General features: G+C 44.6%; 1 protein-coding gene and 1 long non-coding RNA gene across 5 annotated transcripts; both read right to left on the bottom strand.

The window, feature by feature from the left end:
- Positions 1-5638: 5638 nt before the first annotated feature.
- NDRG1 (N-myc downstream regulated 1) lies at positions 5639-80147 on the bottom strand. Of its 3 annotated transcripts, none has more exons than XM_037382300.1 (16): positions 80114-80147; positions 32046-32124; positions 29306-29341; positions 22176-22281; positions 20396-20516; positions 18397-18459; positions 16677-16737; positions 16132-16218; positions 14517-14573; positions 13454-13557; positions 13014-13070; positions 12010-12061; positions 11195-11242; positions 9600-9635; positions 8188-8239; positions 5639-7470 (listed from the first exon to the last, which is right to left on the bottom strand). In XM_037382300.1, the coding sequence occupies exons 1-16, from the start codon at positions 80134-80136 to the stop codon at positions 7205-7207; spliced, it is 1248 nt and encodes a 415-aa protein (XP_037238197.1). In that variant the 5' UTR covers positions 80137-80147; the 3' UTR covers positions 5639-7204. The 3 variants fall into 3 exon arrangements, with proteins under 3 accessions (XP_037238197.1, XP_037238198.1, XP_037238199.1); XM_037382301.1 differs by lacking the exon at positions 80114-80147 and adding an exon at positions 45596-45711 and having other exon boundaries at positions 7205-7470; XM_037382302.1 differs by lacking the exons at positions 29306-29341; positions 32046-32124; positions 80114-80147 and adding an exon at positions 23750-24108 and having other exon boundaries at positions 7205-7470.
- Positions 80148-81473: 1326 nt separating this feature from the next.
- LOC119143994 lies at positions 81474-85551 on the bottom strand. Of its 2 annotated transcripts, XR_005102919.1 has the most exons (4): positions 84852-85551; positions 82702-82829; positions 82501-82606; positions 81474-81662 (listed from the first exon to the last, which is right to left on the bottom strand). It is a non-coding gene; the product is annotated as an uncharacterized LOC119143994 (long non-coding RNA). The 2 variants fall into 2 exon arrangements; XR_005102918.1 differs by having other exon boundaries at positions 81474-82606.
- Between the last annotated feature and the right edge of the window lie 36363 nt (positions 85552-121914).

Genomic DNA, 121914 nt, shown 5'->3' on the forward strand with positions numbered 1-121914 from the left:
CATTAGCCTTTTGTACGGACTTCACCAGAGTCAGTACAGTGGCTCAAGCTGCCTTGTTTGGGAGCCCCAGAAAGCAGGTTATCCACCCCCTGAAGAAGCAAGCGTGTAACTTATAAAGATGCCTTTGCATGGAGCATTGGCTAGAAGTTAAAACACCATTTCGGTGTGCATGCGACTGGAAACAAGCCGTAGGGCAGTTGCTTTATTTTTGACGTGCTAGCTAGGATTGTGCTGTGCGTATGTCATACTTCAGGAAGACCGCAATATTCAGAAACACTGTGTCATCTTGTAAATTAAACCCTTGAGTTTTTTTCTCCCAGTATTTTGAAGAAATTTTAAGAGAAGCAGTTTATTAAACTGATAGAGACAGTGCTCTCATTAACTACAGGCACATATCCATTCACACACATTTTCAAACTGTGACTTTCTGACTGAAACAGTTCTACAGAGTTACTTCTGTAAGCTTCATATCCTGAAATATTTTAAAAATTAATGGAAAAACAGATTGGTTTGGCAGTGTCAGTCTGAGTTACTCCAGCTATGTAACAGGTATTACTTGTTTATACAGCAACATGGTGAGGTTTTACAGGTAGCATGCTGCTGCCATAGTTTAAAGGTATTAAATAGCCTCATAAATGGTAAATGATTAATGAGTCTATGACTGACACCTCATTTAGAAGCTTAGGCAAGCAAAAGAAGGTGAAATGTGTTTGCTGCTGCCATTTCTTTCCCTTTTCCGATCTCCTCACCTGGCCAATGTCCAAGTGTGTGTTTGCAATCTGTGACAAAGCCCTGAACTGGAGGACACACAAATAAAAATAAAGAGCCGGTAACGTGGTAAAAAAGGATGCTCTGAGAGCATTTCCTTCAGTGTGAATATTTTGGCAGCTTGGGAAAGCCAGGTGTTCCCCAACTCACATGTGCTTGTTTGCTGGTCTGTTTCTCACTCTAAGTTTGTTGGTTTGGTTTTTGGTTGGTTTTGGTTTGGTGGTTGTTGTTGTTATTGTTTTGCCCCCCAGCACTCTTACTGGACTTCGGATAGCCCATCTCGAGTCTTTGAGCATAGTGGAGTGTGTTACTCAACCTGCCTAAGCATGCCTTCTTTATCAGTTCTCTTGAGAGGCTGCAGGAGTAGCCTGTTTGCAACAGCCACACAGACAGAAACTGTTCAAAGAAGGTTATTAAAGACATGGGAAAAAGCATTTAAATTCAAGAGTCATTACTCCATACCCCTGCATTTACATATCCTCAGAGCTAACCTCAGTAAGGATTCCACTATTTAATTCTAAAAAAAAATAATTTTTTCCCACAAATCGAGTTGGCCTTCCAGCCTGAAGTGGGTTACCTGCCTCAGCAGGAACTTTAAGTGGCCTCCTGTCTTGAACAGTGACATGTCTGTGTTGGGCTTGCTTATTGGATACCAGGACATAAGGTGACAAAGCACCCTCTCCCCAGCCTTCTCTTTCAGTGTGTTTTTTTTGTTGTTGCTTTTTTGTTACGGTTTGGAGTTTTTGCTGGGAAAGGAAGTCCTCTGCATTTTTAAGCACTTCCCAGCCAACAGAGCCTCTGGCGACAGCGTTCAGCAAAGGTAGCACATTTCCCTGCTGCCTCTACAGGCACCAGAAGTCCCATCTGGCCTCTGTGTCTTCTGCTTGCACGTGGCAGCTGCCCAGCACGTGATCTTGCATGAAGGGTTCCCTGGCTACTTTCTCAGCCACTGCGCCTGGACTACTCTGGGAAACCCATCATCCCCTAAGTACTTTGCACTTCCCAAACGAAGCACTGACCTTGTGCTAGGCTCTGCTTCTGTAGCATCTCCCCTGCCCCAAGCCTGCATGAGTGGCAGGGAGGGAACCACCACTGGATTAAATTTTAACTTTGGCAGCTGGTGGTAAAGAATGAATTTTTTTATTATTATTTGGTCACTGGTTGTCATAAAAAATAAATGAAAATGCATTGCAATCAGTCAGTAAATAATTTCCCAGCTGGCGAGATTCAAGTGTAGGCCTGAGGTAAGGCAAGGGGGGCTGACTGCTCGCATCTCACCGGTGTGCGAGGGGCTGGGTGGCACCTTTGCTCGGGACAGGCATACCAAGCCCTACCCGCAGCTGGCCATGACCTGTGCCGATGACGGGTCTACCACAGGGGGCAAACCCCCAGCTCAACAGCCTCATCTTCCCTGCCCACCTTGCTGCATGCAAGGTGCTGAGCCGCACGGGAACCTGCGCACGCACACACGTACGCACACACACACACATGTATACACACATGCACAGACCCAAGGGCTGCAAAGCCCAGGCTGGTGGCAGCTCTTAACTCTTTCCCAAGTGTTGTCACTCATGTAGGCTTCACTGGGAGCTGCTCCAGGCCCCCCCCAGCCCCCGCGCCCCCCCCCCGGCTCTGCGTGCGACTGCCTGGCAAACAGCCCTTCCCCCAGCCTGCTGACCTTGACCTGAATACCATAATCCACTTCATCCATAAGCAATTGCCGAGAGTGGCGGGTCACCCAAGGATATTTTTTCCAGCTCTTCCACAGGTCACAGCTCACTGTAGTGCTGCTGCTTGGGAAAAGCTGCCTGCTATCCCCATTGCAAACCCTTGGGCGCTTTTGGAGATGCCCAGTGCTGTCTGCATCCAGTGCCTGGTGTACATCCCATAGCCACCAGTGCCAAAAACATGCAGGGTGTATGGGGCAGGGGCTGCCTCTTTAATTACATCCAAATAACAATTCTCCTCCAGACCCCAGCAGGTGCTGGGTGAGGAAGCGATCCCCACGTTGAGTTGCAGGGAACAGACACTGAACTGTCTGGCAGTTGCAATCAGAAGCCTCTTTTTTTTTTTTTTTCCCTCCCTTTTTTTTTTTTTTCTCCCAACATTGGTCAGCAGCTGTGTTGTTTATAAAATGAATAGAGCCCTTAATGAAGCAATAGATAGAAACAGTGAGAGGCTGTGTCTGTCTGTTACAAAGGGCCGAGGGGGAAGGGTTGATCTCTTAAAATACCCTGACATCCTTTCTCCCAGTTATTTAAACATTAGGCATAGCAGTGATCAGCTATCAACAGAAAGCCTATATTTGGCTCAGTAGAAACACTAAATCCACACATCAAAACAGCTGTTCATATATACAGACCAGGAGAGACTTTCCAGGGAATGTGGAACAGTGCAAAATAGTGCAAAAAACCCAGACAAAATGTGGGAAGGGGGAGGACAAATCTGCAAGCAGCACTTGAGAGATGCTCAATGTGCTGCCCTGGCAGAAACAACAGACCATGTTACCTGCACCTTGAGGGTTGCAACAAATAATTCTGCCCAAGATGCAAAAACAGAGAGGATGAGGATTCCAGCACTAGAAGAGAAAAAATAAGCAGCTTTGCTATAAACAGTTTTCCCTCCAGCTCAGTCCATTGCTTGCAACACACGACATTAATCATAAACCCCCCAAACACATCTAGGCTAAAGTTTCCAGCTGTTTAGTCTCTAGACTTTTAAAGAGGAAAGCAGCGTCCTTCAGCACAAAAGTCCTGCTGTGACCACATGGTGTTGGCAACATTCTCTCCCACTCCTCTTCTGCAAGGACAGGGAGGGGGAAAGCTATCTTGAAGTTTAGCCATTATTTTTGTCAAGATCCAGGCAGAGGCAGGAAGAACTCATTTCAGCACCGACACCCTTTCTGCCAGCAGTTTTGAAGAGCACCACCATGGCAAAGATTTGATATTGAGGTACATTGGTGCAATCAGGAAGTCTCTTGGTCCCTCTGAGAGCCCATTCTGTCTTTTTCCACCCTTTATAACCCTAAAAACACCATGAGGGGTGAACTGTTCATTTTCTGGAAACCTCCTGTCACCCAATCTGGATTTCCTCAATGTTACAGGAGCTACTTGCTCTGTGGTGGCCATTCATAGTTTGAAAAAAAGGTGAAGCCTCAGCTTACCTTTTCTGGCTTAACGATGCTACAGTATCTGGGTTAATTCTGAACCCAACAATAATGCAGACCTCAGCATTTGCAAGCGCTAAGAAGGGGTTTTATAAAAATTTCTAAAAAATCTGCAAGCCACTTGTATCTCTTCAGTTACAGCATATTAAAGATGCCAGGAGACCAGTACCGCAGGGAAAGAGCCGTAACTCCTTGTAAAAGGTAAGCCACCACTCATCTACACTGCCCTCCAGCTTTTTTGTTCAGGTACACACTGTTCCTCGCCAGGTGAATATTTTTGTTGCAAAGCTGACATTTACAGTGGCCCTGGCAATTCCTCACTGCTCAGAAGTGCTCGCAGATCCCTTTGTGCTGCAAGAAGGCTTGGATGCATTCCTTCCTGTTAAACGAGAATAAACTGCCAAGGCCTGACAGGCACACCATGGTGTCCTTCTTGAAGGAATGATTAGCCATTCCCAGAAAAGCTCAGCAAAGAACACAACTTGTCCTTCTTTTGTAAGAGTTGGCACAGGTGCCTCCCATTTTCCCTGGCACTGGCACAGGCTGTGGTTAACCAAATCAAGCCCTTCGCTGCTATCAGCCCAATCATGACTGCTGAATCATCATATCTAGCACAGCCTTGGCTCAGACATACCAAATATTTGCTTTTACCTCTCCCTATTACAGGATTTTTTGAGATACAGGAGGAAGGAGCAGCCCAAAATAGTGCCAGTAAAGCCACATACCCACCCGTCCCTGAAAAACCCAGTATGTTAAACAAACCACCAGGTAAGAGCACCACATCCTCACTGAGGTCCCAACACAGAAAGCACCACAGAGCCATTTTGGTGACTGGGATCCGTTATCTCGTAACCATCCCCTACCCTGAAGAGTATCACTGCTCCCAGCCCCTCACAACACGTGGACAGGAGCCTCCAAAACTACTGAGGGATGCTTCCTCATGAAGGGCACATACTGCTCAACTTACAAAAAGCCCTAATCTTTTAACAGGAAGCACTGAGATAAATAGAAGCTTAAGGTCAAAAAGGACAACTGTTTCTGCTTTAAGTACAGAAATAAAACATTTTTCTAACTCTTTCCTGCACCTTTAAATTCTTCTCCTTCTTGTATTTGTGGAGTCCTTTTAAAACTTATTTGTGAAGGGTTCATCTTGTCTCTTCTGAAGTTAGAGTCTTGCAAGAGATCCAAAAAGAATACCTTTTAGAAACTCAGTGGCACCTGCAATCTCAGTCAAGAGACCTAAAACAACTGGTGAGGAACATATCCCACGTCAATGGATCTACAGACCAGATTGGGAATGAAAGGATACAACAAGCACGGCCCCAACTCCAGCAAGGCAGTCAGCTACAGACTGCAGATCTATGCATCAGACATACTGTATCTGCAGAGACAAAGAAAACTCAAAACAGCAAATAAATAGCACTCTGTGACAAGAATCCATTTTTAAATATATTGTTTGAGCAAAATTATCCTGTAGTACTTTGAACACTTAATACTGAAGTATGTTTTCTTAGTGTAAATGAGATGGGACTTCAAGCAACATGGTCTAATGGAAGGTTCTAGTGGGGAGAAATCTCTGATCACAGAAGTAGGGAATGGCAGAAATATGAACAAAAAAGGATTTCATTGATAGAAAGGGGTGACAGGAATATGCTCTGACTAAGAAAGATTACTGTACTCCTGGCAAAACATTAAGACACCAGACACTGCAAAGTTACAAATTTATTTGTTTCGAAATAAATACAAATACTTCATTAAGAAACTTTTCTTGATAGACTTTACACAATAGCTTTATTCTTTCTGGAAATTGTCTGTTCTTCCCACAAGCTGTTATGGATATTCTACACAAGAGCTGAAGTTAGTCAATATAAAGTAACCTAAATGGTGTTCTTCTGAACAAGCAATCCCAAAGTATTAACATTTGCTATTTTAACTGCTCAGCATTTGAGTTTTCTTGTTTGTGTGAGGGCTGCAATGCAGCAGGTACATACTGGAGCTCAGAAAATCCTGTCCCACTACCTACAAACATCTAACTGTGAAAATCTGACTGGCAGAAAGGTATCAAGCCACTAGCATCAAAGAAAGTAGCCCAAGGTATCAGGAGCCTACATAAAGATGCAGAACCAGCAGATTGTTACATTTATGCAGTCATTAAACACTGTATTTCACAGATACAGTGTTGCTGCTCCACTATTGTGGAATACACTTATCAGCACCAGTGAGATCTCATCAGAGTTTCAAATCTAGCAATTAGTGGCAGTTGAATGTACAGTATCTAATTACATGCCATCCCACAGTTATTCATCTCTCCTGACAAAGAACAGCTGGATCTGGCTTTGCTTACAGAATTCCAAATTTATCACAATTGTGCTGGACACAAAAACTTGAGGTGCAAAGAGAAGAAGCTGTCTGAAGGGAAAAATCAAGCTGTTTCTGCTTTGCTGGCATGTACGGCTACCCTGCTTGTTACAACTACACCAACTTCTGCAGTATGGTAAACCCTCTGGCCCAAGATACCCAGCAAGAAATGCTACCTCGCTTATTAAATTTAAATCCTGTCCTCATTAGGGTAAGTGGGTTTTAGGGGGGGGGGGGAGGAAAGGAAGACAGCAACTAAATCTCAAAAAAGTGAAATAAAAAAGCTTAAAGATTTAGTTCGTCTCAAAGTCACATTAAAATCGCCTATTTTAGTAGTATATTACTGTACATAGGAAAACAGGCTTGAATACTAATGAATTAGAAGGCCTATAAATGCACAATACATTAACTTCTCTATCATTTGAAGTCAAGCTATATACAATGAATTCAACTCCAGCTTCAACATGAGGCCATAACACATTTGTTTCCTTTTTTAAAAGCCATCCATAATAGTGATTTATTTTCTCCCCCTCTTTGAAACTCATCTCAAATTGTGTCAGTTTACTTCAAGAGAGTAAGAGATAAAGGGGCACATAACAGCTTTGATTTTAAAGGAGGATATTAAGCAAGTCTGGTTTGACTCTGAAGTGTTTACAACCACATGAGCTTTTGGCAAGTATCCTTTAGAATTTGGCATCCATTGAAGGAGGGCACAATAGCAGCAACTGTCTGAGTTACAAGAATAACGATAGAGCAAATGAGATGCTTTTCTTTGGTCCCTGTCAGACCCTGGTGAACAGAGTTCATCCTACAGAATAGCTTGAGATTAATACCAGTTATGTTTTTGTGATACACAGGGGGCATTCCATTACTTTTTCACACTGTGACCAGTTTTAAACCTCCCACAGCCACCTAACAGGACACTTCCATGGACTTGGGGCTTGATTGTTCAGTGTTGCTTGCCGAGTTCGGCGTCAGCTCGATGCGTGTGTCTGTGTGGGAGCGGTTCCTGGCACCATCCCCGGTGTGAGACCGGCTCCTCGTGCCTTCCCCAGTGTGAGACCGGCTCCTCGTGCCTTCCCCAGTGTGAGACCGGCTCCTTTGTCCTTCCAAAGAGGTTACGCTGGAGCCAGAAGCAGTGCGGGACCTCATCAGCCTGGTCATGCTAGCAGAGGGGACTGGAAGAAGTGGCTTTCATTAATGACTTGCTTCATGGTCTTGGAAGGAAGCCCTTGCCTTCCTCTCCAGCCTTAACCACCCTTGGAGAAGCCTTCAAGGTGGAATATATACTTTTCATGGTATCTCCATGTGCAGAAGTACCACCACTGCTCCAGACATACAGTTAAGGAGCCCAAACTACTAAGGCAAAATTGGTGGCCAGGGCCGAGGGATTCAAGACAGAGCTTTATGGCACGTTGCTGTGGCTGCAACAACCCAGAGGAAAACTCAACACTCAGACCTCCTTCAGATGTTTCACCCTTGCTGGCAGCCCAGGCTAGCAATGCATCTACACAACAGCAGTTGTCAGAAGCACATACATGAGGAATAAACAGCTACAAATCAAAGTCTATGAACTAAAAAGGTTTTAAATGTGTGCAGTATATGACTCGTATCCTGGGATGCAACAAGGGGATACCATTATCAATATCGACCTTAAAAATATCAAGATCAAGTAAAGCAGGCATCTGTGCATGTAGGCTGCCTACAAAGCCCTCTACTATGTGATTTGAACAGAAACCCCTTTGCCCATACACCCCAGGTGTTTTATTTTCCCTTGCAAATGCATATACAACAGGGAAAGGATCACGTGACTGGGACCAGGGGATGCTCCGGGTGCTTAGACACCCAACAAACTTTGGTAGCAAGGTGAACGATTCCATAAACCCAATACTTACTGTATCCCATTCCCTGAACAAAGTATTTGAAAGCTTCTGCAAGCTTGGCAGGCTGCAAAAGAAAGAGTATTATTGTACGCAGGGTTCAGGAAGTTAATTACATGACACTATTATAGATGCCATGGATGCCCTATCTCAACAGGGGTATTTTAAATATTCTCTGGGTTCTACGGAATATCTGAAAATTTCATTTACATGAGAGAATTCCACCATTCTCCTCCCTAGTCTGCTCCCCTGCCCCGTTATTTTACCAAATGGACACAAGTGTTTGAGAATGAGATTTCCAGAGAAGCGACTACATGTGGTCTAAAGCCTGGCCCAAACTTTGCTTGCGCAGTTACTGAGGCAGGTGAGCCAAAGTAAAACAACTGGCCTTACAAAATACACGAGCAGTTCATACAGGGTCAGTAACTGAGCATTTCCCAGTCAGCAGAGGACAGATTCAGCTAGTCAGAGCTGCGTTATGTTTAGAGGGTGGAAATGCCTAGCAGGAATACGCAAGCGTAACTGCCTGTGACTGACATCCTTGCAATGAGACACTCCCTGCCGCTGACGCAGGGGCCAAATAACCCTCACAACCCCAATTACTGGGCATGCCAGCATCGCCTGTATTTTTTTGAATAATTCTATCAGAATCAGTGCAAAGAATGGACTCTGTATAACAGAAGCAATGCACACATAGTCCTGTGTGGCTGTAAAAAAAGCCTTTTCACCCCTCCCACTGTTGGAGCACACGCTGCCTGTACAGGGACTCCTCAGCTGAAGGTAATAACAAATTCAGCTTCTTCCTTCAGTTTTCAAACACCACATTCCGTTGCTTAGAAATCCATTTAGATGTTAGGTCACATTCTGAAGCCGATTTACAGGTCAGCTCTTTTAGCGAAGCAACACTACAGCATAGGTAAATTTTAACTTTCCCAGCCCGGTTTTATTAGCAGCCATGGAATTTATGCTTATATATATTTCAGAAATTCCAGTTCATTCTCAGTGGAGTCGAGTCAGTGTATGCAAGAACATAGCACTTATTTCCTGCCTCCCACTTTCCTGATCTATACTATAAATAGCCCAATTAAGAATATGTTTTTAAAACACTAGTGCCTCAAGCCTTTATCCATGTTAGCTTAGTAGATAGGCATAAAATAATACCTCCGCATTCCTACCTCAGACCTTTACTTGGTTAAGACTTAATTAGTGGAAATAATATCCCCTCCCAACCTTAATTTTGCGCTTCATTGCTCTTTAAAGAAAAAAGAAAGCTCAGATGACCGACTGACATCATTACTCATGAAATCATAACCATCCTTTTGGCTGACATTTGGGAACAGCAAGTACCCTACAGAAAAACACCCATTTGTTGCAGTCTGACACGCGGCAGAACAGGATTAGGAGAGTTTCCGTCAGCCAGATCCTACCTGGGAAACTTGAGGAAGCCCACCACAGTCAGCCATCTGAAATGGGGATGAGAACAGCCTGTTAGCATAATGCCAGAGGAACTAATTTATGCTCAGGACATATTATAATGACCTTTTTAGCTATCTGGCAGAAAAACATTTCTTTTGTTGCGCGACTAGCATACCGTGTAGATGAATGCATCAAAGCAAGCAGTCCAATGTTTATAAAAGATATGACTGCACCCCAGAAAACCCCAAAGTGTCTTGACCCTCAGGCAAAGCATCGTTTGGAACTACAAATGAATGTTTTTTGCTAGGCTGTGATTACCGTTTCTTAGAAACTAGCCTATTAGTCCCGGTTACACGTTTGACTCTGAATTACAATAACGTGACTTTGTATTGACCTGAGTAACAAACGGGGGAGAGAGAACAAACACCTAAACCTCAGAGGTGAGAGGGAAAAATGGTTTGCTGAGATTGCGGATGGCAAGCATCAGCCTGACTTGCCAAGGGAAGCAGGGAAAGCCAAATTAGAAAAGCTATCTTGAGTGCATGCAGTATTTTTGGAGCACTTCATTTTTCCTGCCACTCCACCCCTCAAAGTCAACCCAACAAAAACAGTCCTGTTCCAAGGCACACCACAAGCAGAAAACAGTGGAGCTGTAAATTACAGGAAACCCCAAATCCTATCTAGGATTACTTAGCAGCAAAACAGGCCTGCGGCAGGATTACCCCTGGACTGAGCAAAGGCCGGCCACCAACACAGGATCAAAGATAGCGTTCAGATTTTTTTTTCTTAGGGTGGGTCCGCCATGTCCACGTGGTGGTTTAGCAGTGTAACTAACTCCTCAATGTTAGGAGGAAAAAGCATTTAAAAATAAGAAAATCATTGTTTATTATAATTTTTACAGGCCAGTTCAATAAGGAAAGATGCAGTCAAGGATCCCAGCAGGATTATGACCAAACTGGTTTCACTACTTGTATGCTGTTGCATTCATTCCACCTCACCAGCAATGAGCTGAAGACTGCACCCATACTCTCGATGCCATGTATCAGCCAAAACCTTTGCATGTCATTTTGTTGTTTGGAAGTGCATTTTATCAACTTTTTGGAAAAACAGAACAAGTAATTTCCAATCATAAGATGTCCTGGACTGTGCCCTGACAAAAGGCAAGATGACACAGCTGTGGCTGATAGCCGTCTGTCCACCTGACACTGCTGCTGAGGGACAGGCAAGCACAGGACCAGAACGAGTTGGTTTGCAATTCCACTCTGCTGATGGCTTTTTGTAAACCTTTCAAAATACCTCGAAATCAATTTTGCCAGCTCCAGTCAAATTCATTATGGGTATGTGAAATACTGAGCATTTCAGGTCTCACCCCCAGTGTTTTAAAATGGAGGAGCTGAGAAATTCCCTGTTGTTACCTTGACAAGAAGCCCCCAGGCTCATTTATCCCACTAAAATACTCTCACCCTGAAGGAACTGCCTTTCCACATCAGAACCGCATTCTCACTGTGTTATCTGTACTGCAGCACATTGCTCTGCTTTTTCAGTTAAGCCAGCTGATTTTAAATGAGTGCAGTGTTTATTTTAAAAGAACAGCTTTTGTTATTACCTTCAGAAGTGTGGTCCTTGTCGGGTCCAGCTTTGAATTGCATTCAACCTGTATTAAAGAACAGCAGTGTAAAGCATTATACATAACTAATTATGAATTGCTGGATGAGAACAGATTAAATACCTTGTTTTCTCACTTAAAACAGACTAAATCGAGTATTGTGGGCTTTTGTATAAAGATTCTATGTATAAGTATATACATCCTTAAACCCGAGTAGGTCAGTTCACATTTCTGACTGTATTCTTTCCCATGTAAACACCAACCCATTAGCTGGGAATTAAAGAGATTTTTTAAATCTGTTTCTGGGCCTCCAGTGGCAACAAGTGTTGTTTATCTTGTGATTTGGGGTCATCTGGTAGCATCCCAAGTGGTGAGCAGCCATATGGCCACAGGCCAGTAGACTGGGCATGCCCATTGAGGCACAACATTTGAAGTCATCCAGTCATCTGGGGAGAGTTATAATGGTCAAAAAGAAGCTCTTCGCTTCCACAGTGACCCAGGGCACAGCTCCAACACCAGAGAACAAGTTAAAATACCAGCAGCAGATTCCTCTCTAAAGGAAAGTATTTGTGGTTCACTGGAACTGCTGTGGCGATTGTTCCTAATGCAGCAGCTATTAAATAATGGTGATCAGACAGAGGGGACAAGCAGTGAGGAATTAATGGCAGCTCTCCCGCGGTCTGAAAGAGGAGAGCCAGCTGGGCTGAATCGATAGCCAGCGAGGTTGCTGCGCGGGCGTGAGCTCTGCCGGCCTCACACAGCTTCTTGGCTCGCCTGCCCCTCTGCACGGCAGCAACGCGCCTCGAGATACACACCACCGCATCCACCGCCGGTGAGCTGTCACCAACCACCAAGAGGACAGGGCATCTGCAAGGAAGGACACAGAAGCAGTCGTATTATCTCTCTGACCTGGCCTGGACTTGCCCTAACCTGCATTTTGTGTCACTGGAAGAATGAGACAGTTACGTGTGTGAAATTGGTTGTGTTTTTACTCCTGACACCTTAAATACACATCAAACCCAGTGTATTAGCTGCAGATCTACTGACATGCTCTGATAGCTTGCCCGAGAGCCTGTCCTTTTCCCCACCAGCCCATCAGCCCTTCCTAGTGCTCTTATTCCTTGTTTTATAAGAAATTGAATGTGGGTATCAGCATCAAAGTCTCATCCCCTCCCCCTCCCAGGCTTCTGAGCTCCGACTTTTTGACTTGTCCATCCAATTTCAACCAGACTGGCAGAGGAGCAGATTCCCCAAGTCCCCTGTGTGCAAGCACCAGCAGATCAGCAGAGAAAGACTTGACAAGTGTTACACTGCACAAGTTGCAGCCTAAGTAAAAAGCTATTAGCAGGAGATCTGGCACATGGCCATTCTCACACTTGCTCCATCTCCCTGAACGTTTTTTGTTTGGTTGGTTTTTTTTAATAGTTTTGGGTTGAGATTTTTTGGTTGCATAGGCACAGCTCAAGTGTATCCAGAGCTGTAGTATCCGTTAACTACAAAGTATTTCTGGATGAAGGTAAGTACATCTACTTTTCACATACTTATTCTGTAAGCCCAAGACTACAGATACACAGTGACAGGAACTACTTAACTTTCCCCTTCAGCTGATATGATCGTGAAATCTGAAGAGGGGAAGTCTTCCTAATGGTGGCCCATGACTTGCAGTAACCTCTTATCTCCTACAAGAAGTTACGAGATCCTTTTCTAGCACGTAAGCACATTCAGCAGCAGCTCTGCCATGCATACGCAATGCGCCTACCGATCACACCTCTTAGCTCACATCATGTACAGGTGAACTGGTAGGAAATAAGATACTTACTGAAGGGTGACAACATTTATTCCAGGAACAGGGCGCTCAATTTCTAGGTCTCGCCGACTAAACAAAAACAAAAAAAAATAAAATGTAGAGGATAAGGCTCTTGATACACTGAAATTTTACAGATACTTCCACATCCTTCTAGTCTATAGACAGCACTTTCACATATGTTAATCTGATACATCTCCACAACTGAGGAAGAACTGCTCTTAGCCTGAAGTATCAATGCCTTAGTTCAGTCCCACTGTACCATCTTTCTCCCCACAAATGCACAAAGTCCTTCTCCCATAAGCAAACCACCTGAGATCCCTACACGCATAGTCAAGGAGAACTTTATATTGGGGGGGAACGCAAAGAATTCCGCCACACAAGTAACGCCATCTCTAAGAGCTTGACAGTCTCTTAAAACAGTTTCCAGTTAGAAATCAGGTAAATGTATTTACCTGTTGTAAGAGTTGACAAAGAGATGAAGGTTGGTTTGATTCATATCATTAATAATATGCTGACGATAAGTATGGATCAGGTCATGGTTGCTGTGAATCTCTTCCTACAGTGGAGACAGAATCATTCAGAATAGGGGCTATTTCTGAAAGGATCTGAAGACATGACACAGCAGTCGTCTATCAGACTCGTATCTACACAACAGGAGTGCACCTTTAAGGAAGGGACAACTTCTAGCACCCAGTGGCATCACCCAGGATCAATGTTAGCCTCTGACTGCAGTACCATGTTTTTCACTTTAAAACTTCAGTATGTTGTAATGACAGGATCTTACAATTGCAAAGCACGTCGTTGTGGTGCTGATGGTTACAGTCATGCAAGTGTGAGGTTTTAAAAACAAAAAAAAGGCTCAGGGTAAGAAGCCTCAATAAATGTTTCCAGGCTAAAGCAAATGTTGAAAGCTTACAAACACATGTGATGTGGAGCTCAGTTTCACAATGGTAAATAACTAAGCTTCAAGGACTTCAATCACTAACATTTTCAAAGTTTGGTTCTAAACTCTTTATAGACTAGTTCCTTGTTCCGCTAGAATGAAGTTTTCCATTACTTTGCTGTACTTGAAACTGTTAATAAATGCAGCCTCAGAAAACAGTATAGCGCTTTCTATTAAAGTAGGCTTGCGCTGAAGAGCACCATTAGTACTAAAAACCAGCTTTCTCAGTTACAAGTATATTATGGTATTAAAAAACCAAATATGTATCTGTGGGGTAATTCTGCTCAGAACAGGGGCACCTATGATGCTTATACTCATGTTTCAGTGTTGGCTGTTCGAACAGGGAGCTGCCCCTACTGGAGCTGTCATGACCGAGATGCACTTGAGTCGCCAGGACACAGCAAGCCCCATGGCAGCATACCACCTCCAAAATACCAGGCACACAAGCGTGAATCCTATCTCAGTTTAACTTTATACTTTACTGTTTAGGTGAAGGCTTCCCCCTCTCCCCAGCCCCAGGAGGTAAGTACAGATGACTGAACACATCAGACTAATCTCTTCAACATACCTACCTTTCCAAAAAGATGTGAAATGACCATGTCTGGTAAAGCATTTGTCCAACCTGAAATCTGAACAGCAAGATTATTTAAGTAGCTGGTATTAAAACAACCCCTGAACAATTGAAACCTTTCAATTACCCATAAGTGGACCCATGGATGTTTCTCTGCTGTCCTCATACGCACAGTATCCTGGACTGATTGTTTTTTTCCCCTCAGCCCAACTGAAACACTATTAGGTGCTGGTTTTGTTTAAGTCATTCTCACAAGATGTCTTTATTAATGCAGTTATATAGGGAACACACTACCAGTGGCACAGGTATATTACGGAACCACTCCCTGCAAGAACACCAAGCAACCCAGCCAGACTGGTGTTATCTAACCTCACTGCTCAACTTGCTCCCTAACAACCCACACTGACAATATGCTGGAGCTGGTACCTAAAGCTCACGTCCCAGGGTATGTGCACTTGTTTTGGATGGACAGAAGGATACAGGGCACCTGCTGTACTCTCAAGGTCAGCAATACTTGACAGGTGGAAGACAGAGGCACAGATATGGAAGAATTTAATTACAGTGAGACACTGGGTGAGATAATCAAAATGGGTCAGCTGGTACATCCCAATGTAGAGTAGTTACTAAATATACTTCCATATCAAACTTAGCAAAATAAACTGCTATGCAAATTTTTTTTTAAAAAATAAGCCTTAAAAAAATGTTACATCCCACCTTAGCAAGTTTCTCTTAGTATTACAAGGTTATCATTACATTTAGTATCACCCTAGACACTCACAATAGGTTTGACTATGTGGGTAGTTAAAAGATGACATGCTAATTTTTGTACTCAGTGTTTACCATTCACTTAAACATGGCCCTGAATGATACAAAGTGCCTTTCATCAGTTTAGCCTGAAAAGTATCTTAACAGGTTAAATCTGAGTGACATGTAATGTAACATTTACACTTATTTATATATACTATATATATATAATATATATTCCAGGAAGATTTTTGAGACCAGTTCTCAGTGCCTGTTTTCCCACACTGCAATCTTTCTTCTAACTACAGAAAAATACGGCTAACAGAAACTTCTTTATATGTGAACATTCTCACTTAAAAATCTGGTTGTAGGGACAATCTGTCCACAGTCACCACAGCTAATGCCCTTTTCTGAGTCTTGTTGGCATCGAAGACTCAGATGATTGAAACCTGGAAAGTGTTGCTCTGAACATTTTTCTGTGCTTTTGTTCACCTTTTGGACTGTGCTGGTAAACAAAGCCATGGTCAAGAAAGAACTGAATGTTAAACTACGCCTGAAGTTTACTTGAAAGGGAGTTGTTTCCAATGCTACTCTGCACCCAGGTTAAACTAGGTTTTCCTCAGCCTTTACTAGCTCTTAAGAACTGCCAGTATCCAGTAGCTCCATTATACCACGGGTATCTGTTTCCTCAAAGTACTTATTTTTATCACCAGCCCTGCAGGAGGTGTGTTTGCAAATGGAAGAATAAACCCCATAGGAATCAGCCTGGGATATTTTGTGTCTGCAGCCATGCCTGACACACGAGCTTGCCCAGCTTCTCATGCTTGACAGGCTCGCAGTGTGATTTATTCTTTTAACTTAAAAATGTTTACCTTAGTTGCTGCCCAGTCCATCCAACCTTCAGCACAAGGGTTTACATTAATGAGAACTAATCCCTCCACCATCTCCGCATGGTTTAACTGCAAAAGAGAAGATTTAAGATTCATCACATTTCCTTTGCAACTTGACAGTCAGCTGAAAAATTAAATTAGCAAATTATCTCCTGGGGAGGAAGGCGGTAGGTCTAGTTTTATCTTGCACAAAACAAGTATATGTATGGGAAAAAAAATTTCATTGAAGCAATTCAACTGAGCAGCTGGAGAACATTAAGATTTAACTTTTTCTCCACCCTCAGTTTAAATAGAGAACTCCCATTAAAAAAACCTTCTGCAAATTAACTGGGTAGAGCCCAGGCCTTAAAATGGAAAATCTGGGTCTCCTGGATTAGCTATCCCGCAGATTGTGGTATTTCACTTAGAAGCCTAACTGCTTACTTAAATGGGCACGGCAGCGCAGGAAATTTCTGTGCATGCTACGGGGCAGACAAGACATCAGGGAAATCAGGTTCACTGCTTTAGGGAAGCTCCACAAAACTTACAGCAAATCTGGTTAAGATGTAGGCACCGGCTCCAGTTCCCATTCCTATAACGGTCTTCAGCCTGCGCAGCAACAGAACGGAAGAGGTGAGTGGGTAAGAGCACTGCCAATAACCAAACCCACATCAGCAGCCTTCCCCTTTCACATGCCAGTGCGTATCTGCAGAAGGGTGGGTTGCAGCTTGGGCAAGCCCTGGGCCCTCAGCAATGTCACTGGCCCCAGTAAAGGAGCCTGATGCAGCAGCTGGTTTGGTTTTGGCAGACTGGCAGGACAGTGGTCCTCATGCATTGCAGGGCAGCGGCAACTCTCACTTCTCTTTAAATATACTGAGCAACCACAGCATTGTTCTGATCCTGGAAGGAAATGGTTAGCCTCTGCCAGAAAAACTTCAAAGATACAGTCCTGAAATCTGAAGGCTAAGTACAAAGCTCCCCCCTTCCCCAGGCTCCCCCTGCCCTCCCCAGTACAGCTATCCAACTGGGATGCTGATTTCTCTCTGACAGGGGGCTGGCAGGGAAACATCTCATGGTATCCAGCCACTGGGGCGATTAAGTTTAAACTTCATAACCAAACAGGGCAGAGACAAAACAAATATTTGCATTAACTGAAACTGGTTTTAAAGCATCGCCTTCAAGGTCTTAGAAAATACATGGAAGGGAAGACTAGATAAAACCACTCAGAAAAACAGGTTATACAATGCTTTTGGGAAAATACCTGAGGATCATTTTCATTCTCATTAGCAATATTCAAACAAGGCTTTGTAAGCACACAACAATTTGATTTTCAAGGAGACAACATGATCCTAGCACTTTTTTGAGTGCAAGAGCAGAACTGGCAACCCTGTGCCTCACATTAGGCACTTCAAAAAACACATCTCTCCAGAAGTTAGTGGGGTTAAACTGATCCAAGGTACTGTAACTGCTGGTTAGAACAACTAAACAATGTCTAAACTGGGGTGCTGGTCTGAGATTAAAAGCCCCACCAGCAGTTTAGCCTGTCTGTTCTCCAAGGCTGCCTAACCCTGAACACCAGGTTCTCTCTGCTTGGTCTGAAACCCCCTGGGAGGTGCCTGCCTGTGCTTTCCATGGTGTACCGGGAGCACCACCCTGCAGGGAAGGTACATCTCCTGCTAAAGCTAAGCTTTAAGGGAGGACACACAAGCTCGTGGCAGGTAGACAACAGAGGAACACTGCCACAAGGTCCTTTGACACTGGCAAACTGGCATCCGCGCTCTGTAGTAGAGGCGGCTCTGGAGGAGGTTGGAGTGACCCCCTAAGACACTCAAGCCACAGGAGTGGAACAGTAAGCCTCTTCATGCGGGATCATGGGGGGGGTTCTGCCAACCCCACAGGAAAACGTGGGTTGTTACAGTGGGAAGAACAGATTGTCTGTGCCCTGCCCCTGTAAGGGCAACACCGAAAACACTGGAGGAAGCCCCTAAATTAGGCACGTGGGATTTCACTCGAAGTTGCTTCCTGTTTAAAAATAAACAGACATTTCAAAAGAAGCCAAAAAATAAGCTCTTTCAGAAACAAAGGCAAAAGCAATCCATCTCCAACTGAGGAACCAAAGGACCACTGCAACTGTAATTCTACTAAGCAAAATGCCAGATAGCCAGGCTGAAGCTTCAGGGGCAGCAAGATTACCTGCTCTGCCCTGCTCTTTCGGTGTGCCACGCATAGAGAAGAATCAGGAAAATAAGTAAATAATTTTGCACTCACCCAAACTGCTTCAGGATTCCAGGAAGCATTTCGGCCAGCTGATCCATGGAGGGGTACACGTACCTACAAAAAATATGAGGTCGTGGAGTTATTACAGCACTTCCAGTAGAGTAGGCTGTGATAGTTCAGAGACACAACAGTCACTGTAGATTTAATACCAAATGTGCTCATTATGAGATCACTGACAGTATGGCCTGGGGTTAAATCAGGAGCAAGCACAAGTTGTTTAGCAGAAATATGAACATAATCTATATGGCACTTTATGCGAGTTACAGGATGGTAGATGTTTGGTCCAGCTGAGAGCTAAACAGACCGTAATGAATCTCTTCGAAGAAAAGTTAGCACTTAATCTATGAAAAACTTTGAACTTGAGGGTTGAGTTTCCAACCACATTTGTACTTCTGGTCCACCACAAAAAAGTCTCCCTGTGTTGCAGAATCACAGACTACAGCAATGAGATTCAGATCTCTAGCAAATAATTTGCATGTATGTTTTCAGGTACACACACTTGACAAAGGATAAATGAAGATAGGTTTCTATCAATATTGATGGAGAAAATGAAGGCATAGGAAGAGCTATGAAGCTGCTGAGGAAGTTCAATAAAAGCAGCTGTCAGTTAATGCTCCTGGTCATCAGCAGAGCAGAAATAAAATTCTGAGCAAAATCTCAGCTAAGCAGTGCATGGAAAAAATTCCATCTGAAGTAGTTGGAGAACGTCTGCCTAGGATGTATCCAAATCTTTGTTTCCAGTCAGGATTACACCTAATGATTCTCTAGTTTACTCTCCAAAATAAAAATGCCCAAAACAGTGCAAAATTCCTTTATTTTCTTCGATTTTCTCATTGGGAGACTAAACCTTGTCATGACAAAGGCTAGCGTCGCCTCAAGAGCTGTGACTTGACTTGAGCATGCTGGTCTCCCAGCTGGATGGCTGGGAGAGGTAACACAGCTTCTTGTACTGTCATTGCAACGTTGTTAAGCAGCAGCCTTTACTAGAGATATCATGATGATCCCTACGCAGCTGACAACTCCCCAGTGTTAAGGCTTGTTCAGGACATGAGGGTTAAGACACTTAAAGGCTCGTGATTCCAACAAATACGAAGTGGGATGACTGAAATAGCTTTGTAGGCTGCTCTGGTAGACGACCGGGCCATTGCGGTTAACACTAGCTGAGAACCTGGCCCATTGTGACCTCCTCAGCATCAGACCAGCTTAAAAATTAAGAAGGGAAAAAGACTGGCTCATGCAATAAGGGTACATATAAGCTCCTTAGTACTTAGTTCTTAAAGAACAACTATTCCTTGCCTTGTATCCTCCCCTGGGCATGTTGCCTGCTCCCTTCCTCAACCAAGATGATTCCTACCAAGGGACATCTTAAGGCACACCTCTCTCATTTGACCTAAATGGGACAGGCATTTTGGCAAAGACAGTGCTCATGGTACACAAGGTTTCCAAGAGTTACAGCATCCTACATGACATGCAGTCAATAGTACACAGCTACCTGTGACATTCTGTGAGGGTACATCACTACTGTCCAGCTTGGATCTTCCAGGTAGGTTATCAAGTCTATTTATCAACATCTACCATGCTGCCATGCCATAAAATTCCATGGATTTAGGAAAGGCATTAGCCACTATATAATGGCCATCTTGTTTACAGTAATGATTCAATTTTGTATTTGTATTCAGGATGTCATTACGAAACAAGGTTAACTCAATATTTAAATTGATAGATGTAGACAGCTGTCAAGGAACCGCTTTACAAGTTATCAAGTTATCTGAGATAAAACACAAAATTACAGCCCCAAAGTCTACTGCAAACTGGCACGACGCAACAGAGCTCCCAGAGCTCTAGTACCTTAAATACCGTATCAGGATTTCGGTTCAAAAGCCAACTACTGTGTTTGCTGCAAGGGCTTTTTATGTAAAGTGCAGAACAAGATTCTCTTTCCGGAAAGAGGATAGCTTTGAAAGCGAGGGCCATTTCCCTGACAACTCACCCGGCCTGGAAAGATGGTGCTCCATCCTGCTGACCAGGTGCATCCACATGGCAGACTGCAAAGTGCTGGGTGATTTCCTGCATATCCTCAAAGTTGAAGAGAGGATTGAAGCAAGTTTTATCTTGAGAAGGAAAAGAAAATACAGAACAATTGTGCAGAGGGGAAATACTAAGTTGCAGCTGCAATAAAATCATTCAACCTGTCCTGCAGGTTAATGAAAATTCAGTTCAGTCAGGCGAGCTACATTAGAGCCTGGGAAAAGTGGTAGTCCTTTTGTTTCTAGGGAGGAAAGACCAGCCAAGCCCTGCTACAAAGCAACCTGTGCCAACTTGCTTTTACACCTTGAAGCAGCACCCCTCAACAGCTCCTTCCTCATGGCCAGCTAAGGTTCACCCATGGTAATCTGGTACCTGCCAGAATTTTTTGCTTGGAACACTAAAATCTCAAAGAATTATTCTTTATGCAAAGTGAAAATACTAACAAAATGCAGTCAAAGAGTACTCATCCCAGGTTTTAGCTTAAGATTAAATCATCCATTTACTTGTCCAGTCATTTTTCTTTGGATTGTGTCAAAACAGATGGAGGAAAGAAGTATCCAAGGCTGAGATCGTGACTTGTGCTGTTGCCCAAATATTACAAGATAAACATTACATGATTGGCTGCTGCAGGCAGCTCAAGACAAAAGTGTCCTTCTGGGATACTCACTGCTGTAAGCTCCCAACTTTGAGGTAACTTGATTTCTAAGCATTATTTTTGTGGCAAGAGGGTTAGCATATTTTCCTCCTGCAGTGCAAAGCATGAATTCTGTAGCACCATCTCTGAGATGCCTAGAAAACAGTTCAGTATTCCCTGTGTGTTTCTAAATGTCCTCACACTTCAACATACCAGCAAAATCATTTCAGTATACAAAATATTTTTAGCTAAAACCAGCTTTAGGAGAACATGCAAGTTTGGGAGCAGGTTCCTCCCCTTTCGAAGGGAGAGAAAGTTTATTCACCATAAAGATAGACTTTGTAACTCTAAAAAGAGGAGTCTTATTCAAAGATGGGATCCAGATGAAGCTCTGCCCCGATCCACTGAAAATCCAAAATGAAGTAATGCAGTTTCACAAAAAACAGGCAATAAAACAGAATTGTTTTCTTTTGAGTAATATTGACCACCCTGCAATAGCCAGACTTTAAGGATCTGCAGGTGTTTTTAAATGTAAATATTGATAACTGATTGAGAAACAGTAAATTATGTTAAGCAAAGAGTACTGATGAAAGAACAAATCAGCACAGATCTGCGTATTAGGTCATTATATTCTTGGGTATGACAGATAAGATAAAAAGGCACTTAAAGTTCTTAACACTGGCTAAGGACACAATGCCAGCACTCACTTCATCATCCTGATTCGACATGTAATTCTTATAAACCCATGGCAGCATAAGACTGGTTATCAGACAAGAACCCAAGACAAAGCACCAGCTATGTTGTTCTCAGTCCTGCTGGCAAGATACCCTCAGCCCTCCCGCAGATGTTTTTACAGCATTTAGACGCAGTCACTATGAGCTACCAGGGATCTTCTGCTGAAGTGAAATATTGCGAGTAATAACTTTGCAAGGATAACAAAAATCTGAGCGTTAAACTCGCTATAAGAAAGGAATTAGGTACCATCTAACAGGTTGCAATCCACGTCACAAGCAAGAACCTGGAAAAGGTTTCCTAACCATCAGCGCCTCCACACCTTTGGTTACAGCAGTAGTGTTAAGGAAACAGGCTATTAAATCAATCTACTCACGATTCAGCCCAATATCATGGTAGGTGAGGATAGCTGGCCGGTTCCCCCTGGGAGTCCCACACATGGTGACATGGACCGAGCCATGCACAGTCTCCACATCTTGCTCCTGGCAAAGAACAGGAGGAATCTGTTAGGGGCTTGTCCAAGCGCTCCACCAGAACCCCTGCCACAGCAGACCGAGCACGAGTCCTGCCCCATGCCAGGGTCAGCCCCCAGCCCATGCTCTCCCACCCCGTGGCCCACCATGGTGAGGGCTCTCCGCTAACGGCTCACACCCAGCTGCCACCTACCCCAGCCCACAGCCAACTACAGAAGCACTTAAGCTGCCAGCTCTAACCAGGTGCTGAGGGAATAGTTGAATAGTTTTTAACCTCATTAAAAGGCAGCAGAAGAATAAAATAATAATAAAAGCAAGCAGTGCAACGGTACCTAAAATTAACAAGTTAGCAACTATGACTGCAGACGTTTGCGAAAAGTGCAAGTTGCCAAGATAAAATGCTTCTGTTTTCTAGGAAAAGGACTTTAATTCAGCATGTAACTACCATTCCACAAAGAAAGTGGTATTAAGTAGCCTATAATCACCACAGAGACCTATCGCATGTGGAGCCCTGTGATTATAGTAGCCTTCCCCAATAAGAGTGACAGCCACATGTGTTAGCTGTTACGTATAGACCTGAGCATAAACCCAGCTGCCTGAAGTTTGCTATAAGCACCATAACCACACCACTGTTGTGATTATCAGAGAAACAATGCTATTATTTAATGTAACAGGAGTTTATGCCATTTCATGATCTTAAAGCTAAGGACACCTTTATTATCCAATCCAAGGCTCCTGAGGACCATCTTTTATTTACTGGATAGCTACGTATGTTAGACAACTTGGGTCGTACTAACATCCACAACGTATGGAGCAGGGTTTTTTTGTTTCTTTTGCACTTGAACTTCAGATAGGTGCTTTAAAAAAAGCTAACACGTAAAAGGGAATCGCAAAACAACAGTTATTTATGACACTTATTTACAGTACTGTTACATTCACGTAAGAGTCAAGGCAGTATATATTAGCAGCCGGTCTTAGCATTTTACCAGACTACTTTATTTACTGTACAGGACACAGGTATATCCACGTCATTCAGCACCACCTACTGTTTGCTGCTGCTGGCTTGACTTGCTCTGTGCAGTAATACCCAGAGGCGAAGTCCAAGTGAAATTCAAATCATTCAAAATTATGATGTAGATATCAGAGGCATTCAGCCTCTGCTAAAACCTTTACAGAGCAAAACCGAGCTAGTAATTTGATTGGAATCTCAGCTCCTTGATTTAGTACATGGAATATAACATGCATTTTGTCAAAAATAAGGATGCTAGGCAACACCATTCCACATTTCACCTATTTTCCTTGCTATTACACATTTGTATCAGTTTTAAGTAACAATTACAGCAACGATTTAAGATTCACGCACCCCACCGTGTACAGTGGGAGAGCTGAGCACTGCTGCTACCTGAACTATACTTTGCTGAAACACTAATTTTCCGCTTTTGTGTCTCTGTGGGGATTTATTAGTCTGCATACTCACTGCATTATTTAGCAGGTAAACTGTATCTTCCATATCCAGCACCATCTTTAGGCAGAACAGGGTGATAAATCCAGCAAGCAAGGCAGAGGACAGTAGCTGGTTTCTGCTTTGCCCAAACAGGCAACTGGGTTATATAGAGAAGCTGCCGCCCTGCGTGGGCTTATGCCTCCCATAACGCCCAGCTAGAAAAAACCGCCACAGACTAGTTCATGAGGATGTCATTCTTAAATAGGATTTGCCTCAGGTTTGACCAGAAGTTACTTACTTGACAGAGCTCAGACATCAAAGATGAACTAAGCCTCTGCCACACAATGTACAAAGTGCCGAATTTCAGACCTGGGAATTAGTACAGTCTTTCCTGTTGCTGCTACCATCAGCTCTAGATAGGTTTAGCTTCATTTCAGGTTTTGTGATCTCAAATGGTAGAATACCTCAAACTTCTTCTAAAGTAAGTTAGATGCAAGTTCTTTCCTAAAAGTGAGGATTAAAGTTTCCAGTAGGGACAAAAGATGTTGAAATATTAGTGTAGAGTCAGAATGACTCTGCCGAACATCCAAACTGGTGACTTTAAGTGTATGAAATCTAGTATTTTCCAAGTTAGATAAACAACATTTAATCTAATGTATTCCTACATCAGTCATACTAATGTCACTAAGTTTCAGTTTTGGCAGGAAAATTTAGATATATCCATTATACAATACTACAGAAGAGATCTGCAATAGATACCAATAATAACAGAAATTAATTTTCCACATTCCTCTGTATTTAGATAACTTTCAATACAAAGCATAAAACCCAATAGTCTGGCAACCTTTAACACCAGTAATGACAGTGAGCAATATTGTGTAGCACATCTCCTGCTGAGTGTGGAATATAGAGATTATTTCCTCCTCGGTTAAAGGCCAATAGGCATTTTGTATGATCAGATTTCTATTGCTAGATCCTTCCAGTAACAGCACTGAAAGCCTGGAGTGTGTTTCCTTAGGAGGGACCGCCTTTCAAGATTTGGGCTCTTCCTCCTTTATGCATGAAAGAAAAAAATAAAAATCTGTTCATGGTAGGTAAAGCCAGACCCTTGAACCTGCACATCCCACTGACCTCCACAGCTAATTCTTGTGGAACTAGAAATCTGAGTCTAGTTCAAACTCAGTGTCAACTAAAAATAGCTCAGAGACAACAGGCAACCATACTCCTAATTACTGGCATAAATCACTATCAGTTTAACAATTGGCTTAATTCCTCATTATTTTCACAGTAAGATTCCCCTAATTCAAGAGGGTTATGCCATTTCCCATTACTGTGAATTCTTAATGGCAAATAGCCAAAAGGTTCTCTAAAAAACAATCAATTCAAAGCAGTTTCCTCAGTGACATCAAACAAACAACTTCACATCCCTATTGATCCTATTAAAGATCAAGAGATTTGTCTACGTGATGTAGGGATGGATGTTTTCAAAACGCAGAGCACTGAAAACAGATGGCAGCACATCCCAATCAACATCAACATTATAGTAAGAGGCTCTTCACCAACTGATTTGTATTAAAACACTATCTTGGAAAAAAAAAATCCGAGGTACACTAATCCGATAGAAGGATAAAGACAAACACACCATCTGTTCACATCTCTCACTTTGACAGAGGTGCAGCCTTATAGTGCCCTAAAAAAAGCACACAAAACCATTTTGATACGTGCAATTTAAGAGGGGCTATCTTAGTTTGAAGGAGCTGATCTGTTCCAAACTAGATTTTATTTTTGGGTCAAGTGACATTTTTTTGACATTTTGTCATGAAGTTGGAAGGGGGAGCTAATCTCTAAGTTGGTAACAGAAGTATTCCTTCCCCTCTCTACCCTGCCTAAGGAAGGCATGGATTGAGGAACGTGTTTATGAACAGGTTGTTTTCTAAAGTATGCGATTTTAACCAAAACGCTTTAGATTTCTAAAAAGGAAAACCATACACACACTGCACTTCTTGCTAAAACTACTGTATTTTACATTTTAAGTAAAACACTGCATTCCATCAAGATTATTTTAAAGCTTTTAAATATGCTTAATCCTCAATTACCATCTCATGCATTTGTTTTAATGTATAGTATTATGCCTGTTAGATACACCTCCCTTTTCTTGCCTCAGAACTGAGGGAAATGCTTCAGAACTTTTAAAGAGGATTTAAATGGCTTTTGAGTTGTTAGGATGCAGTATATTTTAAGTTCATATTACTTAAGAAATTTAGTATATGCAGGTACTAGTATATTATTTTTCACTTTTTTTTTCAGTATCTTGAAGATCAAAAATATTTGAGCTTTTTATGTGGTATTGCAATGCTAGATTTCAAATCCTTTTGCCCTGAAGTTATTTAACATTTTCCCCCTAGCTTTTTCTACTTCAAAATATTGTTTCAATTCATCTTGTGCCTCTTTAAAACCCCAATGCCCACCTCTCCAGGTATTCTCTTTTTGTTTGTTAATTTAGATTTCTATTTTAAACTAGCAATATTAAGAAAACAGTTCCCCAGTTGAGGCTGTGAGTTGGGTACATTAATGTGTGATGACTTTAGATGCAAATGTGACTCTGCTAAGGTGAAAGCCAGTAACAAAAAATTTGGTGCAGGAAGTGAAGCAGATTATTGCTGTAATTCTTCCCAGGGATTCTTCCTAGTCCAATTAGCACTGGGTCGCACTGCTCTGCAAAAGCACAAAACCACGACCACCCCCCAACCTTCTCCTTCAGGGACTCAAAAGGCTGAGGAAATGCGCGTAACATGCTGCGATGCCCCAGGCTGCACCCACTGACAGCAATGGGACACCCACCCTGTGGCACCATGAGGACCAGCTGACTTGCCTCCCCTGGCAAGGTGGCTCCTTCCCTCCTCCCTTCACAGGCAGGAGACAAACCCATCTCTGCCACCTACAGCTGCCACACAGCTTGGAAAGTTTTGCATAGTTAATGAGAGCAGCTCCTGATGGACCGCTCTCTTCTGGAACACAAAGCAAAGAGAATACATGCAGCGATGAGGAGCCAGCTCTCCATCGGCTCCACTACCACCAGCCCAGAGAACAGGCAAATACAAATGGGAAATACAACTAAAACACACTTGGCTGACAGAGCAGCGCAAGGCATGCTGCCCTGCACCAGTTTACCATTAATCATGCTCAAACAGGTTTGGTCAGGAACATTCCCCTTCTTGGGAGGCAAGGGACCTCCATTTAAATTCTCAGGTGGGTCCCACAGACAGACACAGTGCTGCCTGAAGGCAGCTCAGAGCTGTGCATTCTTCCATTCCTTGTCTTGGCCATTCCCTGGTAACTTCACAAAAGCTTTACCCCAGAAAATAACCACACGCGCATCTTGCGACGTGTGTTTTCAGAAGGGTGACACTGCATGATATAGTGCTTGCTTCAAAAATGGAAAAGTAGGTTTAACTCGGATCTGTCTAAAACAGCATGGGAAATAAGGGTCTATTTATTTCTTTCCAAACCCAAATAACTAGATAAAATTTATTCTTGGTAACAAGACACCTTATAGACAGTCACTACTTGTCACTAGTGGCAGAAACAAAATTATTAACTGTATAGTTTGTTCTAGAAGAATGGAGCAAGTTGCAAGGGATATGGTGGACACCAATAGCCATACATAGGCATTAAGTAAGAAGCTCCATCCTGCCAAGCGCTGATCACCTCCTTCCCTGGCCAGGTCCATCCTCCTCACAAATGCGGCTCACAGGAAAGGTTGCTTATTAGGAGCACAGATGAGCTTCAGTGTCAGTCCTGAGTGAGCTGGGTCCTCCAGAACTTCTCCAGTGAACCTACCAACTGAGTCTCTTGTAACAGCTTAAAACCACCTCTTTCATAGATCAGCCACAGAAGAACTTGAAGACACATAGGTAGGGTAGTTGTGCTTTTAAGGACCAAAGCTAAGCCTCCTTTGCAGTGGCAGTTCTTAACATAACAGATTGAGACTGTTCTTCCACCTTTTTCCTTCCTGAAGTAGAATAACCAAAGATTAAACCCTAACAGAGAACGATTATCAAAAAAGCAAGAGCTGGCAGAACAGGGCTAAATGACAAGAGCCACTGTGCTGGATTAGCGACAGTTAATCTAAAACATGGAAAAAACCAAAAAGGTTTAGAGAATTTGATCTTTCAAGTTAAAAAAAAAATCTATATATACACACATGGTTTACAACCAAGCAAATTTCTTCCAAGAATAGAAATCAAATATGGGTCACTTCTGGATTCTTAATCCAAACACAGCAGTATTCCTGTTAGCAGACTTAATCTGGGATTCAGATTTATTCAGACCAAGTGATCAATCTGGACCCAAACAGAAAGCTTCTCCCATGTTGTACACAGCCCTGCAAAAGTTGCATGGCGACAGCTTTAACTTACATTTAGCAAGACTTCAGGCAGTGGATTACATCATTAGAAAGGATGAGGGGGAAGATACAGGATTAATATAAACTATAACTGTCTCTCTTGGTTTCCAGGGTAAGGATTGTTGAGTTTGTGCTGTTTTTTTTTTTTTTAACCAATTCACAAAACATTGAGTAAAAATATAGGCAGGTGCAAAGAAAGTGCAAAATGCCACAAAGTACGAACAGGTAATTTCCTTCAAGGACCTCTGCCTGAACACTCGAGAGACTAGAACAATTTAATAGCTTTCCTTATTTCTGCACAGTGTACCTCCCTCCTACACGGCTTGTGGAAATAAGACACCCAGCAATCCTCTTTTTCCAACACATACTCCTTGTCCTCAGCAATGGGAATTCACCTCTCGCCCCTTCTGCCGAGGCGAGTACCAGCTCCCGTGTCTCCCTCCCAGTCCAACCCAGCCTGGCTCCCACAGCCACACGCTTCCTTAGTCGCAGCTTAAGAACCAGCAAGGACAAAATTCTCAGTCAGAAGCACAAGTGTCAATGAAATAATATACAAGGGGAGCTAAGAGAATTACAAAGTCACCTCTCAAAAGCATAACACGCAGGGAAAGTGGAAAGCCACCATGTGACCTAGCGGTGCTCCTTGTGAACGCTGATGTGCTGGCTGTAAATAAACGTAAGGAAACTACCGACACCCGTGACAGACAAAATTGATTGCTTAGCGCCTTCCACTGCTCCACAGGCTTCAGGAATCTTTTGGAAACTTTCAACAGCATAATGGGATGCATCGAGAGGGACGTTTCCTCCAAGGAAACGCACACACACTGCTAATGAAAGCAAACTAATGGGGGAAAGTGTGTGCATCAATGTGGGAGGGGAATATTTTGCTTTCATTACCCGTGCTGAAAAATCTCATTCTCCTAGCAAGAATAAAACTGCCTGCAACCCAGCCACCCCTTTTGGATAAAACTTTTTTAGCTTCAGTCTGAAAAGACCTCCTGCAGTCCCCTTCACATTGCTACATCAGAGCCCCATTCAGGTCCCTCCCCCACAGGAACAGTACTTCTGGCCAGCAGTCAGTCATTTCTGATCACATTTTGCTGTTCTCTCAAATGTCCATTTAGTTTCCCCTTGTACCAAAAGGGAAAATAAAAAAAGAAAAAAAGAGGAATAGCTTTACTTGCCTGAACATCAAAGTCTGGAAGGAGGCGAGTGATAGCCTGTGAAGAGATTTCAAAGTATTAATGCAAGTAACTTGTGCAGCTACAGAAACCTGTGCTGGGACACGTGTGTTCTAACCCCCTGGTTCTGCAGCCAAGAGCTCTGTCCCGTCCCTTCCTTCAAGGAAAGCTGAACATCAAAATTCACCCGAGACCTTTTACCCACTAATCTTCACAAAGAACATGAAAGCAGTAAAATACTAGATTACAGACCAGCAAAATAAATCACAAAAGCTAGCGCATCTTCAGCTATTTTTAAATCACTGGACAGGTTGGAGCAGTAAAACACCGACCTCTTCTTGATTGCTTATTGTAGCCATAGGACAGCCAACAGCCCCCCTCAGTCCTGACGACGATGGGAAGCCACTGCTCCAGCATGCACCGAGCACTTGCAACTCGGTTAAGCAGTCGTTACTGGGATTTGGTTACACGATGTGGAAGGTGGGAAAGGTTTTATCCCAGCCAAAATCAGGCCTTGTTATGTTTGGGAGGCTGGCTGGACAGAGAGAGGTCTGTTTCAACTCATGACCATCACTGTTACTGAGAAGCTCCCATGCCTGTTGAAGATCTCCACAGAAAAGAAGTTAGGAGAAGTCCTCCTTCCTCACTTCCAGTAGTCTAAAAGGCACCTTACTTCAAAGGAGGAAGTATCTTACAGTCACCTCCTTTTATTAATAGACAAGGAAGAAGTCAAACTCTAATTTCCATCAGAGGGCTGAAAACAGAGGGAAGAACAGCAAAGCAAACACTTTTTATGCTGCAGAGTACGACAGAAAAGCCAAAGCTTGACAAGGGTATCGAGAAAAAAAAAATCAAAGCTTAAGATCCTAGCGAGGGCATCGCTCAGTCCCAGAAGCCCAGGTAGACTAATGACAGAAAATGTCTTATTATTGGGCAATATCATCTCAAGACTGTGGACCTCAGAGCACCACAGCCCAACTAGTAATTATGACAGGACTCTAGAGCCGTGATCTTCAGGCAATTAGGCAGTGTCTTGCACACACAAGCAAATAGCTAAAGAGCTGACTGAGCTTGTGGAAGTCATGGTACACAACCTTAGCTTTAGAGAACATGCTGGGGTTTAATTTTACTATACTGTTGGCCTCATGATCTTTTAAACATAGTTAATGTCGTACACTGTTGCTCCAGCGGGGTCCAAAGTGGAAAGGAATTAAGTTTACGTGGCACCCATACAGGCAGCATACGAAGCAAGGCTCATCACTGTTAAGGAACAAAGACTCAGCTGTAGGAGAAACCTAAGCACAACAAGCCAGGATGCGACTTCAGAGTGTATCACCAGCTCCACTATTAACCCTAGTGTGTGCTGTGTGTCCTTCAGGGCAATCTTTCCACTTTCTCAAAACACACTAAGCGACTTCCTTCATCTATATTAAGAATGGCCACAGAGGAAATCAAACTCTGCTGGTTTCTCCATGTAGACAACAGTTAAAGTAACATTGTGAATAGATGCACATAGGGTTCACGGCCAAGATTCCAACTTTTGAGCTACATGCTACAGAAACTCAGGAAGTTAATCAGCGTTTTAAGATATTTCTGAACTTTGAAGCAAAAGCATTTCAGTACCCGTAGGACTTCTGCTGAGAATCCCCCTTGCTTTGCTACTACCAAACAATATTGGCATTAAAAAGGGATCTTAGTTTCTGAAAAGTCTGAGTGCTGCATTCACTGGTACCCAAACAAGCTCTGCTTTCATGCAATGTCCTTGGCAAAGGAGCTGTGTTTAAAGTTCCTCCAGCCATTTCACTGCAGTCGCAAGTGGAAATCATTTTCTGAAGTGTTTACACAAAAGAGGTAGGGAATAAAAAAGAAAGTAGCAGAGACAGTCATGAATAGTTCTAGTGTAGAAAACCAGGGAAAAAACCCAACATGCTTATACATGTCATTGTCAAGAATTACAATCGTTAGGAACAAAAGAAAAAATCTTGTTTTGATTCAAGAAATAAACAGAGAGGTTCCTTCATGCATTACATTTGCCACAAACATATCAAAGTGCAGAGCGCTGCTACCACCAGTCAGACAGCCACTAACCTAGATGCTGTGGGCAGTTTCGAAGAAAATGATGCAAAAACAAATGGAAAGAAGTACAACAAGGTGAAGCAAGAAAAAGGCTAGGGTGTTTCTACACTGCAGCCCCAGAGGAAAGGCTGCAGCTTGTGCACACCCAACGGCTGCAGACCTGGTAGCAGTTTAGCTGTAACTCATAGCTCAGTGCAGGCAGAGAGGACTAGATGGGGCACAGTTGTATCTCTGGACTCAGATGTGCCCAAAGGAAAAGCAAAGGCTCTCTCTGTGCCTCCCTGAAAGGTAGCTAAGAGAGCAACGTTGGTATCTTTACGTTGAGAAGTCTATAGGCATAGATGGATATATGTGATACAGCACAACTGGCATCATTCCAAATGGCTAAAGACATAAAGACACCCAGAACTGTCATGATTTAGAAAACAAAAAGTGTCACCACCAGAGTAGGACTAGAGAAGAGTAAAACCAAAGATCAAAAAATAGCAAATAATTAAGGCTGGTTTGCATTATTAAAAAAAAACCCAACACTCTTATTCCATCTCCAGTTTCCCTTACTTGTTTCTTCCATTACAATAGGTTAGAACTAATCCAAGAACACATGTGCAGTTCCAACAGCAGCCCTGAAATAAAACACATAAGCTCTAGAAAACTTTAAAATAATTACCTCCTCCTTCTCCACCAGAGGTTTCACCTCCGCAAGGTGAGCATCCTGGAACTCTGTTGACATGGTCAGTAGCTGATATCTGCAAAGATGAGAAAAGATTTGTTCTCAGCGTGCATCAAAGATTAAATATGGGAACAAAGACGCTCCGCCCAGTCCCCCCACCCAGCATCTCAGGTTATAGTTTAAAAGACCTCTGCAAGAAGGTTATGGATCTCTTGTAAAATGCCTCCCTGGTTTATTTGTATACACAGTCCTGCACAATACAAGATTAAAGAAATATTAAGGCTGCAAGATCAAACAGAAGTTTGACAGCTTCAAAACAGGGAATGCTGAAGGAAACAGGGCAGGGACCAGTACAGAGAGTGTCATGGAAACTGGCATTTCGCAGGTGAAAGGAGGCATAGCCGAATCTGCACAACCGCCTTCTGAGATTAGCTTGAATACTTGACTGATTTTTTGTGTGGGTGTTTTTTGGGTTTTTTTATTTATTTATTGTAATGCAGGCTCCCTCTCCATCTCCAGATCTTTACTCTACGCAAACGGACCTGGACACTCACTAGCATCACTTTACTCTCAGATCGATGCGCTCCATTCTCTGGGACAGACACACCTTCCTTGATCTGAACAAACAAACAGTACCGAGTCAAACAGATACCCCTGTAAGTGGACACCTCATTAGGTGCATGCGATAATGCTATTTTCAAAACTGTCAAAGGAAGGAATAAGATTGCCGTGTCCTACTCTAGGGAAGGACCGGCATCACGATACCATGGGAAGCTTAACCAGGAACACAGCCATGGCCAAAGCCCAGAAGAGGCGACCGCCGAGGCCGGTGGCGCAGCAGGCTGTGCTGCGGGTGCAGTGTGCCTTCTGCATTTGGACCAACAGGCATCTCTGTTCAGCGACAGCATCAGCCCAAACTGGGAGTTAAAAAGAAGAACGGCCTCTTTTCATTCTCTTACCAAAGATAAGGTGCTGGAAACAGAGGGCTGTTCCCTGTGAAGTTTTAGTGAATGACCAGAAACAATTCCCAAAGATACTGAAACTGTTTTAACAGCAAGAGGACAAATTCAAAAGTCAAAGTACGTTTGCTACACTTCCTCTGGCCTGCTGGAGAAATACCTATCATGTCCGTTCTGGGCATCTTCAGACAAAATTGGAAATGTATTAACTACGCAACTATAAAACAAATCAATTAGTTACTTTTTAAGAAAAGTTTTGAATAGTCTCAAGTGAGCTCACAAAGCCAGCCAAAAGGCTGAAACACGTTTAGGAATTATTGACTAAGTATAACCGCAAATATTTTAATTATTAACAGTTTTTCTGAAGATACGCATAAAACTACAGAACAAAATCTAAACCAATTCTTTAAACAATGATTTCCTGCCCCCTGACTTAAATCTGATTTAAGCCAATCAACCCTGTCTACATAAATGACCTGGGGCTCAAGAAGGGCTGTGAAGCCCACAGGAGTATCCAGGAGCTGACAGTGGCAACAGCATCATTTTTACTCTGCCCCATGGGTTAAGTCAGTGCACTTCTCCCTGGGCAAAGATGCTCTAATGAGATGCTAAAGATGCTCTAGTGAGAAAGTGCAAGATGGTTAGATGCTGGAGGAAGCTATGCAGCAGCACGCGCAGATTAACACAGTTAATCTGCTGAAAAAACGTTGCTGTTCATGCACACGCAAACACCTTCAGATTTTTAGGAACCCTTTTTGTAATTATGCAATTGGGTGGATTTTTGGTAAAGAATTAGACTGGGGATTTTAAGCTTAGAGAAATGCTTCATGAGTATTTAACCTCACCACTTGAGGCATGGGCACAGCAACAAAACTGGCCGCACTGCCAGTAATTTGTTATCCAAATTAAAGGGCATCAGACGTACTTAAATAGTCACATAAGTCAAGACAGAGTTAACTGCCCAGCAGCCACTCTAATCCACTGTTTTTTCCTCCACGTTTTCCAGTAAGTTTTGCTTGTTACAGATTTTAACCATAAAGAACAAGCAAAAAACTACTTTGCCAAAATTGCAAACAACTGCAAGTGACATTTTCAAGTGTTACATATTTTCGCAGTTACAGCCATCTATGTAATCGGACAGTCTACACAGTGAGCAATTGTGCATGGCAGAGAGGGCAAATAAATGCTGCTACAGTATTTGGAGATTAAAAATATTTATATGCAGTTGTACCTAACTCAACTTGCCTTTTTTTTTTTGCAATTCAGCAAGTTCTGTCAAGACAGAAGTAACACTTTGATGTTGCATGTAATTCTGCAATAAGGAGTAGAAGTGCAAGAGATTTTTCCATGTTTAGCCTATAGGGGAGAAAAGTTAGAAGCCAGGTCCCCTACAGTTTTCCAGTAAGAAACAACTCAGGGAACAAAGTCACAGCTAGTGTTTGTGGAAGAAAGTTGTTTACATGGGACAGTTTCAGATTTTTAGGGACTCTGAGCACTGACTACAAATGACCAAAAAAAAAAACCTGTGCCAAAAAGAACAAGATGGGCGCCTTTTATAGCCTTAAAATACAATCCTGTTTTCATAATAGTTCAAAGTTGTTGCTCTACGTTTCCGAAAGAGCCAGCACTAGGAAGTGCTGACCAGCAGATTACACGACTGGCGTAAAGTCTGCTGAACAAAAGCCCAACGTGTACCAAGTTCTCGCTTTTGGAAAGATACCAGATCTTGGAGCCACAAAATGTTTTCAGATCAGGCATTTCCAAGCTCTGCGTTTTCCTTCTCTGCATCAGGAATACCTGAAACATTCCTCCCAAGAAACAACCTTGTCATCAGGCAGCACAACAACATGCTCTTTGTTCACGAGAGCTGGCAAACAAAGCCCTGCTATCGGACAGCGCTGTAAAAAACATCTTATTTTCCAAAGAGAAAAATGCTGGGGAAGTGGTTTTGTACCACCCATGTTCAGCACAAATTTTATAATCTCTAAATAGGTGCTTTGTGCTTCCCCCCGTTATGTGACAGGGTAGCTCAAAGCTACAGTAACTGCGTAACTCTCCTGAATAGATAACCATACAAGCATTCCTTTATACGCATTTCAAAGCGCTTGCCTCACAGAAGTCTTCAAAACACAAAGTTCATTTGTATCGGCAAGCAGTAGTGTAAAGTTGCCAGCTTGGGGAAAAACAATTTTTACTCCACTTGGCCAATTCAGCCTGCTAAGTGGTCCCAAGTTCTCCTCTCTGGGACAAGCCACCTCCAGCCAGTGGACACCCACTACCTTGCACCCAGGTATCTGTTACACTTGCTGCTCAGAGGGTGAAGTTTTAAACCAACTGTACTTCTAACTAAGAAAAAAATACAGCAGTTTTGCAGCTGACAAAGTGCTTTAAAACATTGTCTACCTTTGCCAACTAGCAAGAAAGGCATCAAACCAGCCCCTAGGAAGCAAGGGGGGACAAGGGGTAGAGTGAAGTCATCCATGCAATACTGTGTTCACTGATTTCATTCAAAGAAGCTTTTCTGCACCCATTCCAGCCCAAACCCACTGCTGCAAAACCACTGGAGCAGGTGTCATAACCAAGGCTAGCAGGTCAGGAATCATTCTACTGAGCCTGGTTATTTCGCTCTTAAAGGTTCAGAATACATCACCTGTCCCTCTGCACCATTGCTGGTGGGACAGTCATTGCTGAAGATTTGTTTCAGCAGTAGGGGGTACAGGATGGATGGGCAACCCGGCTTTGCACAACAGGGAACCCAATTAAGCTAAGAAGCCACACATTGGGCCATCCATCCTCAGGCACCAGCAATGTTGCAATTGTAAAGTACCAAATGTTAGGTAGTCCTTATATGTGACCAAATTCATTCCAAGCAGAGAAACAAAACAAGTTCAAAGACTCCTCATTTTAAACTTTATTCTTCTGAAGATATGCATATGGTTGTCCAAGCTTGTGCCACGGGGTGCATCATGAGGTACGATGGTTGAATGTCCACAAAGGGCTGGGGAAACTGCTACCAGCACCACAGGACTTGCCTCTGCCCTCATACTCGTGTTTTTTATTTACATACTATCACTGAAAACAACAGGAAAATACTCCTGCCTAAGTATTTCATAAAGACAGCAATTTCCTCAAAACAGCTTGTTTAAAACACTGGCAGCAGAGATCATTCTTGAGTACTGACACATGGAAGGGTAACCTCACCAGAGCAGCTCGATGGCATTTCCATCTTTGCAGGCTGAGCAAGCAGGAGGGACAGCAATCACTTTACACGTGGTACTAAGTATTCACGAGCATTTAACAGCAAAGAGGGAGAAGGCCATGGGCACTGTGGGTCAGTCACAGCTCCCAAGCGCTGGTGTTGCTGTCTTTGAAGAGAGAGTGACCATACAAGACTGGGCTCCTGGGCCACACGTGGGAGGTGTTTCCAAGCCAGCCACATCACTCTGCACTTTATCCCATGAAAGCCACAAGTGTCTTCAGAGCTCAGGCACCAAAGCAGGTAGAAAGGACAGGGGTGGCAATTTGAGGGTTTGTGTATCTACAGCAGCTGAAAGCACAGTTATAAAGAAGCAAGGATGAGGCAAGGATGGAGCAAGCAAAGATGTCTCCAGAGCTCTGCAGAAGCTGATTAGCAAAGATCCCCATCAGTTTCAGGTCAGAAAAATAACCAAGCGGACCAGACCTCGGACAATGAAGCAAGGAAAGTTACTGTGACACTCAAACAGTATGAGTCTTACATATGGTCAATTAGACCTCTTCCAGTCATTTAACAGTAAATGCAGTAAACTAGTCTGGCTGGCCCCGAGACAAAAAACTGTTACTGTAAGCTGGACTGCAGCTTGAAAAAACTTGTCTCTGTTTAGTGGAGACAAGTGAGTGGTGCGTGTGTGGTTACAGTCCACAATGCACACTCATTAGGTGCACTTCACATTTTATCATAAACTTGACAAATGTAATCTTCCTGTTTGTGATTAATTTGAAAATTATGCATTTTGCAAGTATCCAAAACAGCTCATGCATAAGCATCTGCCCACACTTATGCCCGATTTAAGCTACTCTTTGTTACAGGCGCTGGTATCACGAGGTCCTTTGTGTACAGAGTTACTGATCTTCTCTGACATAGATGCACACAATAAATCACAAAAGAGGTTTTACAGCAGTTCCTCCCCTTTAGAAAAAGCAGGTGACTTGTGAGAGTTAAGTAGCCTCCAACTAAACAGTCTGAGCAACAAGCGTCACAAGTTGAAGATGCTCAACTACCTGGGACTCTGGGTTTCCTTAGCCTCTGATTATACATGATTATCTCTGCAACTGAAGTTAATAACCTGAAACAAAGGAAGCCTGGCAGCATATTCCTTAAATAAACTCAAGTTTCAAATCAGAAAAGGTCAGGAAACAAGGAATTAAATTTCGTATCAGGGAACTGAAACAACTACCCTGCCTGGTGGCCTCTGGTTCACAGATGTCCTGCAAATCATCATCACCCAGTCCTCTTTGGGCACAGCACTGCCAATATTCAGTTTAATTATTTTTTTGCTTCTTTTTAACCAATTTGCTTTTATTTCCTTTCAGCCCCATTTGTGAGCTATTCCACCAGCATGCTTTAGTGAAGGCTCCAGTTGAGAATAAGAGCTAGTATCTGGAAAAACACACACAAACCTGGGATTTTTAGGAGCATAATATAGCATACCAGTGATTCGGAGAGCCAAAAATACAAAAATGGCTAAAACTTTAAGCCCTTTTAAGTTTAGACTTATGCTACGTGCTAATCAATCCGATTAGGAAACTGAAACGTTTTAGCTGAGAACTTGAGCCCTGTGCCAAGGAATGGCCGGTGAAGCTGACGGAGGTGGCTGCAAGGACAGAGCCAGCAGCTGATACGAGTAGATGCTGGGCACACCTGTGCAGTCAGAAAGGCAAGATCACCAGGCTCACCTCCAGTCCTTTTCTTCTGGCTGTGTTTCGCTTGTGAGCAGAGCTGGTGCCTGTAGGGGTACAGAGCTGTTCAGCTGCAATCACCCTGAGGCTGGCCATAGCCTGGAAACTGCCAGCTCCTCAGACCAGGAACTGGTCACTCTTCACAGGTGTGCTACGCTCAGGCAGCCATACATTGACAGCAGCATCAAAACAAAGTGAGCTGGAACCAGCCCTTCTGTCTACTCCACAGATGTTGCGCAAGAAAACTGTTGCAATGCAGCTTGCACAATCCTCTCGCTGTGGGATGCGGAGAAGAATGTTCCTTGGAAAGCTCAGGGTCCTCCCATGTTTCACAGGAGTAGGAGCTGGATGTGGCAAGGGTTGGTGTGCTAGCCAAAGGACATGGCTGCTGCCCCCATCCTGGGCACCCCCTGTTGTGTCACACACACACACACCCCTCCAGTACAATGAGCAGCTACTTTATTCCTGGCAGGCTGGGAAATGGAGAGCTTGCAATGTCTTAGGGCTTTTTTCCTGTTGTAGCAATCCCTAATACCACTTACGCTGTAATATCACAACTCCGTCAGAGACAGATTACAAACCCTAATGAAAGTTCTCCAAAATTTCTTTAGCATCTGGCACCTGAAACTAATGCTGGTCATAACCACTTTTCACAGAGGTATCTCCAATATTGCAAAGTTTCTTTAGGGAGAGATTTAAAAATATTAGTGCCTCCCAGGGTGCTCCAGATACAAAAAGTGCTGTCACCCCGTTCCCACTCCTCACACAGCCACCACTCACCGCTCACATGGCTGCAAACAGTCCTCGAGGAACGTGACAGTGCAGGGTGGAGGGAGGGGAATTCAGGGCTTCTGTAAGAAATCCTACATCTGAGTGGCAGCCTAAGTTTGTTTGGAAACACGTTATACCCATTGGTACGGGTGCCAATATTGTCCTTTAGCTCTAAAGGACTCCAGGCTGTGGGTGGCAGCACTGCAGGGTGGGAAGAGCAAGAGCCATCAGCCGCCTTCCCAGGCTTTGTTTTCTTACCCCTCCAAGCCAGCCTGTCTCCTTCCACTGCCCCAGCACCCTCCTAGCATCCTCCCAACACCCTTCTCAGCATTCACCCCACTCCTCCGCCAACTGACTGCAAACAAATCTTAAGCAAAGACGTCGGGGTGATGCACTGGTACAGAACCCGACACCTGCCTCGCACCTGGGTGCTAGGCTGGGCGTGCGCTGGTTAAATAACAAATACTGCAAAGATGCATTAGGCATTTCATAACATGGAAGTGACTGCTTCTGCCACAAAGATTGCAGTCTGAACAGACAAGAAACAAGCTATTGTTCCTGCAGCTCACCAGTGTCAGGCCATGCTCCCCACCCCCTCCTATACTCAATCTCCCATGCTTTAAGAGTTCATAGCTTCTGCCCAGCTGCAACTGCTTCAAAAAGTGGGTGGTTCTGTGCAAGTTAGAGGCAAAACCATACTGAGATTATTCCAGAAGGGACAGGCTCATAGTATACTCAGATGAGGAATATTATTTGGCTCTCTAGGTTGCACGCTTGCAAGTATACAGCAGTTTCTTTTCAGATGTTTTGCATTTTCATGTTGATGTTGCAAAGCATACTGAAGTTACAAAACATCACAGTTAAGGTTGAGGATTTATCTTAATTTGCATTTATTCATTAGATCATACTCTATGGGTTACAGCTTCCAAGTAAATATATGACTTGCTCTACCACCTATTAAAACCACTTGCTCATTGCTATTACAAGTTCTGTTTATAACCCCTGACAAAATGTCTGGGCTGAAGTTTTCCATAGTAAGTGTCTGAGGATTTTTGTTTGGTTGAGGATCAAAGTATATTTTATGGATATTATTTTGTTCCTGTGAGTTTCCAATCCCCTTTTCTAGGATGACCTTTACATTCTAGACCTTAATGGTGGGCTCAAACTTTGTGCAAATGGCCACTGTGTTAGGGACACATTTTTCTTCTTCCCAAGAAAGTCCCATTATAAAATTACCCAAATTTAACAAGCATTCGTACATGCTGGACTACTAGATTTGGGTAACAGTCTTCCATTGCTCGCAAGCCTCGGCACCTGCAGATACAAAATTGTCTTCCTGAGAGCTGAGCACATTCCTGCCTGTATTGCTGCAGATGGGACTGGGGGAGGGAGCACCTAAGTTAGCACCATCCACTGCCAGAATCCTCCTTGCTTCTCAAAATAAAGACTTTCAAAGTCCTTCAAAGTCGGCAAAAAGCAATTCTTCATGCTCTGCTGACAGTTTTCAAAACCTTACCCATCCATGCTCCAGGTTAGCACCTACTACATCAGGCAGAGAACTTACAGTTGTATCACTTAGGTTGGAGCTATGCATGGCCAAGCTTTCATATAAGATTGCAACTTTATACACAACTTTATTAAATCCTGTATGTTTCACAAGGGGTGGGGGGGAGTGTCCCATGCTCTTAAGTTGAATCATCTAGGGAAAAGAATAGTATTTTGAATTCACCATAATATAAAGGGTCATCATAAAACTCTGCAGTGCTTCTGCTTCATAGACTTCATACTTCTACTTCACAGTCACATAACCCAGTATGTTGCAGTTTTGTCCAATGACACAAATGTATTTTATAACTTAGCATGGATATGACATATATAATACACACAGACCATGTTTAGAGCACTCTAGAACTACAGCAGTAGGAAAACGACATCAGCAGCTTTACAAGGTGCACAGCAGCTTCCTGAAGGAAGCAACCCGAAAACGCACAGCGAGAGCAATCCTTCCTTCCTCTGACAGCGCACTTCCCATCTGGACGCTGCTTACTGTGTTCACAGATAAAGGTTCCTTTCAAAGCTGCATTCTGCTGTGCCAGTTACTTTTCTATTTTACCTTATGCCTACCAATAAACTCACACACATATAAAAAATATATTACCACTCTTTTGCTTTGAACACCAGTGCTTCCACCTACAGAGCCCTCAGAAGGGGCGTTACAGCTGAAGATCTTTATCACTCATCTTTTCTTCCCCAAAAATCTGAATTTCTTAAGTTGCAAGAGTAGTGAAATGGCAAGGACAGGAAAAAAAAATAACACACAGAAAACCCAAGGGATGGTTGAAAGCATATGGAAAGATTTGTTTTACAGTCAGGTTTTCATGCTGCACTGGGTTCTAAGGTTTGCTCTTTCCATTAATTTTTATATCATCCTTACAGTACTAGCAGAATGGCCTTACACATCCATGGTAGAAAATAAGCTAAAAGAGCCATAGTTTTGAAGCTATGCTTAGTTCAGACAGGAAGCAGCCAGTTAAAGGCTTGGAAAAGTAGTGAATATCCAGTTTTAAAAACAGCACTTGAAGAGGAAGATCTGCACTGACCAACTTCCAGCTACCAAGAGAAAAAAAAAACCCGACAGATGAAAAAGATATATTAAAATTCTGACAATTAACTGAAAGGAAGTAGCACAAAACCCCAAAGAAACATAGGAAACGTGATCAGCCACACAAAATAAGAGCAGTAGAACTGACATACATCCTGCTTTGTACAAACAGATACAGCTGTGGAAAATTTCATCAGCATCGGTAGTCCAGCTGTGCATCAGCAAGCACACTGCAGAGCACCTCTGCATGAGGAACACCCCATTCGACAACAAACCACTGGGCATTATCCAAAGACAACACTGTCATGTCAGCTGGGAAACAAACCAGGCGTGATCCTGCAGCAGCCCTTAGCTAAAAGTAAAACTAAACTCATCTCCCTCATCATCCAACACAGCAGCTTGCACAATCGAGTATGAAACTTGGGTAATTGCAGGCTTTACTTTTTCTTCTTTACTCCACACTTGCTGTGCTGAATTCAATGTTGACTAATGGTACTGATTCTCATGGATGCTCAGTACTGAGGTTAATTATGTCATAATAACATTTTAACAACACATGATCACATATTCAGGAGATGCTCTGAATGGTTCTTTACTGCTGCTTCAACTCCAGAGCCAAAGGGAATTAACAACCTGCTGACTGGCCCTGCTGAAGTCACCCAGGGCTCTGAATATGATGGATAGGAAAAAAAAGCCACCACCATTGGAGAGAAACATCAAGTTCAATAGCCATTATATTCATAGCCATTGATTTCCAAGAGGCCTAACCCAGATTTTAGCCATCCGTAGCAACACACACCACCAAACCTGAAAATGGGGTTGCCTCACTCAGCCTTTTACACAGTTTCAGAATATTACCCATGACTTCCCAGTACCAGCAACTAATTTACTTGCAACTTTTGAGACACAGCTTTTGACAGATGGCAGAGGGGTAACTACTGCTCACTTGACCTACCGGCAGCTGGAGATGCACTCCCCACGCAACGGTCCAGGACAGGTCTTCACCCAGAAGGCTGCAGGGGCAGCACCACCACACAAGAGGTCAGCTTACCAATTTAAACCTAAAAGCTGAAGCTAAAGGGCTATCTACATACAACACCATTTATTTAGTGAAACAGTGACAGGACAAAGTGGGCTCTCCTGTACTTCTGCCCGAGATTTCTAGGTGCTGCCACACAACAGGAACGTTCGATGTGAGCAGTCAGCTGGAAGTCATACTTGAGAGTCTCAAGAACCAGCATTTCATCCCCATGAATAGCCACACAGTTGCGCCTCCTGGTTTTTGGAAGGTTTTCCTTTCAAGCGGTCAGACCAGAGCAACTAGAGAACCCCCACTGCATGCTGCTGGGACTGAACTGATTCAGGCCGCTGGTTTCCCAGGCTTGCACTCCCCCCTGACACCGAACAGGCTTTTGCTGCCCTAAGCTGCCAGCTGTACACATGATGTAAACATTGCTGATCCACCACAGTTAGATTCTATTATTTCTGAGAGTTTCACAGTTTCTACTTGTCTTCATTGTGAAGAGCTTCAAGCCAGTTTCACCCCTTCCGTATCTTTTTTCACTCTTTATCTATTTTGAGACAATAAAACGTCTCATTACATATATGCTCCACGTTTTGTGCGACAGATTCTCAGGCTCTAATGAGGTTAACTGAAAAACCAGTATTTTCTATGAGACATTAGAAGTTTGCCAAAATCCCTTAAGCTGGTCATGAGAGGATGTATGTTGCACTTCAGTCAAACAAATTAATCACTTAGGTTTAAAAATCTGAATTAAATAATTTTTCTCACAACAGTTCACTACTAATCCCACCTGAACTACAACAGCAAATTGCTCAACTGCCTTACAACTATTTTTAAGGACCAGGCTCCCATGCCAAACAGGGCATCCCAAGATGCACTGTAAGAATCTCCCCATGTAACAGTCACAGTACAGAAGGGCACATTCAGAGCAGAGCGTCTCCCACTGGAGTAGAGAAAACTGGGGAATCATACTGTTTCTATCAAGAATTCATGCAGATGATCTGTTGCAATTTTATCATTCCTTTTTTATTTTGGCAAGAACAAAAAAAGCTGTTGTGCAGAGCAGAAACAGAAAAACTTAAAGAGTCTGGGTTTTTGGTGGTGCAGATGCTAGTTCTTAAACACTGGCAGGCACATGTGGCAGCCGACCCTCAGCAGTGGGTGACACTTTTTTGGCTACTGCAAAATTGTGTGGCCACCTGACACCGATATCTCTACCCCACTGACACCTTGGGTCAAGTGGCCAGTGAATGTGGGGATCAGTACATAAACCCTTTCTTCTTAAGGGATAAAAATGAAACCCCCAGCTTGTAAGACCTTCTAAACCCCTCTTCCCCAGCCTGGTTTCAAGGCCAGCCACTTTGCAGAGTGCAGACTCAAGGGGATGAGTCCATCTCTCACTCCATTCACTGATGGTAGAAATTTTAGTCCAGAGTTTTCAAATCCAGCTCATTCAGGTATCTGCTAAACTGAAGTGCAAGAAACTCAGATTTAGAAGTTGCAGTCTTCAGCTCCCCAAACCGTTATGCCATGGCATCTGTTCAGTTCAGATTGAAAAATACAAGTACAGAAACCGTACACACCCCAAGTAGTCTCTTATCACTGCATTAAAACCTGTTTTCACTGCATCTGTGTTTTCCATGTCAAAATACACACCAGTTCCTCCTGAATATATTAATGTATTATTCTTCTTCAAGGACACAGAGCTCATTAGTACTCTGGGAACTGTACAAACCTTTTAAGGAACACTACTTTTGCTGCCCCTACTCCTGAGTTTTACCATTTTACCCACAGTCATTAAATTCTTGCTGTGCATAGGACATCGTACAGCATTAGCTGCCTGCTGTTTACTCAAGCACTTGTGATAAAAACACAGTCACTTTACGTCAAACTACGTTAGACTGGTTAAAAAAAAAGCACAAAATTAGAAAGAAAAAAAATGTTCCCAGAGCCAAGTTCCAAGTGCACCAGCTTAATGCCACTGGCTGAAGTTTTGATCTAAGTTATGACTGCAACAGCTAAGACTAAAAACAGCAAGGCAGGCTTCTCCAAGTTGAGTCACCATCCCGGGAATTATTTAGAAGATGTGTAGATGTGGCACTGGTGGACATGGTTTAGTGGTGGCCTTGGCAGTGCTGGGTTAACCATTGGCCTCCATGATCTTAAAGGTCTTTTCAGTCCCAAATGATTCTATGATTCTCTGTTTATCTGAAGCATTCGATAAGCTCCTGTTTACAGGCTGTTCCCATTGCTTGCTCTCAACAGTGAGTTCTCCAGCAGCTGTTTAGCTTTGACACACTTGGACATGCAAAAAAAAGTTGACAAAAAGCCAGAGGAAGTCCAAACAGCGCAACACCTTGCAGAGAATCTGGACAGAAAGCTTCAGGTTGCCTTTGACCTCTTCTGTACCACTACAAATGCATTTTCTAGGTTCAAAATACAGTTCCTATTTAAACAGAAAACTGAGGAGAAAAACATCCAAATAACAGTTGGTAAACACTTCTACCTGAAGCCTAAGAGCATGCTATCCTGGGCATGGGGGGCAAAGTCAGGCACTGTGGGCTTGATAAACAGTGAGCAAGTGTTTCCATAGGAAAACCGTAACACAACACAAAGCGTTAACCAGAACATCCTCCTAAGCACAAGTGAAATCACTTACTTCATCGGACCCAGTACGCGGCTGTGCCTGCGCTACAAACGCTGCTGAACCCGAAAGCAGGGAGAGCAAACCGCACCTACCATCACACAGGCGGGCAACAACCCCACTGAGACAGCTCACTGGGAAAGGCTGGACAACCAGTCAAGCCTGTCCTCTGCTCCAAAGCCAACGCAGAGCGGCGGCAGCAGAGACAGAAGCAACAAGCCAGCAGCGGCAGCCAACTTCCGTAGGACAAGGACGTGCCCCGGCTCCACAGCCGCCTTCAGCCAGCCCAGCCCGCCGCAGCCGCCCCCCGCAGCCGGGAGGGCCGGGGTACCCGGGCACCCCGCTCGCTGCCCCCTCGGCCGGCAAAGCCCAGCTCGGACAGAGGCGGGGAAAGGGGGGTGGGTGGGGGGTGTCACCATAAGGACCAGAAAAGGGGTGATGCAAGCACGCGCCCCCGAGGGGGCTGCCAGGTCCACGGAGGGGGGTGGGTGGGTGGGTGGGTGGCTGGGTAGGTAGGTAGGTAGGTAGGTAGGTGGGTGGGTAGGTAGGTAGGTAGGTGGGTGGGTAGGTAGGTGGGTGGGTGGGTGGAACGGAGGGAGCCTCCCTTACCTGCCGCGATACTGCTCTGCTACCACCGCCGCGTCCCAACCACCGCCCGTCTGCTGCCGCGGGGCGGATTTATAGCCCGCGCCCCGCCCGCCGGGCGGCGCTGCCCGCTGCCGCCGCCGCCGCCGCCTCCCCGCCGGGAGCACGGGGCGGGCCGCCTCCCGTTTCGGGGCTCCGCCTCGCTGTCGCCGCGCCCCACGGCTCCCCCAGTCGCCCGCAGGCTTTTACGGCGGCTGCAGCGTGGATGCCCGGTCTGCACGGGGTCTCTGAATATCAGCGAGGAACAGCCGCCAGCCCAGGTCCCCCTTTCATCCAGGTCGCGCAGCCCGGCTGGGGGGACACTCACCCCTGGCATCCCCTTCCTGGGCGAGCCCTGGGAGCATTGAGCGGCCGAGACCGGCCACCCTGCTTCCCGAAGCGTTACCGGGCCGATAACAAGGGGTTTCGCCCCAGTTCGGTGGGGAGAGGCCAGCGTGTGCAAAGGGGTTTGCCCTAGGACCGAAAGAGCAGCACTCTTGGGAAAAGCTGAGCAAAGGATCACGACAGCAGGGTCCTGGCACAGGTGGTCAAAATTGTGCAGATGTATGCACTGCTGCAGAAAAATAAGGCTATTTACCAGATCCTGAATTGCGAAATTGTACACTCATATATTAACGTGACCACTAGGAAAGAATTCTGATTGCAGTAGAAAGAAAATGCCTTCGCACATTTCTGATGAAGTTCAGAGGGTGCAGCGGGTGCTGCACCATGCTGTGTGAGTTTCCCAGCAAACAGTTCTTTGGCAAGAAGCGCAGCTAATCGTTTATTCCAAAAAGAGGCCCCAGCCTGCTGAGTAAAGAATATCTCTATATACACAGTTCTGCGTGTAGCCACCCGCTAAGGGGACGGTTAAACTGTGACAGCCTGAGCTGCTTTTTCTGTGGCTTTTCCATAAAACACGCCCATGTGTGTGATTTCACTCAACAACCTCACTTTTACGGCAGCTTACTGTGACCCAAATGATGAAATCCACAGCATGTTTTCATTCTCCCTTATGCAGTGGCCTGAAGAGGAAATCAGAAATTCCTGAAACTCTGAAACTGTTCCTCTGTTTTCTCAGCTATACAATAAGTTTATTAAGTCTAGTCTATAAAAGCTTGCTGCTGTTCAGATGCATACTAGCTTCTCTCGTCCTAACCCAGCTTCTGCACCTGAGTCAGAAAGTGCTGCCTTTGGAAAAAGAACCCTGGAAGCCTGGTTCCCTTTTCACCATGAAATAACGGGAGACCATGTTGTGTAGCAATAACTATTACGAAGTGTAGAATAAAGGAAATTTCTTATCATGTTTTCTTGCTTCTGATTAGTTAATGTCTGGAAGGATGAAAAGTATTGCTAAAACAACACAAGAGAAGCATTTGTCATTCTAAGACAATGCTGCTCTGTGTGTGCTTTGTTTTTTGAATCATTATTGTCTGACCTTTTTCATACTCATTTTAAACTGTGTGGCCAGGTAACCAATGAAACCGTCACAACTAATTTCATTTCCAACTGATCCTATTTTGAAGTCATATCTTCAAAACTGTGTCATCAGATCACTGGCTTGCTATGTTTGTTGTGGAAGATCTGTCTAGCTCAGTGTACCGGAGTTATGGAATGAGTGCAAGCACTAGAACCAGAGGATGGGCTTGACTAATTTTCCAGCAGATTAATCCTTCCTTCATCTGGTCATGAAACAAAATCCTAGCTCAGAAACATTCAGTCCTTCAGAAAACAGATCTGGGTCAGTGTCTGAACTGTGTGGTTTGGCCCATCCTCAAGCGGTTTTTCAGTCTGCTGTGCTTGGCTGCTTTTTGGGGAAGGGGCTGAAAGCTCCAGAGATTCAAATGGAATGAGCTGTTCCCCGTGCACTAAATTCAGACTTTTGCAGTAAAAACAAATACTGAGTGTGGAATGCACTGGAGAACTGGAATAAAGTGTTTTCTTTTGCTTTGACCTTTGCATTTTGTTTTCTCATTTAGATCACATGCAGTGTTGGACCCTCAAAAATGTTGCAGACAGGCAGGTAGAAGCCCCCAGGAGTCAGTAGCTGCTAGCCCACATGAGTAGGAAAGCCTGGAAATGTATGAATCCAAACGGAGCCTTCATGCACTCAATCACACTTCCTAGCTATTTTGCTAGCTATGACATAGTGATTTACAGCGTCTTTTGAGGGTGATTGGTGGATTGCAAAAGAAAATGAAGTCATTCCAAAAATCCAAGTATTTTACTATGTGAAGATGTAATTGCTAACGTTTGCACTAGAGAGCCAAATCCTGCCATGTGCCAGAAAGGAGCACAGCTGAAAGCTTGGGGAACGTCATTCCCCTCTGCCTGAAAGAGTCTACATGGAAGACAGGTAGGGAAAACAGGAGTTTCAAGTCTTAATTTGCCAGAGTGGCACCGCTGACGCTGCAACAGCCACAGCCTCTGTGAGTTTTCACCCTGTGCTGGGCTGCACGACGGCTCACGCCACACTCCCATAGCAGCTGAGTGGCTCACGTACCAGTATCTGTACGTGTACAGGCGTGTGTACTTTAGGAACCACTTGCTAGGGAGACAAGATAAGCTGCCACCCATGTGGGCCCACTGGAAATCTAAGGAGTGCTTCCACTGTAAATATTATTTTATTTAATAAACCAGCTCTATGCAGCTGGCATGCACTTGTCCTTTTCAGAAGAGCATCTCTACAGGGGGTGGCTGCCCAGCCACAGACGTCCATTCCTCTACCAGCGAATGGGCTGTTCAAATGAACCTGAAAGCACAAACCCTCTCCAGTGCTCTCTGTGGCTTTCATTTGAGATCACAACATAGGTCTCAGAGATTTTTAAGAGTGAAGTAAACAAGTACGTGATTTATTCTTTCATTTTGTTTTACTAAACTGGGTTATTGTGGGTATGCACACACACAAAGACACATTGGCACTGATAAGGGAAATGGCATACTTTCATGCTAGAGAAAGATTGATCATACGTGCTGAGCAGAAACCTGCCTATTTGTTCCAATACCTGGAAGTAACAATATTTCAGCATTTGAATAGGACTTCAAAACCATTAACTAATCAATGCTTATAAGGCTCCGGTGGAGAGAGGGTCGTGCAAATGAAGAATCACCAGAGCAGAGACTTGATCCAAAGGCCACTGAAGAGTAGCGATTCCATCTATTTCAGTGCTATGGAAACAGATTTTAATTACAAGACTGTTCTCTCCTTTGACATTATATTTCTTGCCATGCCAGCATTAAGAGAGGAAATATCAGTTGTGCTGCAGCAGCAAAGAAGGAAAAAGAATTGAATAAAGTAGGAGTGCAGCATTATTTTTTGCAAAAAACTTGCATTTCTTTAGAAAGATTTCTGCACACTGTTTACATTTAAGCAGTGGTAATATTATTAGTCATTGCAGAAGTTAACTGGGTGTTCCCTTTTTCTTACTAACAATACAGCAGGGATAATTTTGGATTAAGTTACATGTTTTATGAAAAATATACTTGATGTTTGCTGACTCATGTCAAAAGAATTCCCTCTGTGACCCATCTACTATCACACCCCATCCACTGGGAATTTTATTCTACTACAGCCTTTTGTTGTTGCCTTTGGATCCCTTGATGATGCTGACATGTAGCCATATGGATTGGTTATCCCTCCAAAAATTATCCAATGCAGCTTTGAACCAAGGGCAATGACCTCAATAAAAATATAAATAAATAACACCACAGGCTGCAGATTCACATGCCCTTGTCAGAGATTTGCCTGATATTATTCATATCCCCACATAAGTACTAATTTCCAGTTTGGAAACTGCTTTTGGCAAGTTTATCTGCTTCAGCAAAAGCATAGATGTGGGGTGAGTCATTTCGTTGGTCTTGCAATACAAACTTCCTGCCATTTGCAAAGGAAGTAGACTTGTTTAATGTATTTTGGAAGACCAGGGTTCATCTGTAAGTTCATTTGATGGATGGAGGGGATGAGGGTTTGCTTTTGTTTTGCTTTGTTTTGTTTTGAATAGGTATGTCCCTTCAGGAGGATTTTGGTGGAGTGTTTTACCAAGGGGAACATTTCTGTAGGAAGTTCTGGGGTGGAATCTTTGAGCTAAATCCACAGCAGGACTGAGCTGTGGAGCGACAGGGCTGCCTGGCCCCGCATTCGCCGCTCAGGCTTTCACTCTAATGCACGCAGACAACTAAGTGCCGGAGAACTGGGTTTCTGAGAAGTCAACGTGATGAGTGGTAAATGTTAAAGCTAGCCAAGAGAAAAAGCCAAGAGAGACAAGGACTAAAATAGATTTTACGTTTATTTCCACATAAGGTTTTTGACTGAGAGTTCTCTCTGAGAGACGAATACCTATGGTCAGCAAGTGCTTTCTCTGGTACCACTTCACAGTCTGTAACCCACAGACAGTGCAGGCATCTGAGGGACTTGCGTTTAGATACTGTGCTTAGTCAGCTGCGTTTGAGCACAGGTCTTCTGCTTACCAGGAAAAAGTCTTAACCACAGTTTACAGGGTCATTATATACCCATTGCACATTTGCTTGCATTTCTCCTGTGGAGCTAATGCACTTTGTAAAAACAATGGCAGTTCATCAATCCAGGCAGGAAAAAGGAAGAATTTGGTTCTACAGCTCACAGATGTCATTGTGAAGGCGGAGAGATAGTAGTTTCACATCCCTGCTACAGCTGGAAGGGGAATTGGGACTGGCCATATACTTCCACTGCTCCTCCAAACAGAAAAGACTCACATTATAATATCTAGATTAAAACCTGTCTCGCGCACCAAGAACTCACAAAGAGAGCCATCATTTTCAAAGCTGTCTTTTGTGCAAAGATTAAGCCATCAGGGACTCTCTGAAACTTGCATGGAGTAAGACAGAAGGGAAGAATTCCCAACTGGGGTTACAGTTAAGATCTAGAGCAATTCCTCTTCCAAGGGTGACAGTGGTTTCACACACATCAGGTGGCAAAGCGCTTCCTGATTTGGTGGCAGCCCAACAGGGGTTTTGAAGATCTCAGTGGCATCTGCATTTCGAATTAAGGAGGTTCAGGTGAATTCAGCTTGCACATTCATAACAACCAAAGTGCAATGACTACCGCTAATTATCTGTCCTGATGTAGTTGCAATTTATCCACTCAGAGGGGTTCTTTGTGTTTCGCTCCTTTGTCACCTGCCTGCCGCTGGGCAGAGGAAGCAGTACAGTACACCATGGCTCATGAAGATCCCCGTAATTGCTAATGGCCCCAGCACGATGTGTGTGTCTTGTTTGCCCAATGATTGAAACAGAAAGCTATTTGGGGCTGCTGGGAGATCAAAGAATTAGCTTTATAGGTATCTGATAGCCCCCTGCATAAGTTTATTTAGTCCTTCTGGAGGAACGTTGCACTCTTCAGACCTGTCCACCTGTTAAACACACACGTACACACCTGTATGTACAATCATATAGAGCTTGTTTCCTTAGGGATCTATACTAAAAATACAGATAAATACAATAAGTTCCCTTACAGATGTAGCTCTACTGAGCTGGCATGAGATATTACTCTTTTTTTTATTCATGTTGATTTTTTTCATAGTCAGCTATGAGCAGGCAAGGAAGTAGAGAGACCTGTTTTAACTGTGAACGGGAAGCAGTGCCATAAGCCTACACAGCAGTCAGAGGCAAGAGAAATGGAGCCCTGAAAGACTGTAAACTAGGGGGGATTTTCCTCAACTGTCTCAGAGGTAGGTGGTCTTCTCCATCCCATTCCTGACAGGAAACTTTACGTTTATTGGAAAGGGTTTACTCTGGCTAAAGACAGCCAGTTAGCAAGTACTGCCTTCAGCATTAACAACTATCCTTTGACATTTCTTTTCTTTCCAAAATGACCCACAAGAAGACAGGCCTCACACAGGTCATTGATTCAGTTTCTGAAGCACTGGATGAGTAAAGAACTTAGCAGAACCCAACTGATGCTCACAGGTGCTCATCTACAACTTCTTGCATTTATAATCCTCCCTCAGTCTGCCTGGCCAACACCTTGGGGTGTCAGGGCTCTCCATCCCCATTCACTAAGTGGGGAGAATCTGACCAGCAATTGCAACCGCTTTTGTCTGCTGCAAATTCAATGCAAGTTTAAAGAAGCACTTTTATAAAAGCTTGTAGTTTATACAAACTTTCATAAAAGCTGCTTTCACATACTAGAAAACGAGGATTCTATATACTTGAGCATTATGAGGAAAACCCTTCTTACATCCACCCTAGAGGCACAGCATGAGGGAGTTCAAACAGAACTCATTTGGGGCCTGCACAAGCAACTTGAAGGAGACTTTAAGTCATTTATGTCAAACAGACTTTGCAGCAACCTGTTCTTTAGCAAAAAGGTATGACCAAGGAGGTGCTGGCTATGAGTGTGTGCTCTGATAAATTATGCCATTCGAAGCAAGAGATCACAGGACTTTGAAGCCACCAGAAAATCTCCTGTTTCCACTTTGTTGCGGGTCACATCAGCTGATATGCCTGCAACTCCTGTGCCGACCAGGGAAGAAGGCACCAAAGGCAATTTGGCATCTTTTTGATTCTCTGTGGTCACTATTTGTCTGAACAGAATTGCTCCAAAACTGAAGTTCAGGTGTCTCACTCTCTCCCTTTAGTCCCTATCTTTAGTTATTTTTTATTATATCTTTATATATATTCTTATCTATATTATTATCTTTAGTTATTTTTAAAGAAGTTCCTCTACCAGCTAGAAATCTGGGAAGAATGTCCCTCCTCATCACCTCCTTCTCCCACTCGCTCTGGCTGAGGCGTTGCCACACACTCAACTACATAGCCACAGGTGCATGCGTGTGTACCAGAATCTTTCCCATTCCCTTTTTCACAGCCTTTCTGAAGGAACATCCAAGTCACATCTCAGCTGAACTTTTGAACCCCCCAAGGCTGAGAAAGCTTGAATACAAGCAAAAACATGCTGGTGGGTGCCTATCGGTTTGAAGAACAGCTAAGCAACTACAAGTCAGAACTCTGTCTTCACTTATGTCTGATAAAGAAGAGCTGGTAAAAGGCCTGATCGTTGTCTAATCTTCCTAATGTAGTAATGTTGTATGTGCTCTGCTTGAAAATGCACTTAAAAGTATATGTCCTTTTGCCCTGAGCACACATTTACATAGCAATAACACAGCCAAGCAATTAACTAAAAGAAAGTCTGGTTCTGCAAGACCCTAAATGACATGTATCAGTTGCAATCAGTTAGACGACTACAGTTTTTTAAAGATTTTTTTTGTTATAAATCCTGCTCTTACAGCTTTGAACCCAAAGTTAAAGAAGCACAAAGTAATTTTGCGCATTGGCACTGTGTACTCAGGGCTGACCACTCCAACAGGCCTGGGACCACCTGGGACCACGTTCATGGTCTTGTGCTCCTGTGCATAAAATACAAACACCTATCAAACATATACCTCAGATTTCTCCCCTGTCTTGTGTTGAGGCAGAGAAGATGGATGTTGGCTCACTTCTTACAGAAGTTTTAAAGAGGCTGCCACAGAGGAGACTGGACACTAACAGCAGGTTTTGATTGCAGTCCGCTTCAGGGGTCACTTTAGGCATCATTTGACAAAGACCTGGAGTGCCGCCTTAGGACAAAGTAATGGAGGGAGTAGGGGACAGGAGAAGAGAGCAATAGGTAAGCTGACTGCAGCTCTTGCAGCAAAACTAGATGTGCTCTTTTTGCCAGCCATTTCTAAACAGTTGCTCAGAATCAAACAACCAGCTCTAAATCAGCAGTTCATTCATTTAGTAGCTCTAAAGGCTGCTCCCTATTAAACAAGACATGGTAAATCTGTTTCAGATTAGCAAATCAAATGAGTCACAAAAAAAATCCCACTTTGGTGTTAAGTTTTGGCCTTTATGAGCAGCATCTCAAACAGATGCCGTGTCCATACTGCTAAATATAAAAGGGCCAAAACCCGGTTTCTGGCCCCAACACTAAGTGGCATGGCCCAGCGTGGGCTTCATGTCCGGACCAGCCCTCTGCGGCCAACTGACCCCACACACATCGTATGGCACTTGGCCCTGGCTCTCTTCTGTGCTGCAAGTGGTGTCCCTATGGTCCTAAGACATGATCATTATTTTTTTTTATGTGTTTTTGAGTTCAAAGGCTCTGAAATAATCTAAGGGCAGTGTTGCAACCCACAGGAGTGATGTCTTTATGGCATGAAGCTGAAGGGCTGTGTTGCATACCCCAGGGTATGCATGAGGCCATATGAATGTGCCGAGCGTGATGGGACAGCCTTGGGGGACTGTGTAGGCTGGAGCTTGGTCTTTTCCATACTGCCTGTTGACAGCTCCAGGGAAGAGGCCAGATCAGAGCCAAGGAGCAAAATAGCAATTAAGTGTGTGGGCAGTCAAGGGTGTGGGTGTAGAGCTCACAGCCTGTCCCCTTTTAGCCTACACATACCCAGAGGAATGGAGCAGGCTCCTCTTGAGGTTTTATCATCATGTGCATCCAGCTGGAATTAGAGACTGAACAGAGGACAGCCCTCACAAACATCTGAAGCCCTGAGTGCTCCTCAAGAACTTCTCACTAATGAGGAATTGCAGCAGGTGAAGCACCACCTCTGCTGGCAACCTCTGGGTAGGTGGAAAACACTGGGAAATTTCAACAGCATTTCAGCTTCTGTCTGCCTGAAATTTGGTGCCAAAAGGAAGACAGTAGTCTCATTTCTCACAGCAGCTGAAGTTTTTGAAGTGTTAAACAGCTTTCAGTTAACTCAAGAGCAACTCCGAAAAAAATTACAACAAATATACAGAGACTTCCATAAAGAAAACATAACTATTGATTTTTTTTTCAGAAAGAAAAAGCAAAAAGAAAGTGAAGGAGTTCTCAAGATACCACAGAATAGAGAGAGAACAACTACAATCCAAATCTTAGCGCTGAGAAAACTTACTCAGCCTAAGGTGAAAAGAAGGAGAGAGGCTCTATGCTGTAGGAATCATCCAGCTAGTGAAACCAGCAGAGATGAGTGATTGCCAAGTTGATGTCTATCATCTGCAAAACACCATCTCAAGTAGTGGAGGTTCCTGACAATTAGAAAAGGGCTGCTGATTGAAAGACCAGCTATGTGAATGAAGAGCGTGGTGTATATTATACACCTTGTCTCTGGTAACATTTTTTACACCATCACCCACAGTATTCTTATTTTCAAGTTGAGAAAGTATAGAACGCGTGAGTATGGCTTGAAAAATGGCTGCACTGCCAGTGCTAAGGTGTGTAATAATCAGTGGCTTAATATCCAGCTGAAGGCCGGTAACAAGTGGAGTGCCACAGAGGTCCAACATTATTCAATGTCTTCATCAGTGATTTGGATAAGACCAGGGGTTGCACCCTGCAGCAAATTCAAGATGATGCTCAGTGAGGGAAAGTGATTGATATACCAAGTGACAAAGCTTTAACCCAGAAGGACTTTGAGAAACATGAGATTTGTGCCAACAAGAACTTCTGAAATTCAGCAAGAAGTGCAGAGTTCTGTGCCTGGGGTGGAATAACCCCACACATTAGCACAGGTGGGGAAATGTACAGCAGAGACTTGATGAAAGGGAATCTTGGGTGTGTGGTTGATGCCAGAATGAGTAAAAGGCAATAGTCTGCCCTCATTACAGGTAGTACAAATTGCACATTGAGTTACATCAGGGGAAGCATGCCCAGCAGATCCAGCGAAATTATCATCTCCTTTACTCATCCCTGGTGAGACCAGTTTTGGACCTACCAGCATGTCAAGAACCTTAAAAAAGCTCATCAAATTGCTGCAAATATATTTAGAGGGGTAAAGCACGTGACCTTCAAGAAGAAAGTAAGGGAGCTGGGCTTGTTTAGTCTTGGCAGCAGGAGACTCTGGGGTGGTCTAACAGCAGCCTACATCTATTTGAAAGGAAACTGAAGGGATGATGAAACCAAACACCATTCAGAAGTGGCAGAGAACATCATGGGGCAACAGCTACAAGTTGTGGCTTGGGAGGTTGAGATTAGATAGAAGTTTAAGATACTAAATTAAAACTAAGGAAACAAAAGTAAGTTCTGCTCGTTGGAAGGAGCAGGCCCAAAGGAAGGCCAACATAGGAAGGCATAGAGTAGATCACAGCAATATTGGGATTAATACCATAAACCAGAGTGAACAATCAAGGGTGCCAAGACTGCTTAAAAAGCCGAACTCTGGAGGCTTCATCTAACTAGCCAAAATAACCAGTTGCTGGTCTGAAATGCTACAGTGCAGCATGGCCCCTGGATATGGGATGCATGCTTAGAGTTTTAAAAACCCAAGGCAGAAATTAGAGGCCTAGGTTCTGAGTTACTGTAATATTCCAGTTAGCAGTAAATGGAGTTATCCTATGCCCAAAGTGCAGATGGACTTACTGCTTTTCTAAAAAAGGATCAAAGATGTGTCTTGCAAGAACAAATAGAGTTTTGGTAGTAAGAGAGAGGAACAATCTAGGTTTAGCTGTGGGTGTGGAAAATTCTGGGATTTTTTCTACAGGCGACTAGTGCATATGACATTTAATGTCATTGCTAGATTGAACAAACTAGACCCTACCAAAAAAATTCAGAGAATAATTTTCAGATTAAAAAGCAAAGGCAATTTTGGAAGAACAGTGGTCACTGCCAACCCATGTCTTAATGCTGAGAACAAGTATCTAATAGAGCAAACACCCGAGGTTTAATGTGAGCAGGTCAACCTCATTTAAAACCTGCAGACATTGTATTCGATTTTGAACAAAGAGGTGATCAACACTGACAGAGCTACACCGGAGGGTGGGCTTTAGATCAGAAAACATTGAAGAAGGTTATTGGTAGGGGGTGGCTGCACAGCCTATTTCCAGCTGCAGCTGTCACCGTAAAGGGAAGAGCTCATTGGCGAATAGAACTTGATTCAGAGGCACCAGGCCGGCGAGCACCAGTTGGAGCAGGAAGGAATTCAGGTGATTATGCTGAGGACAAGGACATCACAACTGCTGAAGACTCTCAGAGCTGTCTTGGGGGGTATGCAATGAACAGAGATAGCAAAACATCCTAAGGCTTGCCACTTTTACAAAAAGTATAGGCCAAGGAGAGTAAGGAGGAATGACTGAAACCACTGTTAAAAGTTGCTGGGGAAAATGCATCTTAAATGTCTAGTTCTGTTCATTAGTTAGGATGCAGAAGTCCTTCTAGTTTCTATCCTAAGACAGCCTTGTTAGAAGATACAGTACTCAGACATATCATTTCTCTTTACTACATAGCGTACTATGTAGCTGGCAATGCCAGGCAGTGATCACAGCTCTGTGGGCATAAGCTCCCACTTTGTAGTGAAATACACGTGCACACATGCTGCTGCCGCCTCCCGCATCCTCAGCCCAGTGGGCTGATCACCAACAGCATCAAACTCAAAAAGCAGCTTTTCAGAAAGGCTGGGCAGCAAGGTTGTGTTTAGTCCTGTTATCTCATTGAACGCTGTAAGTGTCTGCCAGCATAACTGAGGATTTAATTTAGCTTTTCATCACGCAGTGCTGAGACACAGCATTTATGGGGGCAAGGCCACAGGCAAAGCTTTACAAATGTGGCTAAATATTCGTTAGCATTGGTATTACGTTGCTGGTAGAGCTAAGGTTAGGAACCTTGCTTTGCTGTAGTTTACTAAAAATGAATCTCCAGAGACCGCAGCCAAAACGCTCATTTTTGAAATGGTGAGGACATTCCTTATAGTCTTCTACACAGGGGACCAAGGACAGAGTTTGTGTCTTGAATACTTCAAGGTAATTACAAGTATTGGAGCTAGCACAAATATTAGTACTGTGGGATGAGTAGATGTTGAGTGCATGTAGATACGCTTTGCAGTAAGGCCTGAATGCGGTCATCTGCCCATGCATGGTCTGTGGTGCCGGGCAGCCGCGCAAAAAGGGAGAAACTAACCACCAGGAAACAGCGCCTTGTATCACGAAGCTTTCACTGGGTTGCCTCACCTTTGGAGATGAACACATCAGAGCCACGAGATCAGAGATTTGAGCAGGATGGTTAATACCGACTTCACTCTGGGACAGCCCTATGAACATACTGAAACAAAGTATTTTAAGCTCTGAGGCTCCATATCCGAAAAGACTGCCTGTACAACATTTCGCGTCCCTGAGCAAACTGATAAGGGATGACATGAAGAACATTTGTTACTGAATGTAAGATTTCCTGTTTAGCGTGCTTTCCCTGCTGGAATGCATTTACTGCATACATCACATCATAGGTTAGGTTATTTTCGTCTCAGAAGAAGCTCTTTAAAAATTATCAGAATTTAAAAGAGGACAAAAATCTGTTGGAGTTTTTATGGTCAATTTCCGAACATGATATCTCAAGTCATATTTGGACAGAACTTCAAAGCCATCTTGTCAAAAACTTAAATAAGTCCTGAAAAAATTCCTTAACTGAGAAAGCAAGCCTTGACCATAACCAGTTAACACATTGTGAAAAGCATAAAACTCTGTCTGCAGCAGGATTTAAAACTGTGAATTACAGTAAATTGGGGAACATGCTTTAAAATACATTTATAAAAACATGCTACAGTGTTAACGTAGCATGGCCAAAATCAAAAACCCTTAATGTATTGTTTGTCTACAAAACCATTGGCATATCTGATTTTTCCTACTAGGTTATCACTGTCATTAACTACAAGACACAAAAGCCTACAGAGGCCAAATTTAATCTCACGTTCTATCTGTGGCATTTGATGGAGGCTGGGAGAAGGGACAGGTCTTGCCTGCCCCGGGCAGCTGTGGAGCTGCTTTGCAGCAGTTTATTTTCAATGGTGAAAGGAGTTTTTCTAGTTTCTCTGTCTGTCACTATTAGAAACTCCAGACAAAGGCTGAAAGCAGACTCAAGCTGCCTGAGACCTGTTATTTATTGACCTTTCACCAAGTCAGTGGTTTTAGCTTAACCTCAGTCTCGGTCAAGCCAAAAACTCGCAGCAGACATGAAAGCCAGACCTCAGCCCTTCCTTTTACAGGTGTGACGATTTTCCAGGAAGGGTCCCAAGGACTCCTGGGCTACCTGCATGAGGCCCACCCAGTTCTCATGTACCACCTCTTCATAAGCTCAGCCAAGAGCTCGTGTAATGACAAGCTTGTGTGCTAACTGATCGGGTGATGGAGGGATCTGGTGTATTCTACCCCAAAACCACAAGATCGGTAACCTTGGCTGCTGGAAAGCTGCCCCACAGTGAAGTTAAATCCTTCAGGGCTTTTTCTAGATGACAGAATCCACATCCTTGTCGTGGACCCTCCTTCACACAAATTTGCAAGAGCAGCTTATCAGAATTGCTTGTCTAGGGAAGGTGCTGCAGAAAATGGAGCCTCACCTACATCCCAGTGGCTTCAGAGGAGTGTCTGGCTGTTGGGGACCAGCCACTGTCAGTGCTGCAGAGTAACTTGTACCCCCTGACAGGATGATCACGCAGGGCCAGCAGCATATTAAAAGCCCAAGGGGGAAAAAAACCCAAACAATGTGGCTCATGATAACTGCTGGTACCAAGTGTCCTGGGTTCAGCAGCTGCCAGTGCCTCTTAGAAGTCTGATAAAACAGAACTTTCTTCACCAAAAGGGGAAGTGTCCCTTTTTTTCCAGCAGCTGTAGTGTACTGAATTGGACATTTTTAGAGCCGCATGTCTGCGTGCCCATTGCCAACACCCAGCAGCTATATACTCCAGAGTTTTCCTGGCAAAGTATCAAACCTCCCTGGAATAATCTTAAGGGGCCTCAGTTAGTATGTTCCCTGGTACTGCAGAAGCGCTGAGCCAAGGCACAGGGGTGTGATTCTGAGTCTGCAGATCTGGTAAATATTTAAGGTTAGGATTAGCCACTATTTTTAAACACCTTTTTCTGATAAACGTTCACTCATGCTGTGACAGACAAAGCCCTTCTTGCAGTTAAGTAACAATAATGACTCATTGTTGTCATTGATAGGTATTTCTGTTTAAATACTTAAATCAGTTCCTTAATATGGGAAGTTTGCTTATAAAAGTGAAAAAGGAACGACATATCTATCCTAGCCTGAATGATTGGCCAAAAAACTGAGGTGCTTACAGTTGGGAGGAAAAACTGAACATCATATCAGGCACTTTACTCAATGCTTTTTTTATTTTGGATGGGGACAGATCCCTGTTTTCCTGATCATAAAAGGGAGGGATGTAGTAGCAGGAAGAGGGGGAAAAAACCAACCTGTGTATGTGTGTGGGATCTAGTAGCTGATCTAAAAGTCAACTTTGTGTTCTTCAGACTGTTTCTCACTTAAAGGATAAATGCAAAGGATAGCTGCTGGTTTTGAGGAAGTTTAGCTGCATTTAAGATGGTTTTAAGTCTAGGAAACCCCACTGAGGAAGCAGGTAGCCCAAATGACAAGGGCTTTGGGATCAAGATAGGTGATTATCATTGCACAGTGTAGAGGTAAACCAAGTAACTCTGAAAGCTGAGCATGTCTTTTTCTGTTTATTGGTTTATGCTCAGTTTACTGATGGTGTAAATATTTGCAGAAGAAAAATGGCGTAAACACCACAGGAGACGTGGAGAAGGCAGGCACAGATGTCCTAGAAAATGGGATGTGACCCTGCAAGAGACTAGAAGAAAGGTTTTCTGCCGGCTTCCTATAGAAAGAGGATTAGAGAATCTCAGGTGTTTTCTTGTATTTGTAACCATTTAAGTAGCAAAAGACTTCAAAAAAGATGTACCTAAAGCACTGCAGTGCTGCATAAAAAGGGATTAAAAAATTAAAGATTAGATGAAAATACTACTGGAAGTACTGACTTACTGTATACATTTGAAAAAAACAGGCTGCTAGCCTCAAGGCTCTGAGTAAGAATCAAGGCTTTACCCTATTGACCAGAAACCAGAGTTGGAAAGAAATTCACAGCATTTTCCAAATATTACGCTTTTTCCCCTTATAGTGAGAAGGCTGCCAAGAAGTTTCTAGTGGAAAGAACAAAACCTGTATTTTCATATCAAATTATAGAAAATTAGAGTTTAAGGGGACTTGAAATAGGAATCTGTCTGCCTCTTTGCAAAAAGGATCAAGTAAAGGTAGCCATTCCCTATCAAGTTTTGTTTAACCTGCTTTAAAATCCTCCAGCAACAGAGTTTGGAGGTTCTCTAGGTAATGTCTTCTGAGATAGATTACTTTAAGAAATTGTTTTCTGGGTTTGCTTCCTGTTAGTTCTTTCTCTCCAGAGACTGAGGGCATTTGGAGAACAAATTTTCCTTGTAACATGTAACACTCTTGATAACATTTCCATGTACAGGAAAGCTAGAGGTTTTAGGACTTTCCTTCTCTCTGTGTTTCTGTGGCATTTCTACGGGCTGTCTTCCCCTTTTAGCATTTTGAAAAGCAAAACAAACTTTATTTTTAGAACATTTCCTCATAAATCTTATCCCCCAAAGTGCTTGCCAGGTTCACAGTTCTTCACTCAAGTGTCTCTATTTCCTTTACCTCTTTTCTAACATGCAGGGTCCAGAGCTGGCACTGAAATCTGGAAGTCAAGAGGTGCTGAAGGGTCTCTCCAAAAATGTGTTACTCAAATTCAACGACAGGGTTTACCTCCTGTGTTGGACTTACAGTAGTCTGGCTAGTAAGTCCCAGGGTGACATGAACCCAAGGATCATACTTTTTCGTATTCAGTTTGTAGATCCCATTCTGTGCTATTCCTGCCTTGCAAGCTTCTCTTCTTTTCCTGTTTAGACTATGATTTCTCATTTCTCTGTTTTTAATAAATTAATTAATTTAGGCAATTTCTTCTGTTTAATGAGATCATTTTGAGTGTTGAACCTGCCTGCACAGGTTGGTGCCAGCTGCTCATGTAAACTGGAATTCTTTTTTACAGTGATATAGATCACGAACTGAAAGGGGCTGTTTGATGTGCCATCCCTGTTGGGTAGCAATGACTGCACCCTGCTCTCAGTTGTACCACTGAATTCTGTGGTTACTTCATAGCAGTTCTGTAGACCATATAACCCTGCTTTCCTTATAAGAATGTTATAATGAAGTCTTCCCCAAACTTTATCACAAATGCAATAAATTATGTCAGTCGCTTCCCTGTCATCAGCTGGATGAGTGTGGTGGATTGACCTTGGCTGGTTGCCAGGTGCCTACCAAGCTGCTCTTTCACTCCCCCTTCTTAGTAGGTGAGGGAGAGAAAATGGGTTGAAAAGCTCATGGCTTGAGATAAGAACAGGGAGGTCACTCACCAATTACCATCATGGGCAAAACAGACTCAACTTGGGGAAGATTCATTTAATTTATTGCCAATGAGTAAGAGGACAATGAGCAATAAAAGCAATCACTCACTGATTACCATTATGAACAAAAGGGACCTGACTTAGGGAAGATTAATTTAATTTATTACCAATTAGTATTAGAGTAGAACATTGAGAAATAAAAGCAAAACCAAAAACACCTTCCCCCATCGTCCCTTCTTCCCAGGCTCAGCCTCCTCCTGACTCATCTACCTCCACCCCCTCAGCAGCCCTGGGGAACGAGTTCATCCCACATTGTCTGTCACTCCTTTCTCCTTATGCCCTTCCCCTGTTCCAGCATGGGGTCCCAGCCATGGGACACAGTCCTTCATGAACTGCTTCCGTGTGGGTCCCTTCCACGGGGTGCAGTCCTTCAGGAGTGGGCTGCTCCAGCCTGGGTCCCCCATGGGCCACAGGTCCTGCCAGCAAACCTTCGTGTGTGTGGGCTCCCCTCCATGGCCCACAGCTCCTGCCAGGAGCCTCCCCAATGCGGGCTCTTCACGGGCTGCAGCTTCCTGCGGGCACATCCCCCTGCTCCAGCGTGTCCCCCCCGCCGTGGGCGCCGTGGGCTGGGGGGGAATCTCTGCTCCGGGCCGGGAGCGGCTCCGGCCCCTCCGGCGCTGCCCGGGGGCTGCAGGGCCGCGGCTCCCACATAACCCTACCCATCTCTCCTGCTGGCACAGATACATTTTCCCCCTTGTTACGTATGCTGGCCCGGAGGCGCTACCACCGCCACTGATGGGCTCGGCCTTGGCCCCCGGCAGGTCCATCTGGGAGCAGCTGGAATTTTCCCCATTGGACATGGGGGAAGCTTCTGGCATCTTCTCACAGAAGCCACTCCTGGCAGTACCCCCCACTACCAAAACCTTCCCACGTGAACCCTCTACAATGAGTTACCATGTCAGAGAAGAAGTTAAATTCCCTTAATATGCTTTACTCTTGACAAAACTCTGCTGGCCTCTTCTTAGCATTGTATCATCTTCCAGGTGCTCACAGGCCATTTCATAATTTGTTTCGGTAGCTTTCCACATTCAGCTGTATTCCTTGGATTTGTTCCTCTTCTCCTCTTCCACCTTCTTAAAGGCAGGTAGGACACCCATCCTCCATAAGTCCTCAGGGCTCACCTCGCTGCACTCAGTTTTTTAAAGTTCCCTCTTCTAAGGATTTTTCTGGGGAAAGCAAGTAAACATGAACACACTTGGTGACACACTTGCTGGTCCCAGTTACCCACCTCTGTGTTCCTCTTTTTTCCTAAGGTTTTTCTATGGGCAGTGTTTAGGAGCTGTCTCTTTCTCCAGTCTAGATTGTGCCTGTTCCACATTTGAATTCTGCGCAAGGAGCCAGAGTTTTTGGCACACTCTTGATTGACTTTTGATAACACAGCTCCTGCTTTAACAATCTGCCATTTGTCATAACCATGCAGTTAGCAACAAAAGGTCTCTGTTAAATGTTTAACGTCAGGCACAATCCCAGCAATCAGAGCTGGTAGACTGAGGAGCCCATGCAGCATATGAGGTAGGAAGAAGCCAGAGAAAAAAACAGAAAAAAATGTGGTCTAGGTTCTGTATAAATACAGCTGGATGCTTTATTATCTTTAAAAGTGGAGGATTTCCCTTTGGTAGTAGAAATTGGAAATCTAATGAGTGTGAATATTCCACTTAGTAAAATAAAAATTGCAAATCACAAATATCTTCTGTTGTACTCTCCATAAATATGTTTGGATCAAAAAAAATCAGCAATACCCTAGAATAATTCCATGTAAAAGGAATCAATTACAACAAACCCATTGGTTAGAATTAATTTTCATTAATCTGAAGCAACATTTGTAACAATAGTGACATTTCTTTCTACAGCACTGTTGCTTTACAGGGCAGAATAAAACTGCACTGCAGTCAAGATTCATCTGTTACAAGAAAAGTTTCATAAAGACCATATAATAAAACTTCATTTATAGACAGGTTTTTTTGTTTGGTTAGTAAATTTATTTGGGAGGGATGGGGGCATTTGGTATGTATTGCTCTCTCAATCTGGAAAACAATTATCATAGGTTATCCAAAGAGTATAATAAAAAAGTGGAAAAAATGTTCAGGTTGTTTTGAGGTGATCTGAAGAAGCCTTTTAAGGTTGCAGCTTGCCTAATAAGTGTGGTACTGATAACCAGTAAGTAACAGAAAATAAAATCCTCAAATCAAAGCTAAGGTGAAGTGAAAGGTCTTTACATTCTTAAAAACAGGGTGCCAGTGAAGAGTGGAAGCACTTCACATAAAACTTCATTTTGGGGGAATCAGTGGTGTAAATAGTGCACAGTTCATAACAGCATTTTGTGTTTGTATCACTAAATTGTGCAACCGAGGAAGGATTCAGCAACTGATGGCCACCTATACTGCCCAAGAAAAAGCAGAATGCCCTTTAGGATGGTAATATTCCTTAATCAAGTCTTGTTTAAATGAACTCTCTTCCCAAAGGGATAAGATTTGGGTGACTGTTTCAGGGCATCGTATTAAAGTGCTTTGTTTATTGAACGCTTTTGAAACAGCTTGGACCAAAATGCATTTCTGCTTCACAAAATGTATCTGGACCAGTTCCGTTACCCTCCCACTTGCTGAAGCCCACAGGACTAAATGGGTGTAACAAAAGAATTTGGCCATTGACCTGCAACTCCAGTGACTCATACTGGATCACGTAAAACTGTCTTTCTGTTAGAGACTGTAACAGAGGGCTGCTGCTAATGTTGAGCTTCCCTGCTACCACACAGCATGTGGGAGGCTTCAGGGGCAGAGACCTTTCCAGCAGATCACAGAATCACAGATAATGGTGGAAGCTAGCAGGGATCTCTGGAGGTCATCTGGTCCAACCCCCTTGCTCAAGCAGGGCCAGCTAGAGCCAGTTGCCCAGGACCATGTCTAGGTGTTTTTTGGAAATCTCTAAGGAGGGAGACTGCACCTCCCTGGGCAACCTGTGCCCGTGCTCAGACACATCCACAGTAAAGAAGAATTGTTTCCTGATGTTCAGTTGAAATCTTCTGTCTTTTCAGTTTGTGCCCATTGCCTCTGGTCCTGTCAGATTCACTGCAGAGCTGAGGGAAGGATGAGAAGTGGTCTGGCTTGGAGACAAGGCAGGCTGTGTTGTATCACCAGCTGACTTCTCTTCCAGACCCAATATTCAGACATCATACTTCTAGATTTTACCCTATGACAGTCCTTGCTTATGGGGCTGGAAAGCCCGTGGGAGTTTTGATCAGAGGGTCTCCAGTTCCATGAAGCTGGCTTGGTATGGAGCTGGCTGGTTGTTCAGATCCCCATCTTTGCAGGTGCTGTCCACAGTGCAGACAGACAGAAAAGTCCCTATCTGGGCACTTGCACTGGGGTCCCTCGGTGATGTTGCACCCCTGAGCCTGTTTTCCCTGCGCAAGCCTGACCATATGCTCCAGCAGATGAGCTGTTCTGCTGCGGGCAGGGAGGAAGGGGAGGGGTGTCTCAAGTGAAATCTATCCATGTTTGCCTGCCTGGGCTTTTGTACCATTCTCATCTCCTTGTTTCTCTTTTAAATCCTCTCACCTGGGATGTGTGGAAGCATCGTAATTCTCCATTCACGGGAGCAGAGAATATTGCATGGCCCCATGCATTTTATTTTCGGATATGAGGGTTGCATTACATATGAGGATTGCCTAATCCAACACATCACCCAGCCAAATTGGCCAACCATGTTACTGGAGGCTTTTCTTACTTTGCTCAACCAGTGAGCTAAATGCTTTCTCTCCCTGGAAAATTTATCAAGATACATTGTTTCAGAGAAAATGTTTTGGAAGCATCACCTCAAGTGGGGATTAAACTTCCTTTAACTAGGGTAATCTGGAACTGGAAAGCTGCACAGACATCCGAGAGAGCCTGGTGACATGTGGAAGTGTAAAGGTGAGACTGACTCATAAAAATGCACTCGGGGCCGTTTTACAACAGTAATCACAATGTATCTGATCCAAAACACAGCAGGATTTGCTTGCCCTCGGGGATCATTGTGTATGTACAGAGGAAAAAAAGGGCTTACATCTTTCAACACAAAATATTTCAGTATAAATAGCTCACAGGAACGCAGCTAATCTCTAAGGCCTTCTGTCAAACAGCTGCAGAAGAGGGAGGAGAAGAAAAACTTTGGGTGAAGGGCATCTTCAACATGCAGGGTGGGCTTTTCTGTAGCCTAAAAACCTCATGCGCAGTGCTTGGTTTCTGCATCTGAAAACCATGAGGGGTAATTACTTTAAGCAGGACAGCCTCTAAGAAACTAGGGACTGTGTCGTCTTTGTCCCCAAGTTGAGAGGACTGTAGAATAACCTCTGCACAGTTTGATCTCCCACCTGTGCTCTGGGGTTATGCCTGTCCTGTTAAATAAAAACAATCCAGGGAAGAGACTGAGACAATGAACATCTGACTGCCCACGTTGCAAAACTGCATCTTCTTGCCCCAGGATCTGTTTTGGACTGATCCAGCCAGCTGTGCCGAAGACAAAATCCCGACATGGTGCAGGTGACACCTCCTCTGGGCAGCCTTCCCCACTGGCAGTGACGGTGAGACTGAACCAGATGCCTTACAGTGCCTTTATCATCATTCCCACTGTCTTCAAACACACAGGCTCTTGTGCTTTCCCCTACGTATGTGCCCTCAGCTTCATATTATAAAATCACCAGCCTGGTGGGCCTTGTGATAGGAGCCAAGGGTCACTTCCTAGGGTGGATGAGTGTTTAGTGGTGTAAATACAGCCCCACAGGGTGATGTGGCTGGTTGCCTGTTACTTGGACTACTTTTCAGTGGAACTACAGCATTTTAAGGGCAGAAAGACAAACTATCAATCAGCTTGTCCATCTGCTATCAGCCACAGAAGGTTGTCTAGGAGGGATGCAAGGAAGAAGGTTGTCTAGAAGTCAAGCAAGGGCAGGCAGGTAGTGTGGGCTTTGTGTGTACACACCTTTGAGGTGCACAGCCTTTTAAGAACAGCCTAAAATTTCCATTCAAGCATAAATTTAAAATTATGAAAAGCATCTAAGCACAAATTTGTGAGCTAACCTCATAAAGGCCTTCCTTATGTGCTAGGCTGAGAGGGTCTACGGATCTGGTGCTAGGTCCTCGGGTTACTCAAACCAGGTGACCACAAAACCTCAGAGGATTGACCTTCTGATTTCCAAATATTTGTGAGAACAGTAATGGAAAACAGGGCACAGATTTCCAAAGGCACAGGGGAAAATGGGGAACACACCAGATTTCCTTTTTTTTTTTTTTCCTTAATTGCTAGGTACACGTGCAGAACACATGTTTTCCTTAGCTTTGCTTCAAGACACTTTAATTGGCAACATTTTACCCTGGGAAGAAGAGCTGACAAAGGGTTTGAAAATACCCTTTTCCATGGATGCCTTAGCTGGTGGTATAGATACTGAGTAGGTAAGTAGTGCAATGGCACAGTGGCTCTGAGGTCTCAGCATTTGTTGGTGTAAAGACAAAGTGGGGGGCACCCCTGGCAATCAGGTGGATCAGTAGTCTCAGTGCTTTCCTTCCACTGGGACTGTCACTGCTCCATGCAACGCAAGGGAGCCAAGCCCATTCCTGAGGTGGGCAGCAATGGAAGATGTTCTCATTCAGCTCCCGTAGCGATCCAGTGGTGTGCCAGCTGCAAGCGAGCCAAATTGCTCGAAAGAGTTACAATACTGTGAAAGACAGTTTCTGCCAGTTTAGTTTGTCTCTGGTTGATATGCACACACTCTGCTGCTACAAAAAAAGAGATAAGGGAGCAGGTTCCTTCATTCCGCCACACTGGCAAGAGGTTGGCCTCCCTGCAGTTGGGCTCTCTGCAAAAGAGCCGGTCCTCCCTGACAATGGTGGTGGGCAGGGGTGCCCACATGTAAGGAAAGGCCAGGAGTGGCTTGTTAGCCTGTTTACCATTTCAGCTGCACAGGGACAAAGACTGCTCTATGTACAGCAGAAATATTGTGGAAAGTAACTGCCTGTAACTACCCACTGAGATATGCTCTACTTTTAGTTGAATCCCAGTGTTTTCTCCATTAAAAACATGATGCTCCATGGTAGGACACTGTGTTCAACTCCAGTATTGAACACAAGGCAGCAAAAGTGCATTGCATTGTGCAGTGAGAGGTGACCCTGCAACAAAACGAACCACTCTCAGAGGACCTGTGGCCAGGCCTCAGGAATGCCAAGCCCTAGGCTTTACATACGGAGTCCTCACAATGAAATTAAGATAAGATTTCCTAAACAGTGCATAAACATGAGCTCAAAATGCAGAACAAGGACTGCCTACCCAACAGGAAACACGAGGTGTGAGGTGCAGGGGCTTGTGCACTGCTGTCCTACTTTGGTTTTACGTGTCTGAAGCAGAAGAGGAATGGAATTATCACTGTCTGCTGCGGATGAAGACCTTATCCTGGAGAGCCAGGTGACTGCTTTATATGGGCTGTCCTGCTGGATCCAGGCACCTTGTACTCTTGGCTGTCCCATGACCCACTTCAAGAGGAGCACTGGAAGAGTGGCCCGTTCAAAAGTGTCTCACTTATTTTAGGGTACTTTCCAGACATGTAGAGGATGTGCTATACAAAAGGTGTTCCCATATAAAAGATGCTTGCCATTATTCATGATATATCAGCATTCCTGGTGCAAGCAAGAATTGTGCAGAAGAGTTTTGAAACTGTTGAAGACAGTTTCTGCCTGCATATCCCATTTTTCTTTCCACTGTGGCCCAAACTGAACTTGGGGTATCCCTCTGCCTGCTTAGTTTCTAGATCCCAGGAATGTGTCTTCCCTTGCTGTGGCAATTATCAAGGCTCACAGTTCACTAGGTGCACTGGGCTCTAGGGATCTATGTTGGTTGAGCAAAGTGAAGAAATATAGGGTTTCTAGGCTTTGGCTGGTGGTTTTACATCTCTTTCAGATCTTCTTGCTGGACTCTGCTGTCCTCCCCTTCCCTCCCCTGCCATCCTGGCTATCAGTGGCTGCCAACCATGCTGCAGGCAGGGCAGATTATGGCAGCACTCTTCAGTCAGCTGCAGATGAAAATCAGCTCAGATCAACAAGCTGAACAATGAAAGTAATCGAGCTGGTTTTCCATGAAGAAAAATAAACAAGTGGCTCATCCAGTAGATTGGCAGTGACAAGCAGCTGAAAGGGGTAACTACTGATACAAGCACATCCCGGAAGGATATCTAACTAGGTGGACATCTCTGTTTGGGTCCCTATCAATCTTTCTTCTGTCTACAAGGGTGTGTTTCTAGGAGAACCAAAACCTAAAAGAGATCCTTCCCTGCCTGTGTTTTCATTATCCAAACACACTTCATAAAGATATCTGTTTTAGCTGAGAGATATTCTACAATGTCCAGGGCAAGCCTTTCTTTCAGAGAGCTTTACTCTGCCTGTTGATCTGAATCACCTCCTAACTGCTCTCATGCCATTACACTCACTTAGGAAACTGATCCCTAAACATCCCAGGTCCTGGGCAGTTGACAGAGTATTCCTTTCCAGTTCCCATTTAAATACACACATATGCTCCTCTCCTTGGAGCCTACACAAAGTCCTGCACTGTGCACTGCACTGGGTACTAAAACTAGCACAATTGGCTTAAAGTTGCCTTTTTCAAAGTTTTCCCCTGTCTATTTTGAACGAAACAAAGCCTTTTGTATCCTTGTGGCCAAGAAGGGGAACCACAAAGCACAAAGAGCCCCAGCTCCTCTCCCATTGCAATTTGGAGTCCTTTTCCCAGCCCAGTGTGAACAATCCCAGCCCACGGGACAATCCCATGGCACTGTCCTGCATAATTTGCTTTTCAGAGAATTTCTGAAGGGAATATCTGAGAGCAGAGATGAATGTTCATGCCATTTTATCTGCCAGTATCCAGAGCTGGTAGTACTGTAGGTTTCCTTCCCCTTCCTGTGAGAAAGAATTCCTGTAACATCAGCAATGTGTTTTGGTTTACCCTCTGAACCTCCAACATCTTAATGATTTTCATGATTAATTTTGGCAATAAGCAAGGTGTATATACTGGAATTAGAAATGCATCTTTTTAATTCAAGATGTGAGTGATTGTTTTTCTCTGGAAATGAAACAGAGGTTTGGGAGGGAGAGGGTAGGACAGGAGAAGAAAAATGCATTCAGAATAAGGTGTAGGGAAAAGAAGATCAGAGAGGAAGAGTTGACTCAAAACTGTACCAAACTGTCCTGGTTTCAGCTGGGATAGAGTTAGTTTTCTTCCTAGTAGCTGGTGCAGTGCTGTGTTTTGGATTTAGTATGAGAATAATGTTGATAAGACGCTGATGTTTTGGCTATTGCTCAGTAGCGCTTACCCTAACTCAAGGACTTTTCAGTTGCCCACACTCTGCCAGTGAGGAGGTGCACAAGAAGCTGGGAGGGAGCAGAGCCAGGCCAGCTGACCCGAACTAGCCACAGGGATGTTCCATACCATAGAACACCATGCTCAGTATATAAACTGGGGGGAGCTGGCCCAGAGCCACTGATCGTTGCTTGGGGACTGGCTGGGCATGAGTCAGCAGGTGGTGAGCAACTGTGTTGTGCACCACTTGGTTTTCTATTCCTCCTTTTTTTCCCCTCTTTTCATTACTGTTGTTATTATTATCATCATCATCATTATTATCATTATTATTATTATCATCATTATTATAATTATTATTTTTTACTTATCTCAACCCATGGGGTTTACCTTTTTCTGATTCTCCTCCCCATCCCATGGGAGGAGGGGAGGGTGAGTGAGCAAGCGGCTGTGTGGGTCTTCCTTGCTGGCTGGGGTTAAACCACAACACAAATACAGGCACCAAGAGATGCACTTGGTATCAATGTTTTGCTTCCTGAATCAGCCTGACCAAAGAACTTGTTCAGTGACTGATGCTTTTGAAATAGCAGGCAAGAACAGAGGCTGTAAATAACCGGTCCCCTATCAGCACTACAGTGTTATCAACAGCAACACGCACCCTGTCTTGGGAACAGCCAAGAGCGGCAGCAGCAATCAGTGAAGGTTGAACATGAGCATGTAAGGAAAGCTCTTATCACAATATTCAGTAAGAAAGCTCGTGGAGTTTCAGCTGTGCCCATTCAGTTGACTGGCACCTTGTCTCGAAGCCAGCCCTTCCGACCTGCTCTCTATACCAACCAACCCAAAAGTCAATTCCCTTTTCTTTGGGGACTTTCAGTACAGGAAACCTCTAGCAGAGAGCCTCCTGCTTCTCTGTGGCTGGGAGGACATGCTCGACTGCTCATGGTGGTCCGTACAGGAGATGCATGAAAGCAACAGCACGGTCATGGGTAGTTATCACTGCAGGAGCAAACAAAGCTACCGCAACACAAACTCTCCAAGGGATGGGAAAGGTTATCCTTATTCGGGTGCTGGCAAGAGTCAGTTCCGCAAAATGTCATATAAATTCTGTCTCTATTCTCTGCATGTCAATGCTAGTAACTGCAGTGTTGCACAATGAGGTACAGAGGGGACTAACCAACCAGTTCCCCAAGGGGAAGTTATATGGAGGTTGAAGTAAAGCAGAACCAAAGGATTTAATGTTGTTGAGCACGTAAGACTTGGCCATGCACGAGTTTACTTAAAAAACTAAAATTATAATGACTTTTCTGCAAAGAGCCAGCAGCAAGTGTCCCAGACACAGAGGAGCTGCAGGGGCAGATGCAGAACTTCCCTGGCACTGGTTCACAGCCCACAGCTTTGCAGAGCTCCCTCAGTGCCGCTGCTGTTACAGCTGCCCACGGCTCCCCTGCCTGCCCTGGGTGGCTTCGCTGGGACAGACCCCCTCTTGCACTGGGCTGTGCTGTGCTGGGAGGCAGCACCAGGCACATGGGAGATGGGTGGCATGCGGGAACCAGAGCAAACCCTGAAGGCAGGCCCGGCCGCAATGATGGTCTGAGCTAAAACTCTCCCCTCCTCAGGGGCAGTAGCCGGGTTTGGTGCTGAGCTCCTGGAAGTGTCCTGGGGGCAAGAGCTCTCCAACCTTCAATGACTGTTAACGACTGGCTAGTAAATCTGGGACAAGGTTACCTTTGTCTGGAGAAGGTGGAAATAGCTAGTCTGGGTTGTTAATGAGGCTGGAAAAAGTGTAATTTACTGACAAAGCTGAATCACCAGTTGTCTTCACTACAGAGTCTTGTGCCAAGTCATACAGTTAAATACAAATTATAGTTGTTTGCTTGTTTGTTTTTAATCCATTCTATATTTGACCAATAAAACAGGCATTGTGATTGAAAGCCTAATTTCCCCCATTTATCTATTAAAGTCATATTCCATAACTTGAAGAAAACAAACTCACTGTAAGGCAATGACTAAAATACTCCTTTCAAAACACTTTACCATGCCTGTACAGTTCTCAGTTGGGAAAATACATTATTCACCCGTTGTACGGTTAGATAACCTTGGGTACAGGATTATAAAGGAACTAGTCCATTCTGAACAAGTACATATTGTAACTGGACACACTATAATCTTATAAAACAGCCTTATAAAACTATAGCCTTATAATTTACCCTAATTAGACAGTGATAAACCCTCTGGCCCTTTGGTTAGATTGCTGTTTGCATCTGAGCTTTCATTCAGTTCATGCTGGGTGCAGTATAGACATTCATTTTCAGTGAATCAATGACAGAACAATAAGTCATCCAAGATGACTGACTCACAGTCCCATGATTTTTAGTGACAGACATAGTGGATGGTTTTAAATATGTAGTAACACCATTTCACTGAAATCAACGTTTTGGAAAAAAAGCCGATCAATTCCTCAGAGATACTCCACACATCAATCAGTATAATGCAGAGTCAAGTCTAATTCACAAGTGGTACACCAGCTAGTTATCTGAATCACTTTGATTGGCAGGTCAGCTATAGAGATCTTTAAATCAAATTAAACAATTTCACTCTAGGCTCTTTGCTTGAAATAGCTTTAAAACACAAGGCACAATTCCTATTAGACAATCCTGGGAGAAAGCAAACACACTATGAATGATTAGCTAACTTGACCTCAGCTTTCAAGTGTAACAATGTCTTTTATATGGAAAGTTGGTAAACGCCAAGGGAAACTGATGTGTGACTGCAATTAACATTGCCAATTACTGTCGCTGTTCTGCCACCCACATTCTTTCAGAGGCCACTAGAAAAATGTTCTCTTTTCAAAGCTCATTTAGCAATGCTATCACATGAGGTGCACAGGTCATGGTTTTCACAGTGGCACAGCACTCTAAACTCTCATGCTTGCAGTATTTTCTGCACAGGCCTGTTTTTTTCCACTCAGACAGCAACACAGCAGATTTAGTTACTCCTGATTTACCCCAGTGAGACTACATTCATCCCCTTTGCCACCAGCTGTTCTATAGCATGAAATACTGTCTGCAGTTGCCAAGGATGAAACTTATGTGAAGAAACTCAGCTAGGTGGAGAAGCCCAGGGAAAGAAGGAAGACGGGTTTGGTGGCAACCTGAAAACCATGCTAACATGACATAGTGCTGGTCAGTGTCCTACAAGATGGAGCTTCCCAGAAGGTGCCCAGAGCACTGGAATTCTGGTGTTGGGAGGCAAAGGGTGGGACAGGGAGAAAAAGAAGGTATGCATGAGCTGAGCAAGAGTGGAAATGCAGGAAAGACTTTGGCAAGGTCAATGAACTTAACCACAGCAAGAGATTTGAGCACAAGGACAGGAGGATGGTGAAAAAGAAGGAAACCTTTGGACTTTGTCCATTGGCATTATTTGAGGATGCGTATCATTTCCCTGTGTACCTGGGAGTGCACCACTGGAGATATTATACATGTGCAGGAATCTGGGCAGCTGACACCAGTGGGCAACGCAGGGACCTGTTTTCTGTGCTGGCAGAGGTGAGGCTGATATTTGGACTTTGGCAGGGCTGAGAGGAATTGGACTCAGACAGTGATTTCAGAATGGATGGAGGTGTGGAACACAAATAATACACCAAATAAATGCTCAAAATATTTAGTCTTGCTGAAGCAGCAAGACTGCTGTGTAAGCAAAGGGACAAGTAAAAAGGTATTGGGAGCAGATACAATTTGGTCAGTGTGTGTGCGTAAAATAGATGCAAATAAACTAGACATGAAGGCAGAAGCTTGTAACATGGGCTATTTGTGCTCTTCTTAAAGAGCTGCTGCAGGGGTGCCTGGGCACAAGGCACCTAGATGCACATGGAAGCCTCAGGAGCATCTGACCACCACACTGTCCACAGGTCTGTCAGCAGAGCCTGTGCCTCAGCACAGTTAGTAGCATCCAGGCTGCCGGAAGCCACGTTAAGCCTTCCTCTCCTTGCCTGGATGAGTTTGAAGACCCCAGTGAAGATGGCCTCTAACTCCTGATGGGGAAGTGCTTCTGGATTTACACACTGGATGGCTACATCCCTGTTGAAGGCACCTGGCATACCCAGAGAAACAGCCAAACTCAGGTGGACACACACAGCTGAGACTGTGACTCATAGGAGCTGGCCTAGAAAGGTCCAAACGACACTGAAGTCAAATACCAAGAGGCAGGAGGTAGAGTCTTTATCAGCAGAAAGGAAACACTTAATGACACGCTCCAGCAGGTGTTTTTTTTTCAGTGACATGAAGATCTATATAGATTGCAAACAAGGCCCCTCTTCCCTCTCTTTTTTTCTCACAAATGCAAAGGGCGTCTGAAACTTTCTCCTGTGAAAGTCAAGGTGGGAAAGAGAGGTGATGGTTTAGCATAACAGAGCTAAGGCAGAAGAAGAGGTCTCAGAAAGATAAATATATGAATGAAAATATTTATCAAGCTGGAAACACCACATTTACTGGGACAGAAACAGGTAGGCAATTCACATTGTGCATGGTTGCCAGTAAGGTCTGTAGCAAATGTAAGAAATCAGTTGTTCACCTTTGATCGGTCATGGAGACCAGGCACAGCTGCTCTTTACCGCATACAGGCTCCCTCAATGCTGAAATGGAGGAATATTGAGTCATATCCTCTACAGCCAAAAAGATGCCAAAGAGACATCTTTTAGTGTAATGTGCTTGTTGCTCAGCTGTTTCGAAACACTCAACAATGAATTATTAATTAAAGGGAGGTACTGTTATTTGGTAGAGGTGATGATTTGGAGACAACTGATCCAAAGTTTTTCCCCAGACCTACCATTGCCTTTTCCTGTCTTTTCTTGGCAAGCAATTCAGTTTTTATGAGTTTCAGCTTGTCTATCTATAAATAGAGATAACATCTGCACACTAATATATTAAACAAACATAGCTTTTCCTTCCATTCACAAGCTGTCCAGGAGCAGCTTGATTCTATATGTGAATCATCACTGGTCAATACATTTCTTTACATGTGCTGGTTACAAGCACAGTGTTTGTTATCTAAAACTGAAACAATGGCAACCAGAACTGTTTTGGCTCACTAGTCCAATTTTTTCTGTACTTAAGGAATGTAAGTCTAATCTCCTTTGGCCAAACGAGGGGGGTGGGGTGGGGTGGGGTGGAGAGGGGAATAAAATTGAAAAGGAGGATGTGCTTAATATGGAGTAAACCAAATCCTTTCATTGACATATTTAATAATTTGTCGATAGCATGTTTGCAATGGGGTTTAGCATCGCTGAATGAGAAATATGTTAGTTTCTGACTCCAGAGCTGCAAGCAGGGCAATTCACCGCTACTTCTCTCCATTCACAGTTCAGTCCTAACGTCACTTGCCATGTGACAGCCAGAAAGAAAATCATAAATGCTCTGTACTCATTTTGAAAAGTAATGATTAAAATCCCAACAGAGCGCCAAATCCTACCTTCCTCTGCACAGCAGTGCAAGAATGAGTAGGAACAAATAGACATCGTTCCTTCCTCCACACCAGCTGGAGACTTTCCAAATCTGATGCTTAACAGAGTGGTAAGCAGAACATCAATTAAATAGGACAGTTTGTACACCATGACCCGGGGAGGTCAAGCTCCCAGCTCTACCCTGAAGCTGAATTTCTGTGGTGCATCTTACAGGCAGTTTCCCATCGCCACCTCACTAAGCAAAAGAAGGGCAAGCTCTGCCTATACTTTTCTGCCTATTTCTGCTGTGTTTGCATTTTGTAGTGCTAGTCAAATTTAAAGGGCAATTCATGCTGTGACCTTAGGAGTTGTGGGGGTTGCAAACAGTAGACAACAGAGTCTGTGTTAATTTTGTATCTCTGGGTTGATAAATCAAATCAACTGTATTCCTTCCATAGAGAGGGGAAATTTTCATCATAGCATATTGTGATTTCTCACATTGTCACAGTTTCAAAGACGTCTTTAAAGAAACTGGTACACAGACCACAGTTTTAGCAGTTTTAGCACTGTACCTGTTCCATTTTCCTTCATACAAAATGCTTCATACATCTGTGGCCTCCTACAGATGCTTCTGAAGCTGTAGGGTTTCGACCAGAAGTGTCTTTTAGTAAACCACCAAAATAATCAGGGTTCTGGTTATTTATCACAAATGTGTAGAAAATTAATTTCACCTCATTTCAAGCTGAGTGCCTTAAACATATGCATCATCACAATAAACTTGTGATGTGAGGCTTCAAACTACTGTAAACTCCATGATATATTTAAGGAAAATGAGGCTAGGACAGTCTAGCAGCAATATTCCAAAACAGCATGTAGTGCCCCAAAGGAGATCTTAGACAGAAATTGGGTATTAAACCCAAGGAGATATCCACAAAACAGCCACTAAATAACTGATACTTAGAAGCCCAGAATTTCCATGAAATTACCTTTAAACCTGCAGACCGCAGCGCTGAAGGTGCCTGCAATAGGCAGGAAGCCCCGAAGCCATCAGAGCACATTGCTCATACACAGACACTGCTGAGCCCCCCACTGCCCCTGCCCCTGCCCCTGCCCCTGCCACTGCCACTGCCCCGTGCCCTCAGCCCCAAGCTCGTCATTTACAAGTCCACATCTTGCTCAATGTCCCAGTGTCAGGGTACGTGCATTCCCTGCTCCTCTAGCCCAAGAGAACTCTGCTGTCCCCGGTGGGGAGGACATACTCATGCGAGGAGACATTAAAGTTAGGACCAGGGGAAATGAAGAATGGGAGGAAAAGAGTCTATCCCCTTGAGAATATACTGCCTAAAATGCAAGATTCAGAGAAAAACAGGGAGTGTGAGAGAGCAAGATGCTCAAGCCAGTAATGAGGTCTCTTTTCCTTCATCAGGGAAACGGGTTTTTCATTTCCTTTTTGGATTGCTTATGCATTTTCCTTAAAAAGACTCACTGCGCAACAAAAAAAGTTATAGCAGGCACACAGGACCCACAGAGAGTGATTTCCAGGGAAAATCTCAAGTTAACCTGGAGTAAAAGCCACAGGCGGGTGGGAAGGGAAAGAGAAGCCTCAGTAGAATTTTGTCATTAAAAGCACCAAAGCACCCATTTTACGTTCAACCACAAAACACAGTGTGGCAAGAAGATTATGTCCCAGGGAAAGTCATGCTTCTGAAGGCCTTTTGTACACCCACAGTAGGCCTTTACCCCACCCCATGTAGGAAGGCTTCAAGCTTTCCTTAGGTGGCTGGTGGCAATGTCCCAACTCAACTGGAGGCCTTCAAGTTCAAAACAAAATGGAACAATCCCTTCCTAGGGAGTTTCTTCCCGTCAAGCATTTTTGTGTGGAGTCCAGCCTCTCCCGAGAGATCTGGCAGTCAGAATCCAGAAAGCAAATGTTTAAGAGCTTCCTTTACCCCTCTCAATTGCCTTGGCTGCTCTGGCAAGGAGGCTGCTTTTATTGTGTCCAGGGTGACTTCTTGTGGAGGGCAACAAATCCCCTGGCTATGGGGCTCTAATTCCCAGGCCTCTTTCAGCCAGCAAAAGGAAGCTTTGACATTTCAAGGCTGTCAGCTGAGGCCAGGGATTTCTCTCGGACCATGGATGACCAGCCCAGGACTGATTCCTCTTTGGTTTCTTGCTTATGGTTGAGTCTCTTGTTCTGCAGAGCAGGCTTGCAGAACCATATGCACCTCGAGGTGTTTTCACACACCACCACACCATGCTGATACATCCTCCTGGGGAGGGAAATGCAGTGAAGCACAGAGTGGGGTTCTGGTGATGGCCACCTCAACAGCCTCACCAATTCAGGAAACAGAAGTTGGCCAGCATCTCTAGAAGACAGCTTGGCTGACCATATGCCTAGGGAGGGAAGGTTTCTCTTCTGATTCAAGCAGGAGGACTGACCTCCTTCTTCCTCCACTAAAGTAATTTCGTGGACACAGCAGAGAAGGAAACCAGCCCTGCCCCAGCCAGCCTGCCCCAGGCAAGGACACAGCAGGGCTGGTTCTTGCTTTGGCTCCTCTGTCATGCTGGACCATGCTCCAAGGGGAACCATGCTCCAACCACCATGCTGACCAAGGGGAAACCTTGCCAGCCCTGAAACGGCTGGGATCATCATAAAACTGAAATACGCAGTGCTTCTAAAATTGCCGTACATCACAAACACAGCCTTCTTTTATTACCGGTTTTTGTGATTTCTGTTACTTCACGGTTTTGACTCTGACTACTCACTGCCCATAGCAACAGCAAGAGGCAGGGGTGGAATCACAGCCCCAGCTCCCTCTGATCTTAGGAGAAAGATCCCTCACGTCACCTGTAGATCTTAGAGGATTTCACAAGGATTTTAAGGATGCTTGTCCCTTACATCTGTCTCACAGTGGGATACACAGAGCTGTATAGCATCGACGCAAAAGCTCCATGGACACGCTGCAGAGACCTGTCTCAACAGGCTCCTGCTCACCTGCCAGCCCTCCTGCTTCTGCTGGAGCTTTCACAACTCATCCACCATCCTGCTGGCTTTCCAGTATTTTGGAATACCAGTTGTCCTTTTACCAGCATTGACCATTACGAGATTGTGTAAAGCGGGCAACAAAAATCAGCTGTTTTAACCTCATTGGTCTGACTGCTTACAAGGTCAAAAGTGTCAAAAAGACTTACGCTAAAATTATAGTTCAGAGAAACTGAAAACTTACCAAGATGATGAAGATATCATTTTTCAAAGCATACATATTTACATGCATGTAAATAAATACACATGAATATATCCATGTATGATTTATACTGTATAGTGTGGAACAACAACATCTATTTCTTGAACATGAAGCATTGCTGTCATTCTGCGTTGGCACAGATCCGGTTATTGCAGTGAACTTTAGGTGGACATAATTTCTGCCACTGCAGGATCTTTGAACAGCTGAGACTGAAGCAAACTCTGCTTGTACACTTTAGTTTCATGGCCTGTTATCCAAGGGGCTGCAGTGCCCCATTTAGATCTTGACATTGAATTTTATCTACAGACATCTTGCGATCCAGTCTATCTACCAAAAGGCATCAAGCTGAAACTGTTACAAAACCAGTGGACCTCAGCCTCACCACAAGCATGTCTACAGCATAATATCTCATCTATCTGCCATGCTCTGAGATTGGTATTAGACAATCATGTCCCTATCATGATTAGAACATAGAAGACAAGGGGAAATTTGGAGAAACTTTCGAGCTGTTTGAAGAAAAGAAATCTGAATTGCCTCGTAAGACATTTTTGTTTGGCTTGGAGATTTACTTTGTTTTATTTAGAAGTTCTGTTCTCTCTACCACGGAGATGTTTTTTTAACCAAGTTGATACTTTCTTTTTCTGAAGTTATATTAGCATTGCAGACTGAAGATTTAATCTAAACCACTTTTTTTTTAAAAAAAATTCAGGCAGTGCTATGTCCAAAGATTCTATGGGTCAGATTTTCAACAGCTATTTTATATTGCTTTACACCTGCTGACTAGCAGGGCCATCACATCTAACAAGCTGAGGCCTAAACTTATTGCCAATGTCTCATTAGGCAACTGCATAGAGAGTCCAGTCCTGCTGTATTTACGTGTTTACACAGGTCTTGAAAGCAAGGGCAGGGAAAAAAATACTGTGATTCTTTACAATTAGAATAATATTGGGATTCCTTACAGTCATTATATACTGATCCAGATGGTACAATTTTTTCTCCTAACAGCTGATTGCAGTCACAAAATGGAATTACCAAAAGCAGAACGTCACTCATTAGGCATGAGTAGGGGTGACCAGCGCTGCATATGACACAGACAGTTCCTGCCCAAAATGCTTATGATCTCAATAAGACAGCCACAGAGCAGACAGTGAAAAACATGACGAAGGAGCTGGCTTAAGGGACAAATAGCTATAAATTATTATAATAACTATTATAATAATTTGCTATAATTACACAAGAGACTGTTACCTGTTTGACGACACAGCGAGCATTGGTTTGTTCTCTGGTCAAAAAATAAATGAGTGACAAGAGTATCCTAGCTGTCTTTCCTGGCTTGTAATGCCAATGGTATCTATTCAGCAGCTGACTCTAATAAAGTCATCTGGCTTTTTTGAAACAAGCAGGAGGGGTGGGCAGCAGCTTGATGGGTGACCTCAATTCGCTGAGCTCTAAGGACAGTTTTTTAGACTCCCCTTTTATAAACGCTGCAATTATGTTTTGTATATAATTCCAGTTACAATTCTGATTGGAAAATGGAGCTGCTTAGGGGAGCTTACAAGATGACATCTGTTCAACAACAGACATCTGTGCCAGAACAGCAAACCAGGGCTGCCTGAGGCAGGGTGCTTGAGTGAGATGCATGTACAGACCCACATCTGTATGTGCTGCGATGGACCAATATTGGTTCTTTCAGCAAAAACTGTTTGTAACCCAGACCAAGTTCATTCACACTCTCTGCCCCCTGTCAAAAGGCATCCCAGGTTCAGTCATTAAGGAATGCTTTAAAAAAAAAATCTTATAAAAGAAACCTCCTTGCTGTGATGTCCAGCAGCTCCTTAAACAAAATGATTTCCAAGGTAGCTGTCCTCTGCCCAGTGCAGAGAAGCACTGACAGGCTTTTACAACTCATTTTCAAGCATCTTTTGCGGAATCTTTGGACTTACTTCGTCCCTCTTTGCTAGTAGATAATTAGTGAATTAGTTGATTTCTCCACTAACCCACCTCTGTCCTACCCTGCCAGCCTGTACCTGCAGTGTCCCATCTGGGTACCAACAGAAAGCCTATTAGTTGCACAGGGGTCTGTTTGCCCCCATTTAAGAGCAGCTGGAGTGAGCAGCCCTTCCAGCCTACGGCTGCTTCAGCCCAGGCCCTCGTGTTGTGTGTTGGGCTATTTGGTGCATTACAGACAACTCCCACTTTTATTATACTTTTGCTTGTTCCTCAGCTTTATCCCAGCAGGAATTTCCAATTCCTGCCTCTTCTTGCCTCTGCCAGGGTACAGCTGGTTAAACAGCTGTGGATGGAATCTGCATCTAGTGATTCATATGTGCCAGCAAACTGGCCAGTTCTGCCTGTAAACTGGTATTGCAAACCATTGTAATACGTGGCCTAAGTAAAATGAAAAATATTCTCCTCTCCCAACCTTTCCTCCTCCGTCCCCTCACTACTAACAGAGCCAAATTATGGCATGACTGTTTCTCCTTATTCAAGCAAAAGTCACAAGATCTGCTCCTAAGCAAGCAAGGAATTTTAAATGAGGAAACCAAGAAAATACATAAGCAAGCTGAAAACCAAAGAGAAATACCTTTAATACTAAACCACTTTTGAATAGAAAGATTATGAATTGGGCAAAATTGATATTTATATGAAAAGACATTGCTCTAAGGACTTTCATTGCGTGGGATTGGTGAGTTTCTTTTTCAAGGCTAGTTGAGAGGTGCGCTCTAGAGTGCTCTATAATGCGCAACAGAGTAATACTTGACATAGTGGATAATATCAGGAAGCTTCATCATGTGCACTGTGAAGAAAAACCAATGAACAGCCTGAAGAGACTGTCCTGCTCCACACCCTCTCCCTAGAAACACTCAGAGATGAGTGGCTCTAAAGTCACAAATCATGTCACAACACATACCCTGTCATACTTGCCCCACTCATCCTGCTTCAGATATTCTGCTGGCTGGCAGTGAATGTGAAATTTAAAATATTGGAAAGATTTGAAATGTGAAAGTGCATCACTGGGCTCACCCCTACATTGCCTGCTCAGATAAGCTCTTTCTGAAGGCATTGTACCAAATTTGGGCAGATGTGTGCTTATCTTTCTGCTGGACCTGAAACCAGGGAACAGGGAAGGAAGGAAAGATTCTCTTTCAGTTCATTTTAGCCCTCTTCCCTGTCTATCTGGTGATCCTCCAACTGGGTAAGGACAGGGCTGTGGGACCAGTCTTTGTGCCAGTGTCCATGTTGTCCACATGCTGCTGCTTGACTTTAGAGGCTCTCCCAAAGAGATAGGTTTGCTGTCATTTCCCCATACTATTTACCATGTACACTACAACTGGCCTTAACTGGAACCAGATCCCATTATATTGAGCTCTGTGCAAACATCTACAAACAGCAATTCAGGACTGGAAGAATTAAAAACACTCTGCCAACCTGAATGCAAAGTTATCTGCTGCCAGCAAATGGTGAATTTCAAATTAGTGGTCTGGTTTGTGAATTCAAGCCTTCTGTCTCCAAAAACAGGCAGATCCCCTTCCCTACCACCTGACCAGCCCTGCCAGTGCTAGTCCCTCCACACTTTGGGGCAGCATCTCCAACTGCAGGAGAGCCCAAGAAGATGGAGTGTCTCTGAGTCTTACCTCTGCCAAGAGACCGTGGAAGATTATTTGTGGACCTGAACTGCAGATGAGTTAGATGTCAGCCAGCAGATTCAGTGAACTTTAAGCTGGATTGTTGCCCAGTTGCCTGCAAGAAACTGGTTATTATATTGTCCCTAACTCAGCCTCAGGAGTTTGGAGTGGAAGTGATTAGACATGTGAGCTGTGGTTTGGGAGACATACTTGTTGTGTGCCAAGGGACGTGCAGACAATCACGTAAAGCAGAAATGCACACATTCACACAGCGCTGCTGTTATCGAAGAGATGAAACTCTTTGCAGCAGTCATGACTCAGAGCAGCATTTGCATATCCTTGATCAAGAAAAAATAAAAAAGGAATTAGGAGCTGAAGAAGGGTGGGATGATTAGGGAACAGCCAAGAAGAAGAAAGGCACATTCAGAAGTGGGTGAGGCTTTGCTCACCTGGGACGTGCTGCTTTGCACCTGGAAATGTCTGCCTGGGCACAGCCCCCCCCGCCCCGCCCCGTGCAATATTCCCATGCAGGCTGATACAAGCAGGCAGGGGCTGTGGGATCTGCCTTTACCTTGTCTGGGCGAGGTGAGCTTTTCGGGATGTGTACTTCAGCAGGAGGGAATTAGGCACATAATGGTGGTTATCTACACGCATATTTTTACACCATTAAACTCAAAGATGGATTTTTAATTTCCCCTCACTCTGGTTCCCAGGAGTTAGACATTATAAGGCTATTGACTTTTGAGATTTTCTGTTAAAGGTATAATTGCTGAAACCCCATGAGGTTTGAAATAAGATACTGTATTATTTTCACACACCCACATACACACAAAGTAATTTCACTAACTGAAATCAAGATGATTGCCCTTCATTAACAGATGCCCTAAACAGAAGGTTACTACTTAAGTGTGAACTGAGACAGGGGTGAAAATAGCCCCTTTTGGAGACACAAATGTTGAAATACTTTTAAAGGCAGCTTATTTGTTTAACAATGAGAGCAGGATGAAAGGGAGCACCATGCTTTCACATCGGTGGAAATTCTTTCCTCCCTTACCGTGGTGACAGACACATATGTCCAGCTACAGAAACATGTAACTGAAGATGCTTGTGTTGAAAGAATTCATGAGGTGCAATGAAGCACGTTTTGTTTCTGTTCTTAAACAAAGGGTCAGAATCCCACTTTTAGATGGAAATCTCATCACCAGCAATTCCTTTCGAAGGAAGGGTCGGGCCCTGCCCTGATGGGGGAGGGAAGGGCTAGGCAGCCACCCCAAAAAGACTTTAACTAAAGCAGTCTTCTGAGGAAGGAGAGGCAAACTCCCATGCAGAAGGCATCTGAGAAGTTTCTTTGCACCACAGGTGCCAGGACTGGATGCAGGTGCCTGCCCCAGGGTGTCCCCACAGGCAATCTGGCATGCCCCAAGATAAAGCATCTTGAATGTCCGGAGACAAAGCACCTGCGACCTGGCCAAGCTAAAGTGCTGTCTGGGGGGACAGGGTTTGCTGGGCAGCTGGGAAGGCTAAAGGACACCTATAGAAGACCCAAATAGATCAGCCTGCCTCTGTGTCTCCTCCTGGCCTGGGTAGTAAGGCTGTTTGCTAGATCCCCTTACAGCCAAGGAAAAAGGGGCTTGTGAAGTGCCTCAGGCCTGGGGGTCACTGTCAGAAATCACACGGGTCCAACCAAAAAGCTGCGGCATTGTTGCAGACCCCCACACTGCAGCAAGTTTCATTTCTGCAGAATAAGCAGCAGTTTGCACACACTAGCAAGGTTTTCTGGGTCAGGACTGGGTGCTCTGTAATAAAGGTACCATGTGAGGGTTTCAGTGAGTCCACCTCAGCTTTTTAGATCTTCTCCAGAGACACAAGGAGACCACAGTCCTTACAAAAGCAATCCTCTGACATAAATCAGCATCGTACAGCTGCTGTGGTGTGAGGGCCACAGGGTCAGGCAGCTTTCAAAGCACTCTCGGCAAAAAAAAAATTATAGAACAAATGTGAGAAAACGATTGTTTATGCTGTCCTAGAGAGTTTGGTAGTAACTGAAAGCTGGCACCTCTAGGGCCTCCCAGCCCTCCTGTGAGATACTGAAATTTTTTGGTTATGGGGTTTTTTTGCAGATGGCTTTCTCAAGATCATCTTACACATTCATGCTGGAGCAGACAACAAACATTTTATTATTCCCACATTCTCCTTCTCACTGTAGGCCCTGGACACACATTCTTTTGCCTCCCAATTTAAGTAGGTTAGCTTTATTTCCTAATGTTAATGCAAACTTTGCTGTAAGGGAATGTTGCAACTGGATATTGATTTGTTGAAAAGAAATAGGACAGGTCATTTCTGTTCTTCATGAACCTCACCTTCTCTGTCACTCCAGCAGAACTGGAGGATGGACGATCTTCTCTTTGTCTCACCACACTCCATGTTTCTTCTCAGCCTCCTCTTGCAGCAAGTCCTTCATTCCACTATGGTCATGTTTCTAATATTTGGTTTTTGATGGTCTCTTCCCTTTCTGTGGGCTGCAGACCTATGCCTCCCTGTACTCTTTCTGTTTCCTTCTTTCCTTCTCTTTCGGAGGCTTTTGAGAATAATTTTGGCTGAAAACTTCTACAAAAACCACAAAGCAAACTTAAAACTGCAAGAAAAACAAACAAAAAATCTTAAGATTCAAACCTCAAGGTTCAGACTCTTTTAAGGCATGGAAACGACATGGAAAATTGCAGCCCAATGTCCTGAAAATTCACAGTGTTCCCAGTACTTGGAAAGAAGGTTTTAGAGCCAAAATGCCAGGTCAGTGGGAAAAAACAGAAGTAGTCCCAGCTTGACCCATCACTGTTTCCATGCAGTTTGATGGAAATGCCTGATCTCCTGAGTCTGATCACCCAGCACACGAGCTGTCTAATTTTACTTGGTAAGCTGAAACAGAAAGTGTGACAGTTCATTTCAGCACCTTATTGTTCTTATTCTGTACTTATTATTTGCTTCAATTTTTTTTCATGTGTAACAGTCCTTTCTATCAGACGTTTCTGTTTGTCATGTAGGTACTTATTAACCAGTCAAAGCTAATCATTTGGACATCAATGGCTTGGTTTCTTATCTTGAACATGTATTGTGATCACATTTCACATGAGTGTACAAATGCACGGACACAGCAGAAAAGAGATCCTGCTAAGCCCAGAAAAAATACTACCATTCACAGGCAATGTGCCTGCAGGCCTCCCTACTAATGCAAGTATTCACCATGATTTTACCACAAACTCTCCACAAGAGGAGAAAAAAATCTGGGGCTGCTTCATTTTTAAATGCACAGATCCTACCAAAGGCTCCTCGAGAGCCACAGACTGGTAACTGTCAGTATCAAAGTCAGCTGTGGCTTGTTAGTGTTAGTTAGTCTGTGTCCGTGCAAAATACACATTGTAAAAACAGGACTGTGCACATGGGGTTTTGTCAGCAGATGCTCTGTGCCATAAAAGCACTTGCGTGTTGGTGGTCCTCAAGTCTTTCCCATCCTCCATCAGAATGATCAAATTTCACATCCTGGGCCAAGATTATGGGCTTCTCCTTTACAATATCCCATACTCCACCATGCATTGTAGCACTGTACCCTGTTCCCACCTTTTTATTCCATGTATCAACCTAATGGATCCTGTAATCAGGTCATCAGCCACCCCAGGGAGTCATACCTGCCTAATCAGGTAGACACTTACAGGCAGGGTCCCATCTCTTTGAGCTGAGGGGAGATCAGGGCACCATGCTGCAGGTGAGTCCTACCCCTTCCAACCAAGCCCACTGTGTGAGCCAACCCTTCACACATGCACCTTGCCATGTGGTGGCAGTGGGTCCTCTGGCACCTTCTGTCACACCCTTCTGCATGGTAATCAAGGCTGAGAAAAACTGCTGGTTAGGAGGGACAGCCGCAGAAGAAGGGGAAGGGTGCGAGGGGCTGATGGCTCAGGAGAAAGATGGAGAGGGCACCAGAGAGGGATGCCAAGCAGAGCACCCCCGACAACATCCACCAATGCTGGGAGGTGTCTGGAAATGCTCTGCTCAAAGGCATGAGTGGAAGCAGACCCGTGGCCACTGCAGACACCGTTCCACCCCTGATGGGTGGCCAGCTCAGCCAGAGCTGGCAGGAGGCTGCTCAATAGGTTGTGAGTAAACAGGACAGCTTAGCTCCTCTGATTCTCTGCCAGGCTCCTCTTGCCGAATTGTCATTAAGAGCGGCAACGCTTTGGCTGCCCATGTGCTTAGGAGAAGACAGCTGGTTCTCTGATTGATGGCAAGACCCGTTGGGCATTGCAAACCTGCTGTGATGTGGAAATCTTCCCACGGAGGCTGGAGAGGTGTGGTTGAGCTCCTGCTCCCTTATTCCATTGTCTCCTCAGTGCTGGTTCCTGAAAAGGGATCACATGTGTGTGGAGGTATTATTAGTAAAGCTAACTGCATTTTTTCCAGTGAAAAGGTTCCACAATACCTCCCCTTTTCCCCTCCCTCTCTGCATGTCTTTAAATTTTCAGTGGCTTTGTGTTCTTAAATAGCAATATGCTTCATTGTCAGTTCTGGAATCCCAAAGAGTAATTTCCATGACATTATTAAAACAAATATGATAGAAAATAAAAATAATTTGTATAATAAATTTTGGGGCCAGATCTGCTTGTCAGGATTATGTTGTATCTGCCCTACAATAGCACATTTATTATCAGCCTGAGGATACCGCTGAAGATTGAAACTGGTGGTCCAGTTAAGCTTTTTCACAGATGATTACAGCAGTGCTGCTGAAAGCAGGATAGCAAGGTCTAAGCTAACAAAACGTATGAGTGAAGAAAAACATCGAGAGCGATGTGACACAGAGACTGTATTACCAGCGCAGTTCAGGCTAGTGAAGCATACATGTTGGATTTACCTGATGGATGCAATGAAGACGGTGGATCCCATCAATCTGTAAACCAGAACTGCATGCATGGGGCTGGCTGCTGCTGCAGGTCGAATCTGTATAGTCCTTGGACAATTACCCACCTTCTGACTACCTTCAGAGCATCAAAGGGGGGCATAAATAAGTACAAAATACATTGTCTATACAGAGATAATAATAATCCAAAGAAAACAAATGGTGACCTCAGGTTTCAGACACCATGGGGAAAAATACTAGTGTCAATGAGAGATGTAGTGTCCGACGGATATTATTTCAGTCACTGTACCAGAGGAGTAAAAACAAAGCCATATTATATGCTTACAGCACAGTTAGTTAGGCACCAAATAATAACCACTATCAACCTAAAAAGCCACATCACTGGTGACTGCAAAGATGCACAGCTGCAACTTTAAGGCTCATGCTTTGAGATATTTGGAAATTCCAAGAGAAAGGCAGGAAGACTAGCCAACACATATGGACTGGTTCATTTAGCCAGTGATGACACAGCTCATGTTGACAAAAACATTTGATCAAATCGCCTCCCAGATTGTTTCAGCTAAAAAATATATAGAAATGAGCTCCTCTTGCATGTGTATCTTGCCTCGCCATGGAGAGTTTTGTCGGCGATACCGCCATTTTAGTTCACATAATGATTCTTTCCCACTCTAGAGCAATACAGCAACGTCAGCAAATCTCTGTATTTTAGATATGCCCTAACCTGGAAGTGCTGGGGAGCATGAGGATGTTTACTGATGCACTTGGACGCAAGCCACGTCTGGTTTGGCCCCAGCTTAGATACGCTGGCCCTTCACTTCAACCCTTCACTTGCCAAAAGTCAGGGGTTTGGAGGCTGGGAGTAGCTCTCAGCTAACATATTGAAATGTCATGTAAAGCTGTGCTGACAGTTTCCCGTGGTGTTTTGCTGTGCTCCGTGGAGCCAGGATGCTGCTGGCTGAGGCCTGCCTGGTGATGCTCGCTGTGTCTCAAAAGTAGGCTTCCCTCTACAGAGAGGCTGCTGGGCGAGGGGATCCCTGGGCAAGGGATTAGACTGTTGTTTGCTTGTGTTTGGAGGATCAGATGTTTGTGTCTCCATTAAAAATAAACAAGAACAGCCCCAAGAAATAGCTGACTCCAGGCAATTTCTCTCCATATCAGAAACAGAAATTGCAAGCCTCAAGCAGTCACTAAATGATGTATGCAGCAGGACATGAAGCATTATAAGCTCCTTGCTTTTATGTTTTTTAAAGATCTAAACATCTGAACTTAACCTCAGTCATCAGAGCATAGCTAGAAGGACCGTAGCATTCCAGACAGTGTCCAGCATTGACCAGAGGACCAACTCCTGTGCATTAATCTCATGACTTGGAAGCGCTCACTCAAATCTATTTGTTACATGAAGCATCAATGTATAATTCTGTTTCTTTTGGATTTTTCTCCTCATACTGTTTATAATAAAGATTAAGGAAAGAATATTGTTTTAGCCAGGCCACAAGGAATCTGAGATGCTTGTTTTTATCACAGTTCTCCCAACAGATTTGCAATTATTTTTGCTGGCTAAATGTGATATAAATTTTCTTTTTAATGAAAGAAGGAAAAAGCCTATTGCACTTCATGCTTTTCTTTGGAAAGTGTCAAAAGCCCATTATTCTGTTCTACCTTCCTGCTACATGCTGAGTGTTGATGGTGAAGAAGAATTGTAGTATATTAGATTTCGGGGAGAAAGTGAACTTCAGGTGCCTTGGACACTTTTCCCTCTTTCAAAGTATAAAACTGTCCTCTGATAGACCATTTCTGAAAACAGGATAAAAATGTTTTGGACATGCCATTGAAAAACTTCAACTTTTACCTCATGCTCTTCCATGCATCAATTAGTTTGTTGATGGAAAGAAAACAATTTTTTATGCAAACACTGTGTCTTGCACAGGATGTGGAGGCTTCTCAAATAGGCATGAAAAATTAAGGACCGTTGCTTTGCCTCGTGTCAAGTGACAGGTTCATTTTAAGTACAGGAGCAGCACTTGCAGATGGCAGCCAGAGAAGTGGCCCTCATCTGAGCTGAGATGTGACGATTGTGTCACTGGCCCATATTCAGGCGTGTTTGCTGTGGGTTGCTGTGCACTGGCAATGTAAAATGCTGTTTCTTGGGGAGGCTGGGTGCTTGCACAGCCTGCGATGTCCCTGGTTTTCTCCATGGTGAACTGACGTCATTGTCAGTCTGGGCAAACTTCACCTCTTCTCCAGCCATTCAGCAGCTTAACCACATTGCACCATGTCACCTTCTACCCCAGATGAGCTCATTTGGCTTCAGCAACCACTGAAGACCTTTACAACAGACTTGGGGTGCTGGTCAATGGAGCTCTTGGGTGTTAAACTAAATGTAATACTGGTAACACTGGAACAGAACTTGAGAGTCCTGACACACTGAATGAGCTTCCTGAAAGAATTTGCTCCATAGACGATAGAAAAAAAACCAAAATAGCCGAATAGCAGACCAAAGATTACTAAACCAATGAATCACAATGTCAAGCTCTCTCTGTTTTAATGTTCATTAATTATTGCATGTACAGTGTTACTGATTAAACGTAATTGGAGCAGTTGTACAAGGGAATACACTGTAGCCTACTAATTAAAATGCTCTCTGGTCAACTCTTCTGAACAAAACAGGGACACAAGGCTAGATCACACTAATCAGTGGGCTTCTGATTAAAAGGCAATGGCAGTTCAGATGTGATTAATTTCACCAGTGTTTGACCAACTTTTTAGGCTGGCATTGAGTCTGAGCAATCCAAAGGAGAGAGACACTTCAAGGTGACGATTCATACTTTTTTTAAGGAAAGCAAACAGAGAAAAGATATTAGGGCAGGGAAGAGCAAAACAAAGTAGCAAAAAGTGGGGCAGACATCAAGAAAGGGGCAGAGCCAAACTGTAGGAAGCTGTAGTGGTGTAGGTTTGAAGTAACAGTGAGCCCCTTCTGAGGAGAAGTTTAAATGGGACAGCAGACACAAGGTGGAAAACATAAAGTGCCGGAAGCTCTAGGTGTCTTCAGATGCCAAAAAATTATTTTGGGTTTCTCTTGGCACTTGGACTGTGGTTTCCTCTTGTGTTTATAATCAATAAATTGAAAGGACATCTAAGCTTTAAAAAATATCAGTAGCCACCCTACCTTGTGGTAGCACAATCCTGAAGGCAGGCTTTTACTGTAGATTAAATAAACAGCTTTGCTATGTATAAACCGTCCCTGTACAAAACTACCAAGAATGAAGTGTTTGGGGCAGCCCTCTGGCCAGCTGGGTCTATTTAATGAATAACAGCTATAAATCTACGCTCAGAAAAATTTCATGTAAAGACAAAGGGCTTAGCCCTTCCTGGAGCAGAGGCAGTGGGAGAGTTGTAATGTTGACAACTGACACAGGGTCAGATGTTTTTCCTATTTACTGCTAAAACAGATGAGCTGCAGTGCAGAGTTGGGAGAAATGAGAGTAGTCGGGCATGGTCTCTTTTTTGGACCTCGTCCTGTGTGATTTAAAAGTGGAATTCATCTCTGCTAAGAGGCACATCAGTCATTTGCAGGCAGTGCAGAAGCACCTATGCAAGATAACCCATCCCACCCTTAAAGGAGCGTCTAAAAGGAGTTAATTGTCCTTCCATGTGTTTATTTTCTCCACTAACCACAGAGGGAGAGTACAAGAGTAGTTTGCATTAGATATCACACGTTTAGGTAAACAAAATTAGGTAATCCCATCCTTGAGAGTCCTTCTATGAACTACAGGGACAGATAATCTGAACCTCTTTCATGAGAGTAGATTTTACAGTGAAACCTAGCAGCTCACTTCCAAGAGGTGTGTGGAAAGCCTTTGCCTGCTCTGGCTTGAGAAGTTTGAGCATCCCACATGGTGAGAACAATGGAGTCCACCAGGTCCTGCTCTGCATGTCCACGGTGAAGAACCACACTGTGCCAGCCAATGGATGCCATTCTTCAGCATTTTTGGCGCAACTGGGAGAGCCAGATCCTAGGCCATGGACGGGACTGTGAGGCATGACTTCAGTACCAATTAAAAATCAGGATCCAATTATCCACGTTTTCCAAATTTCTCATAAAGCTATCAAGCACCTCTTATATAAAATATGAAAAAGTCCCAGCGATGATGCTAATACTTGTTTGTGCCTGTATTGCTACTGCCAAGAAAAAACGGAATCTGCCTGAAGGAGGCTGCCAGAAATTGGAGTGTTTTGTCTTTGAGCAGCAGGGAAGTGTGTGGATTTTTTTGTGTTTCAGTGTGGAAACTTAACTTTACTCTCAAAAAACCCCACCCTGTTCCAGTTGCTCTTCTAAGTGCAATACTGCCTACCACTCAGGAAAAAAGTAGATGAGCTTCTGCGTTTTGACCATGGGATAGAAGTCTCCACTAGGCTGCTGTGGAGCTGCTGGAGTTGCATCAGCTCACACCTACATGTGCCTCCAAGTATCGACCTCACATGCCCACCTGAACTCATGGCTGCTGCAAGGCCAAGTGCTGCATGGGACCTAGGTGTGAAGGGCTGCTAAGAATTCAGTGCAGTACCTTCTGGAAGGGGTCTGTTAGGGAAATCTCCTGACACAGTGACATTGAGATAAATGGCTAGAATCAGGCTGCTGGGAGTCCTTCAGAAGCATTTTTGTGTCCCTCCTGTTTGCAGGGATTGCAGAATTCCCTTCCCCTCCCACTTTCTCTCTATGGTATTTGCACAGATGCTTGAGATAAGGTTCTTGTTAGAGGCCACCCCTGTAAAAAAGACACCCAACAGTACTTATAAACTCAATAAAGTATTTTGATTGTTTATTTCAATAGAGAAACATCAGAGTAAATACCCTGAAATTGTAATTCCTTGATCTAAATATACTTGAAAAATATCATAACCCAGACACCTTGAAGAAAATCTGGATTTAGAATCACAAAATCATTTCCGTTGGCAAAGACCTTTAAGATCATCAAGTCCAACCGTTAACCCAGGACTGCAAACTTCACCACTAAAACATGTCCCTCAGTGCCACATCTACGTGTCTTCTAAATACCTCCAGGGATGGTGACTCAACCACTTCCCTGGGCAGCCTGTTCCAGTGCTTGACAGCCCTTTCGGTGAAGAATTTTTTCCCAATATCCAGTCTAAACCTCCGCTGGTGCAGCTTGATGCTATTTCCTCTTATTCTATCGCTTGTTACTTAAGAAAAGAGACTGACCCTCAGCTGCTTACACCTTCCTGTCAGGTAGCTGTAAAGAATGATAAAATCCCCCTGAGCCTCCTTTTCTCCAGATCGAACAACCCCAGTTCCCTCAGCTGCTCCTCAGAAGACTTGTGCTCCAGACCCTGCACCAGCTCCGTTGCCTTCTCTGGACACGCTCCAGTGTCTCTACATCCTTCTTGTAGTGAGGGCCCCAAAACTGAACACAGGATTTGAGGTGCAGCCTCACCAGTGCCAAGCACAGGGGGACAATCACTGCCCTGGTCCTGCTGGCCACACTGTTTCTGATACAAGCCAGGATGCTGTTGGCCTTCTTGGCCACCTGGGCACACTGCTGGCTCATGTTCGGCTGCCTGTTGACCAGCTGAACTGGCTGTTGCTCAGGTCCTTTTCCACTGGGCAATTTTCCAGCCACTCGTCCCCAAGCCTGTCTCTGTATTTGAGACAGACTTTGATGCCGGAGAGTTCATTCCCACAGCAGAACCTCATAAGTGAGTACTGTGCCTCCCTGCTACTGTTGTTTAGGTGTCAGTCCAATTTATATAAAATAAACTGAGAGTTTGTTGTTGTTTCTATCCAATCCAGCCCAACCCAACCCAACCCAACTCAACCCAACCCAACCTAACCCAACCCAACCCAACCCAACCCAATCCAATCCAATCTAATCCAATCCAATCCAATCCAATTCCACCCTAGCCAATAAAGGCCATGTGGGCTAGAAACAGATAAGTCTCCAAAATCAACCAAAAAGTCTGTCTACTTTTAGGGTACTTAAACTCATCAGACTTTTCAGGCACTTCTTGGTGACTGAAGGCATCCCAAAAGCCACCAGCTGGGCTGGCCTATCTGCTTTGGGTCAGGTGTTATGGCTGGGGCCATATCCTTTAGCCCTCCCGCTCTGGCTATGTGTACTCCTGAGTCTCCTCCTGTGGCCAAGCTGCCTATCCAGAGATGCCCAGGCTGAGTAAGTCAGTGCTGACCTCCTTCCAAAACCCATCAGAATCCAGAAGCTCCTCAGAGGTTTGCCTGCAAGCCCTAGCCCCCAAGGCACTCTCAGAGCACATATAATGCAGCAAGTCTCTCACCAAATACAATCAGGGCTATCCTTCTTGGTAGGGGTGGTCTCTACGTTTTCCCACAACACTGAACAATTCCTTCTGTTGGAGTGCTGTGACCACACTGGAGTTAGATGTGCTCCTGGCATTGACGCTGAGGCTCTGGCTTGATGTACTATCCCATGTTGTCTTGGCATTTGATGGTTTGAACCACCCAAGGTCGAACCTCAGCTGGGAGTGTAAGCCCTCATTTCTTTGGCAAATGCTTTAACCATTGAGTGGTATGTAAAAGGTGGACGCCAAGAGCATCAGTAATCACCTTTTAAAAGGAGTGGCCCTGCTTTGATTTTGAGAGGGACCTGATTTTTCGAGCATGATGAAGGTCTTGCCAGGCACAACAAACATACCAGGACCCTCAGGGGACTGAGCTGGTGCCCAACATAGTTTCAAAACTGAGTGAGCACGGGGCAGTAGGTACCTGAATGCTTGGGCAGGGCAGCTCAGTGCATATGCAGACGCTGATCAGTAGACTGATTAACTGGGTGATGCTCAAGGATTATTGAACATCTACCTGGTATATATGTCTTGATCCTTTTTTGCCAATGGGTCATGCAAAAATTTTAGGTGCAGCATTCTGAATGTATCATTGAAACAGTCCAAGCCTAAAAGGAGAATATGGCAGAGATTAAGGCTAGAACTGACATGTAAAAACATTTTATTTGGGTGTCTAAGAGCTACACAAAAACAGAGGAACAAACAATTTGCACTGAAGGATTAAAATGACCCAAGGCTCCAATAAATACCTGACAAGAATAGTTTTGATTTTTCTTTCCTGAAGTCAAGCTGTTCTTTGTTATGGCAAATGTATTTAACCATATTAATCTTCTCAGAGATGTATTTTATGTACACTTCCCATGCACTGCAGCTAAGCCCAGGTCATCCTTTAATATTGCATCATGAATAGATACCTCCTTGTTTGACCAGTGGATGACCTCCCACTCCACCCCAAATAACTATGAAGTTTTCATCTCTGTGGCAAGAGCATTTACTATTATTAGCGTCTTAGAAATATTGCTTTTGTTGTATATTTACATAGGGGAACAGGCAGAAGGGTGTGAGCAGGTATGTGTGCATATGCATGTGTACGCATGCTAGAGAACTCTTAAATTAATTGCCTTGGCTCGCAAAACCTCCTGGATCTGTTTACATTCCTGAGGCAAATTCCTCAGTATAGCTGTAGTTAAACTGTTCCACAGCTTCTAAATGTACTACCCACCTTCCCTGTGCAGGGAATCGCTGAGAACATTTAGTGCCTGCTGAGAATAAACATGCCCCTGATGCAAACATAGCAGCGACATGTTAATATGCTCTGCTAATGCTACTTAATCCTGAGGATAATGTGTTGGATTTTCTGCATATGATCTTAATATAGCATGGGAAGGGGAAATTGTTTGGTTTGGACAGTGGAGAGGTGGACAGGAGGAGGAGAAGGAGGGAAGGGAGTGGCAAGTGTTTAAATAGCTTCAGTAATGACCTCGGTGCTGATGGAGAACTCTTACTCACATGAGGAGTTTTGCTGAGTGTTTGAATTGAGCAAGATTTGGCCCAATGTGTCTGACACATTGTGTCATATAATTTCTTATTTTTGTTATATGTATATGGCATAAAAAGTGTCATATAACACCACAAATTGTCACATAATTTGTGGTGTGACGGTTTGGGCAGTGCTCATTCAAAATAGCAGCAGAAAGTGGTTGTACTACAGGAGAGCCGGTGGGGGATTCTTCTCCAGCCCTCAAGGCCATATCAGCGCCATGCCCAGTGACCTTTCAAGGCCAAAAGTATTAGCTGAAACTTAAAGGTTTGTGTAGTAGCAACCAGCCTTGTTCACATCCCTGATTTTCTCCCAGCAACTCGAGAGCTGACCCTCTTTCACATGGGTTTGCAAATCGGATCAGGGCAGTCCCATGAGGGCCATGCTGTGCCTTAGATAACTGAAATGGGGACCTCCATCTGCAGGGCTGGTATGTGTGCAGCACAGGGCAAAGGTGCTTATGGGTTCTTTTGGCTCTGCTGTACAGAAAAAAGAAGAAAAAAACCCCATAGGTCTGGAGAAGAAAAGAAACAGATCTACAGCTCCAAACACAGTAGCTCTAAGAAAACGCAGGAGGCGGATGCTTTTGGGCAGAGTGCCGTACTCCTTCTTTTCTGACTCCTCTTACTTTGATATGTGGGAACACCTCTGAGTGTTCATCAGTGTGATGGAGCACATTCCCCATTTGGACAAACCTCTCAGGTAAAGCCAGTAGCAACATGTTACAACTTCTCAACAGAATATATGTATATACTGCTTTTCTTTTCCAAAGTAAAGCTCCCATCAAAAGAGTCAATTATGCAACAGATATTTGAAATGGAGTAGCAAGGTACTACTGCAAATTATCTTACCCAGCTAACCGGGCGTCCTGGTGCTGGAGGCTAGTATTTGGGAATGTGATGTTCACCAAGATGCAGCAAGTACTTTACATAACACCTTGCCTGTTTTTTTTAATGAGAGGTAAAGAAATGAAGAAAACACTTCAGCATTATGGAAAAATATTTTTGTTTTGGGGCTTAAAGTTCGCTTATATCTCAAGTTCCTTTTATTTTGACAAATGTAAGACTGAACACTTTTTTCACACTTTTTTTTTTTTTTTTTATTGGCAGAGGTCAGAAACTCCCATGCTGCTGAGGGCTCCAGGGTGCAGTCTGCAGGGAGGGCTCTACAGTATCTCTCTGCTGCTTTCTAGTTGCTCCACTCATCATCGCAAATCCACAAGTCCCATCTTCACAAGCAGCAGCAGCAGCCACTGGGGCTTTCACATATGGTTACAGCTCCAGGCAGCTTCCAGCAGCTCCTCATGCCTCCTTGACCCCAGCCTGGTGCTCCTTCCACTGCATCATGATGAAAATGGAGACGGATTGAACATTACCTGCTTACAGTGATCACAGCTTGGAATAGCACCATGGGGAGAGTGGTGGGTCATAGAAAAAATGCCACACAAGGAAAACAAGCAACCAGGGTTTCATCAATGCTGACAATCAAAAGAAATGATGGACCCTAAGTGTACTTCATGTGTACGTAAGGGAGGAAAGCTGTTCTTTCACAAGATGTGTTTGTAGCTACTACTCAAAGGACCTGTGCAAAAGGAAGAGGAGTTGACTGACATCATGAATGAACCTGTGAAGGAATCAATGCTTACAGACTTGAGCCTCCTCCTTTTGGGACCAACATCTGCTGATTTCACCTTGCACATCTCCAAAATTAGAGCTGCCATCTTGATACCAACCAGAACACAAACTACCGTTCCTGCTGCTGTTCAGGAGACACTTTACTGGCACACTTGAACTCACTTGCATGTGTTTATTGAGAGCAGTCATGTGCTTGAGCAAAGACCAGCGGTGATTTGTGATGTCTGCTGAAACCCCCCTGAAAATCAGTTATTGATTAAATTCTCATTATCGTTTGTAATAGATTACTGTGCTAAGGGAGCTCTCGGACACACTTGATGTGATTTGCCTGGAGATATGGCAAAGCTTGGTCAACACCATCCTGAAAGTTAAGTACTGCTTTATTGTACTGTGCTTTCTGCTCAGCAGATGTTTATGGGAGTTCAAAATGTAAACATGAAATTTTGACTTCAGATAAGAATACTTATCCAGAAATATGTTGTAACTACTCAGCCGTTTGTGTGCATCTGCCATCCTGTTCCTTTGTCGCTTTGAAACATATGTCTTTATCTCTCCTTTATGTTTTAATAGCGGCCATAATAGGAACCACCCAGCTTACTGCATAAAGCTGTGTATAGGGAGCATGTCCTCCGGTGCTGAAACACACACGGTTGTGCAACTGCAACACCAAGAGGGATGAACAAGATATTATAAATAAAACTAGGAAGGATTTTCAATGCCACACGTCAGCTGACGGTGCTGCAACTTGGACCTGTCACCCCAGAACCTGAGCTTGGAACGGAGGAGGAAGGAAGCAAGGTCAGGTGGACTCCAGTCTGAGCAGAAGCCGGGTTCTCATCGGTCAGTGTCCCTGCCACAATGCAAACAAACACCAGCCTGTAGTCAAAAGCCCACACCATTTACCCAACCAAACTGATCAGCTGCACCATTTACTGGGACATTTACAGTTGCCTCCAGCGGCTCCATCATCCTGTCCAAACTGTCAGGATCTGACCAGAAAAAAACCTTCCTGGAGGACACTAGTACTGTGAAACCTTAGACAGATGCTTGGTCTGGCCGCCGACCTTCGCTGAGAGGCCTGTCGGGAGCAGACACACATTTATTGATACCTTGCACTGCATTTCTCAGAGGCTGAAACGTCCTGTAACACAATTCACCATTCTTTAAAAAAGCTGCCTTGAGCTGACTCAGTTAAGGGGAAGTATTACTTCCTCCATGTTATTTTTAACCAAAACAATGAACATTATTATACCCTGTGCTGGCTCTGGTAAGTGTGAGTGGGAGAAAGCAAGTCACAAGTTTTGCTTACTGGTCAGATTGTTCGATTGCCTCTTAAAAACACCCTTAAAGCTAGGACAGCAAAGCTGCAGCCATAGCTGTGTTTCAGGTTTTGCATTCCTCCAGAAGAGGAATTATCACTTGCGCTGATGGCAGATGCACAGGTTACTACTGAGCCCCAGATGATTACCCAGAGGATTTCCCACAAAGGCACAGGACCAGGAAGATGCTTTATGTTTAGAAGTGTGTCTTCTTTGCCATTTGATTTTCAGGTGTATTTTAGAGTTTAGGAACAGGAAAATAAATAAATAAATAGATAGATAGAGAATGAAAAAAAGAATGTGGGAAGCAAACAAGTCAGCTGAAGACTTCTCAGGTGGCCATGCTGGAGTGTTCATTGCTAGCTAGGGAAAGTGGTCTTAAGAGTTTGTGCGGCTACAGATGTCAGAGAATTATTTCAGAAGTGATATGACATCCATACAGGTCTTTGAATATGAGCGAGGCAAAGTCTGCATGAAGAGGTTATATTTCTACTTGCTGCCGTCGGGTAAACCATACCAGCCTGGAGAAGAGTTTGCTGGCCAGAAGCACCTTCTGCCTTCTCCAGCTGTGTCAGCTAACCTGACAAAGGTCATCTCCCCTTACACTCCTTGTCTCACAGTTTCCTTTTGTTGTTCCATCTTCATGCTCCTGCCCAGAGATGTCCTGGTCCCAGAGCAGGGAGGGCTAAGACAGGACCTTGCCATGACACCAGTGGCAGTCCTGTCTCTGCTTCTCCTCCAGCTCCACTCCAATTTCCTGTTCACTCATGCTTGTTCTACACTAACAGTCTGCAAAATGCTTGTCTTCCTTTCCCTTCTGACATTAGTTTCTACCCAGAGGTACCCCAGGCTGGAAAGTCTCTGCTGAAGTCTCAGTGCTGAGACATTGGCCAAACTTCAGGAGGGGAAAAGGTCTCTGGATCTCCCAAAACCTGGATCTCTTGGTCTTTGGGGGCTGCTTCCTGCCCAGGTGTTGCACAAAGCCACCCCAGCTCCACCAAGCAACCCTGAATGATGAAATAAAAGGCTATTTGGAACTTAGATTCCTGATTTTTTCATTGAAAAAGCAAACACAATTTTTAATTTAAAGTGATATCTAAGTCTTTTTTTTTTTAGCCTTTCTGTCTTAAATGACAAAATCTTTAATCACCCTTCCCTAGGATACTTTTGAATTTATTTGCATCTGCATTTTCCAATGAAAAATGAAGATTTCTCAGAAGATTACCAGCAGGCTGTAATCACAATACCTGAGGTCTGTTGCAGGTGCAGAGTATATGCAGACTTCCCATAGCATGTGCACACATACACACGCGGTCCCCTCTCCCCCACTATTCCCCCCCAAAAGGATGTTCCTCCTATCAGCTACAAATACATTAATAATAATTTATTATTCATTAAAAATAATTAATATTGAATGCTATGTCCTTGTGGGGATGGGACTAGCCTTAAAATAAACCTTGGTAGACTGCTTGTGGTAGGCTGGATGAGGATCTATGCTAGTGGACACGTCCCACCCCAGTGGGAGTCATGGGGAGCAGGCATGGAGGGAGGCATTACTGTCAGGAATATGGCACCACCAGCATCTTCCTGGCTGCTCTCAAAGAGTAGGAAATCCCAGATAAGGTATGAGAGGAGACCATAGGCTAGTACCCTACAGATCCTGTACCAGATAACATTGGAATCCTTTACATATTCAAGCAGAATGAGCCCCAGGATAAGTTTGATCCACCTAACGAGTATTTTGGGAATGCACTTTGGATCCTGCGGGGGAATAGCCCAGCCCTCAGCAGGTGAGGCCCAACCTGCATTTAATGGGAAAAAACCTGAGACAGAGTCCCTGGGTTGGAGACCAAGGTGCTGGAGCCTGAAGAAAGCATTGCACTGAATTGCAAAGGATTGCTCTTGGAGAATAAATCCTGTAAGGTCTGATGGAGGATTACAGACCTGAAAGGAGGTTTTGAAATGTCTTCAAGGAATTTACCTTCTTTCTACATATTTCACAAAAAGCTGGATAAGGTACTGCATTCTTGTCTAGCTGCAGAGAACCAAATGCTCTTGAAGTCTCTTGGAGTTTTATCAGGGAGGGCAAGAAGCCAGGATTTCATATCATCGTATCATTTTTAGTGCCCCACACAGTGTCCACCGAAGTGACTTGTTCTGTTACAGCTGGGCTTGGCAGGATGCCTCAGGCTAGAAGGGGTGGTAGGACCTGCCTGCTGGTGCTGAGTAGGAACGAGGTGTGGGGGGCTCCAAAGAGCCTGGACAGAAGGCAAACCTGCAGAGGAGGGTGGGAAAGGAGGATTTCTTCTTCTGACACAGCTTTTCAGTTTCTTTGGTTGGAGCTCTTAAGAGGGAAGAAGCGTGGCTGCCAGAAAACTTGTGAGAGAGCCTGCTGTAGGGTAGATTTATTTGCTAGAGAACATCTAGCGCAGGTAACTTGCAGCCTTCCTTACACTGGAGGTTAAACATTTCTCTGTCACTGAAATTCAATTTACAAGAACATTAATTAATCCTAGCTGGGACTCTCAATGCAGACTGAGAGACCTGGGGTCAGATTTTATATCTTTTATTCTCCCAGAGTGTATTTACATTGCAAAAAGGTCAGGTTTCTAACAGCTAACGCTGGGAAAGCTTTGCGTTTCTGAAGTATTTGAATGGTGCTATTCTAGCCCATTTGCGGCAGGTTTTGTTTCCACAAAAATGACATAACCATCATAAATAGCGTTTTTTGTATGGTATTGTGCATGCTGTGGATTCATATGGTAATTCCCTGAAGCATCTGTTCCTCCATATTCATAGGTCCTTTAAAGGATCCCAGTCTACACATATAGATCTTTGCATTCTAATAATTCCTGAATTCTGCTGTAGATGAAGAGTACATTTCTTATATGCATGTCAGTGAAATATGGAATATATTAAAGGCACCTCAGCTAGATATTGTCTGAAAGATCTTTCTAACTCTGTCCTCTTGAAAAGATCTTTTGGAGGATGGGGTAGAAGGACTATGTAAAGTACTTTGTGAGGAGCTAGGTGGTATTAAGTCTGCAGCTGTCTTGGAAAATCTGGCATCCAGAAGCAGTGTTGGCAATGCTGACACAGAGCAATGCTCTCCAGAACCCGGTTAAATGCTTTTCCTCTCCAACAAACCTTTTTCAGGCATAATTTAGACTGAAACTACTTGCATGTTTAAAAGAAAACAGGCTGCTGTGTAACAGTGACTCTCCTGACACCAGCTTCCAGTGCAACTGCTGATTTACAGCCTTTGGTAGGGTTTGTCTGGTGAGGGAGCTGGGCTGATCTGGGCCCAGCAGGGCTTTAGCAAAGAAACAAAAGGAAAACACTTGGCAACTGATAAGCTTCTCAGACATCAGCTGCTAAAACAAAAGTTTTATGCCAATAGCTGAATTAATACAATTTGTTGTCCTGGGCTTTACTGAGTTCAGCTGTTATTCGGTGGGGCTGGTGCTATAGTTGTATGTTTGGTCTCTTGTATAGCAAAGGGGAAACCTGAGCTTCAGCCTGGGCTCTGCTGACTGCTGTTCAGCTTTATGTTGTCATTTCTGAATAACAGTAACATCCAGTCACTCAACTAGTCTGGTCACAAGTCCAAGACTTCCCACCCCAACTCACACAGGATCTCTGTTTCTCAGTAAAAGAGATTTTTAGTGCAGGCCAGTAGCAAGAGTGGTAACAACATAACTTTCATCTGGAGAACATCTGTTTTCCTTTCAGCACAAAAAGACAGAGCTGGGGATGTGAGAGCAGACACATCCTCTTGCCCCATGTCTGGACCATCAATAATTTTGTTATGCTCTGTTTGGGGACAGAGCATATTCCAGACTTGGAAAAGCCTAGAAGATATTTTCTTAATACAGGGAATCACAACAGATCGACCCCAAAATCAGAGAGTCCTACTCATTCTAGAATAAAATCTACAATGTGTTACTAATTCCTCAGGCTCTCAGACATCCCTTGATCCCTCTTCTCTGCCATACTCAGTCTCCCTGCTGCCAAAGCAGGACCCTCCTAGTTATGACCCACCAGGAAGCACTGTTTGTGTAGGGGCTGCTGTTCTCTGAAGGTGGTGCCAAACAGAGCATCTCCGCTTATCCAGTTTTGCTCGACTGTTTTTCTAACAAGTGATCAACTGTAATTCTTTGTTGTCAACCCACAGTAGGGAATTCCCATTCACATCCTGGGCATGTCCAAGCGTAGCTTCTAATAACAAGAGTGTTCAGACCGTCAAAGGCAAGCTTGTCTTCATTTATTTTTTTATATATATATTATAAATAGCAGCAAAAGAGGATATGGTACTGCTACATCTGTGTGTGAAGGGTGATACTCCGTTTGCTCCTGGCACCTGTACAATCCCTATATTGCCAAGAAGCCTATAGCCTGGTCCACACTCATATTCTTAAGAAGATCATTGTAGTGGGCTTGCATGGCAAGGGTTTGGGAGCAGTGGGGCCACCTGGGTGGCTTCTGTGAGAAGATGCCAGAAGCTTCCCCCATGTCCAATGGGGAAAATTCCAGCTGCTCCCAGATGGACCTGCCGGGGGCCAAGGCCGAGCCCATCAGTGGCGGTGGTAGCGCCTCCGGGCCAGCATACGTAACAAGGGGGAAAATGTATCTGTGCCAGCAGGAGAGATGGGTAGGGTTATGTGGGAGCCGCGGCCCTGCAGCCCCCGGGCAGCGCCGGAGGGGCCGGAGCCGCTCCCGGCCCGGAGCAGAGATTCCCCCCCAGCCCGCGGCGCCCCCGGCCCGCGGAGCCCCCGGGGGAGCAGCTCCCCCCCCGCAGCCCGGGCAGGGCCCCCCCCGGGGCAGGGGGTGCCCGCAGGGGGCTGTGACCCGCGGGCAGCGGCGCCGGGGCAGCTCCGGGCAGGGCCTGTGGCCCCGCGGGGAGGAGCCCGGGCTGGGGCCGGGCTGGGGCAGGGCCTGTGCCCCCGGGGGCGGGGGGGCTGGGGCCGGCTGGGCCGGGGGGGCTGCGCCCGCGGGGGGGACACGCTGCGGCAGGGAAAGAGAGGAACGAGGAGAGGGGGAGACAAGGAGCGAGAAGCTGAGCGCGGCCCTCAGTGCCCGTAGCCCTGTGCTGCTGCTGGGAGGGGGCAGGGACGGGCAGGAGCCGAGCTGCGCCCGGGGAGAAGGGAGCGCTGCGGAAGGTGCTTTGAGGGTCGGGTTTATTTCTCACTGGCCCGCTCTGACTTTCCCCGGGGCAGACCTGGGTTGTGCCTGTGACGGTCACTGGGGAGCGATCTCTCCCTGCCCCCACCCCGACCCACGGGCCTGTCGTTACATTCTCTGCCCCCTGCCCGGCTGAGGAGGGCAGGGACAGAGCGGGCAGGGGGGCACCTGCCCTCCGGCATGGCCAGCCCGCCGCAGGCATCACCTCTGTTCCCCTTTGTTATGTGCTCAGATTTTCTTTTCTCTCTTGACCCCAGGCCTGCAGACTTCAAGGACAGGATTTTCAGCAGACACTTAGAAGAGTTTATGTCTTGAATAAACCTCACTCTCTTAATCTCTTAGCTCTGAGTTGTGGCATGCTGTGCTGTTGAGTATCGGTACATGTGCACCACATAGATTACAGGCACGGTTCTGGTATGACGAAGCTGATGTGTCAAGATTTTTCTCCGTAGCCACCCTTGATGGCAAAAGAGTGTCTGGCCTTGCCTAGAGGAGCAAGGTGAGTTCAATGTGATGACTTCATTCCACCCACACATGAGGCAGTGTGAAGTGGTCACGTCTTTTCCTTTCCTGGTGTGCTGGAAGGCAGATGGGGGAGTGAAATATTTCCCATATGAGTTCAGGGAGGTACTGGGAGTTTTAAAACAGGAGAGAGAAGGAACTTACAGAGATTCACGGGAACGACTTAGTAGAAGGGGGAAGAGATGGACATTGTTTCATCAAGACAAAGGGCTAATATTAAAAAAGGTGAAAGGCACCTGGGAATTCAGACAACTGTCACAGAGGACATGAGCTGAAGTCCCCACTTCTTTATTGCCTTTGGATCTTAGTTTGTGGGTTTCATCATACTGATGCATGAGGAGAAACACAGAATTCCGAAACCTAGCATGGAAGTCCTATGTGTTGGTGCATGTGCATATGTGTGTTGCATACTCCCCTTGTGCACCTCCTGGAGTGGCAATGGTGGTAAAAAATATACTGAAGGTATAGGGCAATCTGATGGCTCCTCACCAGGCACAGGAGGTGTTATATTAGGCCTTTGCAGGTGTGCCTGGAGTCCAAGGCCAAGGTAATGCTGAATTTCTGCTGAGAATCCACTTTGGCTTAAATCAAACTGAGGCTCGGGGATGTCTTGGATCTGGTGAGTGTCTGATCTGGGGGAAGTATGAAAACTAGACCTAGAAATTCCCTTCAGGTGGTTATCAAAAGCAGTCATCTCCAGACCCCTGCTCTTGGACTCCTAGTCCTTGTAGGGGTACATGCACAATTGGGAAGTTCTGTGTCTGGCATTGGCAGGAACTGGAAATGTCTTGCTTGACTGATCAGTTTTCCTCACCTCTGGTTTCAGCTTTCCAGAAATAAAGCAATGATTAGGAGCACAGGAAAGGAAGCAAGGAGAAAAAAGCAGGCAAAGTTGAAGGTTAGCAGATGATAAACCTTGCTAGGTTTGGTGAGTTCCAGGCTGAGCTGTCTGGCGTTAGTAAAGTCAAATTTTAACTCAAACAAAAATCCCATTGGTAAATCAGCAACTGATTCTCAAAAATCACACCCCTGCAAGCACATCCATCTAAAACACCCCTACAAGCATGTCTATCATATCTCAGGAGTGGGTGATACCTTTTCCTGGGACACATACCTGTCATGTGATCTTTCTGAGTTGACTGCTAAAAGAACAATGCTGCCTGGCATGTTTCAGCCTGCATGAGCTCTGAGCATGTCATTGCCTCTGATGAACTGTTCTCTTTTATCCTCCCTCTTCCCTTTTTGAGTGTTTTTGAGAATTAAGGTCTGCGGCCATAAAAGGTGCTTCTGCTCATATCTGTTAACTACAGATCTTGGTGTGATTTGTTTCCATGTGATTTCCACCATTCAAGAATGCCATTTCTTGAAATGCAGATAAAAAAGTACCTGTCTTCAGGCAAGGCAAGCTAAGAAGGAAATCTTCCTAAAGACAGCAAATTAGCTTTCATGGTTTTCAGGTAATATATGCCCATAACACTTGGCTCTGCCATGAACACTGTTTATCAGAGGATTTAAGAACAGGTCACAGTGTAAGGACATCTATTTGGGAAAACTTAGTGGAAAATTAGTGGGAAACTAAGACACAGGGAATGTACTGTTTTGACCCTTGGCTGTTGCAGCCATCCAAGCATTCTTCTGCCTCCACTGGCAGCCTGCAGTCTGTATGTGCTTATCTCACCTGCAATCACTGGACTGAAGGTACCCACCAGAAATAATGGCATATCAGCAATTAAGCAGAAAACATGAATTGGTTGCACAAGCGTTGCCTGAATGTAGACAGAAATGTATGAAGTCATTACCAGCTTGCTGACAATCACTGAACAGGGCAACATGTTCGTGGTTTAATCACTGGCCTTTCCCTGCCATCAGGAAGGCTGATGCTACATACTAAGGATCTGGGTACCTGGAGGGTCTGTGCCCTTGGGCCAGATTCTCCCCTCATTTCTGGTCCTCTCATTTCCTCCTGCAGGTTTTACTATAGGAAAGGAGAATGAGTGAACCGTTCTCCACGATCCCTGCACAGAAGTGGAGAGGCCCCTTCTCCATCCAAGCCCCCACGGAGCAAATAGTCTGCAGTGCTGTGAGGGTGGCTTGTGCACCATCACCCTCTCTTCAGGTGCTCTGTAGATTTTCTTGCAGAAATCTAGCTCTAGCTTGGACAAGGAAGACAGATCTAGGAGCCTCCACAGTAAACACAGCAGCAGCAGCAGCGGCTTAGAATGTGGGCTGCCAGCAGTCTGTGTTGGGGTGTAGGCAGGCACCAGTGACTTCCCGAGAGCCTCAGCTTCTGCTGCCAACCAGCTTCTGTTGTTGCAGGAACGAGGTGACCAACCCAAACAGGTCAGTGCGCTGTCTCCCACCTTACTCTCAGGAGGGCTTGTTGGCCTTAGGTCCTGTCTTGCATTTGTCATGCGTCGTTTTCCAGGGCCAGCCCCAAAGCAGCAGGTAATCCCTTGCACCACTAAATTTGCCTTTTGGTGTGGTTTTTGGCATGTGCAAACAATAAAGTAATTGCCAACTCAATCTTGGATGCCTCAGTTCAGTGAGATGCCATCTGGGTATATAATTAGAAAACAATTTGAGCTATATAAGAAACTTTCTGGTGTTGTCAGTGTCATACAAAACCCTGCACTTCAGAGAAATGTGCATGCACTTACTGTTGTCTCCTACCCCCAAAAAATTCAAATCTGTAGGTAAATAAGTGAAGATAGAGGTAACAAAGTTTTGAAGGTTTAACACTTTGGAGAGCCTGTACAACATTTTACACCTGGACATTTTACACCGTGGCAGAGAATACAGTACCTTATAGTCAAGCACTTTGTACCTGCAGAAGGCTGGTTCCCTTGATTGCCTGAAGCCTTATGGAAAATGCTGAAGAAAACTTTTTGCACCCAGGGATGAATCCAGGGATTACTTTGGCTTTCATGTGAAGCTTATTTTTTCTAACACCAAAGCTCTTCAGCCTGACCAACAACTTTGTATGGTGTTTGGGTGCTCAACAGGAGACATGCTAAGGAACACCAATCTGTGCAACACCATTAGCCTCTCACTGCGGTCACAGGTTTTCTTGACATGTTCTATGGAAGCTGATTTCTGTTCATGCTGCAGAGCATGGACCTCTGCTTATTTTTGTGGTTCTGTTCTCTGTGACTAAATTACTACTCTACCTCCAGCAAATGGCAAATGGAAAATTACTAACCCCTTTTTTTGGTAAGATCTCTCCCTCTTGCTTACTCCTTTTGCCTCCTTCGCCTCACTCCATATAATGACAGAGTTAGTAAAAAATTGGTAACATGAAAATATTGCTCTCTCTTGTCTCACTAGGGAGCTAAGGGTTTTCAGACAGCTTAATAAATAGTACTATGAACCTAGGGCTGTTTTTGCAATAGGTGGCTTTAATTAGTGTTTCATTTAGGCTGGAAAGAGACAGAGGAATTTCAGAATCAATGCTAGGAAGCTAATAACGCCGTTGCCAGGTCAAGAGTGTTTCTTTCAAAAGCAACCTCAAAAGTTGTCCTGCGCAGTTCTAGATTTTTTTGTTTCTGGCTGTTTGTAGTCAGACTTTTTCAGTTTACAGGAAGAGTATGTCCATCAACCCATCCTTCCTTTCCCAGTACCACTCCTTTAAACTCTGCCTGGGCTGTTGGCACCCAGCTGTGTCTTTCAAGCTCAGCCAATATCAGCAGGAGTAAAGACTGGAGAAGCGTTGCTGCCCTCATTTACTTTTATGCCCCTGGCTTTTATTTTGAGTGTGCTCAAGCCCACGTTCACAGGCTACTTCTCTGCTGGAGGTGATGCGAGTGAGCAGAGGCTCTGGGGCAAAGACAGTACTAACCAGGAGGATGGAAGTGAGTTAGAGAGCAGCGGTAGCATTTCTGCTGGGCAAAGAGGAGTTAAATCTGGTAAGGCGTGTCATTATCAGTAGTGAGAAGAGTGGATTGTGAATACACACAAAGCTTTGACACCATGAACTTTTTTAACAGTTGCTTTAAGAGCTGTATTTTGAACACACACAGAGAAAAGCAATCAAATGCAGTGAGGACTTGGGTGGAATTGAAACACAAGAAGGAATGAGAGTGATAGGGTAGAAAGGGGCACAGAGAGATCAGCACATCCCTTGCACGGGAATAATTGCATAAGATAGTCATGCTTTATATTGCCATAATAACACACTTTTATAGATACCCAAAAACTCCACACTCAGCTGATTTACCATTGCAGTGCCCACAGACCACATTGCTTCAGGTTACATGTGAACAGGCGGAGTTGTTGACTTGCCCACATTCACACACTTAGCAATGACAAAACTGGGACACAAAGTCCTCCCCTACAGAAAGTACCTAATTCACAAGTCACTCTACAACAAAATTGGCTCACCTCCTTGCTCCTCTCCCAGTGAAAGGAAGCACTGGTATTGAGCAGAGGGAAGATAAACGGACCACAAAACCTCCAGAGATCACTCTGCTCCAAATGTTTCTGTGGTTCTATGTGAACAGGTGGGAAGGAAAGCACAACAGGAGATGTTGAGAGAGCATAGAAGGGATAAAGTTATACCGGGGTGTACATGGAGATGCATGGCTGCAGAACAGCACTGAAGTTGAGAACATGCCATACTAGGTGGTGGGAGTCTATACTGAAGGGGCTTTTTTTCTCTGGAAACACCTGAATTTTCTTTTCTATGTGTCAGCAAATGTGGGATACAGTTGCTTACTGATACAGTCAAAAAGTCCCATTTTTTTACCACCAAAAAGTCCCAATATGTTGAGAGAACAGTTGTATTTAATCCCCTTCCCAGTAGTTACTCATTAAATGAAGGTTGAAAAAAAAAAAAAAAAAAAAAAAGGTATTGCAAGGGAGGAATAAATAGTTAAACATGCAGGTGATAAACATCTGAGTTACTGATTAACTCCTGCCTTTTGTAACCCCAGCGGTTCTTAAGTTGGTTTACTAGGAGATCAAAACACAGAGCCGTGCCAAAAAGGCGTCAGCCTTCAGTAACACGTATCGCACTTTACCTCCCCTTGCAACGCGGCGCGGGGCTGCGGCAGCCGGGACAGCGCTGCCCTCTGTCGAGGGGAAGGGTTCAGATCGCCTGCAGTGCCTGCAACGTTGGAGTACGGCTCAGTCAAAAGAAGGTAGAGAAATCCATGTAGGACAGGGTGGATGGAAATATAACCTCTTCTTTGGTGTGTCAGCTGCCAGAAGCTGCGAGAGAAGAGCAGGGATAATTGACTTGCTGTGTGCTCTTCCTCAAGCATCTGCTCCAAGACATTCATCACAGGTGGGATGCTGGGGGGGCTGAGCCTTTGGTCTGAGAGTCTATGGCCAGGCTTACGGTCTCAGGGGAAAATCTGGGCTGGAAAGGAAAGGGGGGACTTAGACATTTCAGGAGCAGTCATAGTGAAAGCAATGCAACGTGCTTGGCAGAATGGAAAACAGGCTGATGCTCATCTGTGAATAAAAAAATGGTGATTTCAGATGTCTTCTTTGGCTTCTTCCATCTGGAGTGGCTTGTTTGCCCTCATGCACCCACCCAGCTCCATCCAGTCTGGAGTGTTGCCTCAAGCAATATTTCTCCCTCGCTGTCATTCTTTATGTTGTCACTTGTTACTGCCGCCTGTCACTTGATTAAACTGAGAACATTCGGATTGCCATCTGCAGGAACCACTGAGAAGTGAGGTGGCAATAATCACTGCAATTTGAGGTTCAGCTGTGCCTCCTCAGAAGCTGATTCTCCCTTGTGATAGCCGACCAGAGCATCCTGAGCTCTCGCAGAGATGTGAGGAATCTCCTGAAGATGTACCTGAAGAGGGACAGCTTTGCCCTGTGGTGCAGAGGAAGTCCTTTCAAAGTTTAATAACTGTGTTTTAACTAATACAGCTTGTGCTTAAACAAAGTTGCTCTGGCAAGGAACTGATCCTGCAACACCCTGATCTTTGCTTCACTCACAGGAGGTGAATTTGAGAGAATGAGCAGAAGTGCTCAGCACCATCAGCACAGATGGACACAGGCTCACTGGATGAGCAGAGGATCTAGTGCTGGTGGGAGCCAGGGGCCCATCAGACTGGGAGTAGGTGACAGACCATGATGGGCTGGGCCAAGGAGAGGTCTACCTGTCTCTCTGGGGAAAAAGATTGCCTTGTGAACGGAGCCTGAACGGGGTGCAAGCCTGGTTTGTGTTCTGTCTTCTGCTCAGTCTCTAATACCCCTCATTACTAATCCAAATGCAACAACAGTCATTAAAAAATACCAACTCTCCTTTGTCACCACCAGCTGTCACAGAAGGCAAAAAATGCCCATTTGCTGAGACCAGCTCATTCTGCTGCTTGACCTGCATTTGCTATGCTTAGCTTTATTTTTTTTCTTTAACAATTTCACAGTAAGGCTTTATTTTCCAGGTCCCAAACAAACAGCAGGGTGCACGCTGAACAATAGTAAAGAGTTTGGCAGTGTGCAGGTTCCTCCTCTGTGCCAGAAAAGCTTCTCTGATGGCCCTGAGTTCCTCTTTACCCCCCTCTGCCAGAGGCTGACATCAGGGAAAGAGAAAATACAATTGAAAGCCATCAAGAGTAATGTCCTGTTTATTTTCCTGCTAACAGAATTATTTTCAGGACATCTCAGAAATCAGAAATGGGAGCGAGGGGAGGGGTGGGAAAACCAGAACAAGCACACACTGGGATTTCGTTAGTTGTTACTAGAATCAGGACCAAAATGCAGGTCACGGACAGGATAAATGAAGCTATACATATGTCATGCGTCCTTGTTCACCCTTCTGGGAGAAGACCATAAAAAGCTGGAGAGGTTTCTGTGCCAAAAGCAGGACAATATAATCTGTTAATTAACTTTGTGACCATACTCCAGTTTAGCTATTGTTGGCCCCTATAGCTGCGTGGGCAGCCATGCCAGAGCAGTGCTAGGACTGGCGTGGATTTACCGGGGGGGGGGTGGGGGGGTGGGGAGGAGGGAGGGGGTGGCAGGGAAAGGAGATTCGACCTTCTTGTGAGCTGTGGCTGCTGCTGCATAGCTGCAGCAGTGCAGTCCCACTCTCTTGCACCAGCTCTGGCTCTGCTTGGATGGGAATGGGAAAAAAATAAGCAGCAGTGTGGTCAGGTAGAACCAGCTTCTGGAAAAAAATATTCTTTTTTTGTTCAGTAAGACTTCTGACTTAAAACCTGCTTCTTTATCTCTTAAAAGGGAGGACCTTAGGATTCTGATCTTTCTTATCCAGCACAGAGCAGCAGGACACATGGACTACCCAGCTTATCTCAGGACTAGTGAGGTCTGCTGGGTGTTAGCAGGGTCTTCTTGTCCAAATGCTATGTGGCTGTCAAAGATGCTCAGTCGTGTCTTGCAGGCGTTTGGTCAGTCCTCAGGAGTTCCAGGGATCTCTCTGTTCTGTGCAGGCCAGGAGAAATGAAGTAGGACACCCATGTGAGAAGGTGTGGGGGAAAATCAAATGGCCTCTGTCCAGGCATGGTTTGCAAAGTAGAAATGAGAGGCCAGGTATATTGGTCTCTGGACCACTCCTGCATGGGAGGTGTACCTCTTCTGGTAACCACCATGCTGTTCCCACTGCTTTGATTGCAACTCCTATCTCTGCAATTACAACTGCTGTAAGTGGCATGGATCAATAACAAACTGATGAGCAAGAGCCTTTCCTGAGGCTACTGCATGGAACGGGGATGAGGAATGAACAGGGGGCTTTTCAGCTTTCACTTCACTACCTCCTATCTAGCCAAGGTCAGTAACAACCCAAAATCAGGTGGAGCGAAGGGCTGACTCCGCAGGGACCTCCCACTGGGGATGCTGCCTGCTTCCCTTTGAGCCTGGCAGCAACCCTAAGGGTCTGCCAGGCTGAGATGACCACACTAGAGATAATGGGGAAGAGAAGATATGGGGAGGGGATGGTGGACCTACCACCTCCTCCTGATGTCAGGCTGATATTGGCCAAGGACTTAACTGGGGATGAGGTCATGGGTAGGATAGGAGACCCGACCTTTCTCTGTCTCCCTTTCCCAGGCCAGTTCAGGGTTCTTTTACCACAGGTAAGCGTGCTATGAAATAAACAGACAATTTTCCAAGAGAAGTCTTTTCCATAGAAAAGAGTAAATAAAGCCACGAAATGACATTTCTATCCTTTAATACAGCATTGAGACACACACCTCAACTAACATGTTAACCCAGACAAGCTATTTGACTAATCTGTGTACTGTGAACTCGCTTCCCTTACCCATTCCCATTTTGGTAGGGACTGCTTTCGCGGTATCTTTTTCTTTCTACAACTGTTTTCCAGCATAAGTCACTTTCCATTGTTCCAGTCCAACCACCTAGTAGAAAAGCAAACATGCACAGGCTTTGATTTTCATCTCTCTTTCTGGTAAAGGAGAAATGCAAAACCTGGTCTCTGAGCCAAACGTAGCCGTAGATGGCCAACATCTATCTGCTCTGCAGTGGGGAGGAACGGTGATAGTGATGGCAAAGAAGATGGAGGATGCTCTACCTGCCCCTGACAGGGTGGTCTTTCCCACTGCTCAGGAGTACATTGGTGGGATTCGGGTTTGAGCTGTCTCAGGTTGAGCCCAGACTGATAAATAAAACAAAGCACAGACTGAAACCCTGCCCCACAATTGTCCCTTCTGCTTAGCTGTTTGCACATTTGCTGGCCTGGTTTCGGGGCCCACTCCCAGGAGGCAACACCTGGTACATGGGTCTAAACGCAGCGAGCTGGGTGGACGTGAGCAGTGTGTATAGCACCAACACCTGGGAAAGCTCCATGATTTTCTGTTCGCTGGCACGGACATGGCCTGCAGTTTTAATCCAAACCCTCTGAAGAAAATGGAAAGATCACATCCCGAACTGAACTCAGGCCAACACAGGATCAGACCAACCTCACATAAGCAGCTTTAGCCTGATGTCAGTGGAGCTGTTGATATGAATTTTCAACAGCATGCTTAGTGTTGCAGGATGAGGCCTTCCTGAAAGCCACATCTGCACATCTTAGGTCTACAAATTTATAACTGTGAGCATGACACAGTCCAGTCATGGGAAATTTTAGAAATGTGGCCTGAATAATGGTTAATGACTGACCTACAGAGCAAAGATAAATTATTGTAGCGTGAAATTTGTTAACCCCATGCTTAAAACAATGTTGCTGTACTCTTCCTCCGCAGGTGAGGATTCTTTCAAAAGGGAATGAGACTTCATAAATCATTAATTTCTCCAAGGAAAAGTTTCCCTTTGCTCCAGTGCTTTTTGCTACATTGTAAAAAGAGCTGCTTTTTATTTTTCTCCAACTTTCAGAATTCTTCCACAACTCCTGAAAATTTGGAAGGGGGAAAAGACTGGGACAACATGTAAAAAAAAAAAATTAAAATTCAAGCCCAAAGGATAGGTGGACATTTGATCTGTAAATACATGTGTATGTCTATGATTCACTCTCTATAAACCTATACATAAAGCGTAAGAAAATTTTGCAAATTATCTTCTCATAAATGCCATTTTTTGATTGTTCTTCATGAAACAGTGAACATATAAAATACTTACCTAGCCTGTGTATGTTGGGGATAGGAGTAATTTTTTGTTTCAGGTTTGTGCAGCTCCTGAAGTACATTACTGGTACACTTGTGCTACAGCAACAAGGAGTCACCATGACACTATCATTTTAGTGACAGCTTGTGACCCTGCTGCATGCCATTAAATGATATGATTTTTAGGAACCTGTTGAGGTACAGCAAAATATTTGACTGGTAGACGGGTTTGGCTGGGCATATTTTTTCATGGCTACTGAACAGATCAAAATTGTTGGTCAAGGCCCAGACCCTCCTGTGCTAAGCACTAGACAGAAGTCTGACAAAAGATGAGCTCAAAGAGTTGAATGGAAAGGATGCCAGAATATGGTGTATTTATAAATACTATATGGCATTTCCATAGATCCAGAAAGTTAAATTCCCAGAGAGTGAGCTCAGGTGGTGATAAAAATGGCATTTTTTTTTTCTTTTTTTTTTTTTTTTTCTTCTGGGATGTAATAGAAAATCCTGCTGACTGCTGTAAATTGATGTAACTTTGACCTCTGGGACAAGGAGCTGATCTACGTCGACTGAGAACATGGCCAAGTAATAACATGCTGCCTTGATCTCTGCACTAAGCAGGTTTGCAGAGCTGATGAGTTTGTTTAGGGGGTTGGTTTAGGTATTCTGTATCATTGCACAGGAGAGGAGGGTCTGAGGAGCATGGTTATCAAAGGAAGCAAATACCTGAAACACAAAGAGTTAGAGCTGTTCTGTACCAGCCAACCTTTGCTGTTGTAGGCACGATAATGTTCCTGTCCTTCCTGCAAAATACAGCCTCTCCCAAAACAGCTGGATGCCAGAGAGTCTTTGCTGATAGGTTTAAAGAAATCTTTGTCTTCTGTTCAAAACTCTGCAATGTCAGCTGGTTCAAAAAAGACATTTCACTCCCAGAGAAGCACGCTGCCCAGACATAACCCCAGACTTGCAAAATAACAGAAAAATTCTGCAGAGCCGCAGTTCACCAGCGATGCCTAGAAGCTTTGGCTGAAAGGTCTCTTTGAAGGTGTCTAGTCCAAGTGGGGATCTCCAGTGCTGTATCAGATCAGCAATGGCTTTGTCTAGTCAAGTCTTGACATACTCCAAGGACAGAGGTCCCATTTCTTCCCTCGACTGACCGGTACTTTCTCACTCTCCTAGTGAGAAAGACATTTTTCCTAATGTCCAGTCTGAACCTCCCAAGCTGAAATGCATGGCCGTTGTTGTTTCTACTGTCATTTGATACTATTGAAATGAGCTTGTTTCAGCCATCTTCACCTCTCCTTAACACCAGGGCAAGGACATGTATTGATGCTACAAAACTGGGAGGAGCGGTCGGTACCCCAGGAGGCTGCGCCGCCATTCTGCGAGACCTGGCCAGGCTGGACAGTTGGGCAGAGAGGAACCCAGTGAAGTTCAACACAGGCCAGTGTAGGGTCCTGCCCCTGGGGAGGGACAGCCCCACGCACCAGTACAGCCTGGGGTGACCTGCTGGGGGGCACCTCTGCAGAGAGGGACCTGGGAGTGCTGGGGGGCAGCAGGTTGCCCATGGGCCAGCAGTGTGCCCGTGGGGCCAAGAAGGCCAGTGGGACCCTGGGGTGCATGGGGATGAACATGGCCAGCAGGCTGAGGGAGGTGATTCTGCCCCTCTGCTCTGCCCTGGTGAGGCCGCATCTGGAGTGCTGTGCCCAGTGCTGGGCTCCCCAGTTCAAGAGAGACAGGGAGCTGCTGGAGAGGGTCCAGCAGTGGGCTGCAAAGATGGTGAGGGGGCTGGAGCATCTCCCTTCTGAGGAAAGGCTGAGAGAGCTGGGGCTGTTTAGCCTGGAGGAGACTGAGGGGGGATCTTATCAATGTCTACAAGTATCTTGAGGGTGAGTGTGAAGAGGACGGGGCCAGGATCCTTCCAGTGGTGCCCAGTGACAGGACAAAGGGCAGTGAGCACAAGCTGCAACATAAGAAGTTCCATCTGACTATGAGGAAGAACTTCTTTATCTTGAAGGTGACAGGGCACTGGAACAGGCTGCATTGTGGAGTCTCCTTCTCTGGAGACATTCAAAACCTGCCTGGACATAGCTGTGCAGCCTGCTCTAGGTGAACGTACTTTAACAAGGGGAGGACTAGATGATCTCCAGAGGTCCCTTCTAACCCTGACCATTCTGTGGTTCTGTAATATTGAAGCCAGACAGTACTTCTCAGCATCCTTATACATTGCTTGTTGTAATTGCAGCAAAGAAAGCACAGGGTATACGTGCCGGCTAGGGACTAACTAGGCCCAAGTTGTGTCCTGGGATCACCCATACTGTTCAGTCCATAATCTGTTCCCTGGCACTCTTTTAGCTCAGGGCTCCTCATCTCCTCTCAGAGAATGCCCAGGCTTAGTCTGGGCCACAGCGTGAGCCAAGGGCTGGTCCCAAAAGACAATATAAATGAAGCCATCCAGTATTTTTAAGATACAGAGGCCTAGCTGTACAGGTATACTCCATGGTACACCTGTGCCCTCAGTCACAAGAATGGAACTTGACCTATTTTATTATATCCTATTTTTATGTGTCTATACCTACATATATAAACATCTCCCAAAACACGCCTACTCTCAAGTGCCTGCTGCCAGCTCACACTTTGCACTTTCCAGTGTTGCCTTCATGCCACCTCTGGGAACACAACATAAACATTCAGCTTTGTGTCATAAGAATCCCACTTTGATTGTGCTGCTGCCGTACTCTTATGTTATTTCACATACTTTTACTTAGAATATATATATATATATGGTTTAGTAATAATTATTTTTTAGGTCACAGGGCCAGTATTTGGGGCACACAAGAGATGAAGGGTTAGATGCTAAGCAGCACAAATATGGTCAGTCAGCTGGACAGAATTCATCCTCGGTGGTGTGGGTGAGACCACCTGCAGGAGATGATGTATGAGCAGCGCTGATATAGCCACAGGAATGAATAGTGGGTTATTCATGGAGAGATGTCTAGAATTGGTGAGTTGAGCCTTACTGTGCTTTCTGTTATCATGAAGGAAGCATTGGGCAAACAGCTCAGCCTTACTCTTGGAAACGCAGGTCAGCATGCTCACCACAGTGCATCCTAGCTGCCCATAAGTGTGAGTGTCCCAGGGCAGGAGTGTTCTCAGGTACACACTCAGTAAGGAAAAGCCCCATTACAAACCTTAGCGCATCCTTTTCCTAGCTGCTCTGGAATCTTGCTACTCATGGACTATGAGTAAGGATGAGCTACCACACCACTGAAAACAACTGAAAGCTGAGCAAAGCAATAGTGGCTAGAGCATCTGCAATCCAGGTGGTTAATTTTGCCCTGGGCTGCAGTCCTGCATCACTTGTGGTCAGTTGTGAGGATCTGGCCAATGACATGGGAGTTACTGGGCTTGGTGAAGGACCTCACACCCATCTCAGAGACGAGCAAAGAAGAATAACAAATAAAAACTCTTCAGCTTGAAATAAGTGGACTATGGAAGTGTTCAGCAGAAGAGGTGAGGTGGAACAAGTGTTCACTGTACATTGTGATTTCACAGTATTGAAAACCCAGGGGCCTAATGAAGTGTTCAGATAGGGAATTTAAGACTGAAGACAGTAGCTGTTCAAATAGCACAATTTTAAACAGTGGAGCTTAGTGTCACAGGCCCAGGAGAGGGTGCAGCATCACCATGCAGTTACTCAGGCTCGGCTCAAGCATCTCCTCCCACGAGGTGGGTTGGAGGCAGCTCTGCTCCCATGTCGGGGGATGATGGGTTATGCCGGTGTGCCCCAGCCACAGCTGTCCCCAGGCGTGGCCGGGATGGGTGTGCTTTCCCCCACAGTGGACGGGCGATGGGACTTGGTGTGGTTACGCAGCAGAGCCATCCTGGAGCCCAAGGCAGGAGCCAAAAGCCCAGGGTCCCTGCCCAGTGCTCTGCCAGGTGGGCCCCACTGGCCCCCATGGGACGCTTCCCTCTGCCTCAGCTCTGGGGCACAGCTGAGGCACGGGTATACACACTGCTGGCAGTCAGCAACCAGATGGGGGTTTTGCTTTCATTGAACGCAGCTAATTAATTTGCAGCATTGATTGCTTTTGACAATATATCTGCCCCTCATTTAACATTTGGTTACTACAGCTGAGAACAAGTAAATCCAAAATTACACAAGTTGATTATATTGGTAGCATAATATGCAAGTCCTGTTAGGAACAACCGAGTTGCCTTTGTGGTCCAGAAAGGACATTTTGATCTACTATAACTAAAGACTTTTACATCCCCAAATAATAAAAAAAAAAAATAAAATTGAGGGTTATCACAAAGCCAGGAGTTCCAATTATTTGTCTCTGGTAAGAGGATGAAGTTTTAGAGGAAGAAAAATTTTACTTTCTCTCTGAATCCCATCCCCCCCACCCCCCACCCCCAATAACGAGCGTTTTAAAGGGTCGGTACAAAAGACAGCACACACATGACTAGGACTGTTATCCTCTTTCAAAACAGGAAAACTGCAGGGATAACAGCACTGATGCAAACCCTTGGGGTGGGAATGAAGCCTCGCAGGACTTCCGCCTTCTAGTGCTGCCCTATCCCTTTCATGGCTGGTGGGCTTCTGCATTTACCTCTCATCCAGAGGCCAAAATAGATGGATGTAGCAAATAACTCCCGAGCCTTACAGCTGTGAAGACAGCAGTGGCAGCAGGGAACAAGCTCTGAGCCGCTGCTGTGGCACCTGCTGGCAGCGGAGCGCCGTGTGCCCCAGCAGCCCCGGGACACTCAAGGGCGCGGGGAAACAGCGCGCCCTAGTGGGGAAACCGCCGAAGTGTATGAGAAAACAAACGCACTGCGCGCTCCGTGCGGAAGCAGCTGTTCCTTTGTGTCTATCCAGTGTTGCTTGTCCCTGCCCTGTGCTTCTCCAGTCACTCGTTGCCCCTCATACCCATTAGCTCAGGGAGGGGACTCGTACCTTCCAGGCTGTCCCACCTGCTGTCATGCAGCTTGGGCTGATGGCTTTTTTGGGAACTAGAACTGGGGCCTCTCCCATCTGGCTTGCTGCGTGCGCTCGGCATATTGCACGTTTGCCTAAGCCAGTGCGGCAGGGCCAGTTCCAAGGGTGCAGGGAGGACAGCTGGGTCAGTGACAGTGATGGCGAGGTGCCCCCTAAACACAGTAATTAGAGGGCTCCTTCCCTCTCCCTTTCACTGTCACCCGGTGGAAAACTCCGTCTCCGTTAAGGAGAACTCATTAGTGGCAAACCGAAGACACTAATCAGACATTAGTTGTAACCATTAATGAAAAAGCTAATGAGGTGCTGAGATCCCCAGCACTGACTGAAATGAGTTAATCACATCTCGCTGCTCAGAGACCCATTAATCTGCGTGCATGCTGATGTGTCCCGTTCCTTTGCTTATTATAGGAAATAAAAACATTGTTCCAGCTTCGTTTACTTGTGTCTGCATGATCTCTTTGCTAAGCTGTAAAATCTAATGTAGCTGTGGGCTAGACTTGCAACTGGTGACAGGCAGCAAAGTCCCCTTGGCCCCCAAGAAGCCACCACAGAGAGGACCGTTGCTGGCGGAATGGCACACACCTTCAGGGAAGGAAGCGTTGTGCTGACCCGGGGCGGGAAGCAAACACCATGACATAGCCACATAAACCAGGGATTTCTCATCGCCCTTGCTGTTGGTTTAGAAGATTATTCCAGCTGCTAGAGTTACAAGAATTGAACTGCCACCAGTGCTCCTGGCTGCACTTCTGAAACAGCTCCTTGTTTTTTCAGTACGGATCATGTCATTTCTGCTAGGGGTGAGTAGTAACCTCACCTGATTCCAGTGCGTTATCTGTGGGATGGGTGAGTAACTGGAAACAACTAGTAACTGAGGTAGAGTAAATTTGACCTAAAGATTTATCTCAGGTGGTTTTGGTATTACCTGCTTTTAGACTTCAGGAAATGTCTTGGCACCCCTTCAATCCCTAGACTTCTTTAAGTCTCTGTTTTAGTCTGGCCAGAATGGAGTTAAATTTCTTCAAAGCAGCCCGTATAGTGCTGCTTTGGCTTGGTGGCTAAAACACGGTTGCTAACACACCAGAGTCTGGCTGTTGGTGAACAGTGTTTGCACAGTGTCAAGGCCTTCTCTGTTCCTTGGTCTGCCCTCCCTAGTGACTCTGCTGGGGTGAGCAGGAGGTTGGGAGGGCACACAGCCCGGACATCTGACCCGTCACCAAGAGGGTTATTCCAGCCCATGTAGTGTCAATCTTAGCAATAAACTGGGATGGAGGGAGAAGGAGATGGGGGATTGTCTTCCAAGGTGGAAGTTGCTCAAACACTGGCTGGGCAATGGTCTGCTGGTGGAAGGTGGTGGGTGCCTTCACATAGCCTGGTTTTTCTTCTTCCTTTACTAATTAAACTGTATTTTGACCCACGAGTTTTCTTGCTTTTGCTTTTGCTCCATCCCACAGAGGGGACCCAGGGGGCAAGTGGCTGGGTGGGTGCTTGGCTGTTGGCCAGGGTCCAATCACAACATGTGTTGCCCAAAGCCATCACCAGCCTAATTCACTCCTGGCTCACCAACTGTAGCGGACCAAACAAATGGTTAAAATGCTAGGTTTTTTTCCACAGGTTTTCTAGAAGCTTTATTTTTATTTAGCTTGTCTTGACTTTTACTTCCGTTTATTTCTATTTCTTTACCCACCTATTCAAACCAAACCCTCAAATGACAGAACCTGTCAGCTAGCAGCAGAGCTCCCTACAGCCAATTCTTTGATGTCCCCAGTGATGACGCATCGCTCACAAGTTGCTCCCATGACTCTGCCTGTGACTCCACTGCTGCAGACAGAAGCTCGGTGCCTCATCAGCGTCTTGGGGAACTTGCTTACACATACCCACCCTCTGACATCTGAACGTGAGGATGTCTTACGCAAAATCCTCCAACACTCAAAGGAGAAAGAGGAGTGGAAATCACTCTTTCCCCTGTTTTCTGTTATACAAAACCCACTCAGCCATGTGCACAGGCTGAACACATGACGTGGCTGCAAACTGGGCATGCTTCAAAGCACAGCTTAAGTATGGCCAGTCCATCCAAACACCTGGCCTCAGACTATGGGCTTGGGCTGGTGGAACAATGCGCAGCTTCTCTGGATGGTGACAGCTCTTGGGGGCCAGCCCCAGGAAATCAAGGAGGGGGAACATAAAAATCCACATGGGGAGAAACCACTGTAAGGGGCTCCTTGATGTACCACTTGATTTGGAGGCTTGGTTGGGGCACCCTTGGAGGAACATCATGGTGCTGCAGGATGCAGCATTAGTGGCATAGGCCAGGAGGCTTTTGTTACTGATTTACTGTCTGGGTGGATGGGGAGGCAGTTGGTAGTTGCTGTGTGACTCTGGAGTCTCTGATTATGTGGAAAAAGTAACTGTTCTGGGAAATGTCCTGTCTTAGTAGGAGTGTTAATGTCACAGACACAAATTCCCATACGGACATATTTCTATTCTGCCAGCCAAAGGTTACCTTAGAAACTAAAGAGTAAAGCAACATGGTGAATTTCCTATAGGACAAAATTAAACTGAAAACATAGAGATATACCTCTGCATAAAAGTACCTAACCTTGGAGAACTTTTCACTGTGGGAACTGCATTTTATTTCACATTGCCTGAAGATAACAAAATTTAATGAGATCTGTTCCCTGAAAGTCTGTAGGAAAGACAAGTGAAAACAGAGATTTTTAAAGGTGGCAAGGGACTCTCTTGCCTTTTCATTTGTTGAGTTTAATTGCTATCCTGAATGTGAGCCATCAAAGGTACCCATGCCATGAACTGAAACCATATTGTTCCCCTGTGGGTACTTTCTTTCTTCATTTGATGCTATAAGCAAAGTCCTTTGTCCAACTCCTGTGGTTGGTCCATCTGTCTGGTTGTTGATGTTGTCGCTGCTCCATGTCTGACTGGTCTCAGGGGGTCTTCAGATTATAATTTTATGCAAATTACTTTCCTGACAAGATCATTTCAGATCTGGAAGCTGCATTTCAGTGTGCTTCTTCTGAGTGGACATGAAACAAAATGCAAAATTATTTTCAAGAGCAAGCTGTTCCCAAGTGTCATTTTGCATGGCTGAAGATGATAAAGGAGCATACGCTTCCCATTTTCTGTGCACGGTGGCAAGTATGAAGGTACAGAGCCACTGTGACAGTCTAGTTTGATAGCCATCCCAGGTTAGCACTCCTGCTTTCTCTGTTGGTAACAACCTTGTGAGCAGCCTGGTTGTAGAAACTCTGGGCAGAAAGCAGGCTTTGGGATCTGAAGTGACCTGGAGAGGATAGCTCTGCACAGTTCTGTGCCTCTGCTTCCCACTCATTTTCAACAGGCGTGTTGCTGGCTGGGCTGCATCCATTAACAGTGGTTAGTATCTTACTGGTGCAGCATGTCTAGAGCCTGGGTTGAAAAGCAAAGCGTGAAAGAGCTCTGAAGAAC

The sequence above is a fragment of the Falco rusticolus genome, chromosome 3 (genome assembly GCF_015220075.1).
Source record: "Falco rusticolus isolate bFalRus1 chromosome 3, bFalRus1.pri, whole genome shotgun sequence".
Lineage (NCBI taxonomy): Eukaryota > Metazoa > Chordata > Aves > Falconiformes > Falconidae > Falco > Falco rusticolus.

Bases quoted from the DNA above. Each gene is read 5' to 3' on its own strand.
- NDRG1 (XM_037382300.1), bottom strand. From the start codon at position 80,136: ATGCTCGCTGTGTCGTCAAACAG. The intron at 22,282-29,305 runs GCAAGTAAAGCT...GTTCTTTGCCAG, and splicing joins TTCCAGACTTTGATGTTCAG to GAGCAAGATGTGGAGACTGT. The intron at 20,517-22,175 runs GTGAGTAGATTG...TTCCTTCTCAAG, and splicing joins CCATGATATTGGGCTGAATC to ATAAAACTTGCTTCAATCCT.